This window comes from Durio zibethinus, chromosome 18 (genome assembly GCF_047325235.1).
Source record: "Durio zibethinus cultivar Kanyao isolate XHJ-2024 chromosome 18, ASM4732523v1, whole genome shotgun sequence".
NCBI lineage: Eukaryota > Viridiplantae > Streptophyta > Magnoliopsida > Malvales > Malvaceae > Durio > Durio zibethinus.
Genome location: NC_143179.1, coordinates 21006014 through 21146355, shown reverse-complemented (window position 1 = coordinate 21146355; position 140342 = coordinate 21006014). Strand labels below are relative to the sequence as shown.

General features: G+C 33.3%; 17 protein-coding genes, 2 long non-coding RNA genes, 1 other non-coding gene and 3 pseudogenes across 38 annotated transcripts; 13 read left to right on the top strand and 10 right to left on the bottom strand.

The window, feature by feature from the left end:
- Nucleotides 1-11746: 11746 nt before the first annotated feature.
- Nucleotides 11747-14092, top strand: LOC111299936 (mitochondrial outer membrane protein porin 2-like). Its single transcript, XM_022895471.2, has 6 exons — nt 11747-11903; nt 12046-12113; nt 12895-13005; nt 13096-13182; nt 13270-13478; nt 13585-14092. Exons 1-6 carry the CDS (start codon nt 11855-11857, stop codon nt 13889-13891), a joined length of 831 nt encoding a protein of 276 aa, XP_022751206.2. The 5' UTR covers nt 11747-11854; the 3' UTR covers nt 13892-14092.
- Nucleotides 14093-15138: 1046 nt separating this feature from the next.
- Nucleotides 15139-15813, bottom strand: LOC111299937 (large ribosomal subunit protein uL24z). The gene has a single exon (XM_022895472.2). The coding sequence runs from the start codon at nt 15745-15747 to the stop codon at nt 15307-15309; it is 441 nt and encodes a 146-aa protein (XP_022751207.1). The 5' UTR covers nt 15748-15813; the 3' UTR covers nt 15139-15306.
- Nucleotides 15814-19994: 4181 nt separating this feature from the next.
- LOC111299934 (adenylyl-sulfate kinase 1, chloroplastic-like) lies at nt 19995-23683 on the top strand. Of its 4 annotated transcripts, none has more exons than XR_016329995.1 (8): nt 19995-20264; nt 21507-21647; nt 22060-22209; nt 22310-22428; nt 22572-22656; nt 22741-22787; nt 22919-23101; nt 23188-23683. XR_016329995.1 is itself a non-coding variant. In XM_022895466.2 (8 exons), exons 1-7 carry the CDS (start codon nt 20039-20041, stop codon nt 23284-23286), a joined length of 867 nt encoding a protein of 288 aa, XP_022751201.2. In that variant the 5' UTR covers nt 20002-20038; the 3' UTR covers nt 23287-23328; nt 23524-23683. The 4 variants fall into 4 exon arrangements, 3 of the variants coding, with proteins under 3 accessions (XP_022751201.2, XP_022751200.2, XP_022751205.2); XM_022895466.2 differs by lacking the exon at nt 22919-23101 and having other exon boundaries at nt 20002-20264; nt 23188-23328; nt 23524-23683; XM_022895465.2 differs by lacking the exon at nt 22919-23101 and having other exon boundaries at nt 20006-20264.
- A 3185-nt stretch (nt 23684-26868) lies between these two features.
- LOC149513867 (uncharacterized) lies at nt 26869-27811 on the bottom strand. Its single transcript, XR_016329994.1, has 2 exons — nt 27659-27811; nt 26869-27451 (listed from the first exon to the last, which is right to left on the bottom strand). It is a non-coding gene; the product is annotated as an uncharacterized LOC149513867 (long non-coding RNA).
- A 174-nt stretch (nt 27812-27985) lies between these two features.
- LOC111299933 (peptidyl-prolyl cis-trans isomerase CYP65-like) lies at nt 27986-31273 on the top strand (annotated as a pseudogene). Its single transcript, XR_016329993.1, has 6 exons — nt 27986-28151; nt 28266-28311; nt 29324-29571; nt 29671-29930; nt 30414-30527; nt 30644-31273. The product of XR_016329993.1 is annotated as a peptidyl-prolyl cis-trans isomerase CYP65-like (transcript).
- Nucleotides 31274-35975: 4702 nt separating this feature from the next.
- LOC111299932 (protein SHORT-ROOT-like) lies at nt 35976-38872 on the top strand. The gene has a single exon (XM_022895464.2). It carries the CDS (start codon nt 36955-36957, stop codon nt 38482-38484), a length of 1530 nt encoding a protein of 509 aa, XP_022751199.2. The 5' UTR covers nt 35976-36954; the 3' UTR covers nt 38485-38872.
- Nucleotides 38873-47746: 8874 nt separating this feature from the next.
- LOC111299930 (ADP-ribosylation factor-like protein 8a) lies at nt 47747-51800 on the top strand. Its single transcript, XM_022895462.2, has 6 exons — nt 47747-48000; nt 49771-49852; nt 49980-50012; nt 50173-50294; nt 51221-51382; nt 51508-51800. Exons 1-6 carry the CDS (start codon nt 47963-47965, stop codon nt 51623-51625), a joined length of 555 nt encoding a protein of 184 aa, XP_022751197.1. The 5' UTR covers nt 47747-47962; the 3' UTR covers nt 51626-51800.
- Nucleotides 51801-54589: 2789 nt separating this feature from the next.
- On the bottom strand, nt 54590-58714 carry LOC111299929 (telomere repeat-binding factor 2-like). Of its 5 annotated transcripts, none has more exons than XM_022895461.2 (7): nt 58571-58714; nt 57656-57815; nt 57231-57442; nt 56821-56905; nt 56489-56572; nt 55738-56081; nt 54590-54981 (listed from the first exon to the last, which is right to left on the bottom strand). In XM_022895461.2, coding segments are annotated over exons 2-7 (876 nt in total). In that variant the 5' UTR covers nt 57806-57815; nt 58571-58714; the 3' UTR covers nt 54590-54980. The 5 variants fall into 5 exon arrangements, with proteins under 5 accessions (XP_022751196.2, XP_089604005.1, XP_089604006.1 ...); XM_089747879.1 differs by having other exon boundaries at nt 54590-54997; nt 58571-58705; XM_089747880.1 differs by having other exon boundaries at nt 54803-54997; nt 57656-57827; nt 58571-58700.
- A 1003-nt stretch (nt 58715-59717) lies between these two features.
- On the top strand, nt 59718-67362 carry LOC111299927 (NADH dehydrogenase [ubiquinone] iron-sulfur protein 4, mitochondrial-like). The gene is made up of 10 exons (XM_089747878.1): nt 59718-59979; nt 60113-60201; nt 60674-60803; nt 60994-61139; nt 61923-62053; nt 62456-63486; nt 63905-64074; nt 64913-65161; nt 65532-65753; nt 66492-67362. Exons 1-5 carry the CDS (start codon nt 59914-59916, stop codon nt 62005-62007), a joined length of 516 nt encoding a protein of 171 aa, XP_089604004.1. The 5' UTR covers nt 59718-59913; the 3' UTR covers nt 62008-62053; nt 62456-63486; nt 63905-64074; nt 64913-65161; nt 65532-65753; nt 66492-67362.
- LOC111301046 (zinc finger CCCH domain-containing protein 40-like) lies at nt 63971-67362 on the top strand (annotated as a pseudogene). Its single transcript, XR_016329992.1, has 4 exons — nt 63971-64074; nt 64913-65161; nt 65532-65757; nt 66492-67362. The product of XR_016329992.1 is annotated as a zinc finger CCCH domain-containing protein 40-like (transcript).
- Nucleotides 67363-68951: 1589 nt separating this feature from the next.
- On the bottom strand, nt 68952-71897 carry LOC111300715 (uncharacterized). Its single transcript, XM_089746866.1, has 3 exons — nt 71201-71897; nt 70943-71112; nt 68952-69425 (listed from the first exon to the last, which is right to left on the bottom strand). The coding sequence occupies exons 1-3, from the start codon at nt 71448-71450 to the stop codon at nt 69279-69281; spliced, it is 567 nt and encodes a 188-aa protein (XP_089602992.1). The 5' UTR covers nt 71451-71897; the 3' UTR covers nt 68952-69278.
- A 4946-nt stretch (nt 71898-76843) lies between these two features.
- LOC111299925 (heptahelical transmembrane protein 4) lies at nt 76844-80720 on the top strand. Of its 9 annotated transcripts, none has more exons than XM_022895450.2 (5): nt 76958-77007; nt 77122-77185; nt 77379-77642; nt 78098-78422; nt 79708-80720. In XM_022895450.2, the coding sequence occupies exons 3-5, from the start codon at nt 77383-77385 to the stop codon at nt 80359-80361; spliced, it is 1239 nt and encodes a 412-aa protein (XP_022751185.2). In that variant the 5' UTR covers nt 76958-77007; nt 77122-77185; nt 77379-77382; the 3' UTR covers nt 80362-80720. The 9 variants fall into 9 exon arrangements, with proteins under 9 accessions (XP_089604002.1, XP_022751185.2, XP_089604001.1 ...); XM_089747875.1 differs by having other exon boundaries at nt 77376-77642; XM_022895447.2 differs by having other exon boundaries at nt 77122-77213.
- A 125-nt stretch (nt 80721-80845) lies between these two features.
- TRNAT-AGU (transfer RNA threonine (anticodon AGU)) lies at nt 80846-80919 on the bottom strand. The gene has a single exon. It is a non-coding gene; the product is annotated as a tRNA-Thr (tRNA).
- A 561-nt stretch (nt 80920-81480) lies between these two features.
- On the bottom strand, nt 81481-84039 carry LOC111299924 (uncharacterized). The gene is made up of 2 exons (XM_022895446.2): nt 83220-84039; nt 81481-82357 (listed from the first exon to the last, which is right to left on the bottom strand). Exons 1-2 carry the CDS (start codon nt 83966-83968, stop codon nt 81703-81705), a joined length of 1404 nt encoding a protein of 467 aa, XP_022751181.2. The 5' UTR covers nt 83969-84039; the 3' UTR covers nt 81481-81702.
- Nucleotides 84040-84285: 246 nt separating this feature from the next.
- On the bottom strand, nt 84286-85476 carry LOC111299926 (uncharacterized). Of its 2 annotated transcripts, none has more exons than XM_022895456.2 (3): nt 85196-85476; nt 84855-85118; nt 84286-84754 (listed from the first exon to the last, which is right to left on the bottom strand). In XM_022895456.2, exons 1-3 carry the CDS (start codon nt 85344-85346, stop codon nt 84579-84581), a joined length of 591 nt encoding a protein of 196 aa, XP_022751191.2. In that variant the 5' UTR covers nt 85347-85476; the 3' UTR covers nt 84286-84578. The 2 variants fall into 2 exon arrangements, with proteins under 2 accessions (XP_022751191.2, XP_022751192.2); XM_022895457.2 differs by having other exon boundaries at nt 84286-84712.
- Nucleotides 85477-88208: 2732 nt separating this feature from the next.
- LOC149513866 (uncharacterized) lies at nt 88209-89003 on the top strand. The gene has a single exon (XM_089748156.1). It carries the CDS (start codon nt 88209-88211, stop codon nt 89001-89003), a length of 795 nt encoding a protein of 264 aa, XP_089604282.1.
- A 7855-nt stretch (nt 89004-96858) lies between these two features.
- Nucleotides 96859-97748, bottom strand: LOC149513865 (uncharacterized). Its single transcript, XM_089746865.1, has one exon. It carries the CDS (start codon nt 97519-97521, stop codon nt 97045-97047), a length of 477 nt encoding a protein of 158 aa, XP_089602991.1. The 5' UTR covers nt 97522-97748; the 3' UTR covers nt 96859-97044.
- A 7911-nt stretch (nt 97749-105659) lies between these two features.
- Nucleotides 105660-108283, top strand: LOC111299923 (U-box domain-containing protein 30-like). The gene has a single exon (XM_022895445.2). The coding sequence runs from the start codon at nt 106322-106324 to the stop codon at nt 107678-107680; it is 1359 nt and encodes a 452-aa protein (XP_022751180.1). The 5' UTR covers nt 105660-106321; the 3' UTR covers nt 107681-108283.
- Nucleotides 108284-114115: 5832 nt separating this feature from the next.
- On the top strand, nt 114116-114994 carry LOC111300714 (uncharacterized). Its single transcript, XM_022896331.2, has one exon. It carries the CDS (start codon nt 114194-114196, stop codon nt 114734-114736), a length of 543 nt encoding a protein of 180 aa, XP_022752066.1. The 5' UTR covers nt 114116-114193; the 3' UTR covers nt 114737-114994.
- A 2859-nt stretch (nt 114995-117853) lies between these two features.
- Nucleotides 117854-121896, bottom strand: LOC111299922 (GTP-binding protein At2g22870-like). The gene is made up of 4 exons (XM_022895444.2): nt 120298-121896; nt 120127-120196; nt 118391-118553; nt 117854-118285 (listed from the first exon to the last, which is right to left on the bottom strand). The coding sequence occupies exons 1-4, from the start codon at nt 120767-120769 to the stop codon at nt 118076-118078; spliced, it is 915 nt and encodes a 304-aa protein (XP_022751179.2). The 5' UTR covers nt 120770-121896; the 3' UTR covers nt 117854-118075.
- A 2323-nt stretch (nt 121897-124219) lies between these two features.
- Nucleotides 124220-127618, top strand: LOC111299921 (uncharacterized). Its single transcript, XM_022895443.2, has 3 exons — nt 124220-124958; nt 125964-126151; nt 126727-127618. Exons 1-3 carry the CDS (start codon nt 124343-124345, stop codon nt 127405-127407), a joined length of 1485 nt encoding a protein of 494 aa, XP_022751178.2. The 5' UTR covers nt 124220-124342; the 3' UTR covers nt 127408-127618.
- On the bottom strand, nt 127494-130313 carry LOC111301044 (ACT domain-containing protein ACR1-like; annotated as a pseudogene).
- A 1304-nt stretch (nt 130314-131617) lies between these two features.
- On the top strand, nt 131618-133067 carry LOC149513864 (uncharacterized). The gene is made up of 2 exons (XR_016329536.1): nt 131618-132752; nt 132866-133067. It is a non-coding gene; the product is annotated as an uncharacterized LOC149513864 (long non-coding RNA).
- The last annotated feature ends 7275 nt before the right edge of the window (nt 133068-140342 follow it).

Below are 140342 nucleotides of genomic sequence, written 5' to 3'. Positions count from 1 at the left end.
GGCATGACAATAATAGGTTGATCGTCGAGGTGATTAATGTGATTATTAGGGGGTGCTAAACCTCAGCCAAAAAAAAGTCCAACCCGAGTATAATTATGGCAATTGGCTTTTCAACAAAGAAAAAAAAAGAATGGAAAGATAAGTCGATCTCATTTAGCTCAAAGGATTTGAAAGGAATCCAACATCCCTATGACGATGTTATAGTAACCACGATCGTGGTATTTAATTATGTGATCAAAAAGATCTTGTTTGATAATAGCAGTTTGATCGACGTCATGTATTACATCACCACAAAAAAAAATAGGTTTTAAGGAAGATCAGTTGTAACCAATTACCACAACCTTGTTGGGATTTGGGAACGAACAAGTACCAACGAAATGGACTATTAAACTACCCATCTCTTTTTGAACCAAATTGAAGACATCACTTCGATCATAGAATTCATAATAATAAACATTCGATTTGCCTATAATATGATATCAGACTGACCTAACCAATCTATTATGTGGCTCATAGGCTTAACTCTCTATCTAAAGGTAAAAATTTTAACACTTCAAAAGGTTGAAAAAGTGAGGAAAGATTAATCCACGATGCAATAATGTTATGTCACGATAATGAAGATGAGGACTGTGAAGCAAATTGACAGCCTGACTGAGACCAAAAATGTTAAAGAAGAAAGACAAGCAATAAGAGCCAAATAAAAGAAAAAAAAATAGAAGTAAGAACCTACAGCATACGATTGACCTAATAGAAGCACGTTATTAAGCCACTTTAAGCTCTTAAGCTCTAATAACTCTAATATAAGATATATCTTTTGTTTCATTTTTTAAACTTTTGAAATGATTTTGAAGGTGATCAAGCTCTTAAGTAGGCGAAAACACTTACATGTCATTTGGACTGAGCTAACATGCTGGCCAAGACAAAAATTGAAATGAGAAATATATTATTTAGCATATGTTCTGATTACTTATCAATAATATATTGATTGTCATGTTGGGATCTATCTTCATAGAAAATGGTCTTGACCTAACTGAACAGAAAAAAATAATTGACCAAAGATCTAACCTAGATGAAAACTGACTTGAGCTAGGAGAGGACCTTGTGACTATTTCATTTTGAGAAAATATTCCAAGAAAATACATGCAAATTGAAACTAAACTTGAACATAAAAAATAATTAATTTAGCTCTTGAGAAATAACACTGAATTATTTGCATGAAAATCGTCTGACATGTCTAGGATTGATACCAAGATGATAGTCCATAGACTACACACTAGCCTAAGCATGAAACCAATCTGAAAAGATTGAAGGCTATCAAGAAAGAGGTCGATAGATTATTATAAGTTGGCTTTATTAGGCACGTTTATTACCCTGAATGGATAGTTAATATGGTCATGGTTAAAAAGCACAGCAAAAAATAAATGATGTATGTTGACTTTATCAACCTTAATAAAGCATGCCCAAAATATAGTTTTTCTTTCCCTAGCATAGATTAGCTAGTGCAATTTTTATTTTCCTAGCATAAATTAGCTAGTGGATGACAGTACCGAGTATGGCCTTTTCAGTTTTATGGACGCCTACTTTGGTTATAACCAAATCAAGATGTTGAAAAAAGATGAGAAAAAAATAACTTTCATCATTAAAAAGGGCCTTTATTGCTATAAGGTGAAGCTTTTTGACTTGAAAAAAGCAGAGGTGACCTATCAAAAGTTAGTCAACAAGATCTTTAAAAATTAAATTAGCTGCAACATGAAAATGTATATGGATGACATGATAGTCAAAAGCAAGAGCTTCATCGAGCACTTGAAAGGCCTCGGGAAAACCCTTAACACTTTGAAAAAAGACAACATAAGACTTAACCTGAGTAAGTGTGCTTTTGGAGTCACGTCGAGTAAACTCTTTGGTTATATGATCAACAAAAGAGGGATAAATGTGAACCTAGTAAAGGTCCAAGCAATCTTAGATATAAAAACACTGATTTTAGTAAAAGACATTCAGAGGATAATTGAAAGAATAGTTGTCCTAAGTAGGTTTATATCTAGATCGATAGAATAATATCTACCATTTTTAAAATTTTTAAAAATATTTTTGATTTTAGGTAAACTCCTCAATGTCAAAAAGTATTTGATGCGCTTAAAGAGTTTTTATATTCTCCACCCATCCTCTCTAAGCTAAAGTTTGATGAAACCTTGTATTTATATCTGACAACCATAGACCAGGCCATTAGCTCAGCCTTAGTCTATGAAGAAGAAGAAAGGTAAAGACCAACCTATTTTATGAGTAAGGTATTGATGGGGTCAGAGATAAATTACAGTAAAATAGAAAAATTAGCCTATAAAATTATCACGTCGACCAAAAAACCTAGGTCATATTTCCAATCCCACACAGTACACATGTTAACCAATCAACTGCTAAGGCCAGTCTTGTAAAAGCCAAAATTGTCTAAAAGATTAATTAAGTAGGTAATAGAGCCCAACGAATTTAACCTGTACTACTTCTTGGGTCAACCTTAAAATCCCAAGTATTGGCAAACTTAGTTGTATAACTTACCTCGATCTATTATGATAAATAGCCCAAAGAGAATAAGAAAGCTACAGAAAAAAAAAAGCTAGAAACTTTTTATTAATGGATCAGCCACAAGCAAGAACGACAAAGTCAACCATATTTTGATCAGCTTTGAAAGGTTTCACCTTTATAGCCAGCTTCTAAAAGGTTTAGGTAAAGAAAATACTGAGGTTCAAAAATTCAATGGCAAATGCCCTATCTAAATCAACCTTAGAAATAATGACTTAGAATTCAAACCAAGTCCTAGTAAAAGAATTGGCACAAAAAACTTTTTAAAAAAAGCTTATAAGACAAATTGAAGAAAAAAAATTGGATAACCCTAATTAGGGTATATTTAACTATGAAAGAGCTATCCAAAGATAGAGTTTGAGCAAAAGTATTGATAAGAAAGGCTCATTAGTGCACGATAATCAATGAAAAGTTATACAAAAGATCTTTTAACTTGTTTTATTTGAGATGTACGGATGATGAAAAAGCAAATTACATCCTGAAAAAAATTCCTGAAAGAATATATGGGAAACACCTTAGACCTTGGCCACTTACCTATAAAGTGCTTAAGCAAGGTTATTACTGGCCTACTATTAGAAGGGATACGATCGACCTGGTAAAAAATATGACAAATGCCAAAAGTTTACCCATATGTAATATCTTTCTCAACTGAGCTCACTCCTATTGTTAACTCGTGGCATTTCATACAATAAAAAATAGATGTTCATGGGCTATTTATCCCGGCCACAGGCAAGAGGAGATTTATAATGGTAGTGGTAGACTACTTCACGAAATAGTTAAAAATCAAGGCTCTAGCCACAATGATAGAGACCCAAGTTGAGAAATTTATGTAAAAAAATTTAATTTGCAAGTTCAACCTATCTCAGCCCATAATAATGAATAATAGTAAACAATTCAAAATTTTAAAGTTAAAAAAATGGTGTTTAAATCATCACATCGACCTAAGATTTACGTCGATCGCTCACTTTTAATCTAACCGACAAGTCGATATTGCAAACAAGACAATATTAAAGGCCCTGAAGAAAAAACTAAAAGAGGCAAAGAAAAAGTGAGCCAATGAACTCCCCGAAGTACTATAAGCTTTAAGAAAAATCATTAAAGTACCTATAAGAAAACCTCAATCCACTTAGCATTTGGAACAGAAGTCACGTTGCTTGTCGAGATTGATCTTCTGAGTTTAAAAATCGAGTTAGTGTTAAAAGAAAAAAATGAAAAAGCCCTAAGGGTAGACTTAAATCTAATTGAAGAATAAAAAGACTTGACTCTAACATGATTAGTAACTTAGCAACAGAAGGTATCTAGCTATTATAACAAAAAGGTCCAATGTAAAAACATCAAAAGAGGCAACTTAGTACTTTGAAATATTAAAGCCTCATGAGTTGATGATTAAGGTGGCAAGTTAGCTCTAACCTAGGAAAGATCATATGTGGTTAAGAAAGTCATCTATGACATTACTTATAAACTACAGGACATGAATGGTAATATCATTCCAAAAACATGAAACACAAATAACTTGAAGGTTTATTATCAAGAGCTTGGACTAACCGAGCTCATACTTGCAATCCAAAAATGAATGAAGTCATAATGATTATGTTCACTTGGCAGTGCCTATGTATATATCCAACTAAAATAGTTAAGATATGTTGATCTTTTAATCTCTGAGCTCAGGCCTTAATCGACCCAGTACAATCCAACTTGAGACTTGTGTTAAAATGGTTCCAAGTTAATTTGAGATATTATTGAACACTTAGATAAATTTTTAGCTCACTTGAATAGAGCTAAAACTTAGGATTATTTTGAATCAAATCAACTATTGAGTAATCTGAGCTAAGTCCACATAACTTAAGTCACAAGGTCATTATTAATAGTTAACCGAGCTTAAACTTAAATTAAAAAGAAAAAATAAAACCAAACTAAAACTTAAACTAAACAATTTTACTTTCTATCAATGTTAGCAGATCAGTACAAAAATTATCATTTGACAAAAGTTTTGCAAAGAGATTTTTTTTCGAGGTCACAACAAAAATTGACCTCACACATCAACAAAAAAATTCATAAAAGTTTACAAAAGTTAACAAAAGAAAAAAGAAAAGAAAAGCTAAGCATTGACAACATTTTGTAGCATCAACAGTGGCACTGATATCCTCAGCAGTAGCAATAGCAACACATATTGTCCTTTTTCATCTACATTTCTTAAGCTTTGACTCCCAGACCAGCCTTGAGCTCGACGTCTAGTGCATCATCATCCTCTTCATCTTTCTCTTTTTCATCAGACTAATTTGGAAAAGGTTTTGATATGATATTATTTAGGTCAATATCAGAGATATCTAGGTTGAGGTCAGTAAATTTATACTGCACATCATCTTTCTCTAACTAAAAGGCACCGATCATGTTTTCTCTAGAAAACTCTATATGGAGCTTAAAGAATTCATCAAAGGCTTTGAACTCCTCAATGGCTTTTTTTTTCAACTCTTCTTTCTTTTTCTCGCCAGCCTTTAGTTCAGACCTCAACCTAGCTATATTAGCTTGAGTATTTCTAAGTTTTAGCTCAGCTTGTTCCTTCATTAACTCTCTGAGGCCTTTTTGATGTGGACATTTTTTAGCTTGGCCATCAACTCGATAATCTTTTTTTTTGCTTGGCCTCTTTCTTGTGAGATGAATTAAGGTTAGACCTCACACTACCCAAAACGTTTGAGTTTTTTTTATGTTCTTCACTCAGAATAGTCATATCCTTATGAGCTTTGAGCAGGTAAGCCATAGTCAGATATGCGTGATGGAGGGTTTAGGTGGTGTTATCCACGGGTGCAAGGTAAAGTTGTTGAATGACTGTATAAGATGAACTCAGACTTAGTAAAAAAATAGAATAATGATAAATTAAGCTGAAGTTAAACAACACTTACTGCTAGGAGAAACTACGACTTTGTAGAACTTCTTGGCCTTGTCGAAACTCTGGAAGGGGTTTTCATTTGGGGTGTACTCTAGCATTGTGCAAACCTTCTTCAAGCTAGGCCTTAATACCTTAGACTCTAAATTCTCTAGGGTCAAAGAGAAGACCTCGATCTTTGGCTTCTTTGCAAGTGGTAAAACTGCTAAGGAGAGTTTTTGATGAGCTGCGATCTTGTATATTTTGTTAATAAGAGAGTGCAAAGCTTCAATTGCTTACCCATTATAGGGTTGATAACCTTATTTTCATCGTAAAATGGGGTTTTGAGCTGGATCTTTTTACTCAAGGCCTTCTTGGGCCTGGGCTCATATTGAAAAATGGAAAAATTGAAGTTTTGAAAAAAAAATATCTCTGTAAAATTAAGTTAAAAGTTAGATAAAAAGTCAAATGAAAGAAAAATCCTATAAGGTTACCTTATACCTATCCCAATACTTCATTTCATTTATTACTTCGAAAGAGGTCAACTCATGGACATCTATAATGGGCCTTCCCTTACAGTGTACTCTATTATTTTATGTTGATCTGATAGGTCTACGATGAAGAAGCAATAAGTACATTTACAAATTGGCCAAGCTCATTTATTGCTTTCCAAGACTCGACCTCGACCTTGGTTTTAGTCTTCGTCTTATCACATTTATTTGGTTTTTATTTTTGAAGGCAGAGGAAAAGCAGCTTTAGTTTTTTTAAGAAGCTCAGGCAATTGACAAATAGTTTCTTATTAAATCGAGCTATAACGTAATACCACCCTCTATCATTAGGATTTTTTTTAATAAAAAAACTTTTTGAATAAAAAAAATTAAGACGAATATCTAAGTGTTGACAAATAATGATAAAACCTATTATGTACCGTATAGAGTCAAATGTGAGCTAAGTGATAGTTAAATTATCATAATTAAAAATTAAAACGAATAAAAAATAAAGCGAAAACCTCTTACCGACCACAAACGAAGCCTAATATACCTAAAATCGATGTAGCTTTAGTTTATCGATGACCAGATCTAAGGAGTTCGGTAATAATATGCTATATCCCTCTTTGGAAAAATTTAAATTCATTACTAGAGTACGGACATAATGATCTAAACATATATTAAGGCAGTTATCGAGATTGGCCCTACCTTTCAATTCCGTCATTACGTCATTGGTAATTATAATGAGGTCACGGGGAGTATATATAGGAAACTCAACCAACTTATCTTACCCTAAGGAATTCTTCTCCTTGTCACCATCTTTTCCATTAAAGGCACATTCTTTCTTCTACTCATCCTCGAAACATTTTTCGTCATCAGAGTCTTCATCGTCAAAAAACTCAGACTCCTAAATAAAAGTAGGATTTTAAAATGGAGCAGTGGCTGAGAGCATCACAACTTCAGAGGAAGAAAGGGAAAGAAGAGACCTCTTAAAGGAAAAGGTGATGTCAACAAGGGTTGATCAAGGAGGAATAGAAGAAATGACAAGGGCATTTATGGGTGAGAGAGCAAAAAAAGATGAAAATTAATTAAATTGGATCCCATAAGGGGGAACAATCGAAGATGAGAAAAAATCAATCGTAGAAGATAGACTAGTCTAAAAGATAAAGAAATGAGGTGGATTTTTCATATTAAAATTTATTTGAGCATATAGCTCCTCCGTACTCAAGACCCACTATTTTTTTACCCAAGCATTCTCATCATTCTGTCGCTGTCTTTCCTTAGATATGGAGTTGAGCCAATAAGTGCTCTTGTGATAGTCTTGATCTTCGATAATTGATGGGATTAGGTCATCGTCATATTGTCATGGCTGACCCCCCTAGGCTTTACCCTAAAACTACCAACCTCTTCAGAACTTAAACTAAAAAAGATGATGAAGAAAAAACGTACTGAAAAAAGTGAAAAGTGCATATGAAAATAAAAGAACAATAAGGTCAAAAAGAAGAAAAGCTTATGAGGTCAGAAAATCTAGATCAAATGGAGAGAAAAAATAGAAATACAAAAAATGAAAGCCTCAAAGCCTTTTATATAGCCGTGCTTCATACCAGACAAGTGGCTCAAATTGTACCACATGTCGAGAGTCATTGGAAGACGTGTTTTCACATTTCCTACTCTAAATTTTACCACCTAAACTATCTCTCTCCTCATTTAATACAACTTTAACTGCCAGACCTGATTAGATCATTTAGATCGGATGGCTCATTGGATAGAACCAACCAAGTGAACTGAGGGTCAATTCATCATCAGAATTTAAAATAAGGACTCAAATCTAAAATTATGGAAAAATGTTTAACTCCTTTATCAACTAGATGAGCTCACATCCTAATATCAGATCATACTAGACAAATGACACCTTGACAACTTTCAAATTAGTCGTGCATTCAACCCAAAGCACACACGCAAGATTGGACTCTCGGTAGAATGGCTCATACCACCTCACCTTGAACTGTAAGAAAATGCCAATTCTCTTAATGCAGATCTCTGTGTTAACCTCAACCATAAGAGATCATATATCTCTTCCCTTACTTTTTTTTAAGTTGTCCAACCTATGTAAAATGAATTAATGGCATGCCCAACAGTCTAATATCCAAACTGCATGGTAGGGGAACAAAATATTGGGGACATTTAGTGGTCTGAAGGGCATAATGGCATTTTTCTTCATTAAGGGCCTTTGGTAGACAGCCAGGGGATTTTAGACATTTGTGCAGACCTAACATAATGCACTTAGTACCACATCAATTGAACTACGTCATTATTGTCCCCCATTGACCCATTATATCTCATCTATAAATATGGGCATCCAAACAATATTATGGCAGGTTCTTTTATCTCTTTCTTACCTTTTGATTTTTGATTTGTGCGTCGAAGTGCAAATGCAAAGAACACTTTCTACCTTTACGTCTGACAGTTCTCTTCCTTTTTTTTTTTTCAAGAATATCCTCACATTGAAACTCAATACAGACATTTTTCAATAACAAACAAAAGATTTCAACTTGTGACAACCAAGAAGATAGAGAAAAGGGAAAGTAAATAAATAAAAAAGGAAGGCTTTAGCCTACATTAAGAAGTTGATACCGGTCCAAAAGCCAAGGAAGAGATGCCTGGTGAATGCCAAAAAGCAATTGAAGACCGTTTGTTTATAGTCGTTTTCCGTAGAGTTTGCTTTGAAGAATGCTAGTGTTGCTTACCCACCTTTCTTTTTTTTTTTTCAATATGCTTTTAAGCTTGAGCCCTACCTTTTGATGCGGGGCTTGGGATGCTTCCTATGTCTTTCAAAAGGCTGAAAGCCACGAGGAATGAGGAATTGTTTTTGTTTGATTTGATTCAATTTTTTTGCATTTGGGCCATAGAAAAGTATTAAAAAGGGTGAATGGTGCATGATTGGATTTACCTGGAATGTTGGGTTTCCTTTTAATGAGTGGGAAGTTTCCTTTTCACTGGTCTGTTAGGTAGAAACAGCAGCACTAAGATTGGATTGCCATATGTAATCCCCAAAATATGTTTAAGGAATCAAAGTGGACCTTTGTACTGATAATGTTGTAGCTGATCAACTAATTCTAAATGATGTCAAAATGCTTGATTAGTTAGTGTAAAAATACCAGCTAAATGTGAACAGAGAAAGGTGCCTAAGATTTTCAAGTAACTTCACCGCTGAAGTAGATAAATGGGGTAAACGTGAGGTGAAATGTAGACTTTCTTATAATCTGGTTGAATTCAAACAGTTTTTGTATCTTCCAAGGTGGTCCAGTTAACTGATGTTTGTCTTGAAGGGATTCTTCATCAATTAGTTGTGTTTTTTTTAACTATACTTTTTTTAATATTTAAAACAATTGAATTTAACATAAAAGTTCTTTTAAAAATGCAATTTAAAAAGTACTTATGTGTTTATATAGTATAATTTAGTGTATGAATATGATCCCTTTGATTTTTTTTCTGGTTATGTCACTGTTCGTCACCGAAAATTCCAATAATATGGTTAAAGTTGTTAAAAACCAATTTTACAATAACAAAAACATATTTTTCATATATATATACATATATATATATATATTTATATATAAAAGAAATCGTTACAAAAACATTCTTTTAAATGACGCCCCAAATTAAATGACGCCAGAGCATTGCTTGAACCTATTTGGCTGTATCATGTTTATGAAACTGAAAGGTTTTATTCAGAGATGGAAGAATCGATGAGATCTTTTGTCAAATACTATATTCCTTGAATTTGTTAAACGCATCTGTTTTAACCATGCATAAACAGTAGATGGCTTTAGTTAGTTAAGAGTTAAGGAAACTCAAAATTTCTAGGCACATGAAAATTAAATGAAGTCAAGTCATTTTCATGAAATTTTATAGCCATTCTGTCGAAGCAGATGAAATTTGAGAGAAATGGTATAAAGGTCCTTATCGTTGACCCCAATGTCACAATCGTTATATGAGCTAAGTGCAGGACTTGGTCAATCTCTTTTTCAAAATGATAAGGAACTCCTAGGCATTGGATTACATCAATCAACTTAAGTTTTTCCAAAGGTTCATGAACCTGATCAGCCATTTGCATCGTCTTCAATTCATTCTTCGGCTTCTGATGTTCTTCCTCATTATCATGATCATCCTCGTAAAGTAATATGTCCAAAGAATAATTAACTATTGCAAATTTGTAATTACCATAATGTTTGAGGCATATAAGAGAAAATGGTCATCCCAGGTGCTGGGATGAAAACCTGCGAACGACACTGGATTTCATGCAGTTCAGCCTTTAGGATTGGAGCAGGAGTTGCTGCTGAAACTTCAACGGACGTTTTAAAGAACTGTTTTAAAAGAGGAAAGTGATTTCAGGCAGATCCTCTTATTTCTCCAATCATGTTTGATTACCACGTTTTGACAGAAAGAAAAGGAGGAAATTAAAAGAAGAAAAGATGTGAGACTCAGTTCTTGCATTGAACAAACGACCATCCAAATTCCCAACTTGCAAAATCACTTTGTTTAATGCCAGTTAGGCAGGATAATTTGAAATACATATAAAAATAATATAAATAAAAAATATAAAAATAACATAATTTAAAATTTTAAAAAAATTATAAATACATTTAATAAAATAAAAAAATTATATTATATACTTTTTATCAAAATATAAAATATAACATAAATATAACATTTTACATAATAAAATAACACAAATTATCAAATCTTACACTACTTGCAGCCTACAGGCACATTACGATGTTATCCCCATAAATCCTGGCTCCGTTCGACCCTGCATTCCATAGGCTCAGATAATTTAGTTCTACAGGCCATCTAGGCCTGTGTCTCTTTAACAGTTTCGCCATCAGGGTCCAGTTTTAAACTAGCCAATGCCGATCCATAAAGCTTGATTGTTTGCAGCAGACTTGTAGACGTACCGTGAATTAGACATGATAATTGAGAAGATTTAGTCGGTTCAGATTTAGATCTAATTTGCTGTTAGACGATCCAATTTAAAATTTTTTATACAAAAAAGATGTACTTTAAGGATTTAAAAAGAAGTTAAAGTACTGTTATTTAAAATTTAAATTTATTAAATATTATTTTTTTAAAATAATTTATAAATCAATTGAAGATCGGATTGAATACAACTCAAACTTAAGAGTGCCTTAGCTTTTCAAATTAAATTACAAATTTACTTACAGCATGAAACATTTAAAGCAGAGTAAGAAAAGAAATTGAAAAAATCAAAGTAAATTTATCTGATTTGGATAATTTTTTTAATTTGATTCGAATTAAATTTAAATATTAAATTTATATATATTAAATTTATATCAAATTTAAAATCAAAAAATGAAAATTTAAAAAAACAGATGGAACAAATATATAATTTTAATAATTTTATATATTTTTAAAATTTTTATAAAATAAAAATAATTATTTTATATTTAAATTTATCTAAATATATTAAAAATTATATTAAAATAATATATATAAATCAATAAATTAAATTTTAAAAATCAAGTAATCAAACCAAATCATTAAAATTTAATTCAAATTACATAAATTCAATTTAAATTTAGATCAAATTTTTAAAATTTATGTTTTTATATATTATTTTAAAAAATAACCAAATCCAATCCGAAAACTTATTTTCCCGATCAAGCATAACACAAAAAAACCCATGGAGTAAGGTCTGGATTAGATCATAATTTCAATCAAATCAACGGTCTAGAACACGCTAGTACCAAGAACGGTCACACCCCATAGTCATACTTAAAATTTTGGCATTTTCCAGCCACCACTTAAAAAAAGAGAGACAAAAAAAAAAACCATCATCCTTCGATTCTGTTTCACCATTCTTTTTCTCTCCCAATTTCGCAGATCTTTCGCAGCCTTTTTTGCACACATGAGTAAGGGACCGGGACTCTTCGTCGATATCGGCAAGAAAGCCAAAGGTAATTAAATCCTCCATCTCATTCGTTGTCCACCTTACGATCTTTAGACCAACAGCGAAATTTCTCCTTTGCGTTTAATAATCGAATATTCATCCTTCTTTTTACTTATGTATTTTCATTTCTTTCTTTTTTGAATGGTTAGATCTCTTGACCAAAGATTATACGTTGGATCAGAAGTTCACTGTTTCCACCTACACTGGCGCTGGAGTGGTGTGTCAATTTTACGCCTTGAATTTTAGATATGTTTATATAATAGCTAGGGCTTGATAGATTATTCTATAAAATTGAATGAAATGTCAATTTGGTTGCTTAGATTTTTTATCAACTGATTTTGCATTCCCTGCAATAAAGTGTTTAGATTAATGCAAATACAGAATTTGTGGCTTTGGCTTATATATATATATATATATATATATATATATGTCTATTCATGTTTAAATTGCTTCAAATAGCCAAAGAAAAGCTGAAAATTTAGAGGCATTTGGGAAATCAAGTTACTTGTTCCTTTTATTTTTCCATTCAAAAGAATGGGGAAAAGAATCTGTCTCAGGATTTCCCTGTATTTCTCATGAATCAGCTTTATCTTTGGACTCAAAGATTGTGATAGTAATAGTTACTTGGAGTTTATGTACATTTTTTCATTGTTCCCAAGGTATTATTGGGTGAAGCTGTGTGTAACTCCAGATGAGACTTGTTTTCATTATAAATGGATGTTTTTGGTTGACCAAAAGTTTTTGTCGGAAAGGAGTTTAGATGCAGTTTAATCTCGTTCTATGCTTCCTCCTTCTCAAGGCTTTTTAATTGTTGAAGGGGGCTGGTTTTAACTTTGATGTGTCTGCCAAAATGAATGAACCTTCATGTACTCTATGTTAAGCTAGATCCTCATGTTTGAGGAAACGATTACATGAGGACGAGATTCTCTTAAGCTAATACATTCCACAGGTCTTCATCAGTTCATTCTGCTAATTCCTTTTCATCTTCTTCAATTCAGGCCCTCACTTCAACTGTCCTTAAGAAAGGAGGACTTTCTACCGGGGATGTTGCTGCACTATACAAGTACAAGAACACTCAATTTGATGTCAAAGTTGATACTGACTCTAACGTGGGTTCTTAGTCCCATTCTTCGGAAATTATTAAGTCACAAGTAACCTAATCCAGTTGAGTGTCTTACATTTTTACATTGTTTGTGCAGATCTCAACGACACTTTCATTCACTGAGATTCTTCCATCCACTAAGACTATTGTGTCTTTCAAAGTGCCTGATTATAACTCTGGCAAGGTAAGAAGTTGCCTCTCCTAAGCAGAAATCTTTTTCGTGATGATGTTTTTGATGGTAAAATGTTTCTATCCGCTATTTATTTTGCAGTTGGAGATTCAATATTGCCATGACCATGCAACATTTACAACAACAATTGGTTTGAACCAGACACCAGGCGTTGATGTCACAGCAACAATTGGCACGCCCGCTATTGCTTTTGGTGCAGAAGCTGGTTATGATACCTCCTCTGGCAATTTTACAAAGTACACTGCTGGTATTAGTGTGACAAAACCAGATTCATGTGCTTCCATAGTTCTGTAAGCTTTTCTACAATACCATATTTACTCTGCTTGATCTTAAAAGTGAATAGAAAGCAAGAACTTTCTAATCTTTTGTTACTAATTTCTCTCTTTTTACTTTCAGGGGAGACAAGGGAGACAGCATAAAAGCATCGTATGTGCATTATCTGGACCAGCTGAAGAAGAGCGCCACTGTGGGCGAGATCAGCAGAAGGTTTTCCACAAATGAGAATACATTTACTGTTGGAGGGGCCTATGCTGTTGATCATCTCACACTGATTAAAGCAAAGCTCAACAATCATGGGAGGCTTGGAGCACTGCTGCAGCATGAAGTCGTACCAAAGTCATTTCTGACAATCTCTGGTGAACTTGACACCAAGGCCTTGGACAAGAGTCCCCGCTTTGGATTGGCTCTTGCGCTAAAACCCTAACTGGTTCTTAGCCATTCAATGATGCTTTGAGGATTTGATGCCTTTAAAATTTTTTTGTGGTGATTGAAAAGGGGTGTCAATAAGTAGTTCTACAGATGATTAATATTCATTTCTTGGTTCTCAATGACTCTGGATGGATGATTGATACTTTAGGCTTTCCATGATTCAATATGCAAGTTTCGAGCCGTTTTGACATTGGTACATTAAGCCTCGTTTTATTGAGGATTTCATTTTTATTGGTCAAAAGCTTTTTAACTGTCTTGATTTGCTTTTTCAGTTGCCTTCTTTTAAGTTTCTCCAATTCTGTTTTAAGTTTACCGGCTACTTCTTCAAGGCTAAAAAATGGTAGCTGTCAAAATCCAGGTCCGGCGTTGTGTACCGTGGTCGACTAGGCATCAATACCCCATGGACAAGGGCAGTGTCATCAATGAAGGCACTCCCTAGCCTTCGTTCTTTCCTACTCTCCCCATATAGCCTCTTGAGAGACGGTTTTATTCCTACATATCTTCTTTCATCCCTCCCAGTACAAGCTCAGAAATCGTTTCTTGCAACCCAGCGAGCATATAAATTTAGTTATATTTCTAAGGATTAAACGTAGATTGCAATGTTATCAAACCACTAAGTTATTTTGAGGACAAAAAGCAGAAGTTAGAAGAGACAAACTTCTGTTGTATAAATTCATAATAATTCATATTTCCTACGGCAAAAAGAAAACATAACAGTCCAACACCCAGCAAGAAAATAGCTTTGGTTGAATTTTTAAATCATACACTTCACCAATGCCCTAAAATTGGAAAAGCATAGGTTTCTCATAAACAAGAGAATGCATTTTTATCTGATTCTAATCATTCAAACTTGTAAGTACAAATCAACGCAATTAAATTTTCAGAATCAGTGTAAATGCTAAACTTCTTTTTTTTCTCTTTTTTGTCTAGAAAAATGTTTAGGAGGGAGGTTAGCCCATCTCCAAAGCCAAGGCACACCGCAATCCTAATTGGGATTTACGGATTCATTATATTTATTCATTACACTTTCACCTACGGATATAGGATTTTTCAAACTTTTCGGACTTTCAGATCAGGGATTCGAACCTGCGTGCCAATGGACCCAGCATTGGCCCCTTATCACTTCTGCCAATCCTCACTCGCGTAGCTGCTAGACCTCTTATACTCAGATTCACATCTTCAAGCAAAATGGATCACTTCGCTTCACAATATTATCAATTCAAAAATGCAACATAAACACTGAACAAAAACCACCATAAAAATAATTGCAACATGTAGCATTATCAAGTCTACAAAATCCCAGATTCCTCATCGTATTACCGATTGATAACAAAAGCAAAAAAAAAAAAACACATAAAAGTAAAGTTCAACAGTTGCAAATTATCATAACATGAAAAACAAAAGACAATCTTAATCGACACTCTGCATGATATCCTCAGCGGAAAACTTAGTACCCTTATCCTTATCAGCAGCAGCACGTCCCTTAGCCTTACGATCGAGCAACGACTTCCGATCCTTGTCAAGCCTCAGCTTGGTGATGACAACCTTGGATGGGTTGATACCAACGTTCACGGTCGAACCGTTCACTTTCTCACGCGTTATGCGCTCGATGTGGATCACCCATTTGCGACGGTAGACTTGAACCACTTTCCCTTCGCGTCCTTTGTAGGTCCCACGAACGACTTGGACCTCGTCGTCCTTGCGGACCGGCATGGAGCGGACGTTGTACTTGGACCTCAGATCGGATGAGAGTGGTGCGCTCATTAGCACGCGGCGGACGGAGGAAGGTGCCGAGAAATGGGCCTTGCGGTTCTTGCGGCGAGAAGAGGAGACTCGTGGGTTGTACTTCATTTTTGCTGCAGCGGGTGGGGTTTGATTCCTCTTCTACTCCGCGACGGCCAATGGAGAAAGTGGGGATTTAGGGTTTTGAAATAATATATAGTGGATAAGTGGGGGAACTAGGCTTAATGTAGGATGTATTGGGCTTTATGGGTCCAAAGTGTAAAATTTTCATTTTTGTGGGTTTTAAAAGAATATTGAGGCCCAACTTTGTTTTGGGTTTTTTTTTTCTTTTTACAAATTTGAAAACCGATTTATTTTATTTTATGTATTGGCATGAATTATATTATATTTTTATATACACTAATAATAATAAATTTCGTGTTAAACATTTTGTGGGTAGAAGAAAAAAAAGTTGGATGAAAGAGAAAATGACTTTTTTTCTAATAAATGAAACTAAAGAAAAAAAGATAAATCAATTTAAAATAAAGAAATTAAAAGGTAAATTTATATATTCTTTATTTTGTATAAATATTTGTATTTGATGTATTATTAATATATAAATGTTATATATTATTAATGTATTACACTCACAACTTGATACAATCCATATGATATCTAGTGATGGATACAAGATTTTCTTCTAAAATGTCAACTTATTATATATAAAAAGAAATTATGATGAATTTAATAATTTTATCAACAAAAAGAAAAAGTTCAAAAAAAATTATTATATTTTTTTAATATTTAAAAATGTCCATAAAAATCTTATATCCCTAATGGTAAATGTTTTTTTTAACTTTAAGATGTGTGTAAATGTTTTTTTTTTTAAATTATTTCATTCCTATTAGTTATAATATGCAAATTTAATATAATCAAAATATTTTTAAAATATAATAAATTTTTATTTGATTTTATCTTATACTTATCATATCGAATCACTAAATATCTCTTGATGTATAAAAATATAAAAAAAAAAAACCTTTTCTTGAACTATCAATTCTATTGAACTACTTGAATTATTACTAATGATCTTTTATAATTTATATTTATAAAAATTAAAATTTAAAATTGTGATTCTTTGATTATATTTATTTCAATCGAAAATCATTTTTTTAATAAAAAAATATTTTTATTAATTATTAATATTTATTTAAATAATTAATCTTTTTATTTAAAAAAAAAAAAATTTATGTTTTCTTTTAATTTATAACTTTTTATGTAGGACAATCGACTACTTCAAGAAAAAAGTTGACTTCTCTTTTTTTTTTTTTTTCAGAAAATGGCAAGAAGAAAGTCAATTGACTCATTTGGCAAGGCAGTTGATTCCACTATCGATCCAGTAGGTTCATAACAATAGAACAGTGTTTCCAAAAAAGCAAAAGAATCGACTGATATTGATTTCAATTTACGGTAGTTGATCGCCTAATCTGGACAATCAACTATTCCTTTGTGCTTTTAAGTTTTTAGACTTTGCTTAGTTTCTGTTTAAGCATAACAGTTGACTGGTTCATTATGACAGTCGACTTCCTCTATGACAACTTAAGAAAGTGGACTCCTTATTATATGATAATCGATTTTTTTTTTTTTGTTTGAGATTTTTTAATATACGATAATTATTTTAATTTTTAATTAATTTAAAATTAAGTTAGATCAAATTTAATAAAAAACTAAGATCTTTTAATATCTTTTTTTTTATTTATAAAATTTGAAATAAAAAATTTACTTAAAAAATTGATTGTTTTTTTTAACAATAAAAATATTTTTAAAATTTATTAAAAACTTAATATGATTTCATTTATAATTAAAATTTACTTAATTAAATTATTTTCATATTTTAAAAATATTTTCAACAGTTGTTTCTTATGAATAAAATCATTATTTTTTTTCTCTGCTTCAAGATCTCGTTAAACTTGAAATTTTCAAAATTTAAATTATTAAAACACTCACTTAATTTTTTTTTTTATATAAAAGAGATAATAATCTAAAAATAAAACAAATAATTATAGATCTAAAATACAAAACTCAGTCTTTGGTTCTAGTGCAGTATCTTACTTAAAAGGGTCAAACAATGATAGCACATCATTAGAGATAAGAATAAATCAGAATCCATACTTCATAGTTTTCACTGGTTAAAGGGTGCAATCTTGATATGTCCTGATCTGTGTCTCCTTGCTTCAACTATTGCTTCCTTTAAGACCTTCTCCTCGTGAAGAAATCAGTGGCTCATCCTAACCAGGCAGAGCCAGAGGTTGGTAAAGAGAAAGAGTCCATTTTTATAGGATTCCTTTTTTTTTTTTTTATCATGAATGTAATTTTATAAAGTACAGCTATTAATATTAGCTAGCAAAGTTATTTTTTTTCTCGTTATTTGCTAAATAATTTGACTTTAAAAGTGTAAACAAAAAAATAGATTATTTTTTAAATCAATTGATATATTAATAAAATTAATATTTAAAATTTATGAGTTTGAAAAAATTAATATATATATTATTTTCAACAAAATATGCAATAATGTAAAGGTTTAACAATAAATTAAAAACTTAAAAAAAAAAGTGAAAACACAAAAATAATGATGTGATATATATATAATAATATAAATAATACAAAATTTTAAAACTAAAATTTAATTATATATATGTATACTTTGAAAATTTATTAAATTCATTTATATAAAGAATTAAAGACACATTTTTAAATTATTATAAAAAATTAAAAAGATAAAATATATAACAATCTTTTAATTTTGAAATTAAAAAAATTTTATTATCGATATATAAAAAATAAACTATTATATATTTTAAAAAAATATCGTGCATTGAAAATTAATCATATTAATAAAAAAAATATAAATTTAAAATCAAAATTATAAATTCAAGTGATAACCAAAATTATCAATTGTGTCGAGCTTTAGTTGATGTATATAGAAAATCTTTAGCATTTTCAGCATTGCAATTAAATTATTATCAACATAAATAATAAAATTTTTTATAGATAGGATGTCATAATAGATAATAAAATAAAATATTGTATATGTTAATATTTAAAATTTAAAATTACTAAACATTAAATTTTAAAAAATAATTATATAAATTAATTAAAAAAGTTTCAATTTCATATAATGATTTTATTTAAACATATCCATTTTTCATCTCAAATATGGTTTTCATTGATCATCTCATGCAACACATGCTCCAACTTGCTCTCTCATGCAGGATTTCAAAATAGGATACTGTTAAATGCATCTCAATTTTTTCCCTTCACACAACAAATATTTTTTTTAAAAAATATTTATAAATAAAATTACTTAATTATCATATTTTTCACATAAATTTTTTAAAATGAATTTTAAAATTTATAAATAATATTTGTTTATGTACATAATATCAAACAAATATTATGTACATAAACAAATATTATTTATAATTTTAAAATAAAATTAAGTTTGATCTTAAGCTATTCAAATAATAAGTTAAATTCGAAACTTTTAATACTCAATATAAGTGGCATGATATTCATGGAGTTTTTAAATTGTTTGATATTATGTACATAAACAAATGAAATATAATATTAATTTATATGTCTTAAAATTATATTTGAAATTTTTTATTTTGAATTTAAACGATAACTCAAAGTCCTATAATGATAATAGAAATTGAAATATAATCAAATAACTCAATTGAATTGAAATCGAATAAAAAAATTTGTTCATCTCAAGCATTAAGTATTTTAATTAAACTGAGCTCAAGCATAACAAGTTTGGCTTAATTACAAATCTAACAGTGATAATTTTCACTAAACATTTTTTTATACATATCTTAATTAACAAACTTCATTTAATTACACTTATTATTATTACAAATTTTATTTAATTTGCACTTAAAGTAAAATTTTAAAATTTTAATTTATATTTAAAAAATTTTAATATAATAAAATATAAAAATTTTATTTTAAAAAATAATTCAATGATTTTTTTAACAAAACTTTATAGCTTTAATGTTTAATGTGTAAAGAAAGGTGATTATCAAAATAATAAAAAAAAATCTAATTATTACTTTTTTTATAAAAAAATTAATAGGAATCATTTATCCTTGCACCCGCGTCAGCAAAATTATAACGTGACGTAGATCTTCCTTTCAGGTTACCACAGACAACCCCACGCCCAAAATGCGCGTGAACCACACAACCAAACCAAACCGGGATGCAGTCGCTCTTGCCAAAAAATAAATGTTGGAATTACAGCTGGAATCAATTTTAATTATTAAAAAAAAAAAAACCCTAGCTAAAACTCCTTCCACGTCAGCTTTCCATCCATCTCTCTCTATATATAAATCAGGAAATCAAATCATTTTGCAAAATTAAAATGGTAGAACTCAAGGCGGTACGGCCGGCGATTTCTTGTTATTTTTCAGGCGTGGAGAGTGGTCCGTCTGTACCTTTTCGCACGGTTGGCTTCCTGAAGTGGCAGATGCCGGCGCTTTCGCCTTCTTTGGGGTTGAGTTGTGGCAACAATGCCAGGTTGAGCTTGGTTCAGGCGACGGAGGAATCGACAGTTTCGATTGCGAACGATCGTGCTTCTGTTATATCTGGTACGTAGTTTTGTTTTTTTTTTAATTTTTATTGGTGATCAAGTGTTTAGTTTTCTTTTTCTGGTCAAGAATTTGGTTCAGGTGTTATTTTTTTCCTTATAGCCTTATAGGTGGAAAAAAATTAAAAATAAAAGGAAGTCTTTGGGTACAGCCAAATGTGGCAACTTAAGCTGGCTTGGATTTGGTTTTAACTTTTCAAGTATTTTCGTATCTTTGGCCATTTCATTTGGAGTTTTTTTTTTTTTTTTAATTTTTTAAATTTTGGTAGGGAGGGGAAGGACTAATCAGGTTGACTTTTGAAGTTTTTTTCAGCTTAATTGGATTGTAGACTTGAAAGCATTAACATTTTTGACTCTGCTCTAACTGGTTCTAGTTCTACTCTATTAGACTGTGGCACCTACTCTAACTTATCTTGATGAGGGTCTTAGATTCTAGATACCCTCAATGAGGGGTTACCGGTGCTGAAATCTAAGACTAACCCCTCTCTAGAATATCTAGTATCTACTGTTGTACCTCTCATGGTCTTAAGAATGTCCTATGTGCAAGAATAAGAAGTTTAACGGATAAGTTGGGGATGAAGAAGTTAAGCCCCGGACTTTATTTTTGACATTTGGTTTGCCTAGCTTTTAGGTTGTGCCTGACAGCTATCACCAAATTTTTTGTCCTTGATGGGTGTTCTTTATGGAGTTCCAGCCTTGAAGTCATCAACTTTCCTTTCTGCGTATATCTTCAGTGAAACCTGGAGGTTGGCCTTGAAAGCATAACTGGTTTTGGCCCGGTAGAATTCCTAGACAAATTTTATGGAACGGTTGGGATCCAAAATCACGTATTTCAGATTGAGATTGAGGTCTAGATAACAACCACAACATGGCTTCATCTGAAACTATAACTATTTTTCAAAAAAAGAAAAGTAATTGATAAAAATAAATCCTTTGCTTATAGTGGCTTCTTGTTCTTTAACAATGACAGTGCTGATAATAAATCAACTGGATACATCTGAATCCCTAAACATCAGCCTTTCTAATTGGACTATTTATTTTGTAGTCTCTTTAGATGTTGATTTATTATGGTAGATGGCTTTCTCATTTTGTGGGACATTGTTCTATAATGTTGTATGAAACTTTGGCCATTCCGTGGAATTAATTTGTGGCAATGACGACTGTGCAAAGTCATGATTTCTTTAGTATATTGTTTCTTTCGAGCTGGATCTACTTAGAGTTCTGATATCAAACGTCTAACTAGGTGAAAATCTCCGCCAGATGGCTACTAATGGGAAGGCTACGAACATTTTATGGCACAAAAGTTCAGTTGGTAAACTTAATCGGCAAGAGTTACTTGAGCAAAAGGGTTGTGTCATATGGATTACGGGTCTCAGTGGCTCAGGTTTGTTAGAGCAAATTATGTGGATACTGAAGTTTATGCTAATCTTTTTATTGCCATTAACTTATTTCTTGTTTTCTATGTTCCATGAGTATATAGATGGCTTCTTGAGCTTATGATGTGCTTTAGTAGTCTTTTTTATGTGCTAAAAGAACAAAAAAAAGTTGCTACGTGCTGAACCATTGGCCTTTTGGTTGTGGAGGAACTTGTAAAATCAAAATCAAGAACTTAGGGCAACACAGCTGACCTTTCGGATATTACTGAGTGCCTTCCTTGTGACCATACAGGATTCTTTGTTCCTGTTCGTTGTTAGTTTCTCCTTGCTAAACTGAAGAATGTGTTCAAACATTATCCGTTTATCCCATTGTGTCGCACCCTCTCTCTCCCTTTCTCTCACTGTGGTCTATGAATATAGGAAAGAGCACTTTGGCATGTGCTCTGTGCCAAGCCTTGTATTCAAGGGGAAAGTTGACTTACATCCTTGATGGTGATAATATTCGGCATGGTCTAAACCGTGACCTTAGTTTTAAAGCAGAAGATCGTGCAGAAAACATACGAAGGATTGGTAAATGCTGTTTGGTACCTCATCATAGTCCTCTTCTTCTTTATCCTTTCATTCTCTTCTTCTGATGGTTTCATCTTTCAACTTGTTATGATTCATACAGGAGAGGTAGCAAAGCTCTTTGCTGATGCTGGCATCATTTGCATTGCCAGCGTGATATCTCCCTACAGAAGAGACAGGGATGCATGTCGTGAACTGTTGCCAGAAGGAGATTTCATTGAGGTATGTGCTACCTTTCAGAAACATGAAATCTGAGGGCTTTGATCTTATTTGTGATTTCTACTAAGAGGAAAGGGCTTCTGCATCAGACAAAGGTTCTTTATTATTGCTCTTAGAGAAAATTAACTGGGCAATACTTTGGACAGGTGTTCATGGATGTGCCACTCCAAATATGTGAGGCGAGGGACCCAAAGGGCCTGTACAAGCTTGCAAGAGCTGGAAAAATTAAAGGTGTCTGTTCTCCCAGATTCTGTATCTGCAGTTTGGTTTAAGCTCACATTTTTAGAGTAGCTTATGTAGTATTCTTTTCTGTAGGTTTTACAGGCATCGATGACCCATATGAACCACCTTTGAATTGTGAGGTATGTATATCATTGGGGTAACATTTTTGTTTGGCATAGGCTTGTACTTGTTTAAAACTGGAACGCACCTAAATATAGTTTATGTTCCAAAAATGAAATTCAGCTGACACAAATCTTTAAATGGTTTTAAGCATGGAGAGGCTTAGTTGGTAGTGTGCTTGTGGATGGCTATGGCTGTATGAGATGATAGATATCCTGTCATGGTTCAGTGTCTGATATTGGCTGCCACATTTCTAGTCATCTCAGTCTGAACATGACAAAGCCATACTTAAGACTAAATTGCATGACTGTGGAATCCCTACATATTCAAAATGGCAAGGCATTCCACTTCTTTTAGTTTTCTATAGATCTCATGTCCCAACATTTAAACTGAAGCATCAACTCCTCCTTTTTTTTTCAGTTGGTGTTACCACAAAAGGGAAACGACTGTGCTTCCCCATGTGAAATGGCCGAAACTGTGATATCTTACCTGGAGGAGAAGGGGTACCTGCTGGCCTAAGAAGCCCTGCAATTCCTGGTCACCATAATCACCTGTGATATGGTGAGAGCAAATCAATGAAAATTGATTTTCTAAATTAAGGAAATCTCTCGTTTCCTGCACTCGGAAATTTCTTGTTTCCTATTTCTATATCCTGTTTCTGGCATCAGGGAAACTTCTTGTTTCCTGTATCTGTAGTTTTTGTCCTGTGTTAGATAATTAATCGCTTGATTAATTAGTGTCAGTTTCCTTTACTAGGCTTTCCTAAAGTCAAGTTAGGTGTTATTGGCTTTGGTTACTTCGGGAGCAAAAAATAAAGATGGACTGAAGGTGGTAAGTTATTGGTGTATGAGTTTGTATCATATAGCATAGTAATGATTGCTTATGAATAAAAGGCTATCTCTGGTTTTCGCTGAAAGATACCCTTAAATATGTACATTTCTTCCCTGCTCTTTCTAGTAAGTACAGATTTCGCATTTAGCCCAATGATTCCTAATCAAGCAAATGTCAAAATACTAGCACAGAGAATTAGGGACAATTTGCAGCTAGATCAACCCTGGATATCCTGTAACCGCCCTCAAATCTGTTTAAAGGTGCAATTATTTGTATTTATTTTATCTCTAATTTTTATAAAATATAAAAATTATGGTATTATAATTTATTTTGAAATATTAAATATAAAATATATTTTTTTAATTTTTATTAAATTTTTATTTGATTTATATTAAAATTTTGAATTATATCATTTTCAGTCGTAGCTTATTTAAAGTTATCAGATTTATTCGAAGAGAACATTTAAAGAAAAAGGAAAAATCAAGGTGCAGGTCAAGCTTCTGATTATTCCTGGCTATTGAGTTTCGGAAGGAAATGTGCAAAACTTTTTGCGGGAAAGGGTTATAAGACATGAGTGCCATGATAAAGTAAAGAAGTAAAATATCTTGAGGATAAGAATCTGGAAAGATTCAATCATGTCGCAAAATATCTTGCTGAGGATAAGAATCTGGAAAGATTCAATCATGTCGGTTATGTCGGTTGACTCACCTATGAGATTCAAAGCACTAATAAAGAAAGTTCATCCAGCTCTGAAAATATCTGCTTTCTTGCCTTATCCCCAAGAAAACTTTGTTGAAACCAGTGTCATGTTTGTCAGAAAAACAGTCATTCTCTGACACAAGCAAATTGACTTGATGGATTGGTTTAACCCAAATGTGTGTAGTATAGTAGGTTTCTAGATTTGAAACCAAACAAACAAAAAATACTAAAAATAGGTCCATTTGCCTGGTATGTACTTTACATGTCCGGTACCCTTCAAAATTATCTCACCCTTCCTTTTTTTTTTATCTACTTGCACATAGAACTGGTAATTTCATTGCTTGGAAAATTCTCAAAGTACTGCAATAGTTTGACATTTAGCATGCACACTGCAGCTTGGAAATAAATACATGAATGGATGAATTTTGCTAAAACTTATTAAATTATTTGCCAAAATAAAATGAAACTCGAGTTGACGATTTTTATAATTACTCTTAAACAGCAAATTTATAATTCAAAAGTTAACTCTTACAATCACTTATTATATATATATATATATATATATATATGGACACCTTAAAATTTTAAGAATGAAAGGAGAAGGGAATGAATATCAAATGAAAGCAAGATCAAACTCTGGCCTTGTATGCCCATGAATGGACAAGAAGCAGACCACAAGGGCCATGGTCATGGAAACAGCAGCTGAACTCACAGCATCAAAAGTTGTAGAGAACCGCCTCTCTTGCAGACCCCAAAGCGTCCTAACAAGCAATCCCATGCCATCAATGATCATTGCCAGCACCAGAGCCATCTTCAAAAATAAAAGAAAAGAATATGAAGGAATGAGCTGAGAACTCTGAGATAATGCGAAGCAACCAGACCTAACTATATTGATCAGAATTCAGAAGCTCTCTTTCTCCTAGAAAAAGGTGTTCAAAAGAGACTCGAAAAGTGCGCATTGCAGCTGAAGAAAGATGGTGGTGGGTAAAGGGATTGAGTGATTGAGACTGCCGTCTTTTTTTTGGCTCTCATGATAAAATAAAGGCAGTTTCATCATTCATCATTATTGTTCCAAGATGACAACTTGTAGGTAAAGAGGAAAAGCCGCTGCTTCCACGAAGCTTCCCATTTTCACCTGATCCTATGGTTTTGCTATTTGTGATATTAACTCACAACAGGGCCTGGATTTTGGAACCAAATGGTTAACGGATTCAATAAAGCTCAATACAACCAAATTTGTTTGGTGTTAATGAAATGATGCATCCTCAGTTATTGAACTTGCTTCATCTTTATTTCTTTAGGTTTCCTATTTCTTTTGTTATGTAATCGCAAAAAATTAAAATTTGCTTTCAAGAAATTTTAATTAGATTCAGAAATAGATTACTAAAATAGAAGGATGATGAAAATACATGAACTTTTTTGTTTCCTCCAAAAACGTCAAGGCAGTTGAATTTGACAGCCCAAGAATTACAAGTATGTCATTTATACTTGGTTTGGATGAACCGTGGGAAGGGATTTTTAAGACATCATCACGTGACTGAACCATCAGTCATCCAAATGAAGCAATTATCTAATACAGTTGCAAAGTATGTAACATAACATCAATCCGACCTTTTTCTAGGATTGTTAACCAGATTGAGTTAGTTGAATAAATTGGGTGTGGGCGGCTTCCATTTTTTGCCCTGTTGGATGACATTTGCTCTTAGTCATCATTCTTGATTCATCAAGGGCTCCATTATTGTTTCCCTACCTTCTCTTACAAGCCAATTTCTTGGCTAGGTCTCGGATGATCATATCTTTCCTTTATTTGCTTGGTAATTCAGCATGAATAATGTAATCCTCTCAAAATCTTGTATGACAAGGGTGTCTTCATTATGACCTTCTTCAAAAGTCTACCCTTGTAATTAAAAGAGTTATTATTAATCATGTTAACATGATTGTTACTTCATTGATACTTCATGTAATTGTCAAATCATCCGATGTACCTCAACTATGAGGAGCTTAAATCATCCCATTTGAAAAATAGACTACTATAGAACATTTAAAATTACATGTAAAATACAAGAAATATGATATCAGTCGTAAACAAGAAAAAGGAGGTGGGAAATCACAAATTATCGATTCATTTGATAATTGATAATTCCCAATCACAAGTTATTTTTTTCCCATTCACTAAACTTTGGATCTAGAATCAACCGCCTGATGTGTTAGCAACAGAGACAAGGAAATAATAGGTTGAACAATACAGATTGATCTGTACATGGTAGATCATTCTCCAAGTGGCAGCAAGAGATGGCAATGAGTGAAAAATGTACTTACCTATGTCGTCAATTACTATCCCAGAAGAACTTTTGAATAATTTAACTCTCACTTTCATTTACCAGACAATCATCATCTGGGACATTACTGGTATGACATCCTTTACTACCACTAAGGTCCTCTCTAAGATGTCGCCCAAAAGCTGTTGTGCCTGCTTATGATTTTTATCAGTTAGAAAACAAAACAAGACAGCAGAAGTGTTCAAACAGCAAAAAATTAGACTCCCAGGAACTAAATTTGATGCCAACTTATGGAAAAATAACAGTTTTTCTTTATGGGATATATCAAATCATTATCTGAGATCAACAGGGAATCCAAAAGTTCAGATTTTTTAAGTTGATATCAATCCAATTATTGCAAAACTACCAAGACAAGCTAATGCTAAAAGAACAAAGATAGAAACATGGGAAAGCTTGGGAAGCCTAGCTAAATTCCCTCCAATGCCGGATTAAAAGAGAGAAAATCTCAACACTTCTCGGGTTTCTGTTTTTACTCTCCTTCATTAGCATCATCACCTGTATCTGGGGTTGAATGGGAAACAAGGTTGTTTCTCGTTGCTGTGGAGCTGTTGGAGAAGGAATCGTTGAAACCGTTACCGATGAAAGTGGAGGTGGTGGTGGCGACTATTGATTGAATGGCAGCCTTCCACTCTGCATCGCCGTCTTCTTCCCCACCGCTGCTGCTGCTGCTACTGGTTGGACTTGGACCTCAAATCGCTAAACCCACAATCATCGCCGCTGGCTTTTGCCATTCGTTGGTGGTGCCATAAGCCCTGTAGGGGAGTTACAGAATTGGGCTCTTTCGGCCTTCTTAGTGTATTTGACCGATTCTGGTTCTTATCATTGGCAAAATGGGCCAGAGGGGATGGGAGGAAAAAATAATTTTAAATTATAAAAAAGAAACATTTAAAATATAAATAAAATTTAGAAATATTAATATAAAACATGAAAAGGAACATAAAAACAAAGGCCCATTTTTTAAACGGGCGTCAACTTGGGCCGTCTTGCAAATTCAAATCGGAACCGGCAAACGCGGAACTCACCGTTTCAAACGGTCAAAGGTCAAAACCTCAATCCAATTCCATAAACCAATCGCTCTAATCAGATTCAATCCCCGGCAAAGCATAAACCCTACCGATCTCGCCAAACTCAATTTCAAATAAAATTCCTACAAAGCAAGGCTATTAAAAACCAGAAACCCTAAAATTGGATCGTCCTAGAAAAGCTCGCGAAGATGGGGAAGAAACAGCACAGCAAAGATCGAATGTTTATAACGAAAACGGAGTGGGCCACCTAGTGGGGCGGCGCTAAATCCAAAGAAAATCGCACCCGTTCAAACGCCTCCCTTCTATTGATGCGCGTATGCCTCACACTCCAGTCCCACATTTATTTAGATCTTTATTAAATTCATTCTTATTTACTTGCAACATTTTAATTTTCCTTTTTTTTTTTTTTATGGGTTTTCCTATTCGGTCTTACATTTGCGTCGTCTAAGTTGCCGGTATATACAAAGGATGGCAGTGTCTTCGATATAATGTTGCTATCTTTTTATTTTTATTTGTTACGGATTTTAAGCTTTGATTTTTTTAGTGTAATTTAGGGTTTGATTTTTATTGTTTTCTGTTGCATGAATATAATTCCTTATGTTAGGAAGTATGGGAAGAATCCGGTTACTGGGGCTCCATTGAAGCAAGAGGTTCTTTTCCCTCTTACTATCCTCAAGAATTCTGAAGGCTAGAGATATTTTATGAACAAATTGGTATTCTTAATAAGATGAACCAATATAGTACTTGACAAGTGTACGTATATTGCCACTGTCATGTTCTAGCCAAGCATCTTAAGATTTAGAAGTAAAGTTTGTAGAGTTTATATTGAAAAGGAATACTTGTTTATTATATAGATTACATTAATGCTTTCTAGATTCTTTTATAAGGTGCATGAGATTTTTGGAGGATGTATTTCTTTGATGTGATACAGCTGTGTAAACAAAGTTTTGGTTTTCTATCCTTTACTTGACTTATAACTTTTTCAACAAGGTCAAACTTGAGTCTGCTCTTCTTTTTTCAGCTATGGCATGCAAATTCTGGATGTTACACAGTTAACTTGGGTTTGGTTTGCAAAAACAAAACCTTGGATGGGCTGTTGTATTGTTGATGTTATCTTTAGCGTTATTCTCATTTTCTCTAAGAACAAGCCTATGAAGAATGCAAGATCTGCCAGCTTTTGGAGTTATTTCCTGTTCTTTTATTAGTTTAATTTGTTGATGTCCTGCAGGACTAGAGTACACTTTGCCTATGTTGAAATTTTGAGCTGAAAATCAAGAAGATGAAATTAGAGTCTGTGAAGGTTAATGTCTCTATTCAAACAGGGTATATTATCATTGTTTGAGTTTCTATCTCATTATGTGTACGGGTAGTCCTTTAGAGATGTTTCGGTGTTGATTTGTTGATTAGACATTGTGGTGGTAATGGCTTGTGGTAACTATCAGTCTATCATCAATAAATTGATATTGGTAAGTTTATGTGAGAGTTGGTATATTAATTATCTAGAAAAGTGGAAAAGGATAATTCCTGATGAAGATGATCGTGGATTTAGATTCTTAGTTATCATTTTAAATCCATGGGGGGTTTTTAGTATATAGAAAATGCCTCAAGATATCTCTAAACAATTTGAGCCTTGGTCAGTGTTAACATTGGATTGTTTATCAGGGGAAGAGCTGTTTTACTACTGGTGCTGCTTCACTATCCTTTACTTCTACCTCTTATGATCCTGTCACAAAAAAGGAATTTGAGTACGTTGAAGTTGAAAAAAATCTCAAAAAGAAAGGTTACATTCAGTTGTTTACAACACAAGGTGATTTGAACATTGAGCTACACTGTGATATAACTCCAAAGATATGTGCGAACTTCATTGCTCGTTGTGCACATGGTTATTACAATGGAGTGGTCTTCCATCGGTATGGTGACATTACTAGTTCAAATCCTATCTTCTGTTTTCATCACTGGGTTTAATAGTTTGACTCATGCTGATGAAGTTAATATTTACTGGTATGTAGGAATTTTATGATTCAAGGTTGTGATCCAAATGGGAAAGCCTTTTAAAGATGAACTGAACTCTAAGTTGCTTCACTCAGGAAGAGGTGTTGTTAGTATGGCAAGCAGTGCCCCTCACACAAATTGTTCCCCATTGTTCATCCTCTACAAATCTGCAAATCATTTAAACTTCAAACATATGGTTTTTGGTGGAGTTGTTGGTGGCTTGACCACACTATCAGCTATGGAGAAGGTTCCTTTTGATGACAATAACCATCCTCTTGTGAGTTTCGATGTTGAGTATTCTTTCCATAATTAGTGATTTGTCAAGTTTGCGTATTTTTTCCATGTTAGGATGTGCTTAATATCAGCGGCATGGTTGATTACTTCTTTAATACAAATGCGAGTTCCCCTTTTTTTTGTGATTTTATAAATTGTTAGGTATTTAATTTGATATTCTTACATTTTATTTTTGTTAAGTTGTGTATAGAGAAGAGATGATAGTGAGGTTAAAATCATTTTCTGTTTGCTATAAATCTTTGCATATCTATTTGTGTTGTGTTTGCTACTGCATCCCTTTTAATCATGTATGATATGCAATTGAAAAACTGTTTGTAAGGAAAAATCCTGATTGTGATGATTGCAATGCCTCTGGAATGTTCACCTTGTAGTATTTAAGCATCTATATTGTTAGAAAGGATTGGCTATTAGGATAATTTGTATTCCAAGCCTAATTTCTGAGTGTTTTCTTCTGTTGCTTGTGCAGGAGGAGATTAGAATAATTAGTGTCACAGTATTTGTAAATCTGTTCTTCGAACTTGATGAAGAGGAAGAGGAAGAGAAGAGCAAACACAAAAAGACTGGTGAGGATGAAGATAATGTTAGTTTTGGACACCCTGGTCATAAGAATTCTGGATTTTAGTTTTTTTTTTTTTTTTTCAATTTATATTTCTTCTTGCAAACTGATCATTTTGGGTTTTTTTCTTTGATTTCCAGGAAAAGGTTGGGTATTGTTATAGCAATCCTGGTACAGGAACAGCAGATTCTGGAGCCATAGGTGGTGGTGGTGTTAGAAAGTACTTAAAAGGCTAGGAATTCTCAAACTGATTCTGGTGCTGTTGATATCAGTCTAACAGCAATTTTTGTAACTAAGAAAAGAAATTCATGACAGGAGAATTTAAAGATATTTCTGCTTCATGATGTTCCTTAATGCAGTGCTATCCTTTTAAATGATACAAAATGTGCTTTGGAGCTTGGAAGCAAGGAATGCTCAAATTTGAATTTGCCATTCAATTCCACTTTGACAAAAACCACTTCAGCAAAAATATGGGCGTGAAAGATTCAATTACAGAATTCAGATTCTTTTTTTCTTCTTGGTAAGAATTTTGCCCTAGCTTGTAGGCATTTTTATAGACAGTGGATATGCTGGTAGAGGTAGTTTAAGTCAGCATAGGTGGTGAAAGGAAGAGGAATGAAAAACCAGCATTACTCCTTTCCATTTGTATTTGATGCTGTGTAAAAGTTGTATGAAATAAGATTAGAAAATTTTTCTGGTTCTTACAAGGTTCTTCCAACATAACATTCTCTTTCCTGTTATTCAATTATAAGAAACAGATTTTGTCCAAATGATTCTCTTTCTTTGAACTGTGATTCCCATGAAATTGCATGTTTTTGCCACTGTTCTCTGGTTTCTTTTCTATCCTTTAGCACTTGTTGCTTCCTGACCAGTTTCTTTCAAAATGCTGGTTTGGACCCAAGATTTGTTGCCTGTTTTTAATCATGTATGTGAAATGCTAGTATTCACTGCTCTAGCATTTGTTGGGATGTCCCTTGTGTATAGCCTGTTATAAACAGCACAGTTTGACTTGCATTCATAAAATTGCCCATGCAATTGGGTTACAAGCAATAGAGGCTCCTTCAATGCTTATTCTCACAAAACAGAAGTGGGTAGCTTTTGACACATGGCATACTTGCCACATGCAGGCGAAGCGCTTTTGACTGGATCTGTGTAGGTTCAGATGTCAGGTAAGCATGACTAACTTTTAGCATTTGTCCATGTATATGTGCATTTTTTTGGCCATTATGTACGTGTATGTTAGTATTTGCATATATAGGAGTTTTCCTTGAGAACATGATTGAATTTTCCGTACTGCTGCAATTTTCATATTACCATATTTTCTGTACTACAGAATGATGGTATTTGAACTTATGGAATGAGTAGAGACCTTTGTTGGACTCCACATTGACAGGTTAGCATTGAAGTTCTTTTGTATCTTTTATTTCGCAAAGGTCATACCATGCTTACTACATGCATGATTTGAATCCTTTTACATGAAACACACAATTGATAGACAAGTATGCTGTAAACTCAAGGTCCTGCCCTAGTTATCCCTCAAAGCCATAAAGCATATTCCTACTGTGGGGTCCAGAGTTGTGACCATTGAACCATGCAATGATTAAATGTTGCTATTATTGGTCTTGCAATCAGTTTCGTTAAGCTTATTTTCAATGTTAAAATTGTGAGTCCATAAGCCATTGATTAGCCACATCCTCCACATCTAAGCCATTTCCTGTTTTCTCAAGTCGGACTGGCACAGCAGGGATTATGGTGCTAAGTTAGCGTTTCTAGTAAATTGGACATGGTGCTGCTATGGTACTGTAAACCACTATAGCAAAGACTGGAAAATAGATCATCATAAAATCTAGCTCTGAGGTTTGCCATTGAAAAAGGAAAAAAGAAGATCCCGGCCTAAGTCTATTCGACATTCATTTTATCTGACACCTTACCATTGCATTTCCAAACTTCTTATGTTTTCTCCATTTTGCTATCCACTCAAAAATCTTTGCTCACTGCTCTGAATCAAGAACAAGAGAAGATAACATGATTATATGTCAGCTGGATAAAAGACAGCACACAATTGGTGACCCACCAGCTGTAGAATTCTTGACAAAACAGGTCAGTTTGATCATTCAGGAGTAGAGGTTTTTGGATGTTTCCAGCTAACGTTATCTTCACCATATTAGTGATGGCTGTGCAAAGCAAAAACACTTTTGAGAATGAATGGCTTTTCTAACTCGCAGAGCAGCTAGAAATAGCCATTATGGACCACACCTATTTGGTGATATTGCTAGCATATGTTGATTTCTAATTTAAAATGTCATTCTTGACGTTTGTCTAACTAGAACTTGGTGAGCATGATTCAGAGCTTTTTTGGACTAAATATTCAGTTTTTTACTGGAAAACTTCTTCATAGGAAATGATTGTCAACATTCGGTGAAAGCTTGAATCAATCAAAGCTGTTAAGTATAGTGGTTTTTAAACAGATCATACCTGTAAGGGAAAAATCTCCCCAGCTCTCTTTAATTATCTTCAATTGTAGGTTAGTTGGTCAACCTTTTTAATTTTGGATTTTAGCAGACTTCCTTTCTTAGTAATTTGTCTATTTTTAACTCAAAACTCGTATCTTAAATTGTGAAAAGAGATTTTAATCAGGATTGTTATTATTTTATGCATTGATGACATAAAAAAACTTGAGTCTTTTTTTATCATATTATTTTAAATGGTATGTGTCATCTCTAATAATCTGAATGTGATAATTTTTCATAAAATATTATTTAATTAATTAAAAATCATATTTAATGTTTTATTAATAATGAATCATGTGTTATGTGGAAATAATCCCCAACATGTTTATATATATTCTGTTAGCTTGCACATGTAACATCCTTGTCAAAACTGATGTGTTCTTTCTCCTCTTTTAATGGATTATTTTCTTGACTTCCTTTTTCAGTTTTCTGATGAACAATGAAGATGTCAATTCAGAATTCATCTTTCAAGCTGTCTTCAATTGTAACTAACTTGAGTAGTCTTCAGAAGGTGAAGACTGGTGCTTTTTGCTTTAAAGCTGATTCAACTACTTTAAAGAGGTAGACATTAGAAAACCCTATGCTCTTTTTTTTTTTTTTTTCTTTTTAATTTTTCAACTGTCCTTAAAGTTTAACACTTGCTAATTTTTTCCTATATTGATTTTATATCTTATTTCTCATTAGATTGTGGAAAAAATTTCTTGAACAAGCTCTTTTTTCTTTTAATGAAATATAATTAGTAGTATGAGTAAAATTAATTCTAATATTTCATATAAAAATTAATAAATTAAATTAAACAAATAAATCAATAAACTAATTAAATATATAATTGGATGAATTTAACGTATATAAAATTGAACAAATTTCACCAAAAAAGATTTGAACATGAAATTTCAAGATTTCATGACATCTTTCTTTAGTTATAAAGAATGGGTGAACAAACTCTTAATTAATAATCCAATAGGTAGGGCCTCCTAAACATCATCAAACAGAGAAAAATAACAGTAATTGAATTCAAAGAGATTAGTTGCAAAAGAGAAGTAAGGGAAAGGGAGAGGTGGGAGTGGAGGTTCCAATTGCAATTACAGCTTTGTGACTAATGGCTTAATGGTGTCATGCCATGTCAGGCAAAATCCAACCCCATCTACATCTATTTGCAGGTCCACTAAAGTTTTCTTTGGGTACATACACTTTTTCTGATATAGCTCAGCATTATGGTGGGGTTAATGTTTGTACAAAACCATGAGGAAAGCATGTTTCGATGAAAAAAACAAAAAGAGTTGATTGTGTCGATGAAGCCTTGACTTAGTTATCGGAATAAGGCTTTAAAATTTTATAATTTTAAGTTCAAATTTTATTATGTGTTAATTTGGTTGTTTAGTTATGTTATAATTTATTAATTAATTTTAATATAATAGTGGATTATTTAATTAATTATATGAATGTAATAATTAAGTGTAATTTAAAAAAAATTGATTGGGAAACTCATAAGCATGTCTTTCTGTGGTCACAATTACTTTTTTTTTTTTTTTCAAATCTTAAATTCTTCTTTTATTATTTTACTTTTGACCTTATAATTCAACAAAAACTCTGTCAAGGTGAGGGAACAAAAATTCTATCAAAAACAAAGAAAATAAGAGAGGGATAAATTAAGATTTTGGAGTCAAACAATCTATCATCTTCTTTTAAGGGATTTGAGTGGTAGAAAATAGGATATGCAATACCCGAACAACTTTTTTTGGCCAGAATTTATTCAATGGTTGATATATAATTTTTTTAAAAAGTAAGGTTTGTATTTAAAATAGATATTTATTAATAAATTAATAACAAAAAAAAGAGAACAAAAAAGGTAAAAACTAGACTATTCCAAAACAGGTCCTGAAGAATTAATAAGTTGGCATTACATACCCAATCAATCCAAAGCAAAATTTAAGTTTTTGACTTGATAATTCTAAGTATTACTCATTCAAGAATGAAATTATACAAATTTAGATTCGAATCTATCGGACCTAAGCTCTCGGGTTCGAAGGATTTGAGAAAGAAAAGGTGTTACTTTTCAGTTATATAATTTAGCCATTAAACAATAAACTAAATCAAGCAGAAAAAGATGTTAAAATCAACAAGTTGCCATCACCTAAAGCAAATTTTCTATTATGGTTGAGGTAGAGTGTGACATTTCATCCACATTTCTGTTATAATAATCCTGAAAGCAAAAATTATTTGAACAAAATGTGGACCCCACAAATCCATCAAACATCACCTAGTTTAAGCTTTCAAAGTCATTGTCTTTTGTGTCCTAGTACACTCATATATATATATATATAATATTTTGATTTTAAATGGAGTAATTAAATCCTTTGTAGCTTTGGCAATGGGGCTGGAAACTTGGAACATTGCAGCTGGAGCAATATACTTTAATTTCTCGGGAATTGAGTTTCCAAAACTACTCTTCTTTTTCCCTGCATATAAAATCCATGACTGTTTAGTACATTTCTGGATTGGTGGGTAAGAAAAATATGTGCACTCTGCTTTTGTCTGCGAGCATCCTCTTAACTAGGGACAAAGTGTCCGAGCCAGGAATTGTCCTAATGATTGTTGAAGAAAATCGAGGACAAAGAACAATCCATAAGAATATAATCTCTACGTACAGCAAAATAAATGTATAGCTAGGCCAGCCACCTTGACATTTGAGAAAAAATAGAGTTCTAATCTAACCTGAGCTTAGTATATACTAGCATTTTGCTGTCTCCTAAAAACCAAAGTTGAGTACAAACCAGGAACCCTCCAACCCAAAACATAACATAATCTCTCAAGTTTCAAACATTGATTCAAGGGAGAGAATGTGAATGTTAAGGCTAAGACTAGAGTCAAGTGCCAACCAAACAAGTGCCAACCAGACAAGAAGGTGAGGACAATAGGGGAAGCAACTTGGCTAGGAAGAAAACTTAGAAGAGTTTGGTCAAGTGAATTGCAAGATTTTGGGGGCAGTTACATGGAAGAGAGGGGTATGTACGGGATTCGGTTTTGGTCATCTAGCTAGAGTTTTAGTATGTGAAGTGATTAGTGTTTGTGATTTATAAACTATTTGATGATAGGGGAGTGTGGGGAGAAAAAAGGGAGGAAAGCATGCTGCATGCCCTAGGGAAGGGTACATTTTGGCAATAGAATAGAGTAAATATTATATGTCAAATTGATGTATGGGATAATGTAATAGTATAGAAAAGGAAAAAGTAACAGGAATTTTGGCAGAGTTTGGAGAGGGATTAGGAGGCAAGGAATGTGAATGGCCTGTGCTTGGGTTTTGGTGGGTTTGATGATGGTGATGCACGCCGGCAGCTTTACTCTTCCAGCTCTCTCTAACCCAATTGTCACGCCTGCTCCCACTAAAACGTATTCTAACATTTTCCTCCCTCCCTTTCTCTCTCTCTCTGAATGAAAAGCTATCCCACTAAACCCATTTGTTGATATCGACCTTGTTATCTTTTTCTCAATCTCTTTCATCTTTTGTCAGACAAATTCTATTCCTAAAACACCAGCTAGCTACTCCATACCACCTTCCAGGTTTTAACAGAAAGCCCCATATTAGTCAATTCCCTAAAAGTATAAACTACAAGAAAAAAACCTCCGGCCTCTAACCCCACCTCTAACCCCACCTCCAATTTTCTCATCGATTACACAAAAAGAAGGCCATTTTTTACTCACATTTCGATTCCCATTCCCTTTCTTTCTTTTTCTTTTTTTCCCTTCTAATTGTGCTTAAAAAACCCAATTAGAAAAATCAAGATTTAACGTCCCGTCGTTTAATCATTTCTCTATATCCCAATATTCTTGTACTGTTAAAAACAGAAACTCACCCATCTTTTCCAACACCTCCCCCAACACCCCCCCAACAGCCTCAATCCAAAGTTTATTGATGTGGGTCTCTTGTTACTTGGTATTAGATGGATACCTTATTTAGACTTGTGAGTCTCCAATCATCCGATCAATCTTTCAACTCTAGCAGAACTTCTAGCAGCTCTAGATCCTCTAGACAAAACCATCACTACCAACAACAAGACGAAGAATGCTTCAACTTTTTCATGGATGAAGACGACTTCTCTTCGTCTTCTTCTAAACACTACTATCCTTATCATCATCAACAACAGCAACAATACCAACCCCACCCTTCCATCACCACCACAACTCCCACAACCACCACTACAAACACTTCTACCCCCACCACTCACCATGCTTTTGAGACTTCTGACTTCTCTTCTTTCTCCCCTGCTCGTGACCTAAACTTCGATTTCTCAGGAAAGTGGGCTACCGATACTCTCCTGGAAACAGCAACCGCTATTGCTGATCGAAACAGTGGTCGCGTCCAACAACTCATGTGGATGCTCAACGAGCTTAGCACACCCTACGGTGACACCGACCAAAAACTCGGTTCTTATTTTCTTCAAGCCTTGTTTAGCCGCATGACTGACTCTGGTGAGCGTTGTTATCGAACGTTAGCCTCAGTATCTGAGAAAACCTCTTCTTTTGAGTCAACAAGGAAGATGGTATTAAAGTTTCAAGAGGTAAGTCCTTGGACTACTTTTGGTCACGTTGCTTCTAATGGTGCAATCATGGAAGCTTTCGAAGGTGAAAGCAAATTACATATAATTGATATCAGCAACACTTATTGCACCCAATGGCCTACTTTGCTTGAAGCCCTAGCTACCCGTACCGATGAAACCCCACATTTAAGGTTAACCACTATCGTTGCTAGCAAAAACGGTGGCGTTTCGGGTGCATCAGGAGCTGTAGAAGGCTTAGGTGCAGTTCAAAAGGTAATGAAAGAAATAGGAAACAGAATGGAAAAGTTTGCTAGGCTTATGGGAGTTCCTTTTAAATTCAATATAATACACCATGCCGGCGATTTATGTAACATAGATTTATCAGAACTTGATATCAAAGAGGATGAAGCCTTAGCCATCAACTGTGTTGGCACATTACATTCGATTAGAGCCGTTGATAATCGTAGAGATATCATGATATCGAATTTCAGGAGATTGCAGCCAAGGATTATAACAGTCGTCGAAGAAGAAGCCGATCTTGACATTGGGGTTGATGGACTGGAGTTCGTTAAAGGTTTCCAAGAATGTTTAAGGTGGTTTAGGGTTTACTTTGAAGCCTTGGATGAGAGTTTTGCGAGAACAAGCAATGAAAGGTTGATGCTGGAACGAGCAGCTGGTCGAGCCATAGTTGATTTGGTGGCTTGTCCGCCCTCCGAGTCCATCGAGAGGCGCGAGTCAGCCACCCGCTGGTCCAGACGGTTCCACGCAAGTGGGTTTAACCCTGCTGTTTTGAGTGATGAAGTCAGTGATGATGTACGCGCTTTGTTGAGAAGGTACAAGGAAGGCTGGTCAATGGCACAGTGTCCTGACGCTGGTATATTCTTGTCTTGGAAAGATCAGCCGGTGGTTTGGGCCAGTGCATGGCGGCCTTGACGACGGGACTGATTCACACGTGTGTTATGTTTTTCTCGCACGTGTAATGGGGATTGGTATTATATATGGGGTTGGTTAAACTAATTTGTGCTTTTGGAGGAGAAAAAAGGGGATTGAAAGAATGGGGAGTGCCACGAATTTGCTCTTGATTTGATAGGATTGGAAGCAAATTGGTTTTCACTAATTATAATTAATCTTCCTTTTTAGTTTTTACCACTTTGTGACTATTTTTGATTGTATGAAAAAAAGGGTTATGGGTTTTTGACAATCATCAAATTCATAGGTTTAATTTGCTTCATTTACTTAAACAAATTAGCAACAAACAAACAAAATTGCATCCATATGTATATTGAGAACGACCAACGAAAATTGATATAGGATCGATGGGTAAATGGGATATGTGAATTTTCCCACTCATTTTATTTTCAAACAATCGAAACTTAAGTACGCTAACTTAGTAAAGGTTTAGATTTCATCGCACTTCTAGTGTGGTTCAGTTAAACTCAAATAATCGCTAATTGAATATAAATATTAATTCTAGTAAGGTCCATTTAGCATAAATTTTTTTATAATTTTTTTTTTCAATTACAATTATAGTAATTTCTTTCAATTGCAATTAAAATAATTTTTATTATTATTTTCAATTTGACTAGAACTAATTTCATTATCCATTTAAATGGACCCTTAATTTGACCCGTGAACAACTTATTGAAATTGTCCCAAGTTGACTTGATACACAATTAAAACAAAAGAACAAAGTTTCTTGTTTTAAACACAAGGTTGGTGTTGGACTAAACAAATAATTAGCAATGCTAAGTAACTTTTAAACCATTGTTAATAAGTCCAAAACTAAAATGGTGTTGGTTTTGATGTAAAAGGGCAAATCAGCTTAGGGAAATTAATTATTTTGATAACAAAAAAAGTTTTAAATTTCAAATTATCCATCTAAAATTTGATTTAAATTCATGGTGATTAAATTAAAAAAAATTATCACCTCATCCATATTGTTTTATTTATTAAATTCTTAAAGATTCAATCAAGAATTCCTCTCCTCACAAAAAAATAATAGGTTATTATCTACTGTGGGGGCCTTAGAATTTTAGGACGGCCATTGGTTTAGGGTGGTTGGTTTCAATTGTGGGGAATCTTATAAAACAAAAAGGGTGTTTAGTCATAAGTGGCATAGATGGGGCTTAGTGGCTAGCATGTTTTGTGTTGATATTGTCTTAGGTATTCTTTTAATTTTTTTCTCTTCTTATAATGTAAATGAAAATTTTGTCCCTTCTTTGTCCTTGGATTGTCTCTCAGGGTGTACCAAGGTAAGTTCAGCGATAAAGTTTGCCAGCACTTGTAATTTTAAGGCTGACTTGGATGATATATGTAGGTAAAACTCATTGAACTCTATAGCCCATTTAATTACCTTTTTCGACATTTCAAGCTTTTGTAAGATCTATCTCAATGGCTAGTCAGTAAGTATGTGAATTATGTGGATTTGGAAATATGGTGTGAGTTTCCTAGTCGAGGTGACAATGGCATAAGCTAGCTTTTTTATGTCTCCATAGTTAGTCTTAGTCTTACCTTTCATTATTGTGACATAACTCTGCCGTATCATGGAGTGATTTTCCCGAACCTCTCCACCCCTACCAAGTGTTGAGAATTTCACTTTCAAATAGAGAGTTAAACTTATAACCCGTATAACAGATTGGTTAGATCGATCCAATATCATGTTATAAGCTGATAGGACGTTTACAACCATAAATTCTATAATCGAGGTAATAGTATTTGGTTCAGTCCCCAAAGAGATCGAAAGCTTGATGATTCTTTTTATTGATACCTGCTCGTTCTCAAACCCCATAAGTGTTGTAGTGATCAGTTTCAATTAATCTTCACAAATTTTCATTTTTCTTATGCAACTGTAGCACATGACATCGAATGATTCCCATTATCAAATAGGATTCTTTCGACTACATAGTTATACACTAAGGTTGTGATTATTATAACATCATTATATAGGTGTTAAATTCTTTTAAAATCTTTCGAGCTAAATGAGATCAGCTTATCTTTTTAATCTTTTTTCTTTTTTGTTGAGGTGCTTACCGTTATAACTATGTCTGGGTTAAATTTCCTCTTGGCTGAAGTGGAGTTACTCCCAGTGATCACATTAATCACCCTGGTTATTGGTTTATTATTATCAGTTCAGATCTCTTCTTGAATCAACTCGTTTCTTTAAGTTTCCTTTCTTACATGTTTATAGGTAAGCTGTAGGGGACCGTCAAGAAACAATAAAGATAGTGTCGAGCTGATGTGGTACTAAACATATTAAATTGATTCGACATGTCAGGTCGACACAAATAATAAAAATATTCTTGATTGTTTGTTGAAAATTTCTAAAAAAAAAAAAGATCACTATATTCTTTTGACCATTAAATACGTTTAATAGAAACTAATCTCACCATCCATATAAATAGACTCATGAATGGCCTATTGAAATTGTCTCAAGTCGAATTGATACACGATTAAGACAAAAGAAACAATTTTGTTATTTTAAACACAAAGTTGGTGTTGGACTGAACAAATAATTAGCAATACTAAGTAATTTTTAAACTATTGTTAAGAAAAATAGCGTTTTACCGAGATTTTTGGTAGCAATCAAATTTCCTTCCTAAGTGTCAACAATTGTTATGGTATTTTGCGTTTTTTAACATATGTAAGTCCAAAACTAAATGGGGTTGGTATTTGATGTAAAAGGGCAGTATCAACTTAGCAGAATTAATTATTTTGATAACAAAAAAGTTTTAAATTTCAAATTATTCATCTAAAATTTCATTTAAATTCATGGTGATTAAATTTAAAAAAATGATAACCTTATCATATTGTTTTATTTATTAAATTCTTAAAGATTCAATAAAAAATTTCTTTCTTCACAAAAAATAATAGGTCACTATCGTGTGGGGACCTTAGAATCTTAGGACGGCCATTGATTTAATGGGTTGGGTTTAATCGTGGAGAATCTTATAAAATAAAAAGCTATTTAGTCATAAGTGGCATTGACAGGGCTTAGTGGCCAGCCTGCCTTGTGTTGATATCGTATAAGGTAGTCTCTTTTTTTATCTCCTCTTATAAATGTAAATTAAAATTTTTTTTTTCTCTTTTTAGCTTTTGATTTTAGAAAGGGAAGCCTATGGTTTTGCCCATATAAATTGGGCCCCACCAAAACCTAAAAAATCCTTTCATGGTGGTGTAACAACGTTAACAAGTATTGCTTTTTGGCCCACACAAGAGGAAGGAAAGAGATGAGAAGCATAAATTGTACAGTGGGAACTTCTTTTTAGGGGGTTCACATCTTAATCTTTCGATGATACGTGCCCTCTCTCCAAGTTAATACACCCACTCCCTTCTCATTTCATCTTAACTTAAAATTATTATTTTTATTTTGGTAATACCTTTTTAAATATCTTTTTCCCTACTTTCTTTAGCTTTTAAAGTCAAAAATAATATTTTCTATGCAGCTTTTTACGTGTATTCTCGTCAAGACATGTTTTTTTTTTTTTTTTAATAAAAGTGAGTCGGTCTTGTTGTTTTCTGAGTTTTATAAGTGTAAATTATAAAGTCATACATAATATCAAATAACATGACTTCAAAACATGCAATAAAATGTATTTTTAAAAAAAAATTATTTTACCTTCATTAATCATGATATGTAAAAAGATGAATCGAAAGGTTATAGAATAAAATAAAACTCTTGTTTTGATTTTATTTTACACTAATAAAACCAAATCATTAAATATTTTTAATAAAACACAAAATCATTATCTGTTAAAATGATTTTTATTTCCCTATTTATATAAAACTTAATCAAGAGTCATAATTCTTCAATTATATTGTTTTATTATACTAATTTATATATACAAGGAAAAAATTTTCCTTAAAGTTTAAACTCATTTGAAATGAAACTAGTCTTACATAACCAAAGCTTCTTTTAAAAATATTCCGATGGGTCAATGCTTCTTTTAGCTTAAGCTTTGAATTTGCTATATGTCAATGGCAAATGACCAGCCAGCTACTGTCTCTCGAGAGTCAATATTATGTTGATGGGGGCCAAAGTTCAAGTTGGAAACACATTTTCAAAAAAGATTAATGAACAAATTTTGTAAACATGTTTCATTTTGATGGACAGCGAAAAAGAATTCTCATTGCATCCACAGGTGTTGTTTAGCCACTAACCCTTAGGGGTCCAGTATTTTTTAAACCGTCCATAAAAAATAAATTCTGACTTTGGATGCTTCGATGACGCGAAAATCTCTTCTTCTAGTCGTCCTTTTAACTAATTTTTGGAATTATCTACGCTTTTCTTTAGCCTAGTTTTTTTTTTTTTGTTAAGAGGAGGGCATAGCCCTTTAAAGAGGGAAAGAGAAGGAGATTTTGTCTGAAAAGTTTTCTTATCATGCTCGAGTATTTAGCTAAAACATTTTTTTAGTACCTAATTCAGTCATACTAAAATTGGTTTTAAGACTAAAGTTTTGAGTTTTAAATTTCTATAATTGCTCAAAAAAAAAATTCTTTTTAATATAAGTTTATTTAAAGAATTTTGTATTTTTTTATTAGTATTATTTTATTTGATAAAAATGATTTTAAGTTATGTTTGATGTATAAGATAATTGATAGAATAATATGATAATCATTTTAGATTATTATGTTTGATTTGTATTTAATTGAAAGGGATAAAATTATAAAAAAAAATTATCATTCTCTTGGTATAAGATGATTCAATCATTTAAAAGTGAAGAGGATTATTTTTAATTTATAATATTAAATTTACATATTTTATTATACTATTAAAAATTATATCAATAATTTAAATTGTATAAACTTTAAAAAAAATAATTTTAATCAAAAATAAATTATCATATTTTAATCCTTATACATATTAAATATAAAATAAAATAATATTATTTAATTAAATCTCATTTATAATATTATTTTATATAATTTTATTATTAAGTTTTAAGTTTTTAAATTTTTGGGACAATGACGGGAAGGGAAGGCCCTCAAGCTTTGGAGAGCAGGGGACTTTTTTTTTTTTTTTTTTTTTACTTGAGACAACATTGTCATTGTAAATTACGGTCCCAAATCACTATCAAAGTCTCCAACATTTTCTCCTCCTTTTTTTTTTTGGAGCAAACAAATGAAAACCGCAAAATAACTTCTAGCTCCATTTCTATGACAAAAGGCCATGAAATAAGAAACTGTGAGGGAATTAGCAAGGACATAAATCACAAGTCTCAACCAACAGTAATATCCCCTGTGCTAATATTAACATTACCCACGGACAGATGTAAGTTCACGGGCAGTGCAAGAGAATGAACATGTACACCAATTTATTGGGGTGTGTGAGCTCGGATTAGGCTTTGCAAATCACAGAGATCACTATGCAAACCAGTGAAAGAATAGGTGAAGAGCCTTGATATGCAATACGCTCCAAACCATAAATTTGGAAAGAAAAATGAGCCAGTCATTTCGAATGTCTCCAACTCAAAGGGAAATCTCCACTTCGGATGCCAATATATTAACGCCCTCGGCCATAGTGGAAATCAGAAGTTGGACTCAAGAGGCCTATCAGCAGGGCCACCAATTACTGAAGGTAACCGTACAAATCTTGAGTCCGTTGACTCAGCTGGATTCCACGATCTGCCATAAAAATATACGAACCTGGAATCCCTGGCTGCATGGGTTTTCCATTGTCTCCCATGGAGCCATGATGGACTCAGCTGCATGGCTCAGTGCTTCATTAGGTGCCCATCCAGTGCAACCGGATGTGATTATGTAATAAGTGCATTAGTACTTAAAAAGAGCCAGAGATTACAAAGTGACCAAACAATTAATACAGCGAAAACTTCTTAGAACTAAAGAGTAAGATGTGCAATCAAATGTCAAGGCTGAAAGGCTGAAATAGGTGCTAAAAATGAGGATAATATAGTGAAGGTACAATGAAGCCCTGATGTCTTACATGTCAAACATTTTATTGGAAAGCATCTACACATGCTAAACTCGAAAATATAGGTGCCAAAGGTAATCTTCTATGCATTCACGTGAGCAAAGCTAAAAGTGGGCAGAGATTCTACCGGGTATGAATCCTAATTATGCAGCATTTATCTTCCTTCGTCAGTCCCTTCGGTTGAACAACAATCGAAAGATGAAATGGCTCAAAGATTTTCAATTTGCAATCACAATTGTCTGCTTAATCCAAAAATATAAGAAGTTAGAAGAAATCCTGCAGTGGAACTACGTCAATAAATACAACGTCGATTACAAAGAAATGCTTCTCTTTCACTGCATCAAAACCATTATTTATATCTACTTATGACTCAATCCCTCCTGGGAACTTCGCAGAATATAGTATGGCATTTTTTCTCAGTCAAAACTGAATTTTATTAATAGAACAGTCTTAATAGACTGATATAGCAATACAAGGTCCAAATAGCAAAACAGTACAGACTCGAAACAGCAGTTCAATAATACATACTCAAAACAACAGCTGAGTGGCTCTATTACATCCAGGCAACAAATAAATCCTCTCGATTAACTCATATCTTAGGAAGTGAATCAGCAAATGAGTTGGCTTCCCTGAGAGTATGATAGAAATATGCATTGCCAATACTTTCTCTGAGTCTGTCAATCTCATTCAAAATTACCTCATTACACATCCAAAAGATAGCAACCTTTGAATCTGATTCAACTATCAACTCATGATTCTTAACCATTGGAGACTTTGAATAAACTTCTAATGCTGTCTTGATAGCCATAAGTTCAGCAACATTAGAATCTCTAATACCAATAGGTCCATAGAATAGTCCTAAAATGATTCCTTCAGCATTTCTACGAACACCCCCACAACCAGCCAATCCTGGTTTCCCTCTGGATTACCACAAGGACTCACCCATGTAATCCCATTTCTTTTCGATTTCACCAGATTTCCGCTCATAACTATCCTAGGGATCAGTCCACCAACCAAATTCTTCAACTCCAGGACCACCTTCAATAGCTTTAAACCAAAACATAGCTCTCAGCTTGATAAGAAATATAACCTCCTCCCTATCCCATTTCATCCCTTCAAAGACTGATTCATTTCTAGCAATCCATAGAGACCACAAAGTAGCTCTACGAACAGTCAACCATCTACCTTTAGTCACTCCAGAGAAAGGAACAAACTCACTCTGTAACACAAGATCATGCATAAAATTCGGGACTACCCACACCAGCCCCCACCAATGAAATAGAGCAACATATTTTTCATGACAAATCACAACAGCACAGAATATGAAAACAGCTTTCAATGAACAGCCCACACAATAGACGTAAACACTGATTATCGTCAAAATGTACCCCTCTAGCCCCTAGAAAAAATTTAGATGGAATGCAATCCAAAATGGTAGTCCAAATAAAGCACTGAACTTTAGGAGGAACTTTGTATTTCCAGATGGAGACAAACCATACCTTTGGCACTGATAAAGAGTGCAGAGCAGCGTTAGGTCTTTTAATTGAGAAGCCACCATTTTACTCCACTTCCCACACTAGCCTGTCCTTCATGTTTTCCGTGAGGAACACATCTTGAACCTCCATTAACAACTTCTTTGCTAATTGATTTTCCAATTCCGTCAATTGTCCTCGGAATTGAAGCTGCCACTCTCCCCAATCACTTACCAGCCTGGATACTCTACGCACCTTATTGAAGGCTATTGAAAATAAACTAGGGAAACTCTCCTTTAAAGGTTAGTCACCCAGCCATCTATCAAGCCGAAAATAGATTCTTTTCCCATCACCAATCACCCATCTACACCCCTCAAAACCAATCAATTTATCCATCCCCTCTTCATTTTTCACCTCCACAATATTCCTCCATACTATAGACATTCTCTCCCTATTATTCTCAGCAGGTAACCAATCTAATATAATAGGGCAAATAATCTCTCTTGTTTCAGTCACAAAGAAATTATACTCTCAATAACATCTCATCAAAGGTTGACTTCAGTGGCAACCTAAGCAAAACAAATATACAGACATGACAAAGGAACTTCATTGCTACTAAGGTAAATAGGATAAAATAACAAGTGAACAAGAGCTTCTTCATCAGGCATAAAAGCATTAATATATAGCCCATCTTACTTCATAAGATCAAAAACCTTTAGAATTCAGAGATTACACACAAAGCGATTGATAAAGATGACAGCTTCCATTAACTGGTATGTTGCCGATGGGAACGGCATCCTCAGGGCAGTCTTCAGGTACATAGCTGTAGTAGGTGCTCCGGATAACGGGTCACATATCATCCCAAAGTGGAATAAACCATAATTTTGTTCGTTCAATCCGACTCTTGAATATACCTCAGTTATTTTGAAGGTCACCTACAAGTACGTACATTCACATATAGTATTATACAAATAAAACCATGTAATGTTTCTCGTTTCTGCAATGGAAATACTAATCAATTTATAACCTCGCCTATGAAACAGTGTATAGTGGAGCCAATTCCAGTCAAGATTTTTTCTCAATTTTTGGACTTCATTCTGGGTAATATTGAGTAGAACTGGTCATTTTAAATAAGATGTATCATATAAAAAAGCATAAAAGAAATGTAAAATTTTAATAAAAATCATTTATGAATGTAATAAAAAACTATTTTTATATTTAATGTATCAACAGATACAATAAATTATCTATATTTAATGTAAAATAAACAAATTTAAATACAGATACTAATGTTAAATACACAGATGCTAAAATTGTGCGATCATTGAACGAGCTAAGGCCTTTTTCTCCGGCACACAGAAACGCTTGAGCAAATGCTCAGCCACCTCAATTCTTCTGTACTACTATCTTCTATGACGTCACTTTGGATCTTCCATTAGATGCGATTGAATCCCACTGTCCAATCACCTCCACAAACATGTCCGTGATCTTACCAATCACATTCCTCCGTGAACTTAACTCCCAAAACCGAGATCGTTAACTGTTCAATCTATTTATTACTCCCAACTGCTCACTTTTTTGACGGAATCTTTCCTCCCAATTTGTCGAAATTACGACAAAACTTGCGGCATTTTTAACCGAAGCAAAACATCAAATAAAATCGAAACCGTCCATAATTTCCCAAATCACCTACTATCAACGGCTGAGGTTTCCTCAAACATTAATAATTTTTTTCAACTTATCGCCCACCGTAATTGGAAAAATTAGAAGCGAGGAATAGTTGGCCAAAAAAAACAGTGAGGAATTATTTGGTTAAAAAAAAAATAGAAATCAGCAGGCGTGAGGGAGGGAAGGAAAACGACAGAGGAGCCAGGGGCTAAGAGAGATCTCTGGCTTTCCCTTTCTTCCTGTTTTTTTCTTTTTTTTGTTGTTTTAAATTGACTAGAAAAAGGTTTTTTTTTTTTTTTTTTTTGCTTGGGGTCTCTGCTTCTCTTTCTTTTTGAATCTCCGAATGGGTTTGTGGGAAGCTTTTCTCAATTGGCTTCGTAGGTAGGAGAATTGTTTTTTTATTTTTCCGTTTCGTTTCCTGCAATGTTACTCTTTTTGAATTTCTGATGGGTTTTCGAGGAAAATATTTGTATTAGATTGAGAGTTATGATTTATATGGAGTTGGGTTTCATTTATTTAAGCTAAATTTTCTTTCTTTATCCTTGACTTTTGTGTTTGAAGAAGTGAATTTTGCAGCTTTTGTTTGACAATGCAGTCAAATTTCTTCAAGGGTTAAGGATATTACATATTGAATGGAATGAATTAATGTATAGTTCACGAACAAGATGGATAACAGAAGATGGGGTTTTGTTTTTTTTTTTTTTTGAAAAAAAAAAGTTTAAATATCATATTCAAAAAAAATGTTTAAATATCATATTCAATGATACAATGGTTTTAGATTGTTTTATTTCCGCATTTGTGTGGAGTAGATTATGGTAACATCACTCTGCAGATAAGGAAATCTGTGTAAGAAATAGGGCAAAGAGAAGGAAGAGAAGAGTTTAGTTATTCTTGGGGTGAAGGGAGTTGTATGGCATTAGGTTCCAGTTGTCGAAGTTTGATTTCTATGAGGAAATTCAATCTATGTGGCCATTCTAGAGTATTGTTTATGGTAGTCAAGTGCATGTGTCACGAACCTAAAAGGGAATCTTGAATTCCACATCGAACATAATAGGAGAGTCATTGGGATATATAAGGGTTCACACTACCTCCGTTTTGTGAGGCGTCTTTTGTAAGATAAAACCGTGAGATCAGGGGATCAGAGCGGACAATACCTCACAAAGATGTGAACTGTGATAGGAAGGCTGATTTGGACTCCGGAAAGATGAATGCTCGGGTTCCGGAGTCGCGCGAGTTCGAAGCTTAAGTCTTGACTCGTGACAAGTGGTATCAGAGTCAGCCCTAAACCGTTCGATCCACGTCAAGCATCTTGAGGGAGGTAGGCAGGGTGACCCGACCTAAGAAGGAGTCCTGAATCTCACATCAAACATAATAGGAGGATCACTGGGGTATATAAAGGTTCACACCACCTCCGTCTCACCAGGCACTTTTTGTAGGATAAAACTGTGAGGTCAGGGGGCCAAAGTGGACAATACCTCACAAGGGTGTGAATTGTGACGAAGGGTTGATCTGAGATGTCGGAAAGGTGAATGCTCGGGTCCCGAAACCGCGCGAATTCGAAACTTAAGTGTCGACTCGTGACACATACACTAACGTTTAAGATATCATGCCTTTTGAGTCATATCCTATATTGATTAGTTTGAAGGTTGCGAGTTTATCTTTTACTGGCGTGATCAAGCTATTGTTAGTGGCATGATTCGTTAAAGTTTTTTGGGAGAGTGCATAATAAAAAAAATCTTTTCTGTTCCACCTCCACATAGCTTGCAATTCTAGTTTAAGTTGTAAATGCTGTTTTGGGTTCATGTAGCTTAGTGGATGGTTTGTATATCTAGGTTTTATTTTTTGTGATGGGAACCATTTCTTTTTAACCAAACTGGAATTCACATACTTTGCAGTCAGTGATATGATTTATATATAGGTATGTATTTGGAGAATGAATGCTATGACAGTAAAACGTGCTAAATTGTTAAAATTGTGAGCTTTATCCTGTTAGATTGATTTTGTTGCATTATTAATCAATTGTATTCAGTCGGTCACCTATTATTGCAGAGTTTTCAAATCTTTATTTGTTTTACTAAGGCTCTTTCAAGTTAACCTCAGTAGGGTCAACCGTCATGGTACAAGGACTCACTTTTTCTATATGTTTTGCAGCCTGTTTTTCAAGCAGGAAATGGAGCTGTCTTTGATAGGACTCCAGAATGCTGGAAAAACATCATTAGTAAATGTTGTTGCTGTAAGTAAATTAAAACCTCACTTGTAAATGTTGTTGCAGTAGAAAGGGTCCATTAGTATCAATCTAGCATGTGTTTTATTTAACATATTCTGTGGATTGACTTTAAGTTGGCTGGCTGCTTTTTCAGACCGGTGGATATAGTGAAGATATGATCCCCACGGTGAGTCATATCATCTGAGAGGATCTGTATTTGTTCCATCAGTTTTTTTTTTTTTTTTTTCAGATTGTGAATTTGGATGATATTACATGTCAATGCTTTTGTTGTCTTTTTCTTTCTATCATAGAACTAAGGTAATTTATGTCTAATGGCCTATTTTCAGGTTGGATTCAACATGAGGAAAGTGACAAAAGGAAATGTTACAATAAAGTTATGGGATCTTGGAGGTCAACCTAGGTTTCGCAGTATGTGGGAACGATACTGCCGTGCGGTTTCTGCAATTGTGTGAGAAGATACTTCTTTATTTTCAGACTTCTTATTTGAAATAACTTTCTTCTAAATTGCTTTAACAATTTTGGGGGAACAAAAGTTTTCTTTGCCAATTTTTAACCATCTCTAATTTGGTAGTGGGCATTTCAAAACTGGCATTATAAGTATTATCTAAAACTGCATTGCCCTTCATTCCTGTTTTGGTATATGTCTTCAAAAGGCATAGCTCAGGAATTGAAGATATTTAATTCTGTGCATAAATTCTACTTGGTACTTGGAAAGGTTGGCATTTGATGCAAAAAGGTTATATAGCCTAGACGATCTAGAACAAATAACCTAGGCTTTAAGTCCATAGAAAATAAATCTAACAAATAAGGTCCAAAACTTGCAAGAATGTTCTCCATCACTAGATTTAATATATGCAAAAATTGCCGTCTATAACTATTGCTGTAATTGACTAGTCTTCAGTTACTTACCTTTGTACTTCTCAAATTGTGAAACCTGATACTGTTCTTCATTATGTGAATTGCATTTACGACTTTGTATATCCATTAACAACAAACCATGAGCACGCGTCCAAGGAGAAGTATCAACAAGGAACCTCAGGCAATAACACTTAGGATTTCTTACCAGTTTGATAGAGTTGTGTCTCAGGCAATAACACTTTACGAATAGGTTAATGAAGGTTTGCAACTGCTGTATTATTTGTGTATGGGCATATGTTTTTCCTTTTAGAACCTTGGCTACTTTATTTAGTTTTTATGGTAGTGAAACCATGTAAATCCCATAAATTTTTTTGGGTGCATTTGCATTTTATGAATCCTGTTGTGTGTCACACTTGGTTATGATTGGATGTTAAATGATAAGACTGCCTATCAAATTCTTGTAGAGGTTTTGGTAGGTTTACATCTAACCTGATTTTTTTTTTTTTTTTTTTTCAGTTATGTGGTGGATGCTGCTGATCCTGATAACCTGAGCATCTCAAGAAGTGAGCTTCATGATTTGCTGAGCAAACCCTCACTTAATGGCATCCCTCTTCTGGTGCTAGGAAACAAGATTGACAAGCCAGGAGCTCTGTCAAAACAGGCTTTGACTGAAGAAATGTAAGAGACATTTCACTTAATTCACTCAATTAACAGGACAAAACGGAAATGCCAAAAATGAACTAAAGTGATTCTTCTTTCCTTAAAAGCAAACACCGTTTCATAACATGGAATGTTATGTGCAGGGGACTCAAGTCAATTACTGACAGAGAAGTTTGCTGCTTCATGATATCATGCAAGAACTCAACCAACATTGACTTAGTTATTGATTGGCTTGTAAAGCATTCCAAATCAAAGAGCTGAAGAAAGTCGTTTCTTATTTGCTGAATCTTTGTTTTATAATTCGAGTTTCAGAAGGAACAATTTTTTTTTTTGTTTTTTCTCTAACTTTTATTTTCTGGTTGTTTAATATTATTTTCCCACCATGTACATCACAGTTTTAATTGAAGTATGATTAATATTTCTCTTGGCATGCTCTTATCAAATGTTCATTAAAGGATATGTATGTTCATGTCAATGCTTTGGGTGTTGATGATTGTTTTCTTTGTTCAAGGGATTTACTTACTGATAAGATGTGAAAAGAAAATAATTAGTGATAAAATATGAAGGAATGCTGCTAGTCTAGCTCACGAGCTCCTTCAATGGATTTGAAGGGCAGGCCGTTGTCTACTTTGAGAGATTATAAAGCAAATGAGTCATAGTGAAATGGATTAGAGCATGGCTGACCTTTCCCAAGGCAATCATTGATGTCTTGCTCTTCAATTAAAAAGAAAAAGGCATTTCTATTAATTACCATTAAAAAAAAAAGATAAACAGACAAATTTGTTGATAGAATGTTGAACTTTAAGTTGAAATAATGAAAAAAATTTAAACCAGGATAATTTTATATTAAAAATAAAAAAAAATTTCTCATTGATCTAATAGCAATTTGAAATTTAGATTTTTATTTTTTATGTCTCAATTGCCAAATTAATAATTTATTAGTCATTTGTCTATGATCACATAGAACAATTTAAAAGTTTTTTTTTTTTTAATTTTTTCTTAAATTTAAATTTAAATTCAAATCTAAATATAAATATATATCAACTCTCCCATCTTTGTGAGATAAATAAAACAAAAACTTAGGAAAACCAAAGGTATATTAGTAAAACAAGAGCTGCTTCAAATCTAAGCTACGTCGTTTAAAAAGGTTCAGAAACAACTACTAAAATCCCGAAAATGTCCTCACCTAGTTTACCCTTCTAAAACCCTCTCATCCCCGAAAAACCCCAAATCTTAACACAGTAACTCCGCTATTAAAGTCCCAGAAATGTCCTCCATGACTACAAAACTCGCCACCAAATCCCTCCTCAAACTCCTCATCTCTTCCTCACCGAGACCGCCCATTTCTGGATTCTTTTCCACCTTCACTTCCGAGGATAGGATCCAGAAACTCGAGCGCATCGCTGACGAGCTTTTAGACTTAACAAAACTCGAACGCTATGACTACTCCATCCTCTTCCGTCTCAAACTGGGCCTCAACCGCTACGGCCCTGCCGTCTCTGGCGTCACCTCCGCTGCCCCATCAGCACCCGGATCCGGTTCGGTCGCAGCCGAATCGAAAGCCGCAGAAAAGATGGCGTTTGATATAAAGCTGGAGAAATTCGACGTGGCGGCGAAGATAAAAATAATAAAAGAAGTGAGGACATTTACGGAATTGGGGTTAAAGGAAGCTAAAGATTTGGTGGAGAAAGTTCCCGTTGTGGTTAAAAAGGGAGTTACAAAAGAGGAAGCCGAGGCCATTATTAAGAAGCTCCAAGAATTGGGTGCCACTGTGGTACTTGAATGAACCTTTTTTTAAGATATTTTTGTTCTGGCATTACCATCGGAATTTGAAAGTGAAAAACTTTGCTGAAATTAATTCAGTCTTCTTCTGAAAAGATTGGGTTTTTTTTCCTTTAAGAAAATATTTACTGTTCTTTCTGCTCTTTTATGAAATTCCGTGGAGATGTTTGATGCATTTAGCCTTGGGTGTATCAAGTTGATTGGATTAGAGTGGCTACCTAGCTTCTGTGCTATACACTAAGATATGTTATCATCCAAATTTCTTTTGACATTTGCTACCAAGGCTGAAATGCTGCTGCTGCTTTAGAGAATGTTGTGTTTCTTAACTTGTAAGTCTCAGTGCACCTACCTGGGAACTCAAGAGTCAAGAGTTATTGGAATTGGAATGCTGGGACATTTGTTTGTAGCATCTCTATACTCTTTATATTTTGGAGCTTTGTTCTACAGGTTCTCTTTTCTTAGTTTCCTACTGAGAATCTGATATATATATATATATATATTGCTAGTTTTCCTTCAAATGAGGAAAGGATTTGTTATTTGGTCACTGAGCATGGAGGACTAATTGCTTCAGTTGGAGTACAGGTTTTTTGCCTTTGAAAGGAGTTATTTTTTTGCTTTTTCATCATCATCCTACATGCATCGGTTAAAATCCATGTCCATTGTGAGCTAAAATTAGGTAGCAGTGGAGCCACCTTGGAGAGTTTGCGACAAAGCTATTTCTATGATGCTTTGAACTAATCAAAGGTAATATGCCAAATTTTTGCAGACCTGGTAATGGATAGTCAAACCTTGTGTGATGCTCATTGCAGCTAATTCATTTAATGTTTAACAGATGTTCTAAAGATGATTACTTGAAGCTTTGGCCATGTTTGTTGGAGATATGGATTCTGGTCTCCACAAAATATTTCTGCAAGTCCTGTGACAGTGAGTTAACATATGGTTTTAGGTAAAATCTTATGCTAGATTGTTCTGAGCAAAGCTAGGATGAAATGTTGTGCCTCATTGTTGCTGTGTTTAATTAGTCAGTACCCTCCCTAAAAACCATGGAATAAGTAATTAGTCATTATCCAATGAATAAGTAAATAGTCATTATCCAATCTAGTTTCCGCTTGTTATGCTATGTAGTTTTGGCATGTTTTAAGGCAGAATAAAACGTGATGAGGCTTATGGTTTGAAAATTTTGAAGTCAACCCATCTTGCTGGTCAAGTATATTTTATTAGATGTGCAGCTTGATGAATCCGCACTGAAAGAAATTGGAATGATACGTTTATTTTTTTTGCCTGCCAATTTATGGTGTGAAAACATTGTTATTTCTATATAGCTAACCAGGGCGATAGGGCTTCATAGTATTGTAATTTTTTGCATACCATTCCAGGAAATTGATTAAAAGTATAGGTGATAGGAGTTGAGCTCCTTCTATTCCTAATCCAATTAAAAGCATGTACCACAAACTTCACAGATAGCTATATAATCATGCAATTTTTGTGCAAAATTGTAGTTGAAATTGTATTTGGATTGACTTTCGAAAAGACAGACCATATCTCAAGCGTGCCATCCTAAATACTTATCTTTCTTTTGCTATATCTGTACCCTTTACCTCAATTACTTCATGATAAAGCCATAGAATTTCAAAAATCTCTAAGCTCCTCGTCAAATGTTCGCTCAAAAGAAGCAGAACTTGGTGGATTAATCTCGCATTTTCTTCTTTACAAGCCTAATATAGTTACAGTTATAGACATGGTCACCGCTGATATATGAGGCCAGCATTATTCCAGTCTGATGCATGGTTCCAGCATCGATTTAAGGCCAAATGGTAGGTATCCATTTATGTCATCTGCACAAATTTCCAACTGACATCAAGAAGTAAGCAACAAAAACAAACACATGATAGGGGTAAAATCTTGCAAACCATAAGATGCTACAATATAGTACTCTTTTATTTAAGCTCAAATACAACATTCACAAAAGAAAGAATAAAAATGATGGATGTCAAAAATATCCAGAAGTCCCATGTCACTATCACCTGGATATACTTGACAAGTAATAGTAAATTGTTGTTTCATAAAACATGAAAGCTATGGATGTCAAAAATATGTAGCCACTCCATGTCACTACTTCTTGGATATACTTGGTGTCAAAATCAACAGGAAAAGAGAAGCTTCTATGAGGAGGAAAAGAATAATGATATTAAGAGAAAGTAACCGCCTGATTTGCAATGGGATTTCTATGAAACTATCCAACCACTGAGTTCAAAGAAGTCCGAGGATACTCTACGCTCTACAGATAAGAATAGCTATCCTTCCTAAATCTTAGTTACAGAAACTTCTCAACGGTGTAGAAAAAAGGTTGAAATAGGCTCACTGAAATAAGAGAAATAAATTTTGTTGAACTGATGTCAAGTTGCAATGAAGCTTTGTTGATTGGCAGAGCCGCAGGGGGTAAATATCATGACTATGACTAGATGTACTCTTGATTAAGATCCTCTTAAGCAACCGACACAAGCTTCCTCTGAGAAAACCTGTGTTTTTAGATCTACGAACATTGTTCGATAAGAAGAATATCTAAGAAAAACTGATTAAAGAGGATTTACCAGGTATCTAGCATCTGAGACTTCAATGCTTTCTCTACTGCTTTAGCGAAAATTTTTGCTGCTTCTGCTTCAGCTTCGGCTGTGTCAGCCTCTCTTGCTGCCTTTTCAGCCTCTGCAATTGCAAATTCTGCCTCTGCAACTGCTCGTGCAGCAGCTGCAGCAGCCTCTTCTGCAGCCATGCTCCTCATTTTTGACAACTCTGCATCAACTTGGGTTTTAGTAAGAATGTTGACGCCCTTCTTCTCTGCTTTTGAAGAACCCTTCTGCCTTCCTTCCAAAGGAAGCAGAGGAGATCTTGCTTCAGAAATAGTTGAACGTGGTGCAATCCTGTACTTGTGCTTTGCCTATCAACATATACATCATAAAGATGAATCATTCCCAACTTCGAAACATATTTCCCCCTTTATGAGAAGATATGCCAATAACTTTCCACAAGCAAAGGAGAAAAACCAACATCAACATTTCACGCAATTCATGAGGAAGAAAAGTATCATTGTCCAATATTACAAGTGCACGTGTCATATAGGTTATCCTAATATCATTTTCTGGAACATCAATGGCATAAGAGTATCACCTAAGCATTTCTGTCAATGATAAGGACCTTTTCTATAATCATGGAACACTAGTGTTGAATTTAACTTTTCTGCCATGCAAGCTACCTCATAGGCTAAATGATTTATGCACATGAATCATGATGAAGATAATAATATTCTACAGATACTGTTCCACCAATAATCAATGGTATGATTACCTTTATCAATGTCCCATTTGCTACCAACAGCTTTAATTTTGTTGCCAACAGCTTCTTGAGGTTTGGTGGAGCAGCATATTTCTCCTATAATGCAAAGATAAAACAAACTCAAACTAGTTTAGATGTTTTAGGGAAGTCATTCTCAATAGTTTTAGAGCTGCGCTTTAGGTCTAAAGACTTTAAATTGGACAAGAAATAAGAAGAAAGAGAAACCCTAATTTTGGTGTTATATATAACCATTACAAGAGGTAAAAGCCTTCAGCAGTTTAATTAAATAGGTATGTTTTCTTCAAGTATTTAGAATTTGTGACTGATCCCAGAAAGAAAAGTACCTCTATGTATACAGCAATTGAAGCCCTGTCAGAACCACCTGGCTCTTTCAAACTGGTGATAGCCCCTAATAAAATATTATCCAACCTACAAGCATTGAGAGGATATCACTTAATTAGCAATTAACATACCTGTACAAAATCAGAATACTAGGGCTCTCAACATAAGATTGTTTTGGCCTACAATGACCAGTAGATTGGATAATTTCAGTTAGTTAAAAATAAGTTATCTGCAGCACTGAAGCAATAACAAAAATGTGCATTTTCAATAGCCAATTTAAAATGAATCAATCTTCGAAATAAATAACTTTTGCCTTCTGCATCTTTTCATGTTTTAATATCTTGGCACTCATATACCCAAGTTCAACTAAAAGTGACTTCAATATGATATAAGAATATATGTAACAAGCAACCTTGAAATTGGTTTTTTAGGATCAATTGCCCTTGGTGTTCCACTAGAAACTGCAAGGGGCTTAGCATCAACAACTTCTTCCCTTGGAGGTACAGTGATAAGAGCCATTGGGTTATCATCATGTTTAGTGGCCAACTGATTTCTCCTAAGAGCAAGCTTGGCCTTCTGTCTTGACCCCCATATGGCTGTGGCATTTATATTTCTCCATTTATCCTGGCCACATTAGAACTATACACATTAGTTCACCTCAATGCATGAGAGAACATTGGCAACCAAAATAAGCACAAAGTGTTGCTTCAATAGTTTAGGATGCAATTAATAAAGGCACTATCAAGACACAGCAATCTCTGGTCATTAAACCAGAAAACCTTAAAATGCTTATTTCAATGATGATTGGTGAATCCTGCTTGAGGCTCAGCTACATACCTTGAGATCCACATTTGAGCGTGATCGCAAGACAGAACTAAACTCGGGATCGGAAAGTATATTGCGCCATTTACCAGTTCCATGCTTAACAACTCCTGCCTTGAGAGCAGCTTCTTCTTCTGCTGTCCATTTCTGTTTAGGGGCACCCATCAACAAATCCCTGAAACCCCCACTAGAAGAGAATATAAACAATTGAAATTCAAAAAGTTCAAACACTAATACTAATCAATCCTATTATATGCCTACGCACCTATGCATCAAGTTTAGACAACCAACAAAAAGCATAGTAATTGACCAACAAATAAGTGCTGAAAATGCATGTAACCTTTTGAAAGGCATAATCGCATTAACACAAAGACTAGACATTCACAGACAGATCTTTTCGTGACATTTTACAATAAATTGATCTGAGGCTCCAATTCTCATCCATTATGAAATTCCAGTAGCGCAAAATTGAAAACTTAAAAAAAAAAAAGCCAAAATAATGAAAAATCAGAAATAAAAACAGAAAAAATCCTTAATGCGATTAAGTTTCAGAAATTTAGACATAGCGTTACAAACCCAAACTTGTTCTTAAGCATAAAACTCAAACTTTCAACTTATCTTGACTCAAATAATACATAAATTTACGCTCAATCCATCACCACAGGTAATCACAGCTATGAAATGTAATTGTAATTATATATCTTTAATTTCCTCTTAAACTACAATCAAAATTATATTCTGAAAATAACAATGATGAAGCAAAAAGAAATCAGATTAAAGCATTTTCATCCAAAGCTTAGACTTTGATGAAATTTATCAAGAATCGATTCATCTAGAAAATTCCAAAGAAAAAACTTCGTATTAAGTGCTGAATTTTAAAAATCATGAATGAATTTTTTGGGAGGAAATCGAGGATTTAAAATGGAATACCTGATCGGAGAAACGCGCGAAGGGAGGAAGAGAATTCACGCGCGGAACATCGAATTTTTGTCGGGAAATTAGTATTTCTTACAAAACAGAGGATTGAAAAAATACATATAATAGGAGATTGGCTTTTTTGTCCATAAGAATAATAAAATAGAAATTTGGAAATGTTCTTTTATTCAAAATTGTTGTGAATTTTTGAAAATAACTTTTAGCCCCCCTAAACTTTTCTAAATAGAACTAGGTCCCTAAATCTAAGGGTATAATTCAGCCAAAGTTTCAAACTAGACTCAAGTGACTTGGGAGGCTACAAAAAGTAATTACTCTATCATCTTATTTGAGCAATCTCAACTTTAAAAGAAAAATCTTTCAAAGTTACATTTATAAGATTTTTTGGACGGTTGCTATCTATTATTTTTGGTAAAAAGAAGCATTTAGATTAAAAAAATTACTTTAAAAGATGTATTTTAGTTAATTGTTATTCCTTACATGAGAATTTGATTTTTTATTAATTTTTCAAAAAAAAAATATTTGATATATTAACATTAAAATTTTTTAATTTCACAAATAAAATAAAAATAATAACATATGTCTTATTTTTAAAATTTTAATTTTTTATTTCTTAAATATAAATTAAAAATATGTATCAATATTTTAATTTTATTTATGAAATTAAAATTTTCATTATCAATATTTAAAAATTTTCACTATCAATATATTTGATAATTTTTTTAAAATACTATACAATTGTTTGAAAATGAAATAGAAGCGAAGAAAGTTGGAAAAATACTAGTTTTATCTCTTTTAGTGAATATGTAGAAAACTAATACATACCTCTTTTTAAAATTTGAAAAAAATTTTCAATAATCCAAAAAAAATATGGTCCAGTATGTAAACTAATTTGTAATTATTATTATTATGGGCTATGAACTTAATTTGCAAGTGGTACTGTGGTAGATGAAAATCTTTATTTAAATCATTACTAAATCACTAAATGCGCAATCTGCACCGAAATTAGCCTAATTGCATCAATTATCAATGGATTTTACGACAAAACGAAAACGAGTGGGCCAATTTCATAAATATAGAAACATGAAGATCAAAACTACAATTACCCACAAATATATTTTATTCATTTACAATTTTTTTATTAAAATAATTCCAACACTGCCACAGGGAGGTTCTTTTTCTTTTTCAGGAGCGGAGATAAAAAGAGCATCCAAAAAACGCAAGAGATTTTGAGGAAGACGATGGCCACCGCAAACTCGCTGCAAAAAGCAAGGAGCCAAGCTCGAGCAGTTCGAAAGGCGCTGAGCTCTTTCTCGAGAACCTTCTCTTGAGATGCATTGATGGCGGTCAAGCCAGGCGAGGTCGGCATGGTTTACGGAATCCCTGACGAACATATTCGTAGGAGTGTAAATTTCAAAATTTTATCAGTGTTGGGTTAATTTTGGCAATTTTTAATCCAACCCTTTTTCCTCTAATTTTCGAAAGAGACAATAGTTAGGCTGCGTGTTTATTTATTTATTTATTTTACATTCATCGTAGGTTGTAATATATTCGCCTGCAAGAACTGCAATACAACAAGGATCTGGGAAAGTTGGAAAGTGGAAGATCAATTTTATGTCAACACAAAAGTATGTCTTTTTATCGATCTAACTTTCCCGTCTTTTTTAGCTGTAGAAATTGAATTTTTTTTTTTTTTTTGGGTGTAAATATGCCATTTCGCGCTTAGAATATGGACTCTTTTACGGGTGATGCTTATAAATGGTAGAAAATCAAAATGACAAAATTAAGCTATTCCTGATCTTCAATTATCTGTTTTTGATAACCGAATTTTTCCCATGTTTTTAATTGTTCCTCACATATCCTTGAAGATTCTGAAACTTCACTAACTTGTATCAATGTTCTGCTTCATGTTTGCTGGGTTGTGGTTTCATTGGTTAAAACTTGTTTTCTTGAACTTAGGCCACATTGCCAAATTCTTGGTATGATTCTGACTTAGAGTCTTTGTTTTGGTCTTGTCTGTGCAAGTAAATCTTAGATGTTTTTCTTGTAACCATGATTTACATAATCAATAATTTCTTGTCTATGAATAATATGGTGTAGGTGTGAGAACCCATTGATGCGTTGGACATCCACAGGGGACCCTTATGCCAATGTTGGTGATGCTGCACTTGGTTTTGATAGTGAAGAAGCTGCTAAGTCTTTTGCTGAGAAACATGGGTGGGAATATGTGGTATTATTCACTTTTTAATTTTGATTATTGGACTAAATTATTCCATTTCTTATTTGGCTTAAAGAAATGAGCTTTCATGATATTTGGTTACTTTTTAGTCTGAATGTTCCTTAGATTATCTTTTTCTTGTGTCAGACCAGAAATTTTACAATTAGTCGTTTGATTTCAGATATCTTTTCCCTGTTGTTAGATGGCATATTCACTTGATGATTTTGTAACGAAAATGTTTTTCTCCCTTAATCATCCAATCCAATCTCTATCCTTCTTGAGATGCAAATCGGTGGTACATCTTGAACTCACATACAGGTTAAAAAGCGCCAGGCACCAGTGCTTAAGGTTTGGGAGTCTTTCTTTTGCACTTTTGCGCTATTCTTATTACCTCACATGAGCCTTTATAGCAGAACATTTGGAATGAAAATCATGTTTACGAAATTTAAATCAGGTTAATTCTTATAGCTAGGCTTAAGAATAAAAATCAACTTGAGATTTCTAAAGACAGTTGCTCAAGACAAACTAATGCATCATTGGTTTTTACCTTTTCATGATTAGCAATATGGAATAATTGCCTGCACATTCTTGATCCTTGATTAGACATTTTCTTTGTTGTAGTAATTTCTATTGTTATCTTTGGAATGGTGATTTTATGAGTGATTGAGAGGGTTTTCTGATGGTCTGTGCTCGAAATTTTTGTTCTTAGTAGCCCTCTTGTTGCACTGAAATCTTCTAAAAGATGCTGTGAAGTTCTAACAGCTGACATTTGACAAGTTGAAATTACTTACATGAGAGAGAGTGAGATTGAAGTTACAATACTAGATAACAGCAGAATGAACAAGCTTTTAACTTCATAGAGACATCTAGGACAGGATTACTGCATATGACGATTGTATATGCGGCTATTGTGTCCAAAAAATTCCAGAAGAATGAACATTGCATGTGATATGTGCAAACATTACTGCAATGGTCAAGCTATTTCTCCACAATTATGTGTAATGTGCTCTAGCCTCTAGGCATAAGCAGACTGATTTAGATACTGCAAATCTATTGTTATGGTCCTATGCTTGGCTATGTCGTTTCCATGTTTTATGTTCATTACCAACTAAAGTTACAAACCCATGGCAGTTGTCTTCTTATGCGAATATGGTTGCAAGTCAAGTCATATGCAGATAACTTCAAGTGGAAGGGATCTGCCATATCTGAAGACTGATACTATAATCTTGCAGATCCTGTTGCCTTTTTCTACCATAATTCGAGTTGAGCAACTGAGGCTAAGTTCTTTTTGTGTTTGTTTGCACATTGTCATCTGTTGCATTATTTGATGTGAAATCCACCTTTGGGCTGTACAGTTCAAATTTATGCATTATTTTCTCTTTTAGCTTTAATAATTTAATTTCATTTTCATTTTCATTTTCATTTTTCTTCAAACACAAAAGGTTTGAAATTCCTCTTGCAAGTATACTTGATTGAGACATTTTCTTTTCAAGAAGAAAATTCCCCTTTTTACGTTGGACTATTTTTTTTTTTTTTAATGAAGTTATCAATGTAAAAAGAACCTGTTTGGATAAACTGATAAGATCTTTTAATTTTGTTTTCATATTTCTCATTCATGGCTTCACTATTTTTCTGTTTGATGGTATAATTATTTAACAATGCAGATTTGGATAAAATGCTTTCGAACCTGTTTGGCTTTGCTATTGAAGTATTTTTTTATCTCAACCGCAATTCCAAACAACAGACAACATCAGCGGTTGAAGAAGTTTCAAATTCGACAATTGGTCTGTGTAGGGTGGAATTCCCTTGTGAAACCTTCAGAATGAGCAAACTTCTTGAGATTCCCAAACCTAGACAAACCATCCATGTGAACTCTGTCACAAACAACTCTAGTTCCAGGCTTTAAACCAGGAGTATTTTCCACTTGCAACCCAGCAAGCCAGCCAGCCAGGACAACTGCAATGTCTTACTAAAATCCCCAACAACTGCAAAAATAGAAAGAACGATAGAAAATAATCAAAATTTAATTAAGACATTATTATGAGCAATCGAAAAAAAATCTGATAAACGAAAAAACCACAAATAACTGAAATGACAAGATATTTGAACTTTTGATATCTTATTCCTTTAATTTTATCAAAATTTGATTGGAATTATCGAATTTTAACCATTTAGTTTCCGGGAAAACCCCTAAAACCAATAAGAGAAAGAAAAAGAAGGGAGAGGGGTACCCGAAGAGGGCTCGTCGGCAAAGGAAATGGTAGCAAAGTTGAATATGCGACGAAGATAAGGCAGGGAAGCAAACCGGAGCTCCGGACCCATTTCCGGGTACCCCTTGTCCTTCCGGAGTTGGCAGATTGAGGGAAGGGCACGGTTTTGAAAATACGAGTTTATGTGGAGGGCGTTTCTGCCATTTCAATGGATTTATATACCTTTGGGCTGGCGGAAGTAGATCCACCCAACTTCCAATGACGCTTGAAAGTTGGGCTTTGGCAGGGCCCATTCTGATCCCAAACACCCAATCTCCAAAAAAAAAAAAATCAAAGCGCCAAGCAATCCTCTATCCCTCCGTCGCGGCGGCCCGCGAGAGCTCTCTTGCTTCTACCTACCGATTGCTTCAACCGTTGCGCTTCAATCGTCAGCGCCCCCACAACAACCACTACCGCCACTGCCCCTCGTATATGTAGCTGTTCGGGTACTTTTAACACTCCCTCTTTCAAGTTTTGTCCTTTTAAACATTTTTCTCCCTTTTTTTGGTGATTTTCTTATTGTATTTGGTTTATATCAATTTAAGTGATTTTAACTTAGTCAGTTGAATAGGAAATACGGGAAAAAGAAATTAAAATTTGGAACTTTATTGAAATAGTTTGATATATGAATTTACCTTTTATATGAGTATGTATGGTTTAATAGTAATTGAATGAAATCTTTAATTTTCTTATAATAAATGGTATGTAAGTGAGAAAGATCTGCTAAATGTCATGTATTTATCTTTGGCGTGTTTCTTTAATTGATTTTGACGGTTTCCATTATGCTTGCAGATTCATATAAGATTGTTAATCTGATTTTGATGCAGTATTATTGTCTTTGTTTCTTAACTCCACTTGCATTAGGAATTAAGGAAATAGAGAGCAAATCCAAGCTTGTGAACAGCTACACCACCTAGTGCAAAGTATACAATGGCACACAGATTGTTAAGAGATCACAAGGCAGATGGTTGGGAACGCGCCAACTTCACTATCATTGTGAGTCTTGCCTTGGTGACAATCCATATGTCCGAATGGTATTAATCCTTATCTCTTTAATACTCTCTCTCCAAATGTCAGTCCCTGTCGGGGGATTTGAAATTGTATTTTTATATGGGAAATGTAAACCCAAGTTTTCAGTAACTGAATTATAAGTTTACAATGTATTGAACTATTAAGGTATGGTTTTGTTAGAGGTTTTACCTTTTAATTGTATTTTTGGTTTTGTTTCAGGCATATCTATATAATTTTAACCAGCATGTATATTGATGTGAGCAGAGTTGTGAAATACAGAAAAACTTTCTATAATGTGGTTGAGCCTCTTTTCTTGAGGTGAAAATGTAGAATAAGTAAATCAAAAATTTTTTCCAAGGAAATTGTCAATGGTTAAACATGGGTAGTCAAATTAGAGTCTAAGTGGGCAAGTTGTTTAACTGTGCTTGTTGCTTGACTCTTGCAATTTTTCCCAAGGAAGAACTAGGTGACTTGTTATTATTATACCTTTGTTTGTTTTTTATGCTTCTAATTCTGTGACTTCTATAACCTTAGTTAAAGATGGAATAGATTCTTTGAAATGAATTTGCACTACGAAATAACAAAATGATTTACACTGTCATTAGGCATTAGTAGTAATACTAATTGGACATATTTGAAAATTTCCCAACCCGTGTATGTTCACTGCTACATTGGTTGAGATAACACAAATCAGCATATTCATAAGTGGCAAGAAGGTCTATGAAGATTAATTAGTTTAGACTATGGTTCTAAACCTATAGATTCACCGAGTCTTCTGATAATTTAATTTTGTTTTGTTCCTTCAATAATGAAAATTTCCATGTTTTACTCTCATGTGCTTCTGTACACTTTGCACTGCAGACTAAAGTAGATTATGATACAGAATGCAAGATTTAGGTGGAGGCCTGGTCATGATGCAAGGCATAAGAAAACTGAGGTTTGTCAGACATGCAGTAAGTTGAAAAATGTTTGTCAAGTCTGCCTTTTAGATCTTGAATATGGATTGTGAGTTCAAGTTCGGGATACTGCTCTTAATATAAATTCTAATGATGCCATTCCAAAGAGTGATGTGAATAGAGAGTATATATCGCTGAGGAGCATGACTGCAGGGTATATATCTTAATACTTAACAGTTATCTTTTAGTATCATTTTATGAAGAAAGTGGAGCTATTTAAAGTGTCATCTTATATAAAATTCTTCAAGCAACTTCCAGCTGAGCTGTTTGCCTTACAGAATGCAATCCTTTTAGTTATCATTGCAATAGCTGAACGATCTAGCATATGCATGGGTGTGTTAAAACTCTATAGATGTGGGAATCTTTATGTAGAATTAAACTTTTATTGACAGTGTGAATGAGATGGAGTTTAGTGGTTTTAAGTGTGCCTAATGTATTTGCTTTAGTCTTTTAGATGGATATCGTCTCCTATTTCCTTTTGTGTTTTTCTGTTATGATTAGTTAAGTAAATTTGTGGTTTGCAGGCCAGAGCTGGTTTAGATTACGAATCCTCATATGGGAAATTACGGCCAAATGACACTATTTTGAAGCTTCAGAGAACAACACCATGCTACAAAAGAAACCGAGCACATATTTGCAGTTTCTATGTGCGGGGTGAATGCTCAAGAGGTGCCGAGTGCCCTTATAAGCATGAGATGCCAGTAACTGGGGAGTTGTACAGCAAAACATAAAAGACCTTACTATGGGTAAGTGCATTTTTTGTTAATATTTTGCCAGCTATAAAAATTTTAATGGAGCTTTGTTCTAAGCTTTATAATCTCTACTGCATCGATGATGTGACAGATATCTTACTAGAGAATTAATATGTAACTGAACAAAAGGCTTATCATATATGACAAGAGGGGCTGGCCATCTTATTATGAATAGTGAGTTTTCTTATGAGTAGCTCCTGATTAGTGATTAATACGTCAAAGAAAGCCACCTCTGCTACCTATTGCTTCATGTCGTACACTGCCTGATAATGTTTTCATGATTTCCTCATTATTCTCTTGGTAAACATGGTCAAGGATGGGTATTGATTGGAAGATACTTTATTCGAGTGGTAATTAGGTATTTATCCTTAACAAATGCCATCTTCTTTTTTGGTCACAGTGTTTGAGTGGTCATGTCATGAACATAATTTTTCAGTCTTTTAACAACACATGTTCTTTCCCTCTCCCCTTTTGTGTTAGTTTGTGTGTTAATTGCCAAATGTGTTTGGGTGGGGAGAGGGAGTTTGCGGGGAGTTCATACCCATGAACTATTCTGTCTTTATGTGTCTTTTTCGATGTTTTTAGCATTTTGATGTTCATCTCTATATATGAATGGTAATACTGCAATGCATTGACAAACTTAATGTTTGTTGCGACAAACCTATTGCTTGCCTTAGTAGATTAAAGCTTTTCATGCTTGATACTTTCTAATGTTGTGATTAACTTTTGCAGGGTGAATGATCCAGTGGCAATAAAGCTACTTAACAAGGCTGGTGAAATGCCTTCTTGTAAGCTCCTGAGGATGAAAGCATTAAACCCTTGATGTGGGCGGGTTTGATAAAAGGGTTGTGTAGCGAGATTTAAGGGATAATGCCCACGGTGAAATTGAATCAATAAAGATGGTGCTTGACAACGCATGTGCCTCTGTAACGTATACAACCAGAGAAGGAGCTGAGAAGGCTGCACAAAAGCTTTCTAATAAGCTACTAAGCTAGTCATAAAGGGTCTCAGGCTGAAGCTGATGTGGGGTAATTCCCAGGTTCCAAGACCTGAGTCAGAAACCTCGGATGCAGTATTTTACTATCCCCCTCCACCTCAGCTGGATAGAGCCCTCTATCCATCAATGAATCCTCTATCCATCAATGAATCCTCAAAGGATGGGTGCCTTGGTTCCGTCCCATGATGGGGAGAACACAAATCTGGATCTGAAAAACAACCTGGGCAACATTATCCAACCTATCCCACCATCACCTAGGCAATATCCTCGTCAGCTTTATCCACCATACGGATGCAACCAATGCCACCTTATCAGCAGTATCCACCATGTCATTAGGCAATGCCTCCACCTCAGGCCCCATCAGTAGCTCAGCATTATCAACATTCTGGGCCACCAAAGCCCACACCTCCTGTGAGTGCATCTTCAACAAGGACACCACCAGTGTCAACTTCATCTGGTTCTGCACCTCCTCTTTCGGGGCCATCTGTTGCATCTGGGTCATGTCCTCGGTGAAGGTTTCAATAGTGTTGTTTTTGCTTATGTAAGAATTTAACTCGTTAACCCTCAAAATTATTTTTGTTTGAGTTCAAAATCGTCTTTACTTTATCTGTAGTTTTTTTATTGGCAATCATTTTGCTTTCAATATGTTAAGGGTTTTATGAATCATGCACAAGTAAAAGCAAGGCAAGGCAAGCCGCACGTGGTACTGCACAACCGACCGACAGCATAAAACCAAACCCAAAAAGGCCAACCCCAAGAAAATTTGGGAGACAAAAAACATCTCCCCAAGATCCATGAAAGGGGAGAATGTAACCAAAAGAAGGGGAAAAGTAAATTTGATGATTGATCAATTATTCAAAGTCTCAAACTACCAAACAAAACAGCATTGTAATATTTTATAAATTTGATAAAAAAAAAAAAAAAAAAAAAGGCAATCTATGCGGGGATCCAACTACCATTAGCTAGTGCGATTCTGCTGTAAATCTCCATTTTTATTTCTCTTCTTTTTACTACTCATTGATGGTATATGTATGAGAAATCATGCATGTAATCAATACTCAACAGCATTATTTAATTTCACATTCAACACCTTTTCTTCACTTAAATTATTTAATTTATCTTTTCCTTTTATCTAATTTTTAATCTCATCAAATTTTTTATTTTTATCTGTGTATTTGAAATATAAATAGAGAGTATTTTTTTTCCCATTTCAAGTATTTCAAGAGGAAACACTGAAGCAATAATTTTGACGCAATTGCTTTATTATTAGATCCCGACTTTCCCTCGCAAACAATAGTAAAACTAGTATTAATTTCTACTATTTTGCAGTCCTCCACTGGAAAGCTTTGGACCATCACATTTGCATATTGTCTTGACTTCCTTTTGGGGCCCCTCCAGTCCACTAATAGCCAGCCAGTGCCAAAACAAAATTGAATGTATGATAGTTCTTCTTTCAACCCTTTTTGTAGAGTTTTGGTTTTGATTCTTCTTACAATATAGTTATCAAACTCTTGACATTAGCAAAGAGTTTTGTATGAAATGAGTGGCTTTTGTATGATCTAGATTCCACTGAAAAACCAATTAAATTAACATCGAATTTGGAAAATTTTGGAAGTCTTGAATTTGAACTTTGAGGTGGAAGAGTAGTATTTATCCATTGGATAAATATTTTTAAAAAAATATAGGAAAATACTTTATTTTAGGAGTGTTACTAAATGTGCCTCAAGCTTTTATCTTCACACCCCAAAATTTTTTTTTTAAGTTTTTATAAGTAAAATTATTTAGTTATCTTTTCTTTTTCACATAAGTATTTGTTAATGGATTTTTGAAAAATCATAAATTTTTTTGAAAATGAATTTCTAAAAAATCATATAACTTTTCGAAAATAAATTTTCAAAAATCATAAACCTCTTTGAAAATAAATTTTTAAAAAATTAAATTTTCAGAAAAATTTATAACTTCCTAAAAATCCATTTCTAGAAATGTTTATATCTTTTTAGAAATCCATTTTCAAAAATTTATATAATTTTTCAAAAATTTATTTTTAAAAAATTATAAAACTCCAAAATTTTGTGAGAAAGATAATTAAATAATTTTACTTATAAAAAATTTAAAAAAAATTAAAATGTGAAAAAAAATGAGAGTACATTTAGCAGCACTCTTTTTTTAATTAAAATTATTAAAATTTTAATTTTAATCACTAAAATTAAACATTTTAACACTCTATCAATAATTCACGCAACTGTCTACAAATATTTGTCTTCCAAGTAACCAAATGGTTTTACATCTAACACAAACCCTACCCTCAAAATCTAGTGGAAACTAATACTAGAAATTAATTAATATAACGTTTTAGTATATGCGGGAAACAAAAGAAAAGGAAAAGAGAATAATGCACATGAAGGTATTGGAAAGAGTGAAAGGTTGTTTGCCTTTTATTGGGTGGGGGAAAGTTGGGGGACTGGGAGAGAATGACAGGGGAAGCATGCAGTAATCCTGGAAGAGATATGAAGGCAGTGCGTTCAAGTTCCAATCTCTGCAATGCTCTGCAAGGCTGGCCTCCATTGCCCCCCACCACCACCACCACCAACATGATGCCTTCCCATGTACCTACTGCTGCCGCTACTGCCACCACCATTGCTTCCCAGTCTGTTAACTTCCTGCCCCACCTGCAAAAGAGAGGGAGAAATTAGAAAGGAAAAGGACAAAGGTAGCCATGAGACAATGACAATTCCATAAGCATTTTTGGGTTCCATTATTGATTTGTATAAAAGTTTGTGGGCTCACTGCCATTTTGAAAACCCAAGCTTTCCACTAAATTTGGATCCTGTTCACCAATCTTATCCATTCAATTGAGGAGCTTAGCATTAACCTTACCTTTATTACAAGGAAGAAGACAAATTGTTGGACAAAATTCTTATAGAAAACTATCACCCACCTACTGTCTAAACTTTTGAATGACAAACACACGTGCACACATCCACCACTAAATGCATACAAACAAATCATAGAGTCATTTCATGTTAACAAAATTCATGATTTTTCCCTCTAAAAACCTCTATCTTATTCATAAAGTATAAAATTCATAACCAATAATCACATTTGCATGTCTCCATATATAAGTAACATCATGAAATGTGCAAAAAATTACATGAATCTTGTTCTCTCTTGTAAGTGATTCAGGTGACTTATTCTTATTCTCTCTTGCTATCCATCTACAACTTGCTGTAGCCAGGCAAATTCATGAATCTTAAGTACAAAGAGTAGTATTTAGATACATCACATATTTTCAAAGTAATAATATTGTTCTTTTTTTTTTCTACTTGAGACAGGGATTGAAGAGTCACTGGACTTAAAATTTCAATACTCAACAATAGATCAATAATCATCCATCTTTTTTAACATTGACTTGGCATTCTCAAATCTAAGCACAAATAGTTGAATTCACCTTGACTTGGCATGTTGTCCTAAATGTGTGATATACTAGCATTTATAGCCACATTTACCACAAGGGAAGGAAAGGCATCTAGAAAGGGTAACTCAGCCAAAAAAAAACAACCACTACTATTTGTTAACATGATTAATATGCCACTATTTCATATAGTTTCTGAAAAAGCAAGGTTGCCAATGACTACTGACTTTCATCTCTGAATAATCAGATATCAGGAAAAGAAAACTAAACAACTGGTTAATGGAGATTTCGAACATTAAAAAGTGTGTTAAATGTTAAGTAAATTATTTTCAGAGAAATACCTCGAGATCTGTTGTTTGAACAAAGTTCAGATTCTTCCAAGTTCTCAGATTTCAGACCATAACATTTTAAACTACAAACACTGTCACTTTGCATATGCAGATCCAGATTTTCCCCTCCACTTTTCCTTTTATTTACTTCCTTTTTAGACCATAAAAGTTTACTTTTCTGCGCCCAAGTTACAAAGGAAAAAAAAAAAAAAAGAAGACACTCACCCTGTCCTTCCATCTGCAGAATGAAAAGATGTGAAGGTGAAGGAAATGCCCATATTCAAATCCCATGTTAAGCACTAATTAGTTAATTTAATACGTTTCTTGAAATTCTAGACCCATTTATTACTTTCAGAAGCTTAGCTCATCCTTTCTGACAAGTTTTGCTAATTCACAGGAAACTAGAAAGAGTAGCATTCACTGTGTTTGAGTTTTGTTTTATTACCTTGATAGAACTGCAGTTCTCAGATTTCGAGTTAAGTTTTGGATTCAGATTGGAAGCAGTACTTGGCAAATCCTTTCTCTTCAACTCCATCCCAAGCCCAAGCCCTCCTCTTTCTTTCAACAGTTTTCCAAGCTTCACACACTTCTTTGCAGCAAACTCCTTCAAAACATCTAAAAGAAAACCCCCCAAGATCAAGAAAATAAGAAAAAGGAAGATGCCTTGGCAAACTATACACGTAAAAATCAAGTAATGAATTACCTTCAAAGCTAATAAGTCGATAAACTTGGCCGAGTAACAAAGTGTTATCTGGTTTTAGGATCTTGAGCTGCTTCAATGGCATGCCATTTTCGTTCTTTAACGTTGATGAGGTTACCACATGTGCAACGTAATGGCCTGGATTTGAACTCATGATTTCATGAGCACTAACAGACCAGTAAATCCTCTCGATCTTGTTCCCTGGATGTTGAATCACCACTGTTGCAGCTTCAGCTGCTTGACAGTTTCCCATCTTTACTTCAAAAAAAAAAAAAAAACCTTTAAAGCAAAACTTAACTACACTAAAAAACAAAGATCGTATTGCTTTATGGAACACTTTGACGTAATCCTCAAGAAGGTGATGCGACAAAGAGATAATAAAGAAATAACCCAGAGAAGTTTTACGCCATGGGAAAGCAAAAGGAAAGGGTTGGCCTGAAGGAGAAACAAAAAAGTAAGAAGGGAATGGTAGTTTAGAGAAATGATGACAGGAAATCAAGGATGGGTCTGGTCTTTGGTGCTTATATCAGCAAGCTACTGATGATGAAAAAGGAGACGTAAATGCTAAACAGAGGGGGGGTGAGGGGATTTTTATTTGGTGCAATGAAGGAGACGTGCTAGATCTGCAAAAAGCACCTGGATTGCGTCAACAGGGAAGATGGGGGGAACTTGTAATAGAATGAGATGATCGTCAGCTGATGCAAAAGGTTGGATGCTTTGCTACTTTTTAAATGGAAAAGGACCAGCCAGGGCCCCCTTGTCTTTGGACACAGGAACCCCTAGCTAGGATAAGGCTTGGGATTTTTGGTTCTCTATTTCTTTCTGATATTCAAGAAATATGATTGTAACATTGAATGTCGTAATGATCTGGTGCTGATCCATGCTTCACTTTTGGCATGTGAAATTATGGAAGATCGGATCCCCACCAAAAACCAAAGGTCTACTTCACTTCTCAATTGTACTTGCCATATTTTCACCTCGTTTAAGAACTTTTAAGTGGTTTGCCCTTCCTTTTTAGGTCTTAAATCTTGATCATTATTTTCCCCTCAAAAGTTAAAGATATGCGTATCAAGATGCATAGCTTTTGTTCTCTACATTTTTTTTTTTTGAAAAAGGTATTTGATCTATAACTTTTCATAAGTTTCTCATTTTCAATTGAAATTGTGAGTAGTGAAGATTAGTATATATTTAGTAATTAATCTATCTCTCCTTTCACTAAACCTCCACTTTCTACTAATACCAATATTGAATTTTATGAATTTTTCCAACTAATAATTAGTTTTTAATTGCAAATAACATGATCCTACCATTTTTCTTACTCTAATTTTTCCGCTAAAACTAAGGTTTGATTTCATATCGTAGCAGCTAGCGTAATTGTCAAAAAGTTTAACATAAACTAGATTATGGTTTACTCCATAAACTAGAGGTTTTGAATGCAAATTTTGAGATAGAAAGAATGACTATAGGATTAATAGGATTATATGGAACAAAGGGGTGAGCAGCTATAATTGCATGATAACTCAAGATTTATTTATTTATTTATTTTACAAAAGATATCATAGTTTGAGAATAAAAAAAGTGCTTGTAATTATTGATATTTAAATTTTAAATTTTTTAAATATTATTTATTATAAATAATTACATGAATAAGTTGTATTAAATTTTGAATTCATTTAATAAAATTTTTTTGCTTTTTTTTTTAAATAAAGTTTTTTTTTTTACATATTAAAAAAACTACTTAAAATAACTTTCATTCCCACCATCACTTTGCACAATTGAAGGTAGGATTAGATGTCAAAGTTTTCAATTTATGGTCAAGTAACATTTTGGAGCGTATCACCTTAAATTTTTTTTTTTTTTTTGCCTTCAATTACAATTATTCAATCAAAATAAAAATTTATATAAAGGTTCACCACTTATAAATATAAATATGAGTTTCATATAAAATTTTAAAAAATTCATATAACCTTAAATTATAATTAATTAAATATACTACAATCATCGTATATGATATGCTTCTTAACATTTCATCTAAATAACTTTTGTTTTTTGATTAAGCTGAGATATAAGTTATATTAGAAAATGAAGAACAAACAATATATATATATATTTTTTTTCTCCAATATATATTGATATAGTCATATGGATGCCTTCAGCTGTTGGGTTTTGGCGGTGGATTTTTTTTTAAGTGGACATCTATCTAACCTTGTAAAAAAGAGAGTGGAAATCTAGCTAAGTTTCCCATGCTCAATTTCTTCAGCAGCCTAAATTCCATGCCGGTCAAACATGTTTTTGGATGGAAAGAGGCCACTCCCAGCAATGAACGCCACCATCCCACCGAACCGATTAGCTGCTACCGTCGCCGCATAATTAATACTTGCCAATGCATCATTACCATACACCACCGCCGTCGCCTCTCCTCCATTAAATATGATTAAATTTCAAAGACAAATCTTGTGAAATTCAGTTTAGAAACACTCAATTGAACAAGTTACTTTTGCTTAAGTTTCCTAAATTTCAGCATTCAATATTTAATTCAGTCATAACTACTACTTAAAAAGTCAGAGTTGGAAAAACTTTTTATTCAAAATATAAAAAATAATTAAATTCGAAGTATCATCGTATTTCAGGTTATTCAACATATTGTTAATTATTTTAGATTAAATCAAATTTGGTTGGATTAAATATTTGAAACAAATTATATAGATCTTTCAGATAGGATCAACTATCAAATATTGTAAACTTACGAAAACAATAACTACACCCTTTCCATTTACTTTCTCACGAGAATTATAGCATAATTCTAATACTATTATTAACTATTAAGCTTGAAAATGTGAATTATCTCTTAATTTAATTGATATATTTTTATAATTAATACTTAAAAATTATAAATTTAAAAAAATTTATGAACGTAATATTTTTTTTATTAGTTAAATTTCAGGGCTACTGTTAAAACAGCGCGTGGCCGTAGGTTTTCTTTCAGAAAGCCAACTTGTTTGCTGGCCCAATTGAGGGCATGGACCCACCTCTACTCCTCTAATTTGGAGCCCAATTACCAAATCTCGGCCATTAATTTCTTTTTTTTTTTTCCTTTAAAAAAATTAAGGACAAAAGAAAATTAACTTCAGGTTAAAAGATTGATAAATGTCACGAAATTATTACATAAAAAAAAAAAAGAACGAGATTTTGGCATGGTCTTCTTGGACTTCAATGAGTTTGCTATATATAAATCTTTGCCAAAAGGCCGAATCTATTATCTATTCCATTGAGTTCACTTTCCTATTTACTACACTACTATTCAAATATATGGATCATAAGAATATGTTCCAAAGCTCTTTATCATCTTTACATTAAAACTATTATCATCGTTCATTCGAATTCGAACCTTTATAATTAATGATTGTATCTTACTCATACGAACGATACTAATGAATATATTAAAAAATTTCTACGATGTTGTTTTACAAGAAATAACTTAGTTGATTGCATCAAATTAATATGAATATTTGGAAGAGAAAGTCATTGCTAGCCTAAGGGAAATGGCCAATTTGGAAATAGTCCAAATTCACATTGCCAACGATGTTGAAAGTGATGCGATACTAATCCAAATCCTATAACAAGGCTTGGCTATCTAATCTGATATCATCTCGAGTCATAGCCCGTGAAAACCTAAAGCCACCTTGAATTGGTCATTACAAGAAATCCACCTTGTTCAAGTAACAATGGTTACTCCCAAACTTATATTGATTTCTAAAGGCTAGTTTTTAATTTCTCCACTTGGTTTCGGAAAGATTTAGCAATTTACGTATTTATATAGTGTAAAATATTTATAATTTATGTATTTATGTAATGTTTTACATAAAAATTATTTGTTATAATTTATATTATTTTTTTAATATCTCCACTTGATTTCGATCTTGTTTTGATTCTTGGTTGCTTGGTTTGATTGTTTCCTTGTAACCTGCTTTTCTCTTTAGACAACGTTACCTTTTTGCTCTATGTACTTATCCATTGTTTTCTATCATTCCAATTCCAAACTTCCATTTACCTCTTGTTTTTTACTATTTTATTTTTAATTTTCATAGTAAACCCAAATGAGCTCAAATGCTAACTCACCCATAAGTCTAAGACAATTAGTTTGGAGTCTGGGCCATCCAAGACTCTGCCCACCCTATAATAATCTAATTATCTTATATTATGAATTAACACAATTAATTAATCTAAATTTAGATTAATTAATGTCAAATTATGAGTAATTATAATGATATTATATTGTAATATATATGAATATGTAATATAATTTTAATTAAGTGTGATCCCTATCTAATTTTATGTTTGGACCCATAATAGGATCCGAGAGATCAATGCTTTTCACCTTTATATATATAAGGTTAACTCATTAAATTTTATAATTTCAATTTCAGAGGCAGAGAGTAGTTTTCTCTTTTTTAACTGTGCAAATCGCTACTCAAAATCTAAAAAGTAGCATCAAGAAGCACAAAACTGTAGCATCAATTCCATGGGTTTAAATTTAACGAGATTGGCTCTCACCCACATATAGATCAATTTTAATTTTAATTATAAATTTTATTAATGACTCGATAAAATTTTAATTAAATCTAACATATAATTCACATATCTTTCTAGAAATGGTCCAGATTTCTTCACCACCTTATTAGGAAATTGACATATAAAAGTTATAATTATAAGCAAATAATTTTTTATATCTATCAAAAAGTACATTCATTAAAGAAATCAATACACAAACCAATAAAAAAACAAATTGATATCCTCAAGAAATATAATAAGATAAATATATATTTACATAATTATATAAGAGCATTAGGGTTAGGTATAAGATCTTCCTCCGAATCTTCTTTCATCATTATTATTTTAGTTAAATTGAAGTGAATTGGAAAAGTAATTAAGAGGATCAATATAAAGATTAATTCAATTAATACATATAATTATTTTAAAAAATAATATTTAATAATTTTAAAATTTAAATTTTAACACGTATAATTACTTTCTTTATTTAAGCTGTGATCTCTTTTTATAAAAAAAAAATAATAATAATAAGTGAGAGGATACTAAACATTATATAATGTAATATAATATAATAGTCAAATTAGATTTAAGATTTAATTTGTTTAATTCTCATAAATGATATGCAAAATATAACATTATTTTTTTTATATACTTAAATTGTCAAAATTTGAAATTTTTATCATTAAAATTTTAATATTCTATCAATAAATCACATATTTATAGACAAAAATAACATTATTTTAACCTATTATATAAATTAATAAAACCCGAGGTCCCCATTTGCAATAGCCAACCATAAGTCAGCAACATAATAAGGATTTAATAGTATAACAATGTAGAATAATATTCAACCTCACATAATATTCTTATAATGGAGCACTAAAAAGCTTTCTTTTCATTTAATTAAAATGTAAAGTCCAATCAACAAATTTACATCCCAATCAATGTGACTTCCAAAGTTGTTGGGATATGACTGTAAAATAAAAAAAAAAAATTCAAGGGGTCCACCACAAAAATAAAAATATCCAAGCTTTTTTTTTTTAATCATTTCCACCAACTATTATTAGTAATTGACATTTTAGTCCTCCCCAGTTGTCCGGTTCTATTACCACAACCACTCCAAAACAAAACAATCTTCGGTATCTCCGCATCTCTTAACGAATCTGATTCTTGCCTCGATAAATTTGTTCTTTAATTTCTTAAAACATTGCTCTTTTGTTGTCTGGGACGTGACTTTGCTCTGCTTTAAGGTTTCAGCGGTTAGGTTTTCTCGTACTTTTTATGTTTCTTTGTCTTGTTCATATATATTTGTTATCATCAAAAACTAACTTCCGGGTGTTTGTCTTCATCTGTATATTTTGTTGTTTGTTTAGAGTCGTCCGCCTGAGAATTCTGTATTTATAGAAGGATCCCCATCTGGGTTTCAATTCTCAGCTGGTGATTCTTCAATTTTCTTCTTTTTCTAGTACCCTTTTCTCTCTATATTTCCTTTCTTTTCTTATATGATTTTTTTTTTATTGTTGAGTTGGATAAAAGATTTTATTCTTAAAGAAGATATTTGGATAAACTTTTTTATGTGAATTATGGGTTTTTTTTTTTAGTTGATAAATTGTTATTTGTTTGAAAGTAGAAAGATGGGCAGCGTGGAACAAGTTTGTGAAGATACAAATATGACAGCTGAAAAAATAGGGCATTGTAAAGTGAGCTGTTCAAAGGAAGGGAAAGGGAAGAGATTGTGGAAAAAGGTGAAGTATCAGCTGGTAGAGTACCACTCACTGCCTGGATATTTGAGGGACAATGAGTTTATTGTGGGCCATTACAGATCAGAATGGCCAATGAAGCAGGTTTTGCTTAGCATCTTCACAATTCACAATGAGACTTTAAATGTTTGGACGTAAGCTTTCTTTGCTTGCTAACTACCAGCCCTTTTAAATTTTGGCAAATGCGAGTTAGTGTCCTTAGGGTACTTGTAAGGCGATGTTTAATGAAAATTTTTCATGTTTAATAGCAGTGGTTTACTGTGAATGAGCTGATTTTATTTCTTCATGCATTGAATGAAAAGAGTTCTTTAATTTCCGTTATTATGATGAGCAAAGGATTGAATTAACAGTGTTTTAACCTTTCTTTTTAGAATTGGAAAGAGAAGAAATAGAAATTTAGGGAAGAATGTAAACATGTCTCAATTTGTGAAGTATTGTTATGGTGTTATCAATCAAAATATACTCTTTGTTTGTTCAGTATAATTCCATGACTTCATGTTTCTGAGATGATTGTTGCTTTATTGGATTATAGATTAGAATGTTGTCACTTGTACTATGTTATCTTGAGTATGACTGCTACCTTTTACAGGCATTTGATTGGGTTCTTCATTTTCCTTTCGCTTACCATATACACTGCAATGAAGGTTCCAAAGGTTGTTGATCTTCACTCTTTGCAGCATATTCCTGATGTATTGAGAAAGGCTGATTTACACAAATTGCATTCAGAACTTATGACATGCCTGCCTTCCTTGCCAAATATGCCCGATTTGCACAAACTTCGGAAAGAGTTAAAGACTACTCTCCCTTCAATGGATTTGCTTCCTTCACTCTCAGGTTGGCATGTTGTGGAACTTCTGTATAACTGTTTACCTGAGCGTTTCTCCATTGGGAATCACACTGATGTTTGTGTTCTGGTAATGCTTCATATCCTTAATAAGCTATTTCATAAATCTTAAGATTTTGGCTAATTCTAAAGTTATGGTAGTTGGCTGTATTCTAAACGCTAGCTGGTCCTTGGGGTTCCACTTGAGCAGTGTTAATTTCTTTATCTTGTGCTTATTTCATGCTGAAATATTCCCAACATTTTAAAATTTCTTCTTGTTCTGTAATCTGCTTAATTGTCTCAATGCAACTAATTTTGGAACAATTTGACTGACATTACTTTCTATTTTTCTGATGTATTTTTAAATGTTACAGACACTCTTGTCAAACCTGGGGTCCTTTGCTATGACTCTCCCTTCCCTTTTTTAACCTGTCTCTAGATGGACATATCATGGTATCAACAACCAGTGAATAGAAACATAGATCTCTATGGCATTTTCTCAAATTATATGTGTGAATCATGTTTCTGGGTTGTTTTCAATCCTTGCAGAAATCCATGAAGATTTCTTTTCCTCTGTCCCATTGTTGTCAGTGAAATTTTGCTTGAAGGAACTATAATCACAATTTGGCAGGTTCTTATGGGTTAGGGAGTGCCAACAAGCCAAAGGCCTACTGTCTGAGTAAACTTTCCAGAGAAAAATTATACTCTACAACCTTTCTAAACAAAAAAAGGCATCTGATGCAACCACATGTGCTATAAGTTATGCAGTTGATATTGGGCTTTTGGGCTGCTACTGTTGTTGAGATACGTGATTCAGTAAAGGCTTCTCTTGCTTACCAAAAAGTATGGAAAGCTTAGAGTTGTTTATTATAGGAAGCCTTCTCTAAATTTATAGACAACCTATATGGTACATATTTGTGTTATTGATGTTACAGATTACTTGTACCATAATTTTCCCTCAATGTGTGGAACTTTAGTTATGAAGATGGCATGAGGATTCTTAAGCAAGTATTCGTGCAATGTGGAATCAATTGCCATATTGGTGATAGTTCAAAAGTTCCTTAACTATTTGCATGTTAATTGAATCTTGCTAGGAGTAATTCATGACAGAAAAAGGAGAGGGTAGGAGTGCTTGAATCCTTGCACATTGTTTGCAGCCACTAGTTTTTTACCTTAGTGTATATAGTTTGAAGAGATTTGTATTAAAATGAGCATTTCATGCATCTTCTTCAGTTTTCAGTGACAACTGTCATCCCTATAATTGCAAGGTGGAATGTAAAAGCAGTAGATATCTTTCTTTTTATTGTTAATGGTTGATTTTATATCTTGGGAGCTTCATGCATCTGATAATTTTTCTGTGTTCTTTCTAATTGCAGCAAAGTGTGAAGGAGGATGTGGCAAACATTATAGCACCCCTGATGGTGAGACCAATAACAAGGTGGCCATTTTTTGCCTTCTTGGGTGGTGCAATGTTTTGCTTGCTAGCTAGCAGCACATGCCACCTCCTGTCTTGCCACTCTGAGCGCATATCATATATCATGCTCAGGCTAGACTATGCTGGGATTGCAGCTCTTATATCTACTTCCTTCTATCCTCCTGTGTATTACTCCTTCATGTGTGATCCATTCTTCTCTAACCTCTACATGGGATTTATAACTGTCTTGGGGGTTGCGACAATCTTGTTTTCCTTATTGCCAGTGTTTCAGAATCCTGAGTTTCGCAGCATTCGTGCATCCCTCTTCTTTGGCATGGGCGTGTCTGGGATAGCGCCCATTCTTCACAAGCTTATCTTGTTCCGGCACCAGCCTGAGGCACTTCACACAACCGGGTATGAGGTTCTGATGGGGTTTTTGTATGGTATTGGAGCTTTGGTCTATGCAACAAGGATTCCAGAGCGATGGATGCCTGGAAAATTTGACATTGCTGGGCACAGCCACCAACTTTTTCACATCTTGGTTGTTGCTGGGGCATACACTCATTATCGAGCAGGACTGGTTTACCTCAAATGGCGGGATCTAAATGGATGTTAAAGAAGTGATATCAGACAATAATTGATCAGTGGAAGGAGTATTCCTTTGTTTGTAAGTTCTTTCTAGTTGGACAGAAGTAGGGGTAATGCAATATATTGATGCGGTTGGAATATGACCAACCCATAGTGATAATGTATATTCTTCATAAATAAGTTGTCTCAAAGTCAAGAACCTAGTTTCAGCATTAATAAGTCATAAAAATACGAAGTACCTGTAAGTTTCTTGCACAGAAACTATAGGATCTTAAGTTGTATGTGACCAGAGACAGCATCGTCCATGTTTTTGAGGTTGTAAAATTGATTTCAGGTCTCAGACATGCTAAATTCCCGTCATTAATAAACACCCTGTACATTTTATAATTGGGGTGATATTGTGGTCGAGTGCCAGCCTATGGATTGAAATATTCCAATGCTGTGATGAGAATGTTCAAGCTCTTCATGCATGGCAAACAAAATGAAGAACTAGAATAACAAAATCCATGGCATGCTTTCATTGAGAGTCGAACTCAAGACCTCCCGCTTACTAAACGGGTGCTCTAACCAACTGAGCTATGAAAGCTTGCTTTTGAGGTGCAATGTCTTTCCATAGTGAACCAAGTTTACTGGAACTTTTACCTCCGACCAGGTTGTTTACATGCTCTTGAGATTTATACAAGCGCTACGAATGTTACCTCGGTACTTGTTCGGGTAACATATGAAATGTTCATTATAGCATGATAATTTGGTCGAGTATCAGCTTTTCATTATCCTTGTGTACCATGAAACCTCCATTGATTTTGCCTTAATCAAATGCATGGATGGTGTGCCTTGTTTCCAGCATGAGAAACCGAAACTTTTTGCTGCTAAGACAAGTGTAGGAAAAGTGTGCCAAAGATTTGAGAAGGGTAAGAAAACCCAAAATTGACATAAATAACTTTCGGAGCACATGAATTAACTAATGGAACGAGAAACGGCCATTCTAGGATCAAGGGATTGTTCTGCCATTTTTCTCGACCAGGCAAAGTGCACGCCTAACTAGTATCAATCTTTGAAGTAACAAAGGTTCCTTGATTGATGATAAATGTTGAGAAAGCAACTTCAGCCTAGTCTCAGGTTTTGATGTCGAAACAAGCTTGTTCAGTAGAGCAATCCTATATTTTCATTAACAGAAACTATAGCGAAATTAGGAGTTGATATTGCGTACAAATTACACTACGAATTCACTGCTGCATAGCGAAAACTAGCAAAATAATATTAGTCTGGCAGAGAACACATTGCAGTAACACCAAGCCACGTCGTGCCATGTGTGAAGGCCGTTAGGAACATAATATCAGAAATTCTTCAACTCAACCTAAAGAAACTTTCAATCGTGCATGGCATCAGCATCATCTTCCCCACCATCAACCATTGATGCTTCGTTGAACATGTATTCTTTTTGATACTCCATCAAGTACTGTGTCGATCTCCTTACATCCAGAAATAGACTGTAAACTCGAGTGATATCCTGCACTTCTACAACCTTTCCCTTCCGCTTCTGGCAATTCAATGCAGCAGCAGTAATCAGATGGATAGCATATCTCAAGGATGTCTCATGCCCAATTTTTGTCAATAATTGTTTTGCATCTTCAGACATCTCAACATCTTCCTCTTGGCACCTAATGTCTAGGATCTTGCGAATTTCATCCACAGAATAAGGTTGAGTAGTGACGATTAGTAGTCGATCAAGAAGGTCGATTGGAATTCCATGTGGGGATTTGTAGTTTGTGCCTCGGATTGCAGTTATTCCTCTGTTTGTAGCAACAACTAATATTGGGGCCATCTCATTCTCAAGAGCACGGTTCAGGAAGGAAAAGCACTCGATATCAAGCATGTGCACCTCATCAATAAAGAGAACACCTGGCACAATTTCTGCCTTTCCTTCCTCCCTCCACTCTGCCACCTTTGTATCAATTTGTTCTCTCACCTCAGCACGGATTTCACCAGTATCACCAGTGAAAAGAGCAAGAAATCCCTGTGTTCTGAAATAGAAACATAATAAGACACGAAATGATAAACTCAGAATAAATGGCATAAAACTTCTTTAAAGTCTATAAGTATAGACAAATGCGAAGAATATCCTAAACGGCAGACAAGCAAAGATACTTGCCTATGGAAAAATTGTACTGGATATACAGATATGACGCTAACCATCATGTTTTATAGGGAGAAATTTCATGCTAGTAAGAAATATTTGCACAAGTTATGATGTTAATATCATACTTATTAAATCTGACTGGCCAAAGAACTGTCATACACAAATTCTTCCCTAGTAGTCACAAAATAATGGTACAATCGCATTTGTTTGAACAAACTGACGAAATATATGTATTGACGGTATAAGGATGCCACATATGTTGGGTTCGTAAACATTGGAAGGAGAAGCTAGCCAGCAACCATGGTTAAGAACCACTGACTTATGGAAGATCTGTCATGTGAACTATTAGACCTTCATCATTTCACAGAGCTCTTAACTTGCAGAATCTCTATTCTCAATAGCACCTTTAAAAGTGCAAACCAAATCCACCTAACTCGTTAATTTTCCCAAAATGCTATAGGCTTTTTCATCCAAGCTTACTTTTTGTTCATATATTTATGTTTTGCTCTCAGAAGCAAAATGTAAGTAAGCAAATGAAGCAACCAAACATAGTCTAAATTATTAAAAGTTCATATCGGCTCAGCTCTTAACTAATTTCAAAACGATTACAGATAAACAGTTAAACACCCACTGCATATACCAGTCACAGCAAAAATTAAGACTCAAGAAATCGTATTGAATACAGCAAAAAAAGCCACAAATTTGAAAAGGGAAAATTTTGTAAACAAAGCCAAACTCGAATTTACCTGCTATTAATGACATCAATCTCATGAAGTGTAACACAATGAACAACCTCTTTTCTCTTCTGCAACTCTCCATCCGGACATTGCACGAACTTAGTTTGAGGTCCCATTGCATCGTAATCTCTTGACCTCGAAAACGATCTCCCAAGCTTCGTTATTTTCCCTGAAGCTTTATCAATAGCTATCACATCCCCACTCTGCACTTTCTCTTTCCCTAATGCCTCGATCATCTTCGCACCCAGATCATAAACGGTCTCCATATCCGTCGTTTTGAGAGTCAATTTCCCTGTTTTCGAAGCCGCCCCAGAAACTGCCGGGCGGTCAATTTGGATTTCAACGACTTCGCCTTCAATTACTTCGGCTTCTTCCTTGATTCTTACTCCGATGGACTTTCGAAACGCTTGCATTAACGCTTCGGTTTTCGACATTTCGAGGGAGAAGATTTCGCTGCCGGAGAGCATAGAAAATGGGGTTTCAAGCCCTAGGGATTTGGCCATGCCCATAGCGATGGCGGTTTTGCCGGTTCCCGGTTGTCCCGCTAATAAGATTGCTCGGCCAGCGATTTTCCCGTCTTTGATCATTTGGAGAATGACACCGGCGGCTTTGCGGGCTTGGGTTTGGCCCACCATCCCTTCCGAGACGTCGCGGGGCTCCAGGGATGAGTCAAGACCTAGGCCCCGGATGTGGGAGTGGGCCCCTATTCGTTCGATTCGGGTTAGGTCTCGGCTCTCGGAGAGTTTTAGCTCCGCCATTGGAAGAGTGAAGAAGGAAGGAGTAGGGTTTAGGGTTTTATATGTTGCCTTTATGAAAATTGAAATGTAGCGAGCGGTGAAGAGGGGCGATGCTTAGTTAAAGAAACAGATACTTCTCTTTGGTGGGGGTATAATTGTAATTTAAAGATGGAGTTTTTGAGTTTGGGCTTTTGGGCTTTTCTGCCTGGGACGGGGGTGTTAGAACCGAGGAATTATCGAATGGAAAAAGCTGCGTTGAAATTTGAATTTTAATATTAAAATATGTGATTGCATGAACCAATTTCACCCGAATTATCGCGTAACCAAACTACAAAATCTTTGACCAAATGATTATTTCAATAACTTGTTTCATTGCTATTGAAAGCCACTAGTAAACCTCAGATAAAAATTAAGCTCCGAAATGCCATCCTGAGTTTCATTGGTATTTTCAAGTTAATGAAACTACTCTCATTTTACATCATTTTCTTTCTTGAATAACTACAACATTGCGGCACTGGCAGGTGAAAACATTAATTAATTGAGTCTTCACCTCAAGAACCCATGATGTTGATGATCGCTAGTCTCCATGTTAGAGAATTTCAGTTATTAATTTTGATCGCACTTCTCTGTACTAGAGGACTTTACGTTCTTTATCTTGATCAGAATTCTCAGTTTCAGTGGATTTCAGCCCCTCCCTAGCCAACCTCTTAGCAATCCTCCTCTGCTTCGCCTTCTTACTGCTACTACAACCACCTTGCTGATCGCCTGAACAAACACCCAAAGTTAGTGCATTTAGGAGGTCATCATCTGCTCAAAGAAAACATTTCACTTTAGAAACACTGCTCCCAAGCTTGTCAAGCTTTTTATACAAATAAAAAAGAAGCAAATAGACCAATTAAAATCTTACCAGGTTTGTCACTTGAGTCAACTTGTTTGTGTGCAGCATTTTCTCGAACACCTTGGGGTTCAGTTTGCAACAAACCAACTCCACCATCTTCAGATAATGGTAACAAAGGCCCAATGATCTTTCCACGGCGGAAAGCATCTTCCTTGAGCTTTTTCTTTCTAAGTCTTTTCCTTTGAGCTCTACTCAGCTTCTGAGTCTCAGCTTGACTTCCATCATCTTCCTCATTACTCGTTGAAGAACTACTCTTACCCACTTCAAAATCATCTGCCACACAAATTGGTTACATTTTACAATTTCATCATAAAACTAATTTACTTTATGTTAATTAATATTTCAAAAACCTGGGTTTTCAAGCCCCAAGCTGACAGCTCTCTCTGATGTGATCACCGGCTTCTTTTCCTCTTCCTCCTCCGATTCCGGTGGAGATGATGGTGGGTAGAGTGTTTTAAGAAGCGCCTCATGGAACCTTTTTCGTTTCTCTTCACGTCGCATTAACACCGTTGAATTATTCTTTGCTAATGGAGACTTTTATAGGATTTTTCTTTCAGATTTATAATAATTTTAGAAATTCTGCATGAAGAAAATTGGCTTATGCAATTTATTTATTTTAAAAACAATAATATATAGATTTATTTTTTTTTTAAAATAACTTTAACAACAATTTTATAATTTTGTGAAAGTGACTGACTTGTATGGCAACTTAAATGATTTAGCAAAATATATTGAAAACGGTGACAAAAATGTAAAAGAAAATTGAAATATATGAGAAAAGCAGTATGACAAAAAAAAGTTAAAAAATCAATTGATTTTTTTTTTTTTTAATTTATATGATTGTAAACTTAATATTTAAGACAATCTTATTATTTTAAAGGAGAATAATTATTTGCGAGTATAATAAATAAACAAATAACAATAAGATTTTAACTCTCATAAATTACGAAGCAGAAACCTAGGATACACTAAAATAAATAAATAAAATTAACATATAATAAATAGGCCCCGAGGAACAAAGAGTGTATGTTGAATTTACTCTGGTTAGAAACCGAGAAGTCTCTATGGAGGTTGAGAGAAATGAACTCACGGGAGAAGAGGTGGCTGAACTTCATCGAAGCACGAAGAAGGTCAAGGATAAGCATGAAATAATCGATGATAAGGCTGGGAGTGTTCTTCTTGAAAGTCCTAGTTCGAGACCCAGAATTTCGTATAAGGATTCTCTCTTGGGGGGAGAGTATGGTTGCTATAATGTTAAGGATGATAGCATCAACGAAGATCTTCCCATGGAAGCAACTGAAGATCTGGTTCAAGAGGATAACAGAGATGCTGATGAGTTGGAAGTTGGACTCACGGTGGAAGAAAGACAAAGAGTGAGGGACAGATGGTCGCACTCAATTATCGTCAAAGTTTTTGGTAAGACTGCGGGTTATAAGTACTTAGTTTTAAAGATTAATCAGCTCTGAAAACTAAAAGATAGTCCTTATGTGATTGACCTGGGGAGGGATTTCTTTCTGTTGAAGTTCAAGCATGTCGAAGACTATGACTATGTTTTAAAAGGAGGACCTTGGTTCTTTAGAGGTCGTTTCCTTGCTATTCGAAAATGGGAACCAAATTTCAGGGCGTCCGAGGCATCTCTTTCCTCAGTGGCAGTATGGTTAAGACTCCCTGAGCTCCCAGTTGAATACTTCGATTTGGGAATCCTGAAGAAGATAGGGAAAAGCATTGGAGGACTCTTAAGAGTTGATGGCCACACATTAGCAGGGGAAAGAGGTAGATACGCCCGCATTTGTGTTCAGTTGAATTTGGATAAACCTTTACCAAGATTTATTAGGGTTGAGGGTAGGAAACAAGTCATAGTGTATGAAAGCATATGAGCCTTGTGTTTCAATTGTGGTAAACTTGGTCATCGACAGGAAATATGCCCAGAAGCCACGAATAGAGTTAATAGAGGAGGTGGTTCAAACGACGAAGAGGGTTCAAACGGGAATCAACTACCACCGGTGAAGGAAACCATTTCCACTTACAGTGACAAAGGCGAAGAGGGTTTTGGCCCTTGGATGGTTGTTCAGAGAAAGAGACAAAAAGGTAATCTGTTAAGGAAAAAACCATCAGGGAAAGAAGACATCCAGGAGAATATTGGGTCCTCTCCGCATGCATATGGATGTGACTTGGCAAAAAATAAGACTTACGTGAGAAAGGAAATAGAAAAAGGCTTGGCCAGGGAAAGCTTAGGAAAAGATACCTTTGTCCAAGAGGGGCCCCATTGGTCAACGCCTGGAAAAGCAACACAAAGTAAAGAAGCTATTAAGGGGCAAGTCAAAGAGGTGTTGGGTGAGACTTCAGGAACGAAAATGGGTGAACAGGCCACCATCAGTATGTCAGAAAATAAGACAAGTGATGAATTAAGGCAGTATGTCAGGTCACAAACTGCGGAGAGAGATTTAAGCAATCATATTTCCATGAAAATTGATGTTGCGTGCCCGAGTGAAAAGGAAGGGGTTGATAGTTGCTTTGAAATTGCAAAAAGTGCACAGTAAGCTTCAGGACCATGCCCCAATTTATCCAGCGTTGGGAAAGCTGGAAATTGGTACCACCGGGATCAGGCCTCCTGGGCCAATATTCCAAAGGACCAGGAGGTCCTGGAGTCAAAGGTCCAGACACATGACGTTCAGAGAAATGGTTCTTTTGTTCAGGGAAAGGAGGAGATTAAGGGAAGAAAAGCTGAAAGTTTTGAAAGAGCAAGTAGATATGCAAGAACAACCATCAGAGACTGCCCTTCATCAGATCAGCAGGCAAACAAGAATAGTAGCTCCTCAGAGCTCTCACTAGATATGGGAAAGTCCAACTTCCACTCTCAGAACTCAAAACAGGGTTATGGGAGATTCAGTCGTTCAATATCACCAAGGGAGCGAAGAAGGAGTCCTAGAAGAGAGGATGGCCGAGAATGCAATAGAAAGGAGAAACAAACTCCTGCCTATTCTAATTTACCCCCAACCAGTGCAGAGTTTCGAGGATTCAGACTCCACACAATCTCAGGCTCTTTCATGGACAAAAGCAAAACTGAATCATCCAATGTGGGTTTTAGCAATTCAGGTGACTCAGCTCTTAAGTCACCCTCTGGAGATATTAATGAACAGCCCTCAAATTATAGTGATGAAAATAAGGACCAGCCTGCATGTGAAGCAGTTCAGAATATGCCTTAGCTCGCCCATACTCCTAGGGGAGAAGCTCTTGATCCACAGGATTGTTCTGTATCCCAAGATGAGAAGACTGCACCCGGGGTAGAATTTGAGAGAGGAACAGGTCACCCCATGCTTCTAGAGGCTATCTGTGCGCCAACCCAAAAATCTAGCCTTACCAATGTCAATGTTACTATGGAACTGTAGAGGTGCGAGGCATCCGAACTTTGTGAGAACAGTAAGAGAACTGGCTGGTATGCATGGACCTGATATTATGGTCATTACTGAAACTCGCGCTCGAGGAGAGGATGTTCGCCATATCATTGACCGCCTTCCTTTCGATTCTTGGAAGGACACAGCCACTATAGGGTACAAAAGAGGGATTTGGTTGCTGTGGAAATCTGATCTCGTGGACGTGGATGATATTTGCGCTACAGAACAGGAGATCCAGGCTACAATCAAGGTAAAATCAAATAATTTTTCTTGGTTAATTTCTGCTATTTATGCTAGCCCTTGTTATAAAGAAAGATTGCTTTTATGGGAAAATCTTAAAACTGTTGCATCCCATCATGATCTTCCATGGTTAGTTTTAGGGGATTTTAATGAAGTTCTTAATATCGAAGATAAGAAGGGAGGTAGACCTGTATCTTTGGTTGGATCTGGGGCTTTTAAGGACTGTCTGAATTTTTGCCATCTTGCTGACCTTGGATTCTCTGGACCTAGGTTCACTTGGTCTAATAATAGGAATGTGTTGGACTTGATCCAAGAATGGATTGACTTTGTTTTTGCCAACCCCGCTTGCTGCCTCGCATTTCCTGAAGCAAGGGTGTTTCATTTGCCAAAAACCAGTTCTGATCACTGCCCAATTTTGCTGTCTTTGAAAAACAAAGTTCCTAGGGTAGGTCTTAAACCTTTTCGCCTTCAGAAGATGTGGTTTGACCACCCCGAGTTTTTAACCCTCGTCCGCAACAGTTAGAGTAATGGCCAAGAATCATTAGCTCAGTCCCTGCTGACTTTGAGAAAGGACATGCATGAATGGAACTTGAACTCCTTTGGTAATATTTTTTTGAAGAAGAAAAAAATTCTTGCTCGATGGTCGGGCATTGAAAAGGCCCTGGCAAATTCACCGAGCCAGTTTCTCTTGAACCTTCAAAGAACCCTTTTAGAGGAGTTTAATGGCATCCTTAAAGCAGAGGAAGATATTTGGATTCTCAAGTCTAGGGTGAATTGGCTTATTGAAGGAGAAAGAAATACTAGATTCTTTCATGTCTTTACCATTTTACGAAGGCGTTATAACAGAATTTCTGGCCTAATGAAGGATGGAGTGTGGATTTTTGAACCTAGTGGTCCAAGATTACTTCATGAAGCTGTATACTTCTTCCTTCTCTCAAAGCTCCCGTATCGTCACTCTTGGACCTTGATTTGTTGCTAAGCTTACTACACAAGATCAACATGATCTGTTGAAACCTATCTCAGATTTGGAGATTCAAAAAACATTTTGGAGCTTCAAGTCCTTTAAAGCACCAGGCCCGAATGGTCTCCACCCTTTCTTCTACCATCGTTGCTGGAATATTTTGAAAGACAAGATTTGTGCCACTGTCAAACATATTTTCGAGGTGGCATCCATGCCCGAAGAGTTGAATGAGACATTAATCTTCTTGGCTCCCAAGTGTATTAATCCCACTCAGATAGACCAATTCAGGCCCATAAGCCTTTGTAACATACCCTACAAAATTATCTCAAAGATCATGGTTCAAAGACTAAGGCTTTTTCTGGACAAGATGATTTCACCTTTCCAAGTTAGCTTTGTTCCTGGTAGAAATGGTTGTGATAACTGCGTTATTATTCAGGAACTTGTCCACTCATTTAAAACTAAGAAAGGAGGATTGGGGCATATGATAGTCAAATTGGACCTGGAAAAAGCCTATGACAAGCTTGAATGGGGATTTATTAGGAAGGTGCTTACTTTTTTCAATCTACCAAAGTCTTGGATTTTCCTGATCATGAGCTGTGTTTCATCCTCATCTATTTCCATTTTGATGAATGGAGGAATGCTGGAAAAATTCAAGCCTTCCAGAGGTTTGAGACAAGGGGATCCTTTATCCCCTTACCTCTTTATCTTGTGTATGGAGTTTCTAAGTCTAAAAATTCTTGAAGCTGTAAAAGACATAAAATGGCAACCTACTAAAAGTTCACGAAATGGCCCTGTGCTTTCTCATTTACGGATGACATTATTGTTTTAGGTAGAGCAGAAGGAAAAACTGCCAAGTCTATGCAGGAGGTTCTCATAGCATTTTGTGATGAGTCTGGACAGACCATCAATCTGGAAAAATCCAAAGTTTTCTTTTCTGCCAACACTAGACAAGACTACAAAAGGGATATTACTAACATTTTTGGCATTAACGAAACCCTTGATCTCGGAAGATACCTGGGGTTTTCCTATGCATAAAGGGAGAGTTAGTAAAAAATGATTATGCTTTCATTGTCAACAAGGTCAAAGCAAAGTTAGCTGGTTGGAAGACAAATCTGCTTTCTCCTACAGGAAGAATGGTGCTGATCAAGTTAACTATGGAAAGCATCCCCAGTTATTATATGCAATATAGAGCCCTTCTAGTTAGCATTTAGGGGAAAAACGGGGATAAGAAGAGATTGCATCTGCTTAACTGGAGCAAAGTGACTAAGAAAAAAAGTGAAGGTGGATTGGGTTTGAGGGAGATTTGAGCTCAAAACCAAGCATAGTTAGCTAAGTTGGTTTGGAGATTTCTTCATCAAAAGGATGCTTTGTAGGTTAAAACGTTGAAAGGGAAATATCTCCAGGACAATGGCACTTTGAGAAAAGCTTCTAAAGTATTGATGACATGGAAAGCCATGAGATGGGCAGGTACGATTGTTGAAAAAGATATTGGCTGGGTCATAGGTGATGGCTCTTCTACGAGCTTTTGGCATGATAATTGGTTAGGGTTTGGCAGTTTAAAAAATATTGTTCATGGCCCTCTTAACTGGTAGGAGGATCAAATTTCAATGAGCCAGTGTCTGAATGCATTAAAAAATAATCAACCTCTTTCAATTTCTTTCAAACTCAATGCTAATGTCCTGGATAAGATAAATGCTATCCCTACTCAACTGGTAGGACAGGGACAAGATAGTATATATTGGTCTGCATCCTCTAGTGGGGTATTCACTACCCAATCTGCTTATGACCTTGATAGAGGAACAAGTCTGAACGAGAATAAAGGTCAATGGGAGTGGATTTGGAAGTTACGTGCTCTACCAAAAATTAAGTTTTTCATCTGGCAATGCATGCACTATATCTTGCCTACACGTAATGAGCTTGCTAGAAGATGGTTGAACGTTCCGACTACTTGTGTGTTCTACATGCATGACCAAGAGGATTTGGAACACTTTTTTACAATTGCCAGTGGACCAGAAACATATGGGCTGCCTTGCGAGGAGCCTCTATCCCATCAAATCTTGGACTGTAGACAATGGATCAAAGAAAATGCTTTAAACAAGCACCGATCCATGCATGGTATCCCCTGGTACTTGTTGTTTATCCATATTTTATGGGAGATTTGGCTTGAAAGGAATAGAAGAAATTTTAGACAGAATGGTGAGACCGCTGACTTGGTGAAATTGGTGACTACGAAGGCTGCTGAATTCTTTGCGATGAACGAGAGAGGGGTTCGGGCTCCATTGCAATCCATTGTGTCCATTAGGTGGAACCTTCCCAATGAAGGATGGTATAAATTAAACACAAATGGCTTGGCATTAGATAACCTTAGAAAAGCAGGAGCTGGAGCCATTATTCGAGACAGTGAGGGAAAATGGATTTCTGGTTCCTCTAGATATATTAGGGTGTGTTCAAATATTTTGGTTGAATTGTGGGCTCTCAGAGATGGATTATTTTTGATGAAAAGATTCAATATCCACAAGTTGAAAATTGAACTCGATACCACAACTGTTATCTCCATGATTAAGAATCACTAGGTGACTAATCCCGTGGTACTCCCTCTGATCTTTGATTGCAAAAGGTTAATGGAAGATCTTGAAGATCAATGCATGCTTCACGTATTTAAGAAAGGGAATAGGTGTGCTGATGCCCTCGCCCAGTTTGATATTAGCAATTGTTGTAATAGTTCTAGTCATTACGAGATCAACTATGTGGTGTTTAATGAACCTCCTTCTTTTGTTAAAGATTTAGTCATCGCTAATGAAGCTGGACATATTATATATCGTACTATTTTATAATTAATTTATTCTTGTTTCTTACAAAAAAAAATTAACATATAATATTTTAATTTGGGGAGCCAGTTCATATTTATTTAATCAATAAACTAAAGATTCCCCTTTTGGGCTCCCCTGGCTCCGATTGTGGTCCGCCACGTGCTTAGATTTTCAGCTCGGAACTATAGCAGTTACTCACAAAGGTTCCTGAGAGATCCATCTTTGAACATGGCAAAGCAGTTGTTAGGATTGAACTCTAAAGTTGTGTAACATTCGAATTATAATGAAATATTTAATATGATATTTGTATTATAAAAAATACTCCTGTTTTTTATACCTGAATCAGCATGACTATCCTGGTCATTGGCTCTTTGATTAAGAACAGATGAAGCACAAGTTTTAAGAGGATGAAGACATAGTTACCATCTGATATTGCTTGAGCAATTATTGGAACAATCATGCCAGAGTACGAGTCACCGGCAATATAAAGTGGATTTCAGATGACTGTGCAACCACTGAACGGACCAAAATTATACACTGAGTACACAAATATGTTTCATTTTCCTTAAAGAAGATTAGAAAAATAAAGAATTGTTGTAGACATTTCTTTTTTAAGTTGATAAACTTGTTGATGTTTTTGCATTAACAACATTATACAGTATATTTATATATGTCCAAGAGTGAAGCAGAAAATTCAGGAAGGACCTGATGGTTGAAAAAGAAACTGCCGGCCTACACCAAACCATGACCTAGACTATGTAAAAGCATACTAATTGGACATATTTTAAAAACATCCGTGGCAGCTTCTGCTCTAGAATTTCTACTGACATATTAGCTAAATTTGGAACAGGAGCTTAAGACTTTCAAAAGGGCTATTAAAACTCATTTATCACATGAGTTATTTTGTCAGGGGCTGAAGGGGTTAGACCCAGGTCATGTAGGTGACCACACCCTGATTATGAGCCGAGCCCTCTTTCCCTTTAATATCCTGCTGTCTTTTGCTTTGGGTACAGGACAAGCAAGAGGGATGTTTGAAAGAGGTGGGTAGAAATGGATAAAGAACTTGATTGGGAGTTGAGACACTGATTCTTATTTTCTTGTCTGATGCCAAAAAAGAAAAAAAAAATGAAACATATTTGAAGTATATCAACTGTCCTCACTTTTCACTTGAACTCTTCAACCTCCTTCATTTCTGTCCTTACAAAGTAAAACCAAAAGTTTAATAGAGTTCATATAATACCAGTCAGCCTGTTGAAAACAAATGGATTGTATTTGAAGTATATCAATTGTTGAACATAAAACTATGCATTGAGCTCATAAGAAAAGGTTAGTTTTTGATTAGTGTAGTAATTGTAATTCAATGATGCAGCATAATCAAACAGGCAATTTCCCTTGCATTTGATTGGTGATAAGAGTTAAGGTTAAGATATACCCTATTTTATTTTTTTATAATGCAATCAAGGGTATTTTCAAATTATTTTTGAGCTTAATCTCTTCCTAAACGATCTTATAATATCTTCATTATGTAGTTTCCTTTTTCTTGCTAGGTTTAGTTTCCCATACTGTTATTGGTGTCTATTGAGCAAATTTAGTTGAGCTCCAATTTTTCAGCCCTGCTATTCATGGAGTCCTTACTATGTCATGTGTAGACTTTTCTCCTGGTTCTTTTAAGCAGCACAGCACTGTTTTTGGTGGAAAGATGGCCCAAATTACATTGACAAAGACCTTGAGAAACAGTTAATAAATCCAAACGTTGTTGATCACATCAGTAAAGGCCTAATTCTAGTTGTGCTATAACATTAACTTCCTTCGTTGAGGCTAGGTGTGAATTCACAACTTGGCATGGGAGAACGTTAGCCATCCACCCCATAAGGGTGGGGAAGGTTGCAAGTCAAGTTTCAATTGTCCTTCACCTCTTTGGATCCTACATTCAAACAGAAAAACAGGGGAATTTGGGGGTATAAAACTAGAATTATCCTACCATGATATCTTTTCCTGCTCTAACCTATGCTTTTTTTAGCATTAAAGAGTTCTTTGACTTTTTGCAACACATCTCTTATCCAAGTCAATCTAAATAAATTTATTTAAATCTAACGAATTAATGAAAAGTTATTCTTTTACAATCTCTTACCAAATTCAAATCTAAACAACAAAAAAAAGTAGACTTTTTTATCGCTTGAGTCAACGGTCAGTTTAAATTCATATAACTACTTTTTTTTCTTTGTTTTGCTTTGGGATGAACATTAACATTGTGAGTTTCATATTGTGCAAGTAGTTGATGTTGATGGATCATTATGAATAGAAGAAACAGGAGAAAGAAAAAGAAGCAATTGTATGACTTTTTAAGGGAATAAAAAACTTGTCTAAAGTCTAAACCGATATGCGAAATTAAAAAAAAAAAAAAAAATCTCTGCTTGTATTTTCTTTCAAGTCCTATGATTTACTGTGGCCACTGAAAATAAAATTGTTGTCTGGGCATTTATGATTGCTTACAATGTCAAGGTGGTGCTTTACCAACCGTTGGATGTGATTTATCTACTTTAACAAAAGAAAATAAGCCTCTCTTTCATAAGGCAAATGAAAGGTATAACAAATTTTACTCCCCTGTCATTTCTTTGTATCCAAGCCCAAACCTTGTAGGTTAGATCAATTCAATGTGGTTCTACCCATTGTCCAGGACCTTTTGACTCCAAGGAGGTAATTTGCTGCCTACACCGACATTTTGATTTTGGTTTCAGGGGATGGAGCTGATCTCCCCAACTGCAACCCGAATGTTTTTAAAAAGCATTGAATCTTTATCATGTAGAAAGGGAGCTGTTAGGGTATTTTTGGATCCAAATGACAAATTGATTTTTTCTTTATTAGAAATTGTCAGTATATATTATTTCAATTTTTAAATCATTTTAATATGTACAATATCACATTAACTTGGTTACATCATTATTTTATTCTATAAATTTTTTATCTTTCATCTATAAACAAAACCATTCAAGTATTATCTATCTAAATCTTACTTTTTTTAATTTTTTTTTATTTTTCATTCTCTTTTCGATATCTTATAATCAATATTTGATTGGAGCATTAGAGTGCACATGTAAAGAATATATTTTATCTTTAACTGCTTTTTATTTTTTATGTAATTTCAAAGATTTTATTATCAATTCGAAAATCAATACCAACAAAAGTATTTGATATATTATTAGATTCTTAATTTTTATAATTAAAATTTAATTTTTGATAACTTATAAATATAAAAAAATTCAGTTAAAGAGAAATTCCAGACAAATAATCTTATAAGATAGAAATATGGACTAATTTAAAGTGTTGATGGTTCTACTAGAATTAATTATTGTTTGCAAAATCTTAATGGCTTAAACACAATAATCACTATCATATAAAGATATTTGAATCTAGCTTTTGAGGTGTACTCCATGAATAGGGAAATCAAATTAAAAAAAAAAAAAGAAAAGAACTTAGCAATTATAAAAATCAGCAAATTGAAAATGCCCAACATGGAAATAATTGTAAGAACGATGTCCTACCAACCAAATGTAAGGGCACCCCATTGCACATTGATTTCCTCATTCCCAAGCTTCTCTCTTGGTCCATTTTATGCTTCCACTTTTTCTCATCCTTTCAATTCATAAAAGATAATGAGTTACTCCAGATTGGATCTTGCATATCTCTTTTCTTGTTTTGTTTTGTTTTTTTTTTTTCTTTTCAAATACTTTTTATGAAGAGAGGGGGACATTGTATATTGGACGGTTGTGACTATTTCTAGCTTGTGTGGTGGGAAAGCATGTCAGGATTTGAAGCCTGCTTTGAATTTTGAAACTGTTTGCTTACCCTGGCAAAGAGGGCTGCATTATTATATAGTTCCTCTTCGGGGTCTCCCCTATCTTATCTCATATAGTCGCTGTGGAAGTAAACGAATACATATAAATGAACTTTTGTTATTTTCGTGTTTTATTTATTTAATTAATAAATTTTAAAATATTATTAATAATTATTTATTAAGTTTAATAAATAAATACAAATGAATAAAAATTGATAATTTTGTTTATTTGTATTAAGATGTAGACGAATTGAGCATGAATAAATTTTATTATATTAATAATCTATTCATTTAGTGGATTAATTTTTAGATGTTATCCATGATCTTTTATTAAATTTAATAAAAAAATAAATAAACATAAATTGAATCTATTCATAAATTATTCATTAAATGTTTTATTCATTTACATTCATATTCGTCACTTTCTTAATTTTTTGCCATGGAAAATGGATCTTTGCTTTCACAACTGCTTGGTGAATATTAAGAAAAGAAAAGCAGACATGTCAACTTACGATATAGACTTACAGTTCCATCATGGAACTTCACCAGAATTATAATGTTTAATTAGATTAAAGATTTAAAAAAAAAAAAAAAGCTCCAAGAAGGAGGAGATTCTTTTACTCTGCTCGTAGTATGAAATGAGACGAGAACCTCCAATTCCAATTTCCTGTCAAAAGCTTTAGTTTCGTAGTACCAAACACAATTTAGATTATCAATCTCTTGATTTACCCATCAAAGAACAGAACATTAAGATTGAAACATATACAATTCATTAAAATCATGTAAGAAATTAAGACATTGGATTTCTGACAAAGTAATTTTTCACTGCAAACATCATTGATCAAGCATATGGACATGGAAAGTCTCAAACACTAGCCATAAACCAGATGTACTAAAAGTAATGACAGAAGTAAGGAAACAACGAAAACCCCATATGCAAATTCCTTACAGTTTTCACTTAGAAAAAAGCAACCTTTCTCTTTGTAACAGCATAGCTCCTGCTCCTTGGGAAAACATCAGTCTTGACCTTGATATCTTCTTCAAAGTCACAAGGCTTGTCTTCATCAATCCTCCCAATCCCAACACTGTAACTTCTAGGCATATTATTTGCACCAGTACTGTTCACAGACTGCCTTGCCTGTTGTCTGCGAAGAATCTCTAACTTAACCTTGTTGCCTAAACTCCTTGTGGAAGCAGCCCTGATTAGTTCCCTCAAGTCATCAGCACCGTTGTCCGATTTCATTGAGCTGACACTATAGCTCCTAGGCAAAGTATTAACATGGCCTGTAGGGCAACCCATGACCGTGCCATAGCCAATCCTGTCCGAGTATTCTGTCATGGTTTTTATATAGAAATTCCTGGCCTTGATCAGAATCCTGATGGGTGCTTTTAGATATCTGCTAAGTTTGCTTTCTTTGCTGCCCTTCTTGCTCATATTGCTGTTTTCACAAAGAATGAAAACAAGAAACAATAGATTAAAAATTCTTAGATGGATAGCACAATTAGATTGTTTGAAAGATAGATATCTATGAAGAAAAAAAAAAGGGTTGCTTAAGGAGGATTATAAAGGAGGGGATTGAGCACTATAATTACAGAGGAGGGGCCTATCTTTAAAATTGATGAAAGATATTGGCTGTCCTTTATATAAAAAAAGGATTGCTTGGCAATTTCCAACGAACCGTTTGGGGAATATGAAATATTGTATGGACTTTGTCAAGGCAGTGCCGAAGATATTTTCCATAATTCAAACAAGGTAGAAGAAGACACAAGAGAAGATCCAATGTGTTACACTAATTTTTTTTTGGCTTGGTAAGGTGGAGAAAAGAAATAAAAAGATAGAAAATTCAAGGCAATGAAAAATTGAATGGAAGGAAAATATGGTTTTTTTTCTATGGTATACATAATAGGAAAGATAGAAAAGTGAAAAAAATTGGATTTGGTTTATGAAAATAAAGTTGTTTTCTATTTTTATTTTTATAGAAAATAAAAATGTGTGAGAAATTTGTTGGGTTGAAAAAATAAAATATATTTTATAAAAAATGAAAATGAAAGAACATGTAAATTATTGCAAAAAAAAGGAAGAAAAATAAAAATTATATTATTTTACCGTTATATTAAAAAAATAAAATATAAAAAATGAATAATTTTGTAAATACATAATTGATTCACACCTTTTTCTTTTTCTCTCTTTCTATATTTTCAATTTGAAGTAGTTTATTTTTGTTAACAAATATGAAAATTAATAATTTCTTTATTTTCTTTATTTTCATTTTTTCCCTTATCAAACACACATAAAATTTATTTTCTTTTCAATTTTTTATCATCCTTTATTCATCCCTCTACTTTTCCTTCACATCAACCACACTCTTAAGGTTTGCTAAAAAATCTTTTCGATAGCTCTAATAATTTATATATTTATATCATATAAAATATTAAAAATTTATGTATTTTTATTTTATTATATATTAAAATTATTTATCAAAATTTATGTCAATACGCAAATTATAAAATATTTATTTATTTTTATTAAGCTCATATATATTTTGATTAAAACTTTAAACCTTTTACCTTTGTATGTTTTTTTATCACTTTCATTTTGTATTATCATATTATATTTTAAATTATCAAATTTACTTCTAAGATGTTATATTAAGTATCATAGATAATATTTTCTTTCAATACACTAAAATTCACCATATAGCTGCTATTGTATTTTATTACAAAAACATTATTAGAAATAATAGTTTAACCAACGAAAACCCCAAGCAAAATCTTTTTTTAATCAGAATAAATTATAGATTGTTTGGCTAAAAAGATTGAAATGGTCGTCTAGTTCAAAACTTCAAAACAAGGGCCTGAGTCAATAATTTCATGCAATGTTGAATCATTATCTTCACCTTACTTGTACTCTAACTTTGTCCATTATATAATTTAGATTGGGTGAGTTTTCAAAGGTAAGAAGAAAAATATTGAATGCTACCCGAAACCAAACTAGCATAAAACAAATATAATATTATATATATATTTATATTATAGAATTTTAGCCGGTGGTCAAGTACTATGCAGCTTAATTGGTCAAGCATTCAGCTGGCTGGCTGGATAATTTTTTTTTTTTTTTTTATGAAGTTACAGACAATCATTACGTCCATTTAATTCATGAACCAAAGAGTTTGACTATGTCGTCAGTAAGTTAAGCTGGTTGCATCTAAATGGAACTGCTTACTCGTGATTTAAAAAGGATGATTAAAACATACTAGAGCTTGAATAATTCAAGTGAAGACTTAAAACTTGTTCAATTCTTACTGTTATTAGCTTTGTTTGAAGCAGGAAGCTTTATTAAAAATGAGGAGCTCCATGAAAATCCAGTGGAAGATTTCAATTAGTTTAACTGCCAAGGCTGAAGAGATGCTCAGCTCATGCCCTCAAAAGCCTCAACTTTTGTGGATAAGTTTTTGTTATAGTGATATTTGTGGGCTGTTAGATGTATAAATGATATATTAATATTCACAAATTATTTAGATTTGAATTCGATTTGATTATTATCGAGTCAAATTCAAACGCGAGTAATTTGACTTATCGATTAAGTTAAATTCAAATATTTTTATACTCGATTCGAGTTGTTCGAAAATATAATTGAATTTTTATATTTTAATATATTTTAATTATTTTAATTGATAAAATATCTCAAATTCGAATTTAAATATAAATAATCGAACTTTTGTCAAATATAAAAATTAAGTTTATTTTTATATGTTAATCGAGCTTAATCGAATGAGCTTATGTAACTCGATTTATATTTTAAATCGAGCTCAAATTAAAAAATATATATATAATCAAATTCAAATTAAATTTTGAGCATTAAATTTAAAGTCGAACTCAAAATCAAATTTAATATTATATCGATTCGAACTCGATCGATTACATCCTAACTCTTATAAATCATAATTTGTGTTTAACTCGTTAAAATAGTTGAAATTTCTTCATGACTTGAAAGAGAGTTTCATTGATTTAATTTAATCAAAATTCTACAGCCCATGTTTTTTTGTACAAAATGGATAAGAAGTCAATGCCAGCAAATTCACAGAAAATGATAGATCTTAAACAAGTTTATATGCTGAAAATATTTAACTTTAGATACTGTTTGTGTTAAGTTCTAAGAACCAAATCTTTGAAATTATAAAAAAGAAAAAAAGTGGTTAAAAATTATTCTCTGCATTTATACTCAAATGCTCAAATAAGAAGTCAAATTATAAAAAGTCAGAATAAGACTAAAAAGTAGAAAAAATAAAATAAAAAAGTACCTAAACGATCTTATTTATATAAAAAAGATGAGAGATTTTTAAGATAAATTGATAAGTAATCGAACTAATGTAATATTGTTTATATTTAACATATCAAAGTAATTCAAAAAAAATCTTTAATTATTTAATAACAATCTCTAATAAAAAAATCAATATATCCTTTAAACCCTAAAACACCTCAATCAGAGACATTGGCTTCAAAATCCTAGCTAGAATGTAAACAGGATGGTGATTATATCACATGCACCTGACCTGCCCTCAACCACTTAATGCACAACAAGATTTGTCAATGTCTTGACCCAAAAAATCTATGGATGGTGTAAAACAGGATGCTGATTCTAGGCCTCCTCACCAAGCAAAATAAATTCGGTGTGTTTGACTAGTGAAAGTTTGTTTGTTTATTAATTGAAAAAGTTAAAAGAGTTATACTTGGGAAATCACTGATAACTGAACGTGGCAAAGCACAGCCAGAACCCACAATTGCCTGTTTGGAAGTCAGAAACTTTATCCCTTAAGCAGCTTATCCATTAGACCATGAGTACTTGTTGCAGTCATGGCTGTGAGAAACATACAAAAGATACTTATATTTTATTGATTTAAGTTTTTACCTGCCGTTGAATGCATCTACCTTACTATCCATTAACGAATTTTTGTTGGTATTCATTTTTATTAAAAAATTTTTATTTACCCTTAACTCCCGAACTAATATTTACTTAATTTGACTTAGGAAAATATTATCTGTCTAAATCATTTTTAATCTGTAATCTCTAAAAATCTGATCTCGTTAAACGTTTGACTTTTATTAAAAAAAAAAAAGAAAAAGAAAAACTCATGATTTATGAATATGAGTATAATCGAATCGAGTCGATACAATAAAAAGTTCGAGTTCAACATCTAACTCGCTGTTTGATATTCAGTTTAAATTCGATCGAGTTTTATTTTTTTAGTTCGAACTCGATTCGTGATCAAATTCGAACTATTCGAACTCGTTCGATTAAGTTTGAAAATATGTAAAAATAAGCTTGATTCTTATACTCGACAAATAGCTCGATTATTTGTGCTCGAGTTTGAATTTGAGATATTTTATTAATTAAAATAATAAAAAAAATTTAAATATAAAAGCTCGATTAGACTCACGAGCTACTTGAGCTGAATATAAGAATACTCGAACTCGATTCAATCGATGAATCAAACTACTCGAGCTCGAGCTCAACTCGATAATAATCGAATCGAATTTGAATTTTATTCAAATCGAATCCGAATAATAACTTACGAATAATAATATATTATTTACACATATTTATGAGTAATCCACATTCAACCCCATGTGACCCAAAGGCCATAAGGCATTAACTAGACCTTTTGAGTTTGGGTTCGGGCTTGGGTTGGGTTTTGGAGGTTAACGGGCATTGCCCACTATTCTATATATTTTTCATAATAAACTCGAAACAATAAATATTCAAAGAAGGTCTGCCGTGTAGGTAATTTACATATTTGACATATAAGTTTTTAGGAATAATTATTAATTTTATGTTATTTATCAAATAATCTTATATATCTAATCAAATTTTCAATGTTTTAAAATTACATAGATTAACTTTATCAAAATCCTTTAATTTATATATGCTTTATTCTATTTAAGGATACAAAATTTATTTTTCAACTCAACTTTTCCAAATATGTATGACATTTAAAATTTAAATAATTTTTTTAGATATACACAACATTTAAAATTCAAATAATTTTAAAATCCCAATAATTATAAATTATTTATGCATCAAAATTATCCTATACATTTTAAGCTTATAAATAATATATGCTACATCATTATTTCTTTTTTAATTTGCAAATTTTCATTCAAAGATATATTACTTTTAATATTCTCTCTATAAATTTTTTTTTCAATTCGTATTTTTGCACACATCTCCTAACTTTTTTTTTTTAATATATTTGTTAAGTAATTGATCAAGATCACATAAGTAAAGATATCTCAATACTTTTTTAATGATTTAATTCATCATTCATCAATATATTAAAAGCTATAAGAAAATACATTAGAAATTATGATGAGTACCATATGTCTATTTTTAATAAGATTATCAAATTTATATTTCAAAATAATTAAGATTCAAAATGATTATCCGAAAAAGTCACAAACAAGAAAAATAAAAAATAAAAAACCCACTGTAAAAAACCAATGACGGCTGAAAATAATAAAAATATTGTGGGTCACGTGACACCCTATATGGGAAGCATATGCTTATTTGATTTCCTAATGGTTTTAGACTTCTTAAACGAAATAGATTTGAAATTCATTTAAAACCCATTTCTTGATTTCTTCCATTTTTTTTTTATCAATCTTGGAATAAACTCACCCCACCTTTTTTTTTTTTTTTTAATGTTAGTGGTTGTCAAAATTTTAATTATAATCATTTAAATTAAAAAATTTAATACTTTATCAATATATCACATAACTATTTACACTCTGTTCATGTTTGATATTACATGAAAAAAAAAGATGAATCCAAATAAAAATAGCTGTCAAACCTTAAAATAAATTAATCTAACCTCTTTTGATCTTGTCTGTTTGAAACCTACTCAAATATTTAATACCCTTATTATTATGATTCAATTTAAACCTAAATCCATTAATTCATTTTAATTTTTTGGCCAAACATTAATTCATTTAATTAAAAATTTACCAATATCCCCAATTTCCTACCCAACTCTTTGAAAACCTAACCACCAAAGTTTCCAACCCTAATTGTACCCTACCACTATACACCCACAGCTGCCAGAATCAAAAGAAAGTTGAAGAAACCATTGGAAAGAAAAAATTTTTATTTAAATTAATTAATTTAGTTAATTATTAAAAAAATTAGGGGTAACCAAAGAGGCGAGTCTGGGGACACTGTTCCCAGAGTCACGTGGGGGGATGTGATTGGTTGGGCTAGAAGTGGGGGGGACGCAAAGGCGGGAGAGGCGTACAGTCAAAGCAAAAAGTGTCACGGTCAAATGTTTAACTGGCACTTTACCTAAAATAAACCACTTAAAATAGAAAAAAATAGTGAGAATTGGGTAAGTTCCTCGTAGTGGGCCCCACGAGGATTTTTTTTGTCTGAAATGTTTTTTTTAATTGTAATGAGAATTTAAAAAGAAGGAAAAAAAAAAAAAAAAACCTTTGGTTTTAGTAAAATAGTGACGCTGAAATATTCGATTTTTTTAATTCGAGATGTGGATTTAAGTAAAGGGTATAGAACAAAGAGTAAAGACTGATTTTTTTTTTTCATATCAGCCCGTGGGGGTTTGATGGACTGTAGTGAAATTGGACTTTAAATTATTTTAATATTTTTAATTAATTTTTATATATCTTATATTTAATTTTAATCATTAAATTTTAACTATAAATTTAATTAAAAATTCCTTTATCACCCTTAAATAAAAAAAATAAAATTTTTATTGAATTTTAAATAGCGAATATGATCTTTTCCCTTTTAACTATTATATTATTAATATCATCAATACTCTCACATGTCCCACACAGTTTCTAGAGTAACAATCATATGTATAGTAATGTATAGTCAGTCACATCTCATTCTCTCCGCAATTTACAATTTAAATTTTAAACTATTATTTTTAACGTATGGTACAAAATCATTATAATTAGATGTCTTATGTAAAAGGGCAATGCTTGAACTTTCTTTTTTTGGCTTTTAAATGAGGTTAAAGCCTCCAAAATTTTTAACTCCATGCTAAGCACTAATAAGATTAGTTGAAATAAAAGAGATCATTCAGTCGATTCAATTAATTTTGAATCAAATTATTCAAAATCAAATTAATTGAATTATATTATATTATTTTTATTAATTAAATTGAATTTATAAATTTTAAAAATTAAAGACTGAATTTAATTGGATTAATTAGGTTAATTTTTTTAATTAATCGAATAATAAATATATTTAAGTTAAATTACATTTTAAATAAATTAAATAAAATTATCTAATAAAATATTTAAATACCAAAGTATTATATTAAAAACTCTAACAACTTATGAAATTAAATAATCTATTTAATATATTTTTTATTTTATATTTGGATTATATTTTATTTCAATTAAAAATTTTAAACTAAATTAATCAAAAATTAAAATTTTTCTAAAACATTTTTATCAACTGATTGAAATTAATTCGATGATCAATCGATTAATAAAATCAAAACAATTCAATCGATTAATTTGAGTAAAATCAAATTATGATCAATTTTATACTCAAATATCTTTAGTTTTTTACATTAATAAATTTTGAACTGAATTATGTCCACATAACATATGTGGATAAAGTTCTAAGACATCCGATTATAATCTTAAAGATTTGAATCCATTTTTCTTTTTGTTTTTTACAGTAACCTTTTTAAATAATAAAAATTTGATAAAAAGAAAATTCAGTATCCCGAGCTAAATTTACTAGAAACAAAAAATAAAACTATTTTTTGGAGTAGTCTTTTAATTTTTACAGTTAATTTAAAGTTTTTTAAAGTCGATAAAAAATTATCATAGTTAAAATTAAAAAAAAAAGCATAGAAAATATTATTTTTAAAAATAATGATATGAATTATCTGAATTAAATTATAAATTTGAAACTAAAATATTTAAAAGACATTGAAAATTGGCGTTAAGAGAATTTAATTGCGTAATATAAAAGTTGAAAGTTAAAGCTAAATTAAGAATTAAAAAAAAAAAAAAAAAGGAGTAGCGGGAGATTACGTTACGGCAAAGAACTGATATAACCGCACGTGTGGTGCGCGGGTCGAGGGGCATAATTACCGGCTACTACCCGTAGTTCCCGGTAACCTGATAGATTTCAACTTTCTTTTTTCTCTGGTAAAAAACTGAAAAAAATCTATTTCCTTCATTTAAAGAAGAAAAAATAGCAAAAAAAAAAATCCTTTAATTTATTGCCACTTTGATAATGTAATTAGTTTTTATTATTTTCCGTGAAATTTTTTTTATTAATTTAATTTTTTATTTTTATCCAAAAAACTGCCCCAAAAGAAAGCAGTAAGGAAGCCTTTGAAGACGGGAATATTTCAACTACAATTTTTATTATAATATAATAATTATCTAATTGTAATTCAAAATTATGTGAAAATTTATATAATATTTTAATAAATCTTACATAATTTTAAATTTTAATTAATTAATTATAGTGTAATTATAGTTACTGATATGCTCTATGGCTTTTCCCCGCAGTTCTCTCTCTCTTTGTTAGTATGACCTGTTTCGACAATAAATTTTTTCTCCTAATAATCTTCAGTAAATCTCGAAAATTTTCAAGTTTTTCTTATCTGGGTAGTTTTTACATTTTTCTAAATTTCTGTACCGGTTTTGGTTGGGTTAGGACAAAAAAGGCTAATTGATTGGCTTTTGTACTACGTTTTCACTGTTGATCTTTGACTACTCTCTTTATTAGTATCATCTTTTTTGTTTCGAAGGATTGGTGATTCCAAGCAAACCCTTTCTGTTTTTTCTTTTTTGAAGCTTGAACAACAAATGAAAGATGGGAGCTTGATTGTTGAGTGTTTATTAGTGATATTATTATTACGATGATGATGGTAAAATGAGGGACTTTTGACCATAGAAAAAGAATCAGGATAAAGCAAAGGGAAAGGAGCAGGGTTTTGAGATAGATATGTGTGAGTTTGTACAATAAAGAGGAAAAAAAAGAGGGTATTTTTTCTTGCTTTATGATTTGTCCATGAGAGAAAAATCGAGTAGTTGTTTCTTATCTTTTATGTATAACCTAGATGTAATGTGCCTTTAAGGGTGCTTATCACTGCAGTGAATTTAGAGGGTGTTGGGGGAAAAATCTTTCTTTTTTGGTTCCTTGAGAATCTGTGTTGTTTTTTTTTTTTTTTGGAAAAGGGAGGGTTTCAAAGATGCCTATGTTTCAACCCTCAAAGAGGGATGGGTTTGTTGTTGCTGGATTTGATGGCAGTGGTGATGGGCAGGTTCTAGATCTGGATACTGCTGTTAAAGATGGGGTTTTGGGTGGTGTTGTTGGTGGTGAAGTCATTGCTGCTGCTGTTGGTGAGAAATTGGATTTGAAGAAAATGATTGAAGAGCTTGATATACCTGAGATTCCTTCGGTGTTTATTTGTCCAATCTCCCTTGAGCCAATGCAAGACCCTGTTACCCTTTGTACTGGCCAAACTTATGAGAGGTCCAACATTCTCAAATGGTTCAATTTGGGGCACTATACTTGCCCCACTACAATGCAGGAGCTTTGGGATGATTCGATTACCCCAAATAGAACCCTTTACCATTTGATTTACACTTGGTTTTCGCAGAAGTATTCACTTATGAAGAAGAGATCAGAGGATGTGCAAGGAAGAGTAAGTGAGCATCTGGAGGCATTGAAGAAGGTTAAGGGTCAAGCCAGGATTCAAGCCTTGAAGGAGCTGAAGCAAGTTGTGGCAGCACATGCTGCGGCTAGGAAGACGGTGGTTGATGAAGGTGGGGTTTCTGTAATTTCATCCTTGCTAGGCCCATTTACGTCCCATGCAGTTGGTTCAGAAGCAATTGGTATTCTTGTCAATTTGGAGCTTGATTCAGAGTCCAAAACTAATTTGATGCAGCCGACAACGATTTCATTGATGGTGGATATGCTGAATGAAGGTTCAGTGGAGACAAGGATCAATTGTACGCGATTGATGGAGAAGTTGATGGAGGAGAAGGAATTTCGGTCAGAAAGCATCTCCAGCCATCGGCTGTTGGTTGGTTTAATGCGCTTACTGAAAGATAAGAGGCACTCAAATGGAATTTTGCCTGGACTTAGCTTCCTCAGATCTATATGCTTGCATAAACAAGTCAGGAGCTTGATTGTGAGTATTGGAGCCGTTTCTCAATTGGTAGAATTGTTGCCTGCTTTGGAGCCTGATTGCTTAGAATTAGCCCTTTTCATATTGGATACATTATCTGCTCTGCCGGAGGGAAAAGTAGCATTGAAGGATTGTGCAAACACAATTCCGAATATGGTGAGGCTGCTGATGAGAGTTTCAGAAAGCTGTACTCAATATGCATTGTCAATTTTGTGGTCTGTATGTAAACTTGCTCCTGAGGAATGCTCCTCAGTTGCTTTAGAAGCAGGTTTAGCAGCAAAGCTGCTTCTCGTGATTCAGAGTGGTTGCAATCCTGTCTTGAAGCAAAGGTCTGCAGAGCTCTTGAAGTTATGTAGCCTAAATTATACAGACACCATCTTTATTTCAAAGTGCAAGCTCACTAGGACAATCCAATGAGAGGAAAATTTTGCTTGCGATCTTTCTCAAAGGCTTTTGCTAATGAAAGCAAGGGAGTAAGAGGGCCTACCCTATTTGGGTCAACAAAACTTCCAAGAATGAACCATCATTTGAGATGGGGGTTTGAGGTATGAATCAGCTCTCTTGTATATATTTAAGAACTTCAATTCCAGCAATTGATTCAACTTAAACAACACTCATAATTTGGACAAGAAAAACACATATCTTGCTGCAATGGAATTATGTCAAGTTCTCTTTTCCAATGCCTTGTCAAATAAACCCCCCAAAAGAAGAAATGATGTAAAAATGTTTGTGTAATAGATTCATGTTGGGGTATATTGTTGGATGGCAATACATGTAAGAGGAGTGCAATTTGTGCAAGACTTTGGAGCTTGCAATTACAATTGTAATAGACAAAGAATTGCTTTGGTCCTTGGGCCCTTCTCTCCGCCAAGTTGTTCCTATGGTAGTGGCCTTGGAAATTTTCGGCTTGTGTTTTAGTTGGAGTTTTGCTTTTAACTCCACAATTGTAGAAACTGGAATGCCTTTGGAGTTCGGTTGTCTATTCAATGTGTACAATGAAATTAATCATTTCTTTTTTCATTTGCTCTTATTCTTCATTCTGCAGTTTTCATCCATATAAGATTCTGATATCATCGCCTTTACAGTCCCTTCAAAGAAAAATTAATAAATGCTTTTGTTTCAAATCATCGGGCCTCCATGTTCCTGGTTGCAATCTGCAAGTTTAGAATTTAGAAAAAGGAAAAGTAAAAAGACGGTCTTCTTAGCTTTTGTACACATGCGTTGAACTATTACTATTTTGGGGGTCCATTTTTTGTAGTTTATATGTCCCTTTGTGGAAGAAGTTGAGGACGGCACCCATTGTCACCTCTCTCTCTCTCTCTCTCAATCACTGTTATAATGAAATGAAATGAAAAGAAAGTTGAGAACTATCACTGCACGGATTGGCAAGAAAACTTCTGTTTGAAATCAGCAGAAGCTCAGGTTTGAGACTGCAGCCCACCCTGAGTCATTAATGCTTCTGCTGAAACAAGTGCGTTAATCTGAGTTGGAATGAAGAAATTTCTACGTCAATTCAGTGGTTTTTAACTTTTTACATGAATTGGTTATATTTAAAATAAAATTAATACAAAAATAAAAGCTTCCCCTTTCATCATTTCATGTATCTTCAAGGACTTGTAGTGGGGGCTAACTGATACTTTTTTTGGCTTTGTACAACTATTCTTTAGTACTCCATTACCTTCTTTCGCTCTATCTTTGGTTTGATTCAACGTCAAGAAACCAAGGGAAAGATCCCCCCTTCCATATTGCCTTCTAAAGGGAACCTGCAATTAAGGGCCCCCCATTGGCACGGCATCTTTGAATGGCCGTTGAGACCCACAACCATGGAAATAAAATTGCTCAATACTTTAACGAGAAGCCATCAAGAATCTCTTCTGTTCCAATTATAATGACTTTGCAGTGCTTATTACTATGTATATTTATACCATATCTGTTTCATATTAAATAAATATAAAATTATAATATTATAATCTGTATGAAACCATTAAATATAAAATATATTTGTTAATTTTAAAATTTAAACTCCTCTTACTTTTGTACACATTTTTATGATTAAATTTACCGGATTTACTTACTGTCACGTTCATTTGAGTGTGTTTTTTTCAAGCCTGAACTTTCTGGTTCCCTTTTATATTTTGTTTATTTGCATATAATTATACTTTTTTTTTTTCAATGTTTAGTGGGGCTGCTTTAACCGTCAAATCTTGTGGGGTCTTGGCAGCACCATTATTAGAAGATACATTCAATTTAAGACCAAATGATTATGATTGATAAAGAATAAAGGATAGAGTATTTTCAAACCTTTTGCCATTGTTTAATACTGAATAAAGGGATAATTATCCTGTTTTTGATTGAGAGAATCAGTGACCGCATGACAACAAGTTTTTGCATCAATTTGAATGAGACTTTGATGGTGGAAACTGGAAAGGCAGGCAGTCTCCTTTTCCTTCTTTGTATCAGAGTTGCCACCATGATTGCACGGTGCATGTTCCTGATCCATTTCTGTAACCAAAACTCAAAGCTTAAACGACATATTGAAAGCGATATGATCCACTTTACAATCTTATTTAGATTCAGAGAAAATGGAAATGCTAGAATGTGGAGAAAAGGGTTAGAATTGTAACTGAAAAACTGGGTTTTTTTACATTACATCATTCAAACCTTAATTAAGTAGGACAATTAATATTATTACGATTAAATGATTAATAATCATGATGTCCTTGCCATCTCAAGCTTCTTTCTTCTCTTGCTTTAAATATAGACTTTTAAAATTGCACTTGGAGATTTCTTTGGGGCTTAGCCACCTCTTGCTTAAAGACTGTTGACTCCGTAAAAAAGGGACGGCAACGCGCAGCTGTCGCACTGCAGCAGCCTTCGGTAAGCATTTTAGTCACCAGAAAGTTCTTATCCACAGACTTATTTATCGGCATCTTAAATTCATGCTTGACAAGGATTAGAGGCTGATTTGAACAAAACAAATTAACATAACCCGACAGCTACCTTTGAATACTTTTGTCAAAATGGAATCATAATTCATAGCATATGGTTCTGCTAAACCATGAAAAATGCATTTTTTCACGTCAATGCGATATATTTGAGATTTTATTTTCGAAATATTTTTATAAAGATCGAATTTATTTTTCTTCAGACAATGTAAATTGGGAGAAAAGGGAAAGAGAAATTAGCGAATTCTTTTAATAAAAATTTTATACTAACAAGAAAGAAGCGTGTTTGAGATTGAACACGATTCTTCATGCTGAATGTATATATACAAGACCCCCGTGATTGGTTCACGAGAAATTGTTGCTTCCCCTACTTTGGCTCACGTGTTCCCATGATTGAATCATTTCGTGGCTATTCATGCAAAATCAATTGCGTAATATGACTGTTCTGCGATTGTATTGAATTCTGCCACACAACTATGTTCGTAATTCCTTCTGTTCGGATAAGATTTCATGAATGTTACATATAAGAAAAATGTGGCAGTTAGGAAGATGAATAATTTCATTATATATATTTTAATTAAAATTTTATTATTTGTTTTTTTTTTTTAATCAATATATAACTGAGTCATATGGATTAAGTTTTTATGACAAAATTTTTAGGTTCTAATAGTTAATCTTAGCCATGTTTGTACTAATAACTAATGTTAGAATATAAGGAGTGAATTGATTCAACCCCTTAAATATAAGGTTAAAGATTGAATTTGGATGTGAATTTTAATAAATTTTAGTTGAATCTAATATATAATTTCTAAATAAATTAAGTGACACTTGCTAAATTTATTTATTTTATTGATCATAAATTATAAGCAAGACAAAATTAAAAAGCTAGATGCATAACATCAATTGGGCTTTTAAGGTTTCTAGCTTTAGGCTGCTGCCTGCAGCATAATTAAAGTGATTTTTTCACCAAACAGGCTAAGTAATTAACTTGTTAATTAGATACCCATAGGTTATAAACGTATTAAACTTTTTTTATTTTGATGTTCAAGATTAGTTAGTAGAAAATTCAAATTTCTTTAATAAGTACTAAGTAGCTAGGAAAATATAATGTAAAGATTCAGTGTTCCATGTATAGAATCGTTGAGGTGTTTGTGGGTTGATAGGATAAGATTCATAGGTAATTTAAGGAAAAGGGCTCGCCAACCTGTAAAAAAGAAAAGAATGATAAAAAAGTCATTGGAGTTAGAACTTTAGGATGTATTCCTATAGTCAAATTAGTAACTAGGTAAGGAAGAAGGTAGTGAAATCAATTAGGATTGCTACGAGCCAGTGTAAGGTGAGTTGAACTAGTCCTTTAATTCTTACCATCAATTAAATGTGATAATTTTTAACACGATACAATAACACAACAAAAAAATAATAAGAAAAAAATTATGTAAAGGTTTAGTATAATTATATTTTGTATCTTAATCGTGTCGACATAATTAAAACACGATACTATTTGAATCATATTCTTATTAAATAGTAATGATATATTTAAAATAACGTATTATTTATAACATAAAAATTTTAAAAATTATTTTAATTTATTTAAAAATAAACTAATAATTGTATTTATCGTTTCATTTTGATGTTTAAATAAATTATAAAATTTTAATTTTTAAATAATTTTTTGTTTAAATATTCATTTAATTGATTTTTTTAATAAATGGATTAATCGTATGCAATCATATTATTTGTATATAATCATGTTAATCGTATCTTATTGTGCTATTTTGGTATAAATTAATTTTAAAATATATTAATCGTGTTGTGTGTAACGTATATAATAAATTTATCGCATTCATGTTTAAGTTATTTGTATCATTTAAGTATTCATATTATATTCATATCAAGATTATTCGTGTTATATCTGAAATCGTGTCTGATATGAAATATGATATGATGACACGGATTTGTCAGATCTACCTTCAACCTCTTATATTTTGAAACTATAGAGATCTGCACCTAACTTGTAAAATATTGTCCACTTTAATTCAAAAGTCTTATGGTTTTGTCTCACAAAATGTACTTTATCTGTTTAGGTTTAAGCATTTACATATATATCATAGCAAAACTTCATATTATCCCGACGTAAGATTGAGGCGTTATAAATTTCTTCTGTTAAAGCTTGTTGTCTTCATCAAACCTAATACAAAGCAAATAGATCCATCGAATCACACCAAATGTTAAGCAAGCTCAACAAAAAATACATACAGATCACAAAATCACATTAAACATTGAGATTTTAGTGGTGGCTTCCATCGTACATCACTTAGCTCTCGCAAGATTCCAGAGGTGACTTTCACAGTGTAATACTTAGCTCTTATATGACTAGTGACCGTTCTGAAATCATTTACGAAGATCCAAACTTAACCTGTGAGATATTGTCTGCTTTAACTTAAAATTTCATAATTTTATCCAATAAAATGCACATCACAAGTTTAGATTTTTTTATCTCTATGTATATCATAACAAAAACTCAAATTATCTTGATATGGGATTAAGGTGTAACAAACACATAATTACATGACTCTGAATATGATATAATGTATGTTTGGCTTTTTCACTTGTGAACAACACCCGGTCACTAAGACAAATATTGTACAGATAACATTTCTTGAAACTTATCTAGACTACTTTCCTTTTGTGGGTCTCAAAAATTTGGTCCTATTTTAGGCTTTTAGCTTAAAAAGTATTGGCCTAATAAGTATGATTTAAACATAAAGGAAATTTTAATTTGTGAGATATATTCATCTCCATAATTGCTTTTGGTTTTATTGTTATCCAAATTAAATACTATAGTATCCCATGTAAACTTTCATGTTCAATTCAAGTTTCTTCAATTTGAATTTCTAGTACTTTTCGCAAAGTTTGAATCATATTATTTTAATCATGTTTGAAACTTTATCACTCATATTTAAATATTTTCTTATTATCTCATAGAGATGAGATGTCACCATCAATCCAATTGTCAACAGTGAAATAGCACTACTATTCATAAGAACGATCAAGCAAAATGATGTATTTGAACAAAAAGACAAGAGAGTATTCATCAAATATTGATGATGGAAATAGATTGTTACTAACTTCAGACGTCACTAACACTAACATATCTTTGCATTATTTTGTTTTCCTTTAATTTACATAAATTTATTAATATTAGATTATATAATAATCAATCGATTTTTTTCTCACCAATTTTATTCGTTAAAAAATATTAAGATGAACACTTAAATATTTGATTCAACAGTTAATACATGCATTAAAGGAAGCTTCTATGTATGCATATGTTTCAAAGAAGTAAAACTTCAGATTATTTTATGGATTTGGAAACGAAAAGCTTGAAGAAAATGGAGGTAAATTATAAATATCAATATCAAAGGAATGAGTGGAGCATGATATGAGATATAGGTATTGCAATTGTTTATTCGGGTCAAAAGATACTAACTATAATTGAGGCGGCTGGTCCACCCCCACGAGCTAACACATCCTCCAAATATTTGCTTCAATTTCCTCTCATGGTAGCTGCCTATCACTCTCACAATTTATTATACTATATATATTATACATATATTTAATTTTGCCGTCATTAATCACTAATTTTTAATAAATTGAACTATAAAAAATTCTGAATTATAATCCAAAAAAAGGGGTCAAAATTCAGGTACTTTGACCGGGCTGCCTATGTAATTTGTAAGTACTAGCCGGCTGCTGATAAAAGAAAGTTTGAATTTTTGTTTATCAGCCAGTCCCCACAGCGGATTCATACCACCGTCGTTTGCCTTTTTTAATTATATTTTTGTCCTCATTCGTGCAATCTTTGCCCATAATTTTGTTTATTTTCTATATATAGGAGTCTCCGCGTTCTAAAATTTCAGCTGCATCAGCTTTATTCAAAAAGCTTCGCACGTACCTATTGATCTTCTATTAAGAGGCTGTCGCTATGGAAGCTTATTCTTCTTCTTCTTCTTCTTCGTCGGCTTTACAAGAAGGAAGAGGAGGGTTAAAGGTTGCACAGCCTTTTCATGCATCGCTTCATTCGGTGCGTAAGCCATTGGCAAAGCCCTTTAAGAAGCCAATTGCACCACTGCCACCAACACCATGTAAAATTTACAGGGTCGACCCTATAAACTTCCGGGACTTGGTTCAAAAGCTTACTGGTGCACCTGAGTTCATATCTCAATCTCATCAGCAGTCGTCGTCGTCGTCATTGTCTCAGCTGCCTCAACAGCGTCTCCAAAGAGTGGCACCTCCCCCTATTTACGTTGCACCATCGCCATTGTCTAGGACAGAAGTTTCTGCACCATTGCATCCGCTCTCTGAATTAGATCATATGAAACCCCAGGACCAGAAATTCTCAGATAATGCGATAATTACACCGAACTCACTTGGATTAAACTTTTCCCCATCTTCTTATAATTGGTTCTCTTTCCCTATTCTGAGTCCTGGAACCATGTCCAGCTTGGAGCAAAGCACCGTTCCTTGAAAATATATATCAGGCACCAAAACTTAATTACTATAAATCCTGATAGTTATGGCAAATTTCGAAGATGCTTCTCTTTTTTCATTCTTGCTTAAGCTTAAAGAGAATGTATGTAAGATTAAAACTACATTCTTTTGTTGTAGTACTTTAATAACTGGTAGAACTAATTATGTTGAACAAGTCTTCATCTGTTGATCATTACAATATATATGTACCACTTTATTTTTCTGTAATTGGTTTCAAGAAGTTCTTTTCCTAGTCTCCCAAGAGTAGTTATCCCTTTTCATTTAACACTTGCCTCCCTTCTATTCTTCTTTAATTCCTTTTTCTTTTTATAGTTTGGTTGAAAGGAGATTGATTTTGCTGGTTTAGGGCTACATCTATGGTGAGGAAGCATTACCACTGAGCAATTAAGTGTGATTGAGAGGTCGAGAGGAGAGAAATATTGATCCTTGACATGCTTAAGCATTTTAAGACAGGTAGTACCCAATTGGAATTATATATCCCTTAATGATCAGGAAGAACATTGGAAAGGGGGAAATTTTAGAGATGGAGAAACTTTGGATTGTCCTCTGCAAAATGTCCCTCTAAATCATGGGGTTGTCTAGAGTAGATAATAGCTCATTAATTATCCAGAAAAAAAAAGGACAATAGCTCATAATGAAACAAAGAGGGATCCAATGATAGAAGGTAAGATGATGAATTGTTATACTCAAACCATGTAACTGAAGAAGTAAGGTGGTGTCAAAGTGTCAACAAAGGATTCATGCATGGTGATGCTCAAGCCTTTCAATGAACAATTAGGGAAGATTAACCCTAGTTTGAACGAAACCAAACCTCTCAAGTCTCGACAATGTCCAAAAACATGGAATTAATTTTAACTCAATATCCTCCTTTACCACTTGCACCGACTTAATTGCATACCTAACATCATCTTGTCAGAGAAACCAATTACGAGTAAATGATGCAACTGCATATACATATGCCCAACTTTTTCTCTAAGGTTAAGGTAATAAATACATCAAGGTGGTCAGACTTAACACAAAACTTATATAAAGTTTTTTAGGTGAAATTTATGAAAAATTTTTTAAAAAATAATTTAATAAAAAATTTAAATTAATAGATTAATAGAATTCAATGTAGAGATCAATAATACATAAAAAAAATATTATTAAAAATATTATTTATAATTCAAATTTAATTGATACTTATTTAATGATAAAAATTCTGTCGATATTTTTATTAAAAATGTCTACCTAAAAATATATATCAAAATTTATTAAAATTTTTTCAAAATTTATACACTTAATCTATGTAAAGAAATCTTTCAATATTGATTTTCAATTTCAATTTTATTTAATCATTTTTAATAAAAAACTTCATAAATTTCAACTAAAAAGCTTCATCTAAATTTTTTCCTATAACATATAGTATCACTTAGATATATATATATATATATATATGGCTAAAACTTAGCATATTTAAAAGAATTAAAAACGATAAAAGGCACAAACAAGAAATAGATATCAATTAAATATGAGGGAAGAAGAATAGAATAGAAGATATTAATTGTTTTTATTATTTGGAAAAAAGGATTTGAACTTTAATAAAACAAGCAAGAGATCGTATATATCCATGAATCAATTGAATTTTTTGCATAAATTATTTTTTAACATGAAAATATTATTATAAAAAGAATTCAACTATATCAATTAGGAAGTAGATTTTTGCAAATTTGAGATTTAATCTCAAATTTCAACACTTATAATTTCTTTTTCCTGATTTTCTCTAAGATTTTACTTCCTTTGTACTAATAATAATAATAAACAAGCATGATATTTCTTTACTCTTTAGGTAGCAAAGTAAAAGGGAATCCACTTTTTGTTTATCCATTTACAAAATGGGCTTACAGTTAGGTGGTTATATAACTTATTCATATGTTAATGAGAGGCAATTAAAATTTTCATGTTAAAAGCCATACATGCATGTTTTCTTATAATTTTCTGATCATCCAACTATTAAAAAAAAATTTCCACGTTTGTTTCATGCAGAACTGTGGCAATAGGTGTGAACACTCTATACCCTACAAGCCTACAAGGGTTGTTAGCAATATTTTAAGGCAATAGTAATTAGGGGGTGGGTGGAGACCTGGCCGGGTGACTCGTTCTCATTGTAGAAGGAAAATTGTACGTCCCAAGACGATTGGTCCGCAAATGACAACTAATAACAAAGAATATATATATATATATATATATATAAAATTCATATGATTCATAAAGATTGGTTTTCTGTTACTAAAAATTATGCAATTTGGGGATGAAGACTGAGCAATTCGGCACGTTTTCCTTAACAGGCATTGCCCTTGCCGACATCTTAGTAGAATAAAAACTATATATAAGACGTTTTGGAGGACAATAACCCAGGTTTTATGGGAGATTAGCATGCCGGTGAAAACCCAACTGCTGAAAGTAGTTGGTAAAATTCATAAAAATACTAAAGAATGAATGAAGGATGAAAAACTTGGAATGGAACTGGACTGGAGGGACTGCTCGTCTTGTTCTTATGTAATACTCGCTCAAGAGTGAAAAAAAAGAAGGCTGCTTTAGATGAGGTATTAAATTACTCTAAATTGCATTTTGTTGGAAGAAGCTTCTTCTACTTCTTTACCATTGGTTAGGCTACATGTGACCAGGCTTTACTACCTGCACGTGACACATGACAGGCTTTAAATCGTCCTGATTTTCCTCTCATTAACCCATGTTTTCCATCACTTTTTTGTAAGAAGCATTTTCATATCTTCCCACTTTTTAACTTCTAAGTGGCCTATAAATAATGATCCTCGTACTTCATTTTGGATCTTTTGCCAAATTGGCAAATTTTGGCTTTTGGAATTCTTTCTTCAAAATTATTTCTGCCACCGTCCTTTTCGCTTTCATTGACCACCTTCTTCCTTCACCACCATCACCTGTCACAAGACTTGTTTTTCAGGATCTGCTCCAATCTTTCTTTCCGTCGCTTCCAACACATTCCGTCTTATTGATTTGCAACGTTTTCTTACCTTATCAAAAGAACCCTCTATACCATCTCAAAAGAAAATTTTAAGTTCTAAAGTATAAAACATGAAAAAAAAGAAAAAAAAACACTTTAATTATGTACACAAAAGTATGCTACATCATGGCACAAAATTAAATTACAAAGACTGTCGACTTTAAGCAGGTCTACTTTGGGAAAATTGAAATGATTCCAAAGAAAAATCTGTATGCAACTAGTTCAGTTAGTTGTCTATGCTAATATATAGTTTTAAGAATAAACTTACACATCAATTTACTAACAATTCCGCTCCTATTGATCCCAGTAGTTTCTTAGTTGAGACATATGTAGGAGAAGCTCATCTCTGCCTAGACCAGTAACACTGCTCGTCATTATCCATGGGGGATGTTGCTTATAGTTTTCTCTAATCAGTTCTTGAAAGTCCCTGATGTTCTCATCAGGCCTTTTTCCTTTGCTTGCCTTCATTTTGTCACATTTTGTGAAGACAAAAGTCATTGGTATCTGAAATGCAGCAAGGAAAAGAGAGAAATGAGTAAGAAACAGTTAAATTTAAAGCCTTGCATAACTTAACAAGAGAAATCAAGATTGTCATAAGGACATGCTGACATTGTTGCGTCCAAGCCAGTTAGCACAGTCTAGATCAATCCTCTGAGGTGGGACACTTGCATCAATAAGAAGTAGCACAGCAACCAGAGTCTCTCTATTTAGAAAGTAGCCCTTAGTGAACGAAGACCAATCTGTTCGAGCAGCATCTGAGGCTTTAGCAAAACTGCAAACATTTGAACCTTTCAACCATTATATTCTATGTCAATATGTCATCATGCACATAACCAAGATGTTTAGAGGGAGGTCCTTATTTTATATTCTAATGTCATTGTTATTTCTTTCAGTGTATAAAGCAAAAGCATAATGACTTCTGCATCAACTGGATTAGTTTGTTTTTCTTTTTCCTCGTGAAAGAAGGGAAAAAAGGGATCAAGTGTCCATATCTGAGTGATGAAAAATTATAGATTTTTTTGACAAAAAATTACAGATTAAGCATAAACTTTAGTCATCATGAAGGAACATCCAAAAGCAGGGTCAACTAACCAATAAGAAAAGCAATTTCAATACATCTATTTAATGACTGATTTCGTTCTTAGAAACAGTCCAAAATGAGAACTTAATAAGGTGGGAGGGAATAATTGATTGTGCTGGTTAGTTTACGTATATAGAGAGTATTTGATATACCTTATTAGCAATTAATGCTTAATGTTCAAAAGCATAACTAACAAGGTCATATGGTAAACTCAAAGCCCAAACTAGAAACTATGCAGTTTAAAGAGTGATGTGCTAAAGTGCAGGAAACTGCACAAGCGAACTATTTGAAAAATTCAGTAAACTGTGTGCCAAACTGCAAAAATACAGCAACGGTTTGCGCATATAACTGCCTTATTTAAGTCAGATATATGAGATTGAAGAACGAAGAGACTTTGAGAGGAACCCTGCTTATAACTTGCTAAGTTATTTTCTTGCACATGGATAATGCTTTGGGCTACTGGGTTCAGATTTCATGTTCTGGTTGTGGGTTTCCTGGAATAAGATAACTAGAATATTAGTAATTCTATGTTAGCCTAATATAGGCTTAGTCTTACATATCAAACTATAATCTAAATAACCGGCATAAAAATGTGCTAATACAGGTTGTAGTTTTCCTGTGGTGAAAATTAGCAATGAAATTTTCATTCCTGGATAGAAATTCAAACTGTAAATATACTGTATTGCCTTGCTTTCTGCCTTCATAAGTCCAGACTTCTTTTGTGGGACCAGGCTAAAAGTGCATGTAAATCTAAATAACCAGGCATATAAATCTGCAAATTGTTCTACATGGAGTAATAAAAGAAATAATTCTGTATTTAGCTTTACATTAACATAATCTTCGATTTATCTAATCTTCAATACTTATAACTTATGTCAAGCCAATTAGAACCGCCCATAGAAACTTCATAAAAATGAGTTTCCAAGAAAGGGATTCTTACAGCCTAACAAAGCTTAGAGAAACAATAAACTTTATCTCAAAATCAATCTAACTTCAACCATAGAACTACAACCAAATAGTCACCCCATTACTTGCTAATAATGATAGTAATATTTACCCATCACAGTCAGCTCAAAGATTTTAGTAGCAAAATTACAAAGTATCAAACTAACATGGGAAGGAGAGGATTTTTTTTTTTGTTGCTTGGTCCATTGGAAGTTCAATCCTTTTCTTGCTTACTAACTATTTGAAATGCTTATACATGAACTCAGGAAAAAATTCTCATAATAATAAGCAGCTAATTGAAAGAAGAAACCAAACATACCCATAACCAGGCAAATCCACTATATACCAACTTTTATTCACCAAAAAATGATTAATAAGCTGTGTCTTCCCTGCACATTCAACAATCTCAAAATAAATAAATAAATAAACGAATCAAAACTCAGTAGTAATGCAAAAAAAAAAAAAAGGGAAGATTTGAAAAAGGGGGCACCTGGTTTCTTAGAAGTGAGAGCAACTTCTCTTTTTCGAACCAATGCATTAATAAGCGAAGACTTGCCCACATTAGATCGACCCAAGATTGCAAACTCGGGTCGATCATCTTTGGGACAATCCTTAGCCCGACCGCTACTCTTAACAAATTCCACTTCCTTAATCTGAGAATGTCCCCCGTAAGGTCCGAGTACGATGTTGGAACCCGGCAATATCATTTCATCTGTTACCTCTTCTGGGTCGACCCCCGGCGGCACGAACAACACCGTCTTCGCAAACCGAGCCCGTTCAGACATCGGTTGCTTTGCGGCCCTTAAAGCTGAGACTTTAGGTTTGGGGTCGGGGCGCTTATGGGTTGAGTAGGCGATGGTTTTGTCGAAAGAGAAAAGAAAAGACAGTGATTTGGAAGGTGGAGAAGGAGGTGATAAAAAAGAAGTGAAATTGAGAGACAATAGACGATTCCGAAGGAGCATTTTTTTTTTTTATGGGAAGGATTGGTTAAGTGCTTGTTCTACTGGAAGCCTAGAACACAGAACCAGGACATGAAGAGAGGGAAAGAATAGGGCTCGCAATTGTAAAAGAAGGGACGGGAAATATGAGTAAATTACAGGATTAGTCACCCAACTTTACTCACTTTCCCATCTGGGTCACCAAACTTCAATTTATCCATTCAAATTATTAAAATTTATTAAATATTCAAAATTAATCATTTTAACAGATTTTATTCAAAAAATAACAGAAAAATAATATGACTGCTTTGTAAGCTGCCAATCAAATGCCACGTAAGATCCATATCCATGTCATAGAAACAAACAAAAAATCAAATCCACGTAAACAAAATCAAACACATAAAATATCAACCAAATTCTTCTCACATATATTAAACCACCGCCATTTGCTTTTTTTTTTTTTTTTTTTTTTTCTGAATTGCGGTCTAAGAAGGTGCAGAAAATTGAAAACAAACAAAGAAAAACAAGATAATTGATCTAAGATAAAGCAAAATCGGTGAAGAAATTATAGATGAATAGTGGTCAAAAAGTGAGAAAAAGAAGCTTAAGTGTACGTTTGGTTCATGAAAATATCTTTATTTTTTATTTTTATTTTTAAAGAAAATAGAAAATAAGTAAAAAAATTTGTTTGGTCGAAAAAATAAAAAATATTTTATTTAAAAATAAAAATGAAAATAAGCTAAACTTCGAGAAAAAAAAATTGTTTGATTGAAAACATTTGAGAGAAACGGAGAAGATTAAAAGACGGTACCCTAAAAATTTTTTCAATTTTGGGATAGAGGTCCTAGTTTCAAAGTGATTGCTCCGCAAAATATATATAATTTGTAATTTTTCGCTACCATTTTGTCTTTCCTTCTACTTTTTCTTCCCCTTTTTGGATTTCTGGCTTTTCCTCTTTAATCTTGGCTTCTTCCTTTTCTTATTTTCCTTCTTTATTTTGGCAGCTATCGAACATTACAGCAACCACCGTCATCGATCAAGCCAGCTTGATGGTTGCAACCTGGAGTCCTGGACCTTTCACTTCCCTCCCCTGTCATTCCCCTTTTACCTCTGTTCAAATAGCTACCCTTCATTCTCACCTCTCTCTCCATTCAAATAGTAAAATATCAAGGGGCTTTTGAAGGTATTGATTTCCCTTTTTCTTTATTTTTCATTTTTTCTCTCTCTTATTTGTAAGCGTGTTCTTACAATTGCATATTAAAATCATAAGGTTGTCGCGAAATTTTAATGTCTGGATCAACAAGCTTACTAATCAGTAACATGCTTCGAATGGGAATAAATTGGTGACAAGCCGAAAATTGAAAAGTTGTGGAGAGCTGGAATAAGTTATGATGTCAAGCGTGCATATGGGAAGAAATAAAAGACTTCATTCCTGGTTTTTCTGTGCAAAAGACTTGATCTGGATGACTCAATCTTTTTTAATCAGTACACTTTATTTTCCCCCAATTTTTGTACATAAAATATTTTTTGAAACACAAAATTTTCTATTTGAAACACAAAATTTTCTATGTAAAAGAAAAATCCATCGAATTTGATTATGGTCGACTTTGATCATTTATGCGTTTGTGTTATATTTTTTTATCAAAATATATGTAAAATATAAAAATTATTAACTATAATTTATATCAATATATTAAATATAAAATGCATTTAATATTTTATATAAAAATTATTATCAATAACAATATCTCAAACACAAAATACATTTAAATTTGGTAAAATGTTCAATTTGAATTAAACGTTTAAATAGTTGTTTAATTTATATGACTAAATATTTTAATTTATATAAATAAAAATTAAATATTATTAAAAGGTTTACAATTAAAAATATATTTAAATAAAATTTTGCGTGTGTTTCATACCACTATTAACTTTAATAAAATTAATAATTAAATGAAAAATCAATCACGTGTCATTTTTTTAGTGGTTAAGTTTTATTTTAAATAAAAAATAAAAAAAATTATAAAATTGAGATTTATTTTTTTAAAAAATAATTTCATTTTTTATTATTTTAAATATAATTTAAAAATAAAAAATTAGAAAATAAAAATTCAAAGTTTTGAAAATTTTTTTCACAATCATTAAATTTTTAATTACTCAATATTACTTTATGAATTAAAAAAAAAAAACCAATTCATACTATGATACCTATGAAATTCAAAAACTCACAATTAAACCACATACAATTTTGTTTGTCCAAACATTTTGAATTAAACATTAATGAAAAAGACAAAAAATTGAAACCAATGATCTAACGTCATCCTAATTATAGAGCTTAAGGATCATAAACCGCTTGAAAAATCATCAAATCCAGGAAAAATCCCATAATTCGCATCATAATTACCCGAACCCATTGTCAAAAGATCTAGAAATGATTTATCCATAGGCAACTCAGTGCCCAACTATACTATTAATGTATAGACTTAGCAATATGTGTTTTCGTGTTATATCTTGTGTCATATTTGATATATATAATAATATAAATTATTAAAATATAAATACGACACGAATTATAAAAATATGTTTAAATTTTAAATACGAATATAATATGTTTAATTTAAGTGTTACATGTGACATGATAAGATTAATAAATATATAATTAATTTGTTTAAACATAATACGAATAATACAAATATATACAAATAAACATGACAAACATGAATACATACAAAAATATGATTAAAATAATAAAATAATTATAAATTATCTATTATTTATAATTTAATAAATTTTGTATATTAATAATATAAAAAGTACTTACATATTAAAAAAATAAAAAAATTTAATACTCATTTAATATATATTTAATATATTTTTTAATTTTAATTTATATTATATAGCTATATTAATTTTTAATATCAAATTCAAAATTAAAAAAATTATTAAAAATTAAAGAATAAAATAATAATGTATATGACTAAATTAATATTTATATTACTAATATAAAAAATAATTTTAAATAATTATTAAATGAGTATCATAATTAAATATTTGAAATAATTTTATATGATATTAAATAATTAATTAAGTATTATAATTAAAAAATTAAAAATTAAAATAATTTTTATATATTTATATTAAATTAAAATAAATATAAAAAATATGTTAAATGTATTAAACATATTAAACGTGTACTTATACAATAAAATTAAATTAAACATATTATTTATGTCATATAATGTATTTAAATTAATCAACACTACATGATATGAATTATATCATGTCAAATTTTACATCGATACTAATAAATATGAAACATGTTTTTTTAAATACATATATAATTTTTTTATATTATATTATCATATCATATTTAAAATTATCATATTTAATTATGTAACTGTGTGATATTTAAAATAATAAAATATAATAAAATAACATAAAGGATACTACGCTGTCGTTGAGGGGAGTGTTTGCCACTAGTGTTTCCTCATTACATCCTGTTTAGCAAACTCTTCCAACTCTGTAAGGCATAATTAGTAATTACAACTTTAAGAAGAAAAGAAAAACCAAAAAAAAGAAAAAGAAAAAGAAAAAACAATGTCGTGGTTAGCTAGATCCATTGCTAACTCGCTCAAACTCGACGAAGACGACAATGACCGCTCCAATGTCGCCCCGAACCCGAAACCCGAATCCGATCCAACCATCACCCAATCCTCTCCCTCCCATTCCCATTCCGATTCCTCATCGGATCCCAACACTCCACGTGGCGTTAAAGAAGACCTCTCCGAGCTCACTAAAACCCTGACCCGCCAATTCTGGGGCGTTGCCTCCTTCCTCGCTCCGTCTCCTCCGCCGTCATCGGACGAACCGCTCTATCAAGCCGAGGAGGATAAACCTCTCCGGCCGCCGTCCGATGATCCGGAAGAGTTGTCCGATGAGGCATTGATAGCGGGAATCCGCAGCGATTTATCGGAGATTGGCGGAAAGTTCAAGACCGGAATCTCGAAGCTGTCTAACAATATTGCCGTCTCGGAGTTCACTAAGATCGCTTCGAATTTTCTTCAGTTTGGATCCGACGAAGAGAGTCTTGAAAAATACGAGAGCGGAAACGTTGTCGGTTTGACCGAAGAAGTGGTCGCCTTTGCTAGGGATATCGCGATGCATCCAGAAACTTGGCTTGATTTTCCTGTGCCTGATAATGATGATTTTGATGGTAATTTAATTAATTTCTAGTTTCACAGATTAATGTGCTTTAATTAAAAAAATTAGAATTTTAATGTGCATTTCAAACAAGCTAACTTCTTGTTCATTCATTAGGGATTTAATTAAAAAATTAGGATTAACTCTCGTCTCTCTCTCTTTTTGTTCTATTTGGAATTTTCTTTTTGGGAATTAGGGATTTTATTTGATTGACTTTGATTACTGAATTGAAATGCGTATTTGATAACTGATTATAGAATGGTATAATTTGAAATAAATGGAATGAGAAAATGAACCAAGTTATGATTTTGACCCTTTATGGTTGCTACATTCCAATTGCGTTATGCGTTGTGACTTGTGATTTCTTAATCGGCTAACGTTTTAACTCTATGAGTTTTTGCCGAAAAACCCCGTATAGGTGTAGTTGGTTGCTTCGATCCAGGCGTGTGAATAATCGTTTCTGCTTATGGTGCTTGTTGGAGTTGATGGCTGACTGGTCGTAAAGCAATTCTCAAAACTGTTCATGAGTCTTATCACAGACCTTTCTGTATTTTTTTCTTCATCATGATTTGTGAATTTCTTGGTCGCTCCTTGCAATAAATTTCTAGGTATGAAGTAGAAACCTTTGGTGTATGCGCTAGTATTTCTTCTGGTCATATCCTATTTTACTTTCTTCTGGTTCTTGGCGATGCTTATGACTATTTTTGTTTTATTTTCTAGTTAACTAAGTCTTGGTTAAATCGCATATCTTTTCTTTCATTTAGATGACCTACATGTCAAATAAAGCATATTGCAAACTTGTGGCTTTTGAAAAACTGTCTGAATATTTTGGTGTCTTATATGAAGCTGCATTTAGTGGTATATTTTATTATCACTGCTTTGCCTCTATGTTAGATTGGTTTTCCATAATATTCCACTCTACCCTTAGTTCAACGATGTGTTTGTGCAAATATACATTTAATGTTTTAGGTATGAATCTGGCTTATTTCAAGAGTTCTTATATTTTTTGAAATTTCAGATTTTGATATGTCTGATGCACAACAAGAACATGCTTTAGCTGTTGAGCGTCTTGCACCAAGATTGGCTGCTCTTAGGATTGAACTTTGCCCGGGATATATGCGTGAGAGTTGCTTTTGGAAGATCTATTTTGTACTTTTGCATCCTCGACTAAATAAACTTGATGCAGAACTTCTGTCTACTCCCCAAGTAAGTTTGTGGGTCCTTTTGTTTTCATTAGTTAAGCCCCTGATTTTTGGGATTCCAAGGTGATGTATATTTAGTTCTTGAGGAGTCACTTCCGGAATTTCATCTACCACCATTACCTGAATGAGAATAAAACTAATAATAAAAAAGTAATTAGATGCACAAAGTTCTTCGTTGCAATGGGAAATTAAAAGTGCATGTACTTTTGTGCATGTCCATTTCAAACTTGAACACCATTTTCCCCAATTCTCTCTTATGAGAAAGGAGTGCTAGTATATGGCTTATTTGGTTTTGCCACTCTGTTATGCTAGTAGGCCTCACATTTCCTTGCTGTAGCCATCTTAGTCTGATTACATTTTTTTAGGATCTCTTCTTTCTCTTTCTATCAACATTTTCGTCACTTTTATGCACATCATTTCCTTAAAATATAACCCATAATTTTTTAACCTGTCAATGAAAATTTTACCGTGGAATGAAGGGAAGGATTGCTTGTGCTGTTCTTTGTGATTCAGCTTCCTTCACCCCTCCGTTCCTCTTTCCCTTTCTGCATTTCTTACTGTTAAATGTTCTGCATGCAGATAGTTGAAGCAAGAGCAATGTTAATGCAAGGGTTTCAGTACCAAGCTAAGGCAAAGACGGCAGAAGATCATTCTGAAAGTGGCACTTCAAATATAACTGCTAATTTACCATGTGAAATTTCTCTTTCTGTGCCTTCTCCCACTCAAACTAAGCCTGTGCCACCCAAGGCATCTGGAACTGAAGTGGCCGCTCTTGCTGTACCCGTTGAAATTGAAACAGAGAAACACCCAGTTCAGAGTACTGAGATGCAGGTTGTTGACAAGTCTGTCATTGAGAAAGAGCCAATGAAAGAGATGGAACATCAACATTCGACATCTGGATCCTCTGGAGTTTCTATTGAGAAATTTGAAGATGATGGTGATGACTGGTTAAAAGAGGAAAATTTGGAGGTAGTTGGCACAAGTGCTACAACAATCCCTCTTGGAAACGATGAAGATGTTTCTTTCAGCGATCTTGAGGATGATGATGCTGTGCCAATAAGTTACAAGAAAGTGACATCTGGCTCTGATTCTTCAACGAAAGACTCAAGAGATTGGGTCCAGCTCAGCAGGAGCTCTACAGACTCAGTTAAGGACGTTTGCTGTGTTGGTGATAAACATTCTGGTTCCGAGCAGGTAAGTGCTTGTAACCCTGAAACCAAGGAATCAAATGACTGGCTTGATATCGAAGAGATCATGTGAACCAAAAACCTTTCAGATATTTGTATTCTAGATTCATCTTGCATATAACCTTGTGAATACCTTGTGTATTGTTTCTTCAATCCGATCTAAGGCTCTGGAAGCTTTGTGGTTTGTATATAAAACCCTGTCAAAATTGGATAATTATGTGCCGATGCAATATTCATGTAATTTTATCTCCAATAAATTATGCACTTAATAATTATGCACTTAATTATCATATCAAGTTTATATGTCATTGTTGGTTTGATCAGGAATGCATACTAAAAATTTAGTGCTGTCGGGATTGGAATTGCTATGAATTTTTGTGGATAAAGGATTAGAGAGCCGTGCCAGCTAGAAAACACAGCTGTTTTCTATTAGAGATTTAGCAATCAACAAGAATCGTGTGGCTTTTCTTTACTAGGCTTCTCGAATCTTAATAATTTAAAAAAAAAAACCTATTATTTCATTGATACAGACTTATGCGCAGACGAGGGCTTGGTTACAGCTTGAAAGCAGTTCCCAAGTTAGGAACTCATGATTTAATGAGCCCCAAATTACCTGAAAGTCGCTCGAGCTGAGACCATAACAAATTTCCTAATGAAAACCTCCTCCTTTCTTCCACTTCACCACTGCTGCTTCTGCTAGTACTTGATGAAGCTCGAGAAGTCCTCTTGGGGGACTTATTCACCACCAAAGCAGATTCCCCACTCTCGTCTCACCAATTCCACCGTCCTCGGATCTACATCATGCCCTGAAGCATCTGTCACTTAGAAAAATCCGGTTGCTCTCCCCCCATGTGTCCCAATTTCCGTCCTGGTTATTGATACCCCATTTTCTCGAAACGCCCTGGTCACATCCGAGAGCAATCCCATCTTGTTTTGAGTACATAAATCCAGCCTCAATCCCTGCCCTATAATACCTTAAAAAGATTAGCACTACTGTTTTACTAAATACAATTTAAACCACCAAAAGCAGAAGCAAAACTTGCATGGTCTATGAAACTAACATGGGAGACTCTGTGTTCGATTGCTGCAATTAAACAATGTTTTTGTCTTTCACTCCGTGCAATCAAACTGCATCCTTCCTGCCTCCTTACGAAATATTCCTGGAAGTAAACCAAAGTTTAACCAAAACCTGAAGGGCATGAACAGAGATAAACATCTCAAGCCATTTGCAAGAACTGCTTTTAAGGTACCTGATCAGCCATGGCGCCCTTTGAGCTAACCGCTGCATGGAACAGCACATACTCCATGTCAGTTAAGGCACAAACACAATAGCTTGGTTCTATCTCCACTCCTCACATTCACCACCGAGTACCCTTTTTCCCTGCAAGTCTCTATTGTCACGAGTCTTGTTACACCCATTCCAGTGCCTGCAGATGCCATTGCAGCCCTGAGCTCCTCATAGTCTGTACCAGCATACATCAACTGGTGGAGCCGCCTCTCCATTTGTGTCCTACCGGATGCCGGAGTCCGGAGCAGTTAACCGGACACTCCTCTGCTCTCCACTCTCATGATGGGCCTCAACTACAATCTCTGGCTTTTCTGTACTTGAGCAAGCTGTTTAAGCGCCATTATGGGCCCTCCTTTGAGACCATCTTCTACATGGATTATGCAGGCCACGGGCCATTATGGGTCCATGCGACTGCTGCAGTGACATGGCATCCTAATTCGTATGTAGCTGTATGAGACCAGGCCGTTCCCTCCCAGCCATCTCCACGACAGATCTTCATGTTCTGTTGAGACATGGCAAGGCCTCACCTCTCTTTTGAGGCCTGTTTGTAATTCCTTTGGAATCCCTCCTCTCCTCCTAGTATCACAAAGTTCAGTTAAAAACCACCACCATACAAAAGCAAAGGAGATTCTGATCTTGCCAAAGATAATGCTGAGTTAATAATAAATCAGGAACAAGCAATATTTAGCTGCCATTGTATTGCAACTTCCTACTTACTTTTATTCTACGATTTGTAGCTATCAGACATTTCTTCCCCTTCATGGTAATGGGTTTTCCCCAACGAGTAAAATTCAACACTTCTGCCCTCAAAATCAATTACCCAAAAGAAAATTCACAACAAACATGGGTTTCATTGAATTACATGTGATAAAGGGAACATTTCTATTATCAATTTAGTAATGAGTAAGTTAAGGATTTAACTTTTAAGACATAATTACCCTGGGAATGACCGTTATGTAAAGATTCAAAACCGGATACCACTCTAATAGGAAAACCCAACTGATATAGAAGAAATAAATTAAAACAAACCACACCCCCCCCCCCCCCCCCCCCGATACCAAAAAAAAAAAAAGATAATGAAACTTAACGTGACTGCTCCAATCACCATAGGGAAAGAGAGAAACTTGCTCCTTCTAAACATTTTTCAGTTTAAGACTTTCCCCTTTTTTATTTTTTGTGATTGTTTTCACTCTCAAACTCCTTTTTTATTTAAAAAAAAAGGGGAATCGGGTTCTCTAATCTCGTTCAATTACAGGATTTGATTTTTGAAGCTTTTTTTTTCTTTCTTCCATGGTTTTGGCTGAACAATCTCAGTCTTACTGAATCATCTCCATGAAAGAAGAAGCAGGCTTTAAAACCAATTAAGGCTCTATTAGGTCCATTATTGGTTGGCTAGACCAACAGTCTTCCACTATTCATTCTCTTTTTTAAGAGAGAGAAAGAGACCACTGGCAAACACACTTTCTATTGATGCTGAAAGAACAGAGATTACATTATAATTTAGATTTATTCAAACCAGAGAAGATAAGACCATGGATTGCTTGATGAGTTGAATGAAAGTGTGCCAACTTTAGAAGGAATTTTCAAGATTGGAAACCTAATGCTCTAGCTGACTTAACCAGAAAGATCATCATCACCCGTGACCCAGTGAATGAACAAACTGAGTTAGCACTAGTAATAGTATAATTCATCTAATACCAATTCAGTTCAAACTCCATAATGCTTGTTTACCAAATTAAAATACATCTGTCATTAAAAAGGAAATATGATGATATATTATTAATTAATAGTAATGAAAAGAATCTCATTTACAGTCTGCACATTAGCAATTTGCCAAGTTTATGCTTACATTGTTTTAGAAAAGGTATTTGACTATTAGCTTGGTATATAAAAGAGAATTTTAAATCATTTGACCGATTTTTTTTTTGTCCAAGACCCTCTGATTTTCGGTAGTCACTTTAAACCATGATTAATCTAAGGTCGAGCCGAGTTCAACCCTATAAAAGGAGCAAACTTTCTTAAAGTTGTTTTTTTTATTCACAAAACTTGAAATCAAGATTTTATTTAAGAAAAAAAGAACTTTTTGTCATTCGGATAAACAGACATTGGATTTGACTAATATATTTGTCATAACATATAGATTCGATGACCTATCGCTAGACATTAACTTTAAGAATTATCATCAATTTTTTTTATCTAGATGCGATTGACCATCTAAAGAATCTATCTTTTTAAGAAACACCTATGCCTAAGGGTCCCTAAAAAAATAGGTTCAGGTCTACTAACCAGAACAGAGTTCGGGAGTACGGTTACGTATGAGAAAAGTTATAGCACCCTCACAACGCCCATTGAAAGATGTACCAGCTTAATTTCGTGTTATCCAATAAGCCTTAAAAATTTATCAAGTAATTAATTATTAAAAATTATTCTCAATTGACTCTAATACTTTTAATAAAAAATTAAAAAAATTTTCTCCCTTCAAGAATATGTAAGGAGACTACTGTTTCACTTGCAGAAGTTCTATCGTCGGATTATTTAAAATAAAAAAAAAAAAAAAAGGAATAATGATTCAACTTTTGATATAAATCTTTTCCTCTCTTTTTAAAAAAACATTCATTGCTTTTATATAAAGAAAATTGATACTTTCAACTTTTCCTAAAATATTTTTGAAAGTTTTATTTTTAAGAAAAATTGATACTTTCAACTTTTCCTTAGAGCATTTGAAAATTTTATTTTCAAGAGAAATTGATACTTTCAACTTTTTCTAAAATTTTTTTAAATTTTTATTTTTAAGAAAAATTGATACTTTCAACTTTTTTCCAAAAATATTTTTTTAAAAAATTTTTTTTATTTTAGAAAAATCATAAAAAAATAAAATAAAAATTAAAAAAATAAAAAAAAACTTAAAATAAGAAATACAAAATAATTCTAATCTAATAAATAATAATAATAATAATAATAATAAAAAAAATGAAAAAAAAAACCTTAACGTGGCTTGACTTGAGCGGCTGGGATAAGCTCGACTTCACACAAGAAAATGGCTTGGTTTGAAGCACAATGGCGCGATGCTAGATTGGAAGAAAAGATTGGGCTAAGCGATTGGGTCGGATGGAGCGATGTTTGAGGCGCGGATCTTTAAACGGGTCAAAGCGAACTCGATTTTCCTGACCAAAACGACACCATTTTATTAATCCTATAAAAGCTTACTTTTAAGCTTTTCTTTCCATTTTGCCATTTTTTTTCTCTCCCTACACTTAACTTTCTCTCCTTATCTCTCTAGAGACAGAAGCATCCAGGTTGAAAATTTCAAAAGTTTCCAAATTCTATTACCGGTGCGTCGCGCTTCACCACCGGTGCCGTCGTACTCCGTCATCGACTGACAACCAATCAATCCAAAATTTTCCCCACTGTTGCTTTTCACCCTTCTCATTTCGAATACGAGCTTTTTTTTTTTTTTTTAAATCACTTCCTAAAGGCACAGATTTGAAGTTCAAGCTTCGGGTTTTTCTTTTTTTGTTCCAATTTCTTCCACCGTCGGATCTTCTCTAACTTTCAGTATGTTGTTTCTTTCGTCCAAATCTTTATCTTCATCGTTCAGATCTTCAGAAGTCGTGCTAATCGTTACTTGTCACCGTTATTGTCGTTGCTGGCTGCTAGCTGCCAAGCTTGTTCGTCGCCTTTTGTCACCAGCCTATCACTACCAATTATTCCTTCAGCAACGTAGATTCTTCGTTAACACCGAAACTTCAAGAATTTCTACCAACTTCTTTATTCAACTTTTTCTGCCAATTTTGATGTTCTTTGCTTATGGTCTTCTTTTGTTTCTGACTTTTTTTATTTGACAAGAGGTGGTCGTTTCGTAGGAGATTAAGGACAATGGCAGGATCGACTTGAGTGGCAATTAGTGATTTGGTTTGTTAGGTTTTAGTCTAGTATTTGTGGATGTCTATGGAATTGTTTGCAGGTTTATGGCTTGATGGTGTCTGGATATGGATTTTTTGGGTTTTGTGTTTAGTTGCTGGATTATTTGATGCTTCCTCTGCGTTGTTTGGTTTGCCAGGATTTTTCGTCTCTTTTGGGGTTGATTCTAGGCTGCTGGCCTCTTAGCGATTAATTGATCGCCAGATAAGGTTTTTGGGTTTAGGCTCTGGATTACTATTTCCTTATTTTTTGTCTCTCCCTGCTTTAACGTTGCTGCGTAATTGAATATTACTTGGGACTGTTTCTCTTTCTCATTATGCAGGGTTGATGGTAATGGGTGACCTAAATGGGGGATGGCAGAGATCAGTGGACTGTTTCTAGCCACAAGATAATGGTGTGGTAAGCACTCAATGGTGAAGGAGGAATTCATGTATGGGTGGCTTAGGCTAGCTGTATTTTGTTGATGAATCTAGAATAATTGCTTTCTGACTTCTCAGTGTGTTTAGTGTATGCTTTTTTTTTTATCACTGTACTCTTTTTTCTCTCTTTTTTAAAACTGTGAATCACAATGATTTATAAAATTATATTGATAGAGTTTTAGTTCATTTCAATTAGTCATTCAAAGTTAAAGATTAACATCTAGATAATAATTATCACAATCATCAAATTTAATCTTAATCTTTTAGTTTTTTTGCCCTTTTTTTTTTAATTAATCAAATAATGAAGAGAAAAAAAAAATAAACCATAAAATAAAAATAAAAATAATAAATATGAAATAAAAGATTTAAAATAAAAATAAATAAAAATTCCTATAATCGAGTTTAGATTAGTTTCAATTGATAAAAAATATTGGATAAAATAAGGTGTCTATAATATTAGTTGGTAGGTAAATAACTATTGAATCCAGAATTTATCTCACTTAATTTATATAATTATTTTTAAAAAATAATATCAAGTAAATATAAAATTGAAATTCAAGACTTGCGGCCCTTTACCTATTCTCATAGTATAACCTAGCCACCAATACTATCTTAAATTAACATCATGACCTTATCATCATTCTCATTTTCATCATTATCTCAATTAATTCACGAGAACTAATTAAATGATGATTTCTACTAACTAATTAATACGTAAAACGAATATGTTTATCTTTCCCTTTGCACAAATAAAAGATTTTCTTTAAGTTTGTGATCTGTTAATTATGTATAGTACTGCAGCCATGTCAGTATTGGATAATGTTCAAGGAAAGCAAAATAGGAGCACAAATTTTAGCGTGTTAGTTTTGCATTGTCAAAAGGTCCATCAAGTCAAAGTTTTCAGTTTTTATTTTTTTGTATTTTTTAGAAATGATTTAAAATCCCTCCCTATAGAATATAACCCAACAAATTTTGTTTCTTATGGGCAAGAAAAAGTGCACAATTTGCAATAAACAAGCAAGTTGATAATACAATCTGATATGGCAAACTTTTTCAAGGCTTCTCATTTATGTTCAACTCATTGCAGTGCAAAACTGCATGCCGATCGATCAAATCATAAAATAAAATTTCAACTGTCAACTATATTTTTCAATCTTTCCTCAATTGTATGTATGATCCTACATTAAATCCACAGGTAAAGGAAAAATTCCATTAATTTTTGGTTTCATTTTAGTTGGGTTCCTGCACAATTCTTTTGATTTCAATGAACCAAAAATAGTTAGAACTTATTTTGGTGGTTGACCAAAGATGAATTTAAGGCTTAGGGGAGGGAGGCTAGAGAAGAACCCATGCAAAAATAGGTTCAAATTGCTTTAGTTGCTTTTTTTTTTTTGTTTTTTATTTTGGATATTATCATAACATATAGATCTATGAATCTATAGTTAGATTTATCAAATGAATGGAGTCACTATCAATCTTTTTGATTAGGTGTAATTGGTCACCTGAAGAATCTATCATCTTAAGAAGTTCCTAAGCTTGGCTAAGGGTTCTTAAAAGAATATGTTCAGATCTACTAATCAGAACAGTGTTTGAGAGTTCGTTTACATGTGTGAAAGGTTATAGCACCCCCACATGCCCATCCGAAGGATGGTACAATATTATTTTGAATTTATCCTATGGTCTTGAGTCTAAAGGTCTCAAATTTTTATGTTGAAATATTAAAAATAATTTATAAGATTCTCCATCAATCTGTTAGAATTCTTAAAAAATATTTCATCACCTCAAGAGTATTCAAGAATCTCATTTGATTTTTTGAAGAGGCTCCGTCATCGAAAAAAGGTTTATTTATTATTTTTTATTATTATCATTTTTTGTTGAAAATAGATCTAATTATTCTACAATTTGGGCTAAATTAAAAATATTTTCTCTTTTGAATTTTTAAAATTTTTACTATTTGGGCCTATTTAAATTTTTTTTTTCTTTTTTTGGAAAGAAAATAGTATGACAATTATTTTTATTGAAATTTCATATAAGTTATTCCACTATTTGGGTCAAATTTAGAGAAAAATTCTCACCTAGAGATTTATTAGAAATTTACCATTTGAAACTTCTAAAAATCTCATCTTTGGATAATTATCATATATTTTCAAGCCAAATTTTTTATTTGGAAAAAAAGAATACAATTACTTTTATTGAAAACTTTCATTTAAATTATTCCACAATTTGGGATAAATTTAGAGAAAATTTCTCACCTAGAGATTTCTTAAGAATTTACCATTTAAAATTTCTAAGAATCTCATCATTAGGTAATTTGTATTTAATTCCCACAATTTTTATATATATTTTTTCATTTTTTTGTTTGAAAATAAATATTAATTATTATTATTGAAACTTTATCTAAATTATTCCACCATTTGGGACAAATTTAAACAAAATTTCTCACCTAAGAATTTTATAAAAATTTACCATTTGAAATTTTTATAAATTCCATCATTGGATAATTAATATTTATTCTCAAAATTTTTATTTTTATTATTTTATTATTTATTATTCTATTGAATAAAATAAGTAAATAAATAAAATAAATAAAGAATTAAATAAATGAATACACAAGTAAATGAGTAAAAAGTACCTTTCAATATTATAAATAAAGCATTGCTACTTTAGTAATGTCAGCAAGTGTTCCATCCATCTAAATGCAAATGGCTTTGAGCAAGCCTCCTATGCAAAGCCAATAGTACCTACTTGTAAGAGGCCTTCATGATTTTGGTCCAAATTGGATATTTCCTCCATGTGCTTCTTTTTAAAAATTATTATTTTTTAAAGAAAGACAAGTCTTTGTTGAGGAATACCCACGAATTTTGAGTGCATTTTCTTCAAGCCTGACTTTTGTTGTGGTACTAGAGCCTAAAGTTGTGGCTGATGGATGACAATATTTCCCAACTAATGGTGCTTGTAATGGCAGAGTGCTTAGGCGGTGCTATCAAAGCTTATAGACTCATGTGGTATTGATGATAATGGTGGTAGTAGATCTGTGTTGATGGTGATTGTTCTCATGTAGCAGTGGAGACTGCAGCAATGAAGATGGTGATCCAGCAAAGATGACGGTGGGATAAACATGTTCTTCAGACTCTATATACCTCTCTTTTCTCTATATTTCTTCTCTATCAGAACTCAGTTTTCGGTTGAATGTTTAACCGAAAATTGAAAACTTGCTCCGAAAACTGAAAAAATTTGGCTAGAAAATTCAAGTTTGATCAAAACGTTCACTAGAATCAGAACCTTTTTTTTTTGCTTCTATTTGCTCTCTATTTTTTTTTCTGTCTTTGCTCTGTGATTACTGGGTTTATTTATAGGAACAATCAGAAGAATTTTTGATTAATTTTGATTTCTTTGTTTACACTTATCTTTTTAGAAATTGAACCCAACTACAACTCTGTCAATGCCATTCGTGGTAAAATTTGCATAAAATTCAACCTATTATCTCCTAAAACTAATGATAAGTCTAAAAATAAATAAAATAAAATAGATAAATAAAATTAAAAAAATTAAAGATAAAACCAAAAAATATAAAATAAATAAATAAATAGAGGGAAAAAAATGAATGGCCAATTGGGTCAGATAATCTGGGCCCTATTGAGCTAGGCTCAATTAATTTGGGTTTAGGCCCAGGCCTTGTTAGACCAGACCCAATGGGCTCGGGTCCGGACTAATTAAGGTGTCTACAACTACCTCTCTTTGTACATTTCTTGTGCAACAGGAATTGTGCAATGATGTAGACACCCTGCATGTGATCATTCCAACACATTCATCTTTTATTTTTTTATTTAAAAAAAAATAACAAAGCTCCTCTAAACAGAGATTTAACAACTTTGAAAAAATAAATAAGGCTCTTCTAAATAGAGACCCAATGATTTTGGAAAGATAAACAAAGCTCCTCTAAGTAGAGGCTCAACAACTTTGGACAAATAAACAAAACTCCTCTAAACAGAGGCTCAACGACTTTGAAAAATAAATAAAGCTCCTATAGACAAAGGCACCACAACTTTGGAAAAATAAATTGCTCATCTAAACAGAGGCATTGAAACTTTAGAAAAATAAATTGCTCTTCTAAACAAAGGCACCCACGACTTTTAAAAAATAAATTGCTCCTCTAAACAAAGGCAACCACTACTTTTGAAAATAAATGCTCATTGGCAATCATGTCCAAAGGAGTTATAGATTAGATCTGATGAAATTTGTAATGGAAACTCAAAGATTCATAATTGAGTTCAAAATTCAAAGGTTCAGATTCACAAGAACCTTTCAGTTTTATAAGAATTCACTGAAATTTGACTCTAAAAATTTTAGTTTTATAAGAATTCAAATTTACAAGATCTTAATATTCTCATTTGCAAATTATAAGACTGGCATCCACATTCAAAGAGTCTCATTTGAATTTTAGAGATTCACATCGAAAAGTTCAAAGCTTCTCATTCAGGTTCAAAGGTTCACATTTGACAAATTTGGGATTCACATCCAAAAGTTTAAAGCTTCTCATTCTACAAATTTTGGATTTCACACTTCAAAAATTCTCATTTGAAAATCAAAGATTTTTATTTGAGTTCAAAGATTCACATTCGATAAATTTTAGGTTTCACACCTTAAAGATTCAAAGATTCTTATTTGATATTCAAAACTTTTTTTCAAATGAGCTTCAAACTTTCACCAAAGTTAAAATTTTATGTGTACTGAGTGTCATGATCAATGATACAAATGCAATAACCTAGATTCTCATAATGCCATATTCTAAGCCATAATCCAAATGCTGACTAGCTGATGCAAATGCATATCCAAACTAAAGTTTCAAACAATCTTCAAACAATAATACAAACGTAATGCATGTAATATGGATGTCAATGTCATAAAATTTTAATCAAAACGTGGTAATATAGTCCTCAAGACTCCATCATCTCTCATATTTCTTTTCCAATTCTAGCTTCTTAGCACTTTAGAACAAGTTTCGTCAATTGTTCCTTGTCATTTTCATCACTTGATCATCATTCATATGCCTTTCAACACTAATAATTCCAAGACAAGTTCTGTCCATTACCCCATATCATTTAATCATGACTCACAAGCTCTTCAGTACTAACAATTTTAGCATAAATTTTATCCATTGACCTATACTATTCTCACCATTTGACCACAACTCATAAGTTATATCAACCAATCTATCACCATATACATTTTTGGATCACGTCATCTTTATAAATTTTTACCTTCTATTCATTTTATTAAGCAATCCATCCCTATGTTCATCATTAGGCCATCCCATGTGTCATTTTTTTAAGTTTCTGTCATCTCTTCATCATTTTTACCTTATCATCTTGGATTTTTTTCAAAAGAATATAAGAATCTTTCATGCACATTATCAATCATTCATCATCATTTCAAATCATGACAGAGATAATACAATCATACATTTTTCTTGATTCATTCTGGGATGCGAAAATAAAAGAACATTGGGCAAATTAGGAGAAAGGTAATTAGTGAAGACAAGTTCCGTGCAAAAACAAATGAAGAAATAAACAAGCTGGATGCATGTCATCGGGATAAGTGGTATATTCAGACAATTTTGAGTAAGATTCTTTTTCAAAAACTAATTTCATTGACTGTCAAAATCATTTTGAGCTCATCAAACTTTACCCTAGTTTCGAGATATCTTTAGATACCTTGATCCTCCATATGCTAGAATTATCCATCAAACTTTTAGCTCAGATGTTTTTTTTTTCTACCCAGATCACCCTTTCGGGTTTTCAATTTGAGTATTCCTTTTCTTTCATTTTCATTTTTTTTCATTTTTCATTCTTTCTTCATTTTTTTTTATTTTTTCATTTTTTTCTTCTTTTTCATTTTTTCATTTTTTTTGCTTCCTTCATTCGTTCACCTATCTTTCACATTAATCATTAGAGTAACCAAGCATGATCTTATCGTTTCATCATGAGCATACCTTAGCCCAACATATGATCATTCAATTCAAGCATTCACATTTGATCCAAATAAACTTTTTAAAGGTTGTAATATAGGCCATGGAAAAGAGTCATGAAAGAAATAGATATAATAGGCTCAAAACATAAATTAAAAAGGTTCAAAACCAAATGATCATCATTTGATGTAACTTGGCATTTTGTCCCATTATTTCACTACTTTTTTCTTTTTCACATTCACCTTACTCCTTATAAAAAGATTCACATTACTTTACCCCAAATCAGGTGTGATATTTTTCTTTGCTCTCTTCTTTTTCTTCTTGCTTCTTTTTTTATCTTTAGGCTCTTTTCTTTTAAAAAATTACCCCTAATGTGGAGGGTGATCCTTTGTCGAGGTTCTTTTAGAAAAAAAAATCGTAATAGGCTCAAAGGGGTAGCAATGAATGATTTTTCAAGTGGTAAAAGAAAAATGGCCATTTTTCATCTCAAATATCAATGTTTTCCTTGAACATCATCTATTGAATAAAAACATGCTCATAGATCATTATAAAAAACTGCATCTTCAAGCTATATCCATTTCATATCTATTAGCAACCTTTTTTTTTATTTTTTTGCTCAAATAATCCCATCCAATCAATGTGAATGAGTTTTCAAAATTAAATCTCAGAATTATTATTAGCATCATTGTCTAAACATTCATCATTAAGAATAGAAATAGGAATAAAAAGTTATGAAAGGTGACAAAGCATGAAACAATAGTTGAATGAAAACAAAAATGTAATGAAATGTATTATCCTTGCCTTTTATTAAAATGATAGCAAATGAAATCGTATTGTATAAAAGAAATCCTAACATTATTCTAAAAAAAAATTAAAATAATAAGAAACTTTCAGTCAACCCTATCATCACTCTCTCAAAATTATGCTCATGTGCAGTTAGGTGAAAGATCTTTATTAACATCTTGCCCCTCGATTCATTGCAACTCTTCGGGCTTTTTTTGACTAACATGTTCTTGATTTTCACTCAGAGCATTGACATTATGATTTAACAATGGGTTGCCACTAACATTAGGTGTTGTTGCTTTTTCTTGATCAAAATTTATCATTCTATCCTTGATTAATCATTACACCTTATGTTTTAAAGTAGTGTAATTTTCAGTGGAATAGCCAGCAATTTCATAGTGATAGTCATAGTGAGCTGTGGGATCATACCACTTAGGGTAAGATGACTTGAGTGGCTCCACACGATTAGGGGTAATCAAATGGTTACTATAGAGCCCTCGATATAACTTCATATAAGTCATAGAGATTAGATTAAATATGAGTTTTTCTCATGTAATTTGTTGCTCTCGTAAACTACTTGTAGGGTTAGCAGGATGAGCCTGGAGCCTTGTGAGAGGTTGAATATTAAG

Bases quoted from the DNA above. Each gene is read 5' to 3' on its own strand.
- LOC111299934 (XM_022895466.2), top strand. From the start codon at position 20,039: ATGGTAGAACTCAAGGCGGTACGGCCGGCGATTTCTTGTTATTTTTCA. The intron at 20,265-21,506 runs GTACGTAGTTTT...ACGTCTAACTAG, and splicing joins TCGTGCTTCTGTTATATCTG to GTGAAAATCTCCGCCAGATG. The intron at 22,210-22,309 runs GTAAATGCTGTT...TGATTCATACAG, and splicing joins AGAAAACATACGAAGGATTG to GAGAGGTAGCAAAGCTCTTT.
- LOC111299930 (XM_022895462.2), top strand. From the start codon at position 47,963: ATGGGTTTGTGGGAAGCTTTTCTCAATTGGCTTCGTAG. The intron at 49,853-49,979 runs GTAAGTAAATTA...CTGCTTTTTCAG, and splicing joins CATTAGTAAATGTTGTTGCT to ACCGGTGGATATAGTGAAGA. The intron at 51,383-51,507 runs GTAAGAGACATT...TGTTATGTGCAG, and splicing joins CAGGCTTTGACTGAAGAAAT to GGGACTCAAGTCAATTACTG.
- LOC111299923 (XM_022895445.2), top strand. From the start codon at position 106,322: ATGCCTATGTTTCAACCCTCAAAGAGGGATGGGTTTGTTGTTGCTGGA.
- LOC111300715 (XM_089746866.1), bottom strand. From the start codon at position 71,450: ATGGGAAACTGTCAAGCAGCTGAAGCTGCAACAGTGGTGATTCAACAT. The intron at 71,113-71,200 runs GTAATTCATTAC...GTTTTCTTTTAG, and splicing joins TCGACTTATTAGCTTTGAAG to ATGTTTTGAAGGAGTTTGCT. The intron at 69,426-70,942 runs GTAATAAAACAA...TCTCTTTTGCAG, and splicing joins AGAACTGCAGTTCTATCAAG to GTGGGGCAGGAAGTTAACAG.
- LOC111299927 (XM_089747878.1), top strand. From the start codon at position 59,914: ATGGCGGTCAAGCCAGGCGAGGTCGGCATGGTTTACGGAATCCCTGAC. The intron at 59,980-60,112 runs GTAAATTTCAAA...CATTCATCGTAG, and splicing joins ACGAACATATTCGTAGGAGT to GTTGTAATATATTCGCCTGC. The intron at 61,140-61,922 runs GTTTGGGAGTCT...AACCCATGGCAG, and splicing joins GCCAGGCACCAGTGCTTAAG to TTGTCTTCTTATGCGAATAT.
- LOC111299926 (XM_022895456.2), bottom strand. From the start codon at position 85,346: ATGCGACGTGAAGAGAAACGAAAAAGGTTCCATGAGGCGCTTCTTAAA. The intron at 85,119-85,195 runs GTTTTTGAAATA...TTTGTGTGGCAG, and splicing joins CTTGGGGCTTGAAAACCCAG to ATGATTTTGAAGTGGGTAAG. The intron at 84,755-84,854 runs GTAAGATTTTAA...TTCTTTGAGCAG, and splicing joins TGACTCAAGTGACAAACCTG to ATGATGACCTCCTAAATGCA.
- LOC111299921 (XM_022895443.2), top strand. From the start codon at position 124,343: ATGTCGTGGTTAGCTAGATCCATTGCTAACTCGCTCAAACTCGACGAA. The intron at 124,959-125,963 runs GTAATTTAATTA...TTGAAATTTCAG, and splicing joins TGATAATGATGATTTTGATG to ATTTTGATATGTCTGATGCA. The intron at 126,152-126,726 runs GTAAGTTTGTGG...TTCTGCATGCAG, and splicing joins AACTTCTGTCTACTCCCCAA to ATAGTTGAAGCAAGAGCAAT.
- LOC149513865 (XM_089746865.1), bottom strand. From the start codon at position 97,521: ATGAGCAAGAAGGGCAGCAAAGAAAGCAAACTTAGCAGATATCTAAAA.
- LOC111299929 (XM_089747879.1), bottom strand. From the start codon at position 57,805: ATGGGTGCCCCTAAACAGAAATGGACAGCAGAAGAAGAAGCTGCTCTC. The intron at 57,443-57,655 runs GTATGTAGCTGA...TAATGTGGCCAG, and splicing joins GCTCAAATGTGGATCTCAAG to GATAAATGGAGAAATATAAA. The intron at 56,573-56,820 runs GTACTTTTCTTT...TTTGCATTATAG, and splicing joins CAATTGCTGTATACATAGAG to GAGAAATATGCTGCTCCACC.
- LOC111299924 (XM_022895446.2), bottom strand. From the start codon at position 83,968: ATGGCGGAGCTAAAACTCTCCGAGAGCCGAGACCTAACCCGAATCGAA. The intron at 82,358-83,219 runs GTAAATTCGAGT...TTTCTATTTCAG, and splicing joins ATTGATGTCATTAATAGCAG to AACACAGGGATTTCTTGCTC.
- LOC111300714 (XM_022896331.2), top strand. From the start codon at position 114,194: ATGGAAGCTTATTCTTCTTCTTCTTCTTCTTCGTCGGCTTTACAAGAA.
- LOC111299922 (XM_022895444.2), bottom strand. From the start codon at position 120,769: ATGCTCCTTCGGAATCGTCTATTGTCTCTCAATTTCACTTCTTTTTTA. The intron at 120,197-120,297 runs GTGCCCCCTTTT...TTGAATGTGCAG, and splicing joins TCTCACTTCTAAGAAACCAG to GGAAGACACAGCTTATTAAT. The intron at 118,554-120,126 runs GTATGTTTGGTT...AAATGTTTGCAG, and splicing joins GTGGATTTGCCTGGTTATGG to TTTTGCTAAAGCCTCAGATG.
- LOC111299936 (XM_022895471.2), top strand. From the start codon at position 11,855: ATGAGTAAGGGACCGGGACTCTTCGTCGATATCGGCAAGAAAGCCAAA. The intron at 11,904-12,045 runs GTAATTAAATCC...TTGAATGGTTAG, and splicing joins TATCGGCAAGAAAGCCAAAG to ATCTCTTGACCAAAGATTAT. The intron at 12,114-12,894 runs GTGTGTCAATTT...TCTTCAATTCAG, and splicing joins CCTACACTGGCGCTGGAGTG to GCCCTCACTTCAACTGTCCT.
- LOC111299932 (XM_022895464.2), top strand. From the start codon at position 36,955: ATGGATACCTTATTTAGACTTGTGAGTCTCCAATCATCCGATCAATCT.
- LOC111299925 (XM_089747876.1), top strand. From the start codon at position 77,383: ATGGGCAGCGTGGAACAAGTTTGTGAAGATACAAATATGACAGCTGAA. The intron at 77,643-78,097 runs GTAAGCTTTCTT...TACCTTTTACAG, and splicing joins GAGACTTTAAATGTTTGGAC to GCATTTGATTGGGTTCTTCA. The intron at 78,423-79,707 runs GTAATGCTTCAT...TTCTAATTGCAG, and splicing joins ACACTGATGTTTGTGTTCTG to CAAAGTGTGAAGGAGGATGT.
- LOC149513866 (XM_089748156.1), top strand. From the start codon at position 88,209: ATGTCAATGTTACTATGGAACTGTAGAGGTGCGAGGCATCCGAACTTT.
- LOC111299937 (XM_022895472.2), bottom strand. From the start codon at position 15,747: ATGAAGTACAACCCACGAGTCTCCTCTTCTCGCCGCAAGAACCGCAAG.